This window comes from Chelonoidis abingdonii, chromosome 1 (genome assembly GCF_003597395.2).
Source record: "Chelonoidis abingdonii isolate Lonesome George chromosome 1, CheloAbing_2.0, whole genome shotgun sequence".
Taxonomy (NCBI): domain Eukaryota; kingdom Metazoa; phylum Chordata; order Testudines; family Testudinidae; genus Chelonoidis; species Chelonoidis abingdonii.
The window spans coordinates 114,983,769-115,127,947 of NC_133769.1; the positions used below are offsets into that span (position 1 = coordinate 114,983,769).

The 144,179-nt window shown below is 43.0% G+C and overlaps 1 protein-coding gene and 1 long non-coding RNA gene across 2 annotated transcripts in view; one reads left to right on the plus strand and one right to left on the minus strand.

Moving 5' to 3' along the window:
* Nucleotides 1–2,543: 2,543 nt before the first annotated feature.
* On the plus strand, nucleotides 2,544–83,309 carry IPO8 (importin 8). The gene is made up of 25 exons (XM_075069164.1): nucleotides 2,544–2,742; nucleotides 18,177–18,258; nucleotides 20,647–20,803; nucleotides 24,595–24,753; nucleotides 28,467–28,623; nucleotides 36,398–36,487; nucleotides 38,999–39,093; nucleotides 41,791–41,875; nucleotides 44,372–44,506; nucleotides 46,682–46,781; nucleotides 48,546–48,622; nucleotides 51,536–51,652; nucleotides 52,319–52,408; nucleotides 54,112–54,277; nucleotides 54,856–55,016; nucleotides 55,898–56,023; nucleotides 59,067–59,133; nucleotides 59,840–59,965; nucleotides 60,462–60,559; nucleotides 61,226–61,321; nucleotides 62,844–63,064; nucleotides 74,480–74,685; nucleotides 78,103–78,324; nucleotides 79,193–79,309; nucleotides 80,018–83,309. Exons 1-25 carry the CDS (start codon nucleotides 2,659–2,661, stop codon nucleotides 80,113–80,115), a joined length of 3,132 nt encoding a protein of 1,043 aa, XP_074925265.1. The 5' UTR covers nucleotides 2,544–2,658; the 3' UTR covers nucleotides 80,116–83,309.
* A 57,726-nt stretch (nucleotides 83,310–141,035) lies between these two features.
* The window catches only part of LOC142047305 (uncharacterized), an 11,216-nt gene continuing 8,072 nt past the window's right edge, over nucleotides 141,036–144,179 (minus strand). Inside the window, exon 2 of the long non-coding RNA XR_012656494.1 lies at nucleotides 141,036–142,085. This is a non-coding gene — a long non-coding RNA (uncharacterized LOC142047305). The remainder of the gene's footprint in view (nucleotides 142,086–144,179) is intronic.

The following is a 144,179-nucleotide window of genomic DNA, read 5'->3' on the forward strand; positions in this document are numbered from 1 at the left end:
GCTAGGACCCCTTCCTCCACTTCTCTCCCACCAGAGAGATGAGGAGAGACTGAATTTGTGGTAGCATCTATGGCCAAGACTCGTACCCCGCATCTTCCTCCCATTGCACCCCTGTAAGAAAGTGAAGGAATTTCCTTCACCCTACTCTCTTATTTTATTTGCATAATTGACCAGGACCATTTTCAAGGCTCCCTTACCACTCTTTAGAAGGTTAGTATTGGTGCCTGGAACTAGTTAACTGCATGATATAGATGTCAAACAAGTGCCTGTGGGCTGGTTCAAACTATGTATGTATTTGGCCAGCAGAGTAGATACAGATTCTTTGCAATGTAAGCTTACGTTTTAAAAAGTGAGTTTCTAGTCCTCATCGTTGTGAAGAATTCCAAATGTGAATGGAATACAATTGATGCAGTGCTGTCTTCCTGAATCTACAGATACCATGAAATTTCCTCACTGTAGACAAAGCCTCAGCGTGTTTCTTCAGCTGCAAAATGGCAATGATAATAATACTTAATCACTACACCAGGATTATGTGAAGCTAAACTCTCTGTTAATAAAGCACTTCTAGATCCTGTGATGGAAAGGTCTCATGAAGAAGCTATTTTTTACATGAAAGAAAATGTGGCCTAATCTTCATTGGTAGAAACATGACTGCTAAAATGTGGTTGAAATCAGATGCTACAACTATGAGGTGGTATAAAAGAAATAACTATACTTATCAGGATGAAGGAGTGAGGTAATACTAATTAAAATTTCAAATTTTCAAAGTCCATTGGTTATACCTACACTGTCTCTAGTTAAACTGGATCATATGCACTTGAGAAATGCAACTGTGGGACAGGCAAATACTTTTCTGTTATGTAAAGAATTCAGGTATCTTGTGACTTGGGAACTTGCTAGACTATCCATGGCCTTTATTTTTGTCTCTCTCAAGATATTTCTATTTTGGTAAAATGGCCAGTATGACCCTCTGATTTAAAACCAGCTGAATTAATCTCTGAACTATTAGGTGGGGGCAATCATTGATAGGTAGGGCCCTACCTAATTCATGGCTATGAAATCTGGTCTTTTGCGTGCTTTTACCCTATACTATACAGATTTCACAGGGGCAGACTACCGTTTTTCAAACTGGGGGTCCTGACCCAAAAGGGAGTTGCAGGGGATTGCAAGGTTATTTGTGGGGAGGGGGGTCACAATATTGCCACCCTTACTTCTGCACTGCTTTCAGAGTTGGGCAGCCAGAGTGTGGCGGCTCAGAAGGCAGCACCCTGCCAGCAGCAGTGCAGAAGTAAGGGTGGCAATACCATAACAGGACACAAAGAAGGCTATTGTCTTCCATACTGAATAGTTCCTCACACTCTGGGAAGGGCTAAGACCTGTTAACCTGTAAAATCCAAAGCCCTTTTTAGGGCACTACGCTGAGTAAGACAGTGGCCTAAAAGCACAATGGATTGATTTAAATCCAAGTGGAAAGCCTCAATCTAAATCACATTATAATCAACTTTTCTATTTGCACTTCAACTATATACTAAAGAAAGGGGCATTCTCATTGGTTGATTAACCATTAAAACGTTGATTTTGAACTAACTAGAACCTTTACACTAGATTTGATACATCTAGTTGCTAGGAGGGTACAGTGTAACTATAAGCAATTATTTCTCACCCTCACTTTTTAGAGAAGGAACAAAGTACAGCCACCACTCTTGGCCTCTGAGGAACCCAAACCTTTCAAATAGAGAATCCCTGCTCCACTAGCAAGGCAAACTGTGGGGGCATCTTGAAGAAAAGACTCTGGTGGCTGCAGCCAGCATCCATCCCTTCTAAACAAATCTATCAGCTGGAGGGCCGGGGCAAGGATCTCCTCTACAGGCTGCAGGGGGAGAGGACAGAAACACCTAAAGCAGGGGCTCTCAGAGTGGGAGTCTAGAACCCTCAGGGGGTCATGAGCTGTCAGCCTCCACCGCAAATCCTGCTTTACATCCAGCACTTATAATGGTGTTAAATATATACAAACTTTTAAAAATTTATAAGGGGGAGGTGGTGTCACGAGTACAAAAGTTTGAGGACCACTGACCTAAACCCTCCAAACACCTTCAAGCTGCTTTGTGGAGCAGCTTTGACCCCTCTCCCCATAGACAACCCCCCTGAACTGCTTCCAGGGAACAATCTCTTTCTCCCCTGGCCAGGAAAAAGCTGGAGGGATCACCTGTGGCTATGCTCTCCCCTCCCCCCCCCGGGGGAGGTGCACACCTCTATCCCTCCACCCACTTAAGCAAAACTCCAGCTGGGTGGCGACTGGGGGCACCTGTCACCCTCCCGTCAAACTAATGACAGAACCAGCTGCGCCGGGAGGGCGGTCAAGGAGACAAGTTTCCGTATCACAGCATGGCCGCCCCCACGGGGGACAGGGTGTGCTGTGGCAGCCGCCGTAAAGCAACTCTACAGTGCCACTGTCCCTTTCCGTACAACAGTATGGTGGCCTCCTTTCCCTTGCCCCGGCTGCAAGAAGCTGGAGGAGGCGCGGTGGCCGTAAAGCAGCCCCCGTTTCCCGACGCCTGGCTGTCGCGCGCACCGGTGTGAATGGCCGCGGGGAGCGGAGCAGGCTGGTGATTGAGGGCTGGGGGCGGCGAAGCGCTGCCTCCCGGCGCGGGGGGCGACATGGATCCCAACAGGATCATCCAGGCCCTCAAGGGCACCATCGACCCCAAGCTGCGCATCGCGGCAGAGAACGAGCTCAATCAGGTGAGGGGGCCGGGACCAGGCCCTGCCCCTTCGCCCGCGGAGACGGGGCCCCGGCCCGGGGCGCGGGGGGAGACCCAGTAATTCCCCTCCCGGCGGCTGGGGGCGTCTCCGCGCTGCCCTGCCTGTCCCTTGTCCCTCTTCCCCGCCCGGGCCGGGGGCTCCTCGTCTCTGGGGCGAGGCTGCTCGCCCTTCCAGCACAGCGTGGGTGTGGGGGGGTCTCCCGGCCCTTGGGGGCCGCCCTGTGGCTCTTCCCCGGCTTGGCCAAGGGCAGACGGATTCCCCCTGTGCCCTGAGAGCCCCCTTCGCTCGTGCTACGGTGAAACGGGGGCGGCAGAGGGGTCAAGAAACCCCCCGAGGGAGCTTGGACATCCCCGAAGCATCCTGCCCGGGAGCTTCTGTTTCATGGCTGCCCCGGCCACCAGCTGCTGCGCGTCAGGCGGCCTGCGGGCGCTGGGCCTCCAGGCGCTGCTCTCAACCCTTCGCTGGACCCCAGCCCCAGGGATAATGGTGCTTATGGTGCTCATCTCTGCTGGGTGTGAAGGCGGGGTGGAGAGCAGCGAGGGGAACCTAGAGAGCACCCTAATTACCCCTCCCCTTTCACCTGAGCTGTCTGTTGAGCCTGTTCATCCTTCCTGTGCGGATGGGGGAATCTGTCACTTTCAGCATCTGACAGCTGGTTTTGTAGTCTCTGTGGAGTGGTGATAAGGGAAGAGCCAGCTTGGTCCTAGGCACCAGTGGACTCTAACTACAGGCAGCTCCTAAATGGAAACAATGCTTAAAGGGATTGTCAGCGGAAATTTAAAATGGTATAAACCTGAAGTGCAATAGAAGCGTTGCCACAATTAACAGGGAAATCGAATGAGACAGTTTGTTGTGAAAAAAATATTCCCCTGCAGTGTTTGAAAGCTACTGGCTGCAACTGGCTATGGATACTGCAACTGGCTATGGATGAACAGACTTCTGTGCCGCTGTGGAGTTCCACTGACTTCACTGGGAACCTGTGTGGTTATAGAGGTCTGCCCATCTGGCACCAGTTATAGGATCAGTGCCTTCACTTTCTTAACTAAGTTTGTGTGCTTAAAGATATGAGTCAGGAACTGTCAAAGTAAAGGTTGCACTGAATTCTTAATCTGGTGGTCTTGTACGTGTGCATTAGACTTGAAATACATGATTATGTACTAGTTTTTCAAGTAATACATATATAATATACAATACTTCAGTACATTGTATGTGCAGGTTGCAGTGCTCGTGTGCCACACATCATTCACTATGAATTTTGTACATTGACTCTCATGGATTCCTGATATATGCATTAGACACATAGATTATGCAGTGTTTGTGTATATAAGGTTCTGGAAAAACTGTGATACTCTTTCTCTGATATCACATTATATCAGGTGGTCATGTAGTTAGACTGTACTGTAATGGCACAAGGATATACAGTTAAGTTTATGCCTGCAATCATAATTTTGACACTTCTTGAGTTTTGGTTTGTCATACAATCTTAACATTCTCCTATCATAGGTATTTTGATGGAATATAGAAGAATAACTTCAGTTTTGAATTTATTTTGAAGACACTCACCTTTCTGGGTCTTCACTATGTTAACTGAAATGATTAATAAGGCTTCGCAGGATTCAGGTTCAGTTTAGAAATTTGTCCTTATTCTAACTTTCCACACTTGCAATTTAAAACCACTCCTAATTAGTTATATCTAACACTCTCACTTTTAGTGGTGGCAAGTTCTGTTCACTGTTGATTGATAATGGGCATTTGAAATGCTGTATGGGGTGGTTATATCAAAATGTGGCTGCCTTCTTTATTTTACAAAGTCCATCTCTATTTAAAAAACACAAAAACAAATGCATCAGTGCTTGTTTTACCTTAATTAAAAACAACATATGAGAGCAAAACTACAATAACAAACTCATTCTTTTGCTCTAAGCAAAACGTACAGCAGTTTTGGATCCTGTTCCTGACTGTGTAATTGATTTGTTGCACATGGGTGTTATAAAGCTTAAAGAAAGTTTTTTAAAGATTGTGGGATTATCAGATGAAAGATGTGATGACTGCAGATTACTAGCAATATAGTTGTTATTTGGGATTCTGGTTCACTTTCAAGGTTGCAGGGGTACTTAACAATGTTTTTAAAAGCATGTATTTTTTAAGGAAAGATGACAGGATTTTTTAATCTGGTTTAAAAAATGATTCCTGGAATTAAGAGAAATGTGTAATATTTTTGAAGGTTTCCTGTTAGACTCATAGACTTTAAGGTCGGAAGGGACCATTATGATCATCTAGTCTGACTTCCTGCACAATGCAGGCCACAGAACCTCACATACTCACTCCTGTATCAAACCTGTGTCTGAGCCATTGAAGTCCTCAAATCACGGTTTAAAGACTTCAAGGTGCAGAGAATGTTCCAGCAAGTGACCCATGCTCCACGCCGCAGAGGAAGGTGTAACCCCCTGTCATAAATAGATAGCTAAGGGTTAATGTTTCTTTTACCTGTAAAGGGTTAACAAAGGGAACCAAACACCTGACAAGAGGACCAATCAGGAAACCGGATTTTTCAAAGCTTAAGGGAGGGAATTTGTGGGGGTTTATTGGAGTTATTGGTCTTGGGATCTTTGTTGTTCTCGATGTCGGCATCTCTCAGCTATTCGAGAGGGTCTATTCGTCTTCTATTTTTGTTTCCAGCTTGTAAGTACAGTTAGAAAAGTTCTGTCTATTTAAATTGTTATTTACTGTATTTGCAATTCAGTGTAATCTGGTCTGCGTGGGTTTTATGCTGTACTTGGCCTATAAGTACTTCTAATTGTTTGTTTGGGGACTAGGGTATGGGTAGACGTTTTCCCTTGTTTATTTGTTATATTGAGATTTTCTATAAGTTGAAAACCCTCGTCATCTTACCCTTATATTAAGATGTTATTCTATTCTTCTCTTTCTTTTTTGTATTAAGCTGATTGCTTTTGACTCGTCTGATTTTTCCTCTCTAGTGACCACCAGGCATTAGGTGGGAAGGAAAGAGAGGAGGGAAAAACTGGCTCTTGTGATTTACTCTTTCCTGTGTCCCGGGGGAGAGCTAAGGGGGAAGAGGCGAGAATTTTTTGTTTCCTATGTCTGTCTTTGGGTTTTGTCTCTTATGTGGTAATAGATAGGAGACATGCTTCTTGGTCTTGTGATGTACAAGAAGTTGCAATCGTAACTCTCGGTTAGCCCGAGAAGGAAATTCTGGCGTGGGAGGAGTGGAGACATTTGGTTTATTTCCCTTTGTTGTAGACTCTGTTTAGACTCGGGCATCCTGAGTCTTTGGGTAAGGCTCCACAGAGAGTTTGTTGGCCTTTCGGGCTGCAGTTGTACCAGGCTGTCCCTGGTTCGGTGGGCCTTATCCGAATCTAGCTGGATAATTAAGGCCTTAGGGGTTCCTGCTAGCTTTCTAGGTTAATGAACGTAAGGTTCAAGTTGAAGTGTGAGCTCTGACACCACCCCCCGGGCTTTTGCCCAAATCTGTAGGAGGAAAATTCCTAACCCCAACTATGGAACCAGCTAAACCTGACATGTGAGCAGACTCACAGCAGTACACTCCGGAAGATTCTCATGTAGTACTTCAAGATCACTCCCATCTAACTCCATCAAAGCCATTGGGCCATATTTATGCTAGTCGTCAAGACTCATTGTTGCCAGAATTGTTTAGGCTATCATATACATCCCTCCGTATTCAAGCTTAGTCCTTGAACCAGGTCATGCTCGTTCTTGCCCACTGTTCGTCTTTGGAAGGCTGTTCAGAACTTCATCTCTGATGGTTGGAAACCTATCTAATTTCATACTACACTTCTGTAGCAGTTTATTCACTTTGTTCGTGTGCACCTTTTGGTACTGAGTTAATATTCCTCTCCCTCCCTGGATTATTCTGCTGATTATATTCTATAGAGAGCAATCATATCTCCCCTCAGCCTTCTTTTGGTTAGGCTAAACAAGCCAAGCTCTTTGAGTCTCCTTTCATATGACAGGTTTTCCATTCCTCGGATCATCCTAGTAGCCCTTCTCTGAACCTGTTCCAGTTTGAATTCATCCTTCCTAAACATGGGAGACAGAATTGCACACAGTATTCCAGATGAGGTCTCACCAGTGCCTTGTATAATGGTACTAACATCTTCTTATCTTTACTGGAAATACTTCGCTTGATGCATCCCAAGACCTTTTTGTCGACCAGGCCTACATCACTTTTGATGAAACTAGCAACCTTTTATGAGTGTAATATATTTAATTAAAAAAGAAATGTAAATAAAACTAATAGTCCACACACACAGTTTTTTAACCAGTGTTTTTTCCTTTAAGAACATTCTGTTAATCCTCTGGTATCCCTTCTTACTTCCTCTTCCACCTCCGGAAAGCCTTTCTCTGGTGAGGAGATCCTGAAGCATTTATCTTGCGCCTTATCACCAACCTACTTCAATTAGCCAGAGGCAATTTGTGGAGATTTATGCTTGGCATTCCTGACTTCCAGGGAAGAATATGCTGCCTTCCCAGAGACTCCAGGCCCTAGGTCTAGAGATAGAAAGATGGAGTTTGGGACCCAATATGTTACAATTTCACTACAACCATCTTACTTGCACAAATTTATTTTTCAAAACATAACAGATAAATGTGTATTATAACTTGTAAATAGATTGCATTGTTTCTTCTGCGGCTTACTGAATTTTTATATCTGTAGAGAGGGAACTGATGAAGAGAATACTTTGCACTGATACATCCATTTTCATTTGAGATCCCAAATTGCTTTACAAAGATTAAGCCTCCAAGCACAAAGCAGATTAGAATCAAACTAGTTTCTCAGATGAGTAAACCGAGAGCCAGGAAGTTAAGCGATTTGGCAAAGGTGTTGCAGTGACAGAACTATTAATTGAACCTACAGAAGGAATCTTGATTCACCTTTAGTTGGTGAAGAATTGTGAGGCTGGACAGAGAGCTGATGATTTCTCTCCATTGCTTTGAATCCAGCCCAGTGTATCATGTGTGATCCAAATTGTATTTGTTTTGGAGTTTAGGCAGTGACTCATTCATGGTGTAACTATCTCTTTTTTTATATAAGCCTCAGTTTTGATACCCCCCATCCCTAATTCTCAAAAAAAAATCCTTCTTTGAGTAGATTCCTTATGGGAGCTCCATTGTAGGTGTGTCTGCACCCCTGCACCTCTGATCAGGGAATTTCCGTAGCAGTCTCCATTCAGCCTGCGCTTGCATTGCCCCCCGCCCCCATGCTCTGCCAGGAGGCTAACTGAAACTGTGCAGGCAAACCCTCCTCAGTTTCTTCTCAACCGCCCCTGGATAAAGATGGAGATTTAGCTGTCCGTTAGCGGATCATTAACTTCTTCAGAATTGTTAATTTTAGCTACCTTTTTTTGGAGCTTTCCTACTTTATTTTGGACATTATTTTTCTTTGACCTTCTCCTTCCTCTCCCCAGGATCTGGGGACCCCTCTGGACAGGGTATGCCTGATTCACAGGGCTTCAGGAAGTGTCTTAGTTGCAAGGAATTTATTCTGGTGACTGACGGACTCAGTGTGTCCACTGCCTGGAGAGAGAACCGCATACCACAGAAGTTTGGTTTGTGCCAACAACTGAAGGCCAGATCCAGAAAGGTTAGAGAACTGAGCTGCAAGACTCTCTTAATAGAGGTGGCCCTTCAGCCGCTCTCTGAACTGTGTCAAGACTTGGACAATGGGAAGCCTCACTGCAACCCTCTACTTCTAAAGGAGGTGAGCCCAAGAAGACACCCACAAGCCACTCACGCAAGGCCTCTAAGAAAAGGGCCATGAGTCTCCACAGCAAGCCCCAACCTAGCTGAAAATGATTTTTGGCTTTCTCAGTGTCATCAGTACTGACGGCACTGAAGCTCTCTAAGTCCAGTACCCAAGGCTCGCACTGCACCGCTCCAACAGAGCATGTTGGGCTGCATAAGGACCACAGGGCACAGGCAAGGAATCATCAGTACTGATTGGGCGGGAAAAATCCAGAAAAGCTGCCTGGGTTCCTATGGTTTGGACAGCAACATCAGTACCATCTTCAGCATGCTAGGCACCAGCGGACCATACTATAAGGTTCACGTCACCAATTCCTTCAGTGCAGATATCTCGGCACCACCAACCGCCACCGGTACTAACACCTTTAGCACTGCCAGACTTCTGATACGCAACAGACTTTTCATGTGTGATGCACTGGATTCACCTGTATTTAGTACTGGGGCCTCAGTACCGAGTCCACCCAAAGCTCCAGATTCACTGGAAACATCATGCCATACTCCACCTTTTTCATCCACTGAGTCTAATAGTGAGAAAGAAAATGTGTTCTCCTGCTGCTCCTCTCACCCACCCTAAAGTGCCCAATTCCAGTATGGACCTCATGCATACCATCCCTCTGATCCCTAGTCTCCTTGATATGGGCAGCCATTGTACCAACTACCGCCCCTCCCCAGTGGCCCTCATGGGGTCGTTGGTAGGCACACAGACATTGTGCTTCCTATGGCACTAGTTTGGCCCATCAAGAGCCAAGGAGACATCCTCCTTCAATTGCTGCATCGAGGGCATCCTAGCCCCCTGAACAATTAAGAGAAGAACAAGAGACAGAAGTCAACGAGAAAGCTGTCCCCCAGACTAATTTCTCATCATCATCACCATATGAGGCAGGGATGCCCCTGCCACCATTGTTGGCAGATGACTTTAAGCTGTTTCAGGAGCTGGCCCAGCGGGTGTCAGAGGCACTGCAGACAGCACTACAGGAGATATCTGAGTCACACCACAAAGTAGTGGACATTTTACCTTCTTCTACCTCATCCAGAGTGGCCCTCCCTATTAATGAGGCCCTCTTGGACCCTGCCAAACTCATACTGCAGACTCCAGTGTCTGTCCCACCAACATGCAAGCTGGCCAACAAAAAGTATTACATGCCAGCAAAAGATGAAATTTCTCTTCTCCTACCCACCTCCCAGTTTGATCATTGTGGATGCAGTGAATTCAAGAGGCTGCCAACCCCATCTCACATCCACACCCTACGACCAGGACTGGAAGCATCTAGATCTTTCTGGGAGAAAAATATATTCATTAGCCTGTCTTCAGTTCCATATTGTGAACTAGCAAGCCTTAATGGCAAAATACAATTACTTAAACTACTCAAAATTCATTTCCTTTATTGAGCAGCTCCCAGATTCACACAAAGAGCAATTTAAAGTAAAGACATCACTCCAATGTGCACTCAGTGCAGTTGACACAGTAGCACACTCCATCTCTACTGCCGTCGTGATGAGACGAGCCTCTGCTGCACTTATCCAAGTTCCCTAAAGAGGTGCAAACAACTGTGGAGAGCCTTCCATTTGAAGGTACAAAACTGTTCATTGAGAAAATGGATGCTTTTCTCCATACTTTAAAACAGTGGTTCTCACACTGTGGTCCGCGGACCACCAGTGGTACACAAGCTCCATTCAGATGGTCCGCGGATAATTCCCTCTAAGGTACATGCCTGGGTGGTCACACACAAGAGAATGAATGGCCACCCACCTAATTAGTGGAGCAGCACGAGTGAAGCTCTACTAATTAGGTGCCTGGACCCCGGAGAAGACCATGTGTAAGGTGAGGTGTTGGCTTTGGGGAATAAGGGGTAGGTGGGAGGGGGCAATGGGATGAGAAGAATTTGGGATGCGCAGGGCTGCGGCAGCCAGAGATAGAGGCAACTTTCCCTAGCTCCTGGGCTGCAGCTGCTGGGGAGAGACGGCCCTCCTTCCCAGCCTCAGCTCTGTGGCAGCGGAGAGAAACCCCTCCTACTTCCTCCCTAGCCCGAGCTCGGGGGCTGCCAAGGAAGGGAGAGAGTGGGTACAGCCATCAAATTAGAAAGGTAAGACTACTGATCTACAAATAAAAGCACACAACTCATATTTTTATAACAAAAAATGTTTATTAATTTTTTTATATAGCGATTTTATCCAAAGCCCTTTACAATAGTTATCTAACAGTACAAACAACATATAGAAAAATAATTAAGTGGTCTGCCGAGACCCTCAGCAATTTTCAAGTGGTCTGCGGGGAAAAAAAAGTTTTAAGGACCACTGCTTTAAAAGATTACAGGGCTACTCTTCGATCTCTCAGAATCTACACACCTGGGCAGAAGAGAAAAGATAGCCCCCAGTCTTCATTGAGACTCAATTTGTCACAGTATTCATCCCAGAGATTTTATGAACCCCAGAGAAAGAAGTCCAAGTTCCCCAAATGGAAACCATCAGACTCAACCTCCTTCACAGCCATCCACCTTAAAATGGCAGTTTTGATGGGTTAGTCAAGGTGCCTGCAGACCATTCTCAATGCTATCCAACACTGGAAAGCTTCCCTCATCCCTATGGATGCCGTCTCACCCCGTTCCGCAGCTCCTGGGAAAGGATAACCTCCAACAAATGGGTTTTGGAGATTATTTGAGATGGTTACTCAATCCACTTCACAACTCCTCCCCTGCCAACATCTATCCCCGTCCATCTTCAGGGACCCTTCTCATAAGAGCCTGCTATGAGACGAGATTGACCATCTCCTCAGCGTAGCAGCTGTAGAGCCAGTGCCGATACATCTAAGAGGCAAAGGCTTTTACTCTTGCTACTTCTTGATATCCAAGAAAAAGGGAGGTTGGAGACCCATACTAGACCTCAGAGTGCTAAACAAATTTGTCAAGGCTCAGAAGTTCAGGATGGTCGCGTTGGCAATGATTATCCCAGCATTAGAAAAGGGAGACTGGTTCTCAACCCTTCACCTTGAAGATTCTTTCTTTCACATTTTGATCATACTGAATCACATACGATACCTCAGATTCACATTTGGTCAAGACCACTACCAGTATAGAATACTCCCTTTTGGCATCTTAGAGGTCTCCAGAGTATTCTCCAAAGTCATCTTGGTAGTTGCAGCCCACTTAGTCTCCCAGTGCATTATGGATTTACCCTTACCTGGATGATCGCCTCCTCAGGGCGTGTTCCTTCACCGAAGCCCAGCGCGTTACCCAGACTACCTTCGATCTATTCAAGAACCTGGGCCTGCAAATCAATGCACAAAAATTAACATTAATTCCAGTACAGAAACTGCAGCAAAGAATCCTGTGGCACCTTATAGACTAACAGACGTTTTGGAGCATGAGCTTTCGTGGGTGAATATCCACTTCGACAGATGCATGTTGTATGCATCTGTCGAAGTGGATATTCACCCACGAAAGCTCATGCTCCAAAACGTCTGTTAGTCTATAAGGTGCCACAGGATTCTTTGCTGCTTTTACAGATCCAGACTAACACGGCTACCCCTCTGATACAGTACAGAAACTAGAATTCATAAGAGTGGACCTCAACTCAGTCCAAGCAAGAGCACTCCTCCCACATCACAGATTCTTCAGTCTCTTCACAGTTGTAGACACAATGCATCCAGCCCTCAGATATTGGCCAGACATTGCCTTTAGTTTCTGGGACACATGACCGGGGGCACATCGCTGATACTTCATGCAAGGCTCTGCATGAGATGCCTCCAATCATGGTTCAGTTAGGTTTACAGACTGAACAAGGACAGCCTAGACAAACTTCTATTGATGCCCACCAAAATCAAACAATCCCTGAATAGGTGAAAAGACCCGGCAAACACCTGCATGGGAATCTCGTTTGCTCAACCTCCCCCATTACTACTACTCACTACCTATGCATCCCTCATAAGATGGAGCACACATCTCAGTGGTCTCACAGTACAGGGCAAATGGTCTTCATTTGAGACTTGTCTTCATATCAGTTTAGTTGAACTTGGAGTGGTCAGGAACATATATTCACTTCCTGCCGATGATCAGAGGCACACACACAAAGATCATGATGTATAATATAACCTGCATGTATTACATAAACCGACAAGGAGGTGTGAGATCACCCCTCTTTGTATGGAAGCTGTCATAGGTTTCACCCCCACTCTGAACTTTAGGGTATAGATGTGGGGACCTGCATTAGCACCCCTAAACTTAATTACCAGCTTAGATCTGGTTGCTGCCACCACCCAATTAGAACAGCTGTTTATGAGTCATTTGGGAAACGCGGTCTTCCCCCCCCCCCCAATCTTTCCCTCTTTGGGTAGCCTTGAGAGACTCCTCCATCCGTTCCCTGGTGAACACCGATCCAAACCCCTTGTATCTTAAAACAAAGAAGAATTACTCATTCTCTCCCTTTCCCCCCCACCAATCCCTGGTGAGTCCAGATCCAATCCCCTTGGATCTAAAAACAAGGAAAAATCAATCAGGTTCTTTAAAAAAAGGTTTTTAATTAAAGAAAAGAGAGGTGTAAAAACCAGAAAACCTCTGGGAGAGATTAGCATACCAGCTACTCTCACAGACAACAGATTCAAAACACAGAGGATGTTCCCCTGGGCAAAAACTTAGTATACAAAAGAATCCTCAATCTGATTATCCCTCTAATGCAAAAAGACAAAGTCACAAAAGAAAATAAACATAAACCTGTTTTTCTTTTCTAATGCTCACTACTCTGATAAGAGGCTGGTTCCGTGATCTTTTCCACTCCAGCCAAAACTGAAACTGACTAAGACAAAGGGATCTTTCCTCCTTCCTTTTAAAACATCTTGTCCCACCATTGGTTCCTCTGGTCAGATGTCAGCTTGGCTAGGTGAACTTCTTAACCCTTTACAGGTAAAAGAGGCAATAACCCTTAACTATCTGTTTATAACAGAAGCACTAAAGCTTTGGAACTGGCGCATTTCCCACAATGTTACAATATCAGTGGCTTACTTACTAGGCATACACAATATGACAGTGAACAGTCTCAGCCACAAATCCCCCCACAATCATGAGTGGGAGATACTCAGTGGTACTCTGCAATATATTCCAGTGGTGGGGGACACAGATAGTAGACTTCTTTGCTACTTCTCAGAACAAGAAACACCCATGGTACCGCTCCAGAACGGGCATCAGCCAGCACTCCATGGGGGACTCTCTCCTCCTCTCATGTGAGAAGGGCCTCCTTTGTGCCTTTTCCCCCACTCCCTCTATTGCTGCAAGTCCTGGTTGAAAGTAAAAAGAGAAAAAGCAAACATAATATTGATCGCTCCCACCTGACCAAGATAGACGTGGTACTCTTACCTGTCACAACTGGCACTGCATCTACCGATGACTCTTCCAATCACTCCTTACCACCTCTTGCAGAGTCAGAGATGCACTCTTAATCACCAGCCTACGGATACTACAGGTCAAAGCCTGGCTCCTTCATGGTTCCAGCATTTAGAAACATCATGTTCTGAAGAGGTACAAGAAGTGTTATTAAAGTGGCTATCCATTACACTTACCTACAGAAGTGGTCCAGGTTCTGGATCTGCTGCCAGTCCAAAAGGGTCACACCAGATACCACTCTACCCATAGTCCAGAGGCTCTCAACTTTTCCAGACTACTGTACTCCTTTCTGAAGTCTGATTTATCTTGCGTACCCCCAAGTTTCACCTCACTTAAAAACTACTTGCTTACAAAATCAGGCATAAAAATACAAAAATGTCACAGATCACTATTGCTGAAAAATTGCTTACTTTCTCATTTTTACCATATAATTATAACATAAATCAATTGGAATATAAATATTGTACTTACATTTAGTGTATAGTATATAGAGCAGTATAACAAGCCATTGTATAAAATTTTAGTTTGTACTGACTTTGCTAGTGCGTCTTATGTAGCCTGTTGTAAAAGTAGGCAAATATCTGGATGAGTTGATGTACCCCCTAGAAGACGGTTGCATACCCCCATGGGTATGCATACTCCTGGTTGAGACCACTGTCCAAGACTGTTTGTTGGATCTCGAATAATGGCGACTTTCATTAGCTTGTTAAAAGTATACTTAGCAGCAATAGCAACCTTCCACCAAAAGGTGGAAGGAGTACTCAGGTTTTCCCCACCTGACTATGAAGAGGTTTCTCAAAGACATAGCGAAACTCTTTCCCCAACCCAAGCTTCCTACCCCAGAATGGGACCTCAGTGTAGTATTAAAAGGACTGACTAGACCACTCTTTGAACTTATGACCACTTGTTCTTTAACTCCCCTTTCCTGATCGCCATTACCTTGGCAAGAGGATAGGGGAGACGCACTATCAGTGATGCTATCTGATGGTGTTCTTTCGTGACAAAATTCCACTTAGACCACATCCAAAGTTCATCCCAAACTGATTTCTGCATTTCACATGAATCAACTCATTCACTTTCCAATATTTTATCCCAAGCTTTATCAGGACAATAGGGAAGCCATCCTTCATACACTCGACATTAGGAGAGCCATGGCCTTTTATTTGGACAGGACAAGAATTTTTAGAAAATCTCCAAGACTCTTCCTTGCCGTTGCGGACAGGTTTAGAGGTACAGTGATTTCAGCTCAAATACTCTCTAAATGGGTCTCAAACTGTATCAAACTCTATCAGATTGGCAACTTAGCACCCGTATCTACAATCTGCACACATTCTATGAGATCGGTTTCCTCATCCGTTGCATTCTCCAAGGGTATCCCTGTATCAGAAATCTGCAGAGCAGCTACCTGGGCATCTGCACATACTTTGCAGAACACTAGGTCATCCTGGGGGACTCTGCTGCAAACACCAGATTCGGTGCCATGGTAAACTCATCCATAACAAACTCGACACAGGAGCCCCAACCTCCAGTGGGGGGATACTTCTCGGGAGTCGCATACAGTGGAGCACACATAGGGACGCTACTCCAAGAAGAAGTTGTTACACATCATTACTGCACAAGGTGAGTATCCCTATGGGTGATCCATGACATACCCTCTTCTTTGGAGTTCTCATCATAAACTCTGTGGCAAAGAAGAAACTGAGGAGGGTTTACATGCACACTGTTGGTTAGCCTCATAGCAGATGATGGGGGACGGAAGAGGAAACACATGCGTGGACTGAGTGGACGCTGCTACAAACATTCTCCATTCAGCAGCACAGGGACACAGATACGTCTACAGGGGAGCACCCATAGGGAAATTACTCAAAGAAGAACCCATCGTTACTGTACAAGGTGAGTAACTTCTTCCTTCTTTGAAATTTTGTGTGTTTGAGGGCTTTTCTGAGCCTTCTTATAACCAGCGCTCCCAGGGTATAGTGTCAAGATGGAAATCCTTACCTGGTTTGCTGAAAAACCTGGTGGGAAACAAATAGACTCTGATCTTTCTGCTCAGAGTTGGCAAAAGTGACCTGCCAGTTTGTGCATGATGGCGTGTATCCAAGACCAATGATCTAAATTCCTTGAGGCTGTATCAGTCTCTAGAAGCTCTTGCATATTTGTTGTGTTGCTAGCTGTTACTGCTGTGGCATCATGTCAGGCTATGTTGACACTACAGCTTATATCAGCGTAACTTATGTTGTGAACGAGAATATAAGTTACACCAACACAAGCGCCGGTGTGGACTCATTTTGTTATGGAAATTATTATCATCTCATTATGGAAATGCTAGATCAAGGCATCCGGGCCATGAGAAAGAGACCTAATCTTGTATTTCTGAGCAGTTAAATGAGGTGTAGTCCAAGAAATGATGTAGTGTAGTTATGTTCAATTTTTAGTTAAAGTTCTTCCCTTTCATCTAGGAAAACCCTCAAAACCACTAGAGCTGCCAAATGTAAGTTATCTGAAGAGTATTGGTGAAGCCCTTCCAGAGGAGATGACATAAAGAGAGCTGCTGTCATGCAGACATTGGGGGGAAAAAGCTGTCTTTGAAACATCTATTGTCTGGAGCTGAGAGAAAAGAGATCATAACTGACTAATAACTACAGATGTTACTGAGGCTGAAAAGTCAGTGAACCGTGCAGAGTTCCCTATTCCTCATGCAGAAGGATGCCGATTGAATTGTGGCAGTATACAGGACCGGCACTAGGGTTTTGAGCACCCTAGGTGGACGGCAGTTTCGCCGCCCCGCGCGCTGGTCCCGCGGCTCTGGTGGAGCTGCCGCAGTGGTGCCTGCAGGCGGTCCACTGACCGTCCGCCCGCAGGCACCACTGCGGCAGCTCTACGGGAGCTGCCTGCTACCCCCTCCAGTGGCGCCCTGACCCAGGGGGCTCCTGAGCTGCCGGCTGCCGTGGCTGCGCCTCTCCAGGGACGACACCTGCCGCTGTCGCTGCCGGCAGCGGCGCCTGTCCAGGCGGGCTCCTGGGCTGCCCGCGGCGGGCTTCCCTGACCCTGACGGGGCGCCCTGGGCTGCGGCTGCGCGGCGCGCGGGCTGCCTCCGTGGGGGCGCCCTGGCTGCGGCTGCCGGTGGCGGCGCGCCCTGCCCGGGGGGGCCCCCTGGGCGCCGGCTGCCGCGGCGGCGGCGGCCCTGCCCCGGGGGGCGCCCTGGCTGCCGGCTGCCGCGGCGCGGCCCCCTGCCCGGGGGGCCCCTGGCTCCGGCTGCGCGGCGCGGCAGGCCTGACGCCCGGGGGCGCCCGCGCGCTGCCGGCTGCCGCGCGCGGCGCACGATGGGGGCCTGGGCTGCCGGCTGCCACCGGCAGCTCAAACTCCCTCTCTGTCCTAGCAGCAGGGCTGCTCAACCATTTAAAAAAATTTGGGGGAGCTTTGTGGCACCCCCAAATCTCAGCGCCCTAGGCAACCGTCTAGTTTGTCTAAATGGTTGCACCGGCCCTGGCAGTATACTGTCATATTTTCACCTTTTAATCTGGCATGCTTTGCTCAGAAGTTCCCTAAAAGCAGTGTTTCCATTTAGAAGTTCTTCAGATGTTCTGAAAATGGAGTGTGTGAAAAGTTCTCAGAAAATACATGAAAACTTGTGGCTTTGAAATCTAATCTGTCAGCAGTTGATTTTAATTATGTATGGGTAGTCCAGTAGGTTTTCCAGATTTTTAACTTTTTTCTCTTATGTTACTATAAATTTAATCCAACAGTTATACTGCATATAACAAAAGCATTTGCCAAATATACTTTAATGTAATGTAAACGATTTACTGATTTAAAAGGAAGTGGGGTAGCATTTCCATTAAACTCTGAAGTATTTCTCACAGAAGTGCTGTGTATCTGTGAAGCAAATCAATATGCATTTCTCTTTTAGAGTATTTTTTTTTTTTAAATAATTCAGGCACTTTCTATTATTTGTAATCAGTTTTGTCTAAGTATTTAATATCTCAGAATCTCCAAGAAAGTTCCTTTGTCACATCACTAATGCCACTTCCTTGCCTATATGTGCTCAGTTTTATAAATAATTATTTATGGTGCTGGAGGGGGTGAATTCGACAGAAGTAAACTTCCATTCAAACTTCCCGTGGAAAGTCTCAGAACACTGTAGTAACTCTCTCTCGAAAATGGTCATCCTAATTTTCTTACTCATTTGGCAATGCAATATGTTAAATTTTTTAAAAAACACAACTTTAACTATGGGTTGTTTTGTATAAATTTCAGTCGTACAAGATCATAAATTTTGCTCCAAGTCTACTACAAATCATAGTTTCGGATCAAGTTGAATTTCCAGTACGTCAAGCAGGTGAGCTAACTCCTTGTTTCATTTTCTTCCTATTGTAAAAAGTCAATAAGATATTAAAACAAAGTGGTGAGCTATTGTCATGTCATTAAAATTGACTCTATTTTGGCCTTTGAATTAATATAGGTCAGTGAAGGAGCCAGAATGACTTGGTGATTCACTTTCCGATGTAGGGTGAAATCTGGTTATGGCACACCAAATCTTTTCCCTTATTTTCTTGTGTTTGTAGTGATCTCTCTTAGATTAGTTTGATTGCTCTGCCCTTCTGGGCAAAATTTGGATATACAGGAGGGCATGAGGAGCTCAGATTTTTTCTTATGAGGAGAGATGGAGCCCACATGAAGAGGGTATATGGAGATCGGGGATCTTATCTGAATGGGTCTGTCACTGTTTTGAGTCCTTAGTTTAGAAAAATAGAAGTCCTTATTAACATGGCCAGAGTCAATGCTAGATACTAACAGGCCCTTCTCCCAAAAACTGACCTTAAGAAAGTTTCCTTAGATAAGTTATGGGTATATCTCTTGAAGAGATTCCTTATATGCATGTGATACCGGGTGTGTGGTATAGTTAATATTAAGCACGTGTGTAACTTTTTGCAGGATCAGGACCTAAATTGTTTTGTTTATAAAACATGTTGATTAATCCTGTACAATAAGTGGCTAAATGTGAACCTTTAATTAGAACAGTGAGTATTCCACTTTTCCAAGAAGAGTTTGATGGGCATTTTTCACTCACAGTTCTCTTTCTAGCATATGAAATAGAATTTTCCATACAAGGTGGGGGAGGGTTGAATTTTTGAGGGCGCGGAGTTAAAAAGACCAGTTAATCCCTTGGATGCATTGGGGCATACTGATGTATGCTGTTCATTTTATTTGGCCTGTATATTATCGTTGATGATCCAACTGTGAATGGCATTGTTAGGACCATGTTGGCATAAAGAGAGGCACTTCATTCAGCTGTCACTTCATTCATATGGTCATTTTAATAAAGTAGACTCTTATTTTAATTTGTCAGAACAAAACAAATGTGTGTGTGAAGCATATTTCAGTATTTTTTGGAGGGAAGGAGTGGGGAATGGAAAGATAGTGAATTTATATCAAATTGCTAAATCAACAGAATGCTACAGTTGCTGTGAGAGCAAGAATTTATTCAAAATCACAATCCATGTAGAAATCACATGTCCTGGTGTGACCTCAGTGTATTAAGCTATTGTATTGGTCATTCTGGTCCATTTTTTGTCTGAATACTCTGGTCTGTCTGAAAAACAAGTTTTTTAATTTCTGACATCCGCTTGACCCTTTTAACATGCTTCGCATGCAAACTACAGAATTTGGTTAATACTCTTCAATCTGTCAAAACTGAGAAAAATATTCCACTCAAATGTGCCTGATTCATGCTTTAATATGCTTTAAAATCCCAATCGGGAATTAACTAAAAGGAAAATAGTGAAAGGATTAGTATTCTAAAGGTTTATTAAGAACTTTCTGCTAATATTATATCTGAAAGAATAGTTACAGGCGTTCTTTAGGAGTAAGTGATATTTTCAGCTAAGGATTACCAGATACCACTTTTTAATGACCTTTCATTAAAGATGATAGGGAACATCTCTGTGGAATTACAGAGAATTTTAATGATGAGATAAGCCTTGGGGACGTTATAGTGGACCTTTTTGCTGGAATAAAAGGTATGCTCTATGCCAGTTCGATACCAGGCAGTTCCCCCAAGTAGAACGTACTGGCCATGCATATAGTTATGCTTTGTTTTAAGTCAGCCCTGCAAAACTATACTTACTGAGGGTGAGTAGGTTGTTTTAAAGTTGAGTGAAATGTTGTAATTTCCATTCATTATAACTATGACAAATGACAGACGAGTAGTTTTTGTGCCTAGGCTGGTAAATTGTTGTGACAGTTTTGCAAAGCCGGTTGTAATAAAGAATACTATCCAGTAAAGGCTGGCTGAAATAATCCCATATTCTGTATAGGACCACACATTTGACCCTGATGTTTCTAGTGATGAAAAGCTTGGGTTCGTTGACTAAGATCTCCCACAACAACTTATGCTAAATTATCTATTTGATTTTGTATTTAGCTGTGACACTCTTCTTCAGATCTGGGAAAGATACTAAGAGCTCTGTGTTGCTTGAAAGCTTCTCTCTGTCACCAGCGGATATTGGTCCGATAAAAGATATTATTTCACCTATCTTGTCTCTCTAATATTTGCTAAAGGACAGATATTCAGGAGTTCTTAGCCTTCTGCCCTGTTTTGTTGTTCAGCATCACTTTGTGCCACTTCCAGTTGTAATCCACATTAAATGGTAGAGACTTTGTTACAGAACTGAATTTAAGTAATCCTTTCCATACTGCTATGTTAAAATTTTTTTCTGTAACTTAGCTGCCATTTACCTGAAGAACATGGTGACACAGTACTGGCCGGATCGGGAACCACCACCAGGAGAAGCAGTATTTCCATTCAACATTCATGAAAATGATCGCCAGCAGATTCGTGATAACATTGTAGAAGGAATTATTCGGTCTCCTGACTTAGTGAGGTATGTTATACTGTGTATATGTTGACGAAGGGCTTGGCTTTCAGAGGTGCTCAGCTTCCGCAGCTCCTTTAATTTGTCTCATTAGATTGGACTGTTTTTAACTTGAGTGTCTTCTGCTCACAATAAGAGATTTACTACAAAGCACAGAAAGTTCAAAGTAACTCCTGAAACTTGGTCTAGTCACTTTCTGTTTATTTTACTAAGTCAGAGGAGATCGGTGGATGGGGCTGTCATGGTAGTTATTTCAGCCTGCCACTGATCCTCAATTCCAGATAAATACCATTCACATCATAGCCTGAAAATTTATTTTTTTGGTGCACAGTCCGTTACTCAGCTGCTTTCATGACTTTTATACATGTTGGAAGAACTCATTTCCATTAATGTTTTCAGTACCAATGTTTTACAGAGCTTAAAAAAGCTAAGATATGCTTCTCTACTTATGAGGACAGTGGTCTAATTCATAGGTTTATTACTAGTTATGACTGTTCATTGACCTAAGTAAAATTAGTTTGATAGTATGCATCAGGTTTCTAGCGGATGGGTATCCCCATTTAAAAAAACAAGAAGAAACCATTTTCTGTCACAAATGCCAACAGATGGGTTCCTTGTTGGTAAATTATCAGAAAGGTACTTGTGGGGGAATTCTGCACCAAAAAATAAAAAATTCTGCACACAATATTTTAAAATTCTACATATTTTATTTGTCAAAATAACACAATATAATCACACCAGTTTCATTTATTTTGGTACTTTATTTCAAAATACCTGTCAGCAAGTATATCTGTAACAATACAGACAACAACAAGGACTCCAGAAATGTTTTTTGACAAATAGATTCCTTACTAGCCATATTAATATAGAAGTTTGAGTAATAATTCATTTATACTACAATATAGAAACTTATTTCCTGCACCCCTCAGAAGCAGTGCAAAGGTTTGGGGGAGTCAGGGGTAACGAAGAGCTGAGGGAGAGGGAAGTAATTGCTGGGAGCCTGGGAGTGAACCTGGAGGGTTGTTGAGTGTGGGTGGGAATTGTTTGTTTTTTGTTTTTGGAGGGAGGGATTATTAGAGAGTTGGGGAGCAGCTTCACCAGTGCAGACCTGGCTGACCCCTAGCCTCTCTCATTATTCAGGCACATCTGTCCCCTCTTTCCCTGCACCCCCCCTCCACATCCCCATGTGTCCTTGCACCCCACTCCCATTCAGCCATTGGCTCTTTACTGTCACCCCACTAGCTCCTGTGCCCCTGCTTCACTCTTGCCCCCCACTAGCCCTTCTGAACCCCATTCTGTGACCCCTCCTAGCAGCCGTGTGTGCCCCGCTCTATCCGTCCCTCCATACACCATCCCCTCCTCGGCTGGCCCCACAAGCATGTCACTGTAAGGAAAAGCAGCCTTTTCTCCTTTCCTCTCCTTGGCTGGCTGCTCCAGCTGGTGAGCCAGCTGCCCTCTCTTCTGATGCCACAGCAGGTGAAAAAAAATCTGCAGGGGACATGAATTCTGCATGTGTGCAGTGGCACAGAATTCACCCAGGAGTAAGAAAGGAAGGGATTGAATGGCCACAGTGGCTGAATAGTATTGCAGACACTTCAGTTCTCATGTCTGAATTGTGAGACTCTCACATTTGAACCCTTTCTTTCACTCACGTTTATATCTGAAATCTCACTGAATGGTGCTCAGGACTGGGAGCAGGAGCCGATGTATTGAGTAACAAAGCCGCTCAAATATGGCCCGGTCGTCCCTCCATCATGCGAGCAGGGAAGGGTCTCCACTATTACAACACCCAGCTCTGGTTATTTCCTCCATGTTGGTGGAGTGTGCCCTGCCTCCATCCACTGCCGGTGGAGCCTGGCCAGAACCTTATTGGCTCTCAGCTCCCAAACAGTCAGCCAGTGGGGAGGCAGTAGCTGGAATTGTGTGGGATGGGTTGGAGTCGGAGCCTGTGTTGATGGGGCAGCAGAGCGTAGCATAGTGGAGTGGTATGAAGCAACAACTTCACTAAAAGACTGTACCCATCAGAAACCCAACTGAATCTTTACAAAGAACTTTTTCTGGAACTGTGACACTCCCCCTGGTCTTTCTGTAATGTTGTATTAGTATTCAGAAAATCACATGCATTACAGCTTTTCCACTTTGAGATCTCTGGTTCTGGTGACTAGAGTTTCTATTAATAGCGATGGTCTCTCCAAGCCAAGGTTGTAGCACAGTGTAGGTACCTTGCACTGTTGTTACCTGTACTGTTACTGTTTAATGGATAACTAGAGTCCTACAGTCTCCCCTGGCATTGTTCCAGAACTGCAGTCAGCACTAAGTTTTTGGTTATGTCTACCCTACGCAGCTTTTAGTGACACAGCTGTGCCACTACAGCCATGCTGCTAAAAGGCTAGCAATGTAGCTGCTGTTTGTCGTCGAGAGAGAGCGACAACAAAAAACTTCCATCCCCAACGACCGGCGGTAGCTTTGTCGGCAGGAGAGCACTCCTGCTGACAAAGTGCTGTTCACACCAGCGCATTTCCTTGACAAAACTTTTGTCTTTTGGGTGTGGGGAGGGGGGTTTAATGCCTCTGAACAACAAAAGTTTTGTCGTTCACTTGCCAGTGTAGACAAAGCCTTAATCTGAAAAGCACAAAAAAAAAGTTTGACAGGCTTTTGCCATATCATTTTAATTGGTGAAATGTCCAAAATATTTTAATGTTGACCAAAACAACCACATCTGAAAACCAATTGTTTAAAAGTCTGTAGCAAAAATTACCGTGGGGTATTGCTTTTAACTTGCATAAAATAGAAGTGTTCAGTCAGTGCCAAGTAGGAATGTGGTGATTTGCTAGAAGGGTAAAAAGAAGCAAGGTCAAACAAACTTTATTATAAGTAGAGTAATGCTGTGGAGGGTATTGCCTTTTGCTTGCCAGAGCAATGGTACGAGGGTGTAGATACAGAAAGATGGAGGTGTGAAGCACAAACTGTGAAGGGATGAGAGGGAGGAGGAAACTGAGGCAAAGCTAAAATAATTAAAAGGTTGGGAGCCCCTTGCTCAGTAATGACATCCCTCCACAGAGTGCCTGTATGGAGAATTACAAAGAGGATTATCTACAATAGAAAATTAGGTAAAGAGAAAATATTTTTGCAGAATTGTTTCCTCCCTTGGCAGAGTCAAGAACATTGATTTCTAGATGATCCAAGGGAAATCATAATTTAGTGAGGAAACTTCAGGCTGGATCACACACAAGCAGGGCTGTCCGGAGGGGGGTGGCAGCAAGTGGGGCTATTTGCCCCAGGCCCCGCAAGGGCCCCCACGAGAATATAGTATTCTATAGTATTGCAACTTTTTTTTTTAATGGAAGGGACCCCCAAAATTGCTTTACCCCAGACCCCCTCAATCCTCTGGGTGGCCCTGCACACAAAACAGTTTCATGTTATAAAAATTTGCAAGCTTACATTTTTTTGTTGCTCCTTTTAATTTAAAAAGGGGTAGTGCTAGTAGCTTTCATAAAGAAATTGTGTGTAACACTTGGTAGGTGTGGAAAGTGAAAAGGACAGGAGAAAAAGTAGCTAAAGAAGCCTGAAGTTGGATGAAGAGCAAGTTCCCCTAACATTAACTTGAAGTCTTTTTTGTTCTTCCTTTCTCATCTCCTGGCCCTCTCCCCTCAAACTCTTCCAGTGTTCTCAAAGTATGCATTATCCAGTACATGGTATCCATTAAATAATGAGAGTTCAGGATCAGGCCTTTAATATAAACTGTTCGCTGTTAACATATTTATCTTCTTATAACATATTGCTTTTTCTTCTTTTTTTAGGGCCCAGTTGACAATGTGTCTCCGTGCTATCATTAAGCATGACTTTCCTGGCCATTGGACAGCAGTTGTAGACAAGATAGGCTATTACTTGCAGTCTCAGAACAGTGGGAGCTGGCTTGGCAGCCTGCTGTGTTTGTATCAGCTGGTGAAAACTTATGAGTAAGTGGATTTCCATCAGTGGAATAGAAATCATCAGTGTTGTTATCTCAGCTGATTTCTTTACTTGGAAAGAAAGAGCTGAAAGCGTATTGACAATTCAGATGAAGGATGGGAATTTCTGATGCCCATATGCTTGCTTTCTTCTGTGTAAATGAGAACTATTCATCATGTCTGTATTGACAGCAATTTGAGAGCAGAAAATACAGCAGCAGTCAGAGTTTTAAGGTATGTCTATGCTGCAGAGAAAAAACCATGGTGCAGAGTCTCAGAGTCTGGGTCAGTTGGCTCAGGTGGCAGGGCTAAAAATAGCCGAGTAGATCAGTGCTTCTCCAAGCCAGTCCACTGCTTGTTCAGGGAAAACCCCTGGCAATCCGTACTGGTTTGTTTACCTGCCATGACCACAGGTTCGGCCTGTTGCAGGTCCCACTGACCACGGTTCGCCACTCCAGGCCAATGGGGGCTGCGGGAAGCAGCATGGGCGATGTACTGGCCGCCCTTCCTGCAGCTCCCATTGGCCTGGAGTGGCAAATCGCAGTCAGTGGGAGCTACAATTGGCCAAACTTGCGAACGCGGCAGGTAAACAAACTGGGCCAGACCGCCAGGGGCTTTCCCTGAACAAGTGGCAGCCCGACTTTGAGAAACACTGGTGTAGATGTCCCTGCTTGGGCTGGAGACCAGGCTCTGAAACCTAGTGGGGAAGTGAGCGGGTCTCAGAGCCCAGGCTCAAGCCTGACCAAAAATGTCTACACTGCTATTTTTAGCCCTTTGAGCCTGAGTCAGTTTTTCCAGGCTCTGAGACTTGGTACTGTGGGTTTTTCTTTGCAGTGTAGACATACCATTGATGATTTTTTTTTTTTTTTTCCCCCACCCCAATCTAACTTTTTTTTTCTTGAGTTTCTTCCTTGGGTATTTTACTTGAGTAGAACCATTTGTGAATAACTAAACTAAATGTATGTAACAACTTTACTCTAAAGCTCCCAGAATGTTTTATGCACCACACACACAAGAATCATGATCTTTATGTTCTGGTAGTGCCCAAAATGTGCTATGCACTGTCCACACACAAGAAAACATAGTCTCTACCCCAAAGTATGTCCAGTCGAATCAGACAAGCAACACAGGAAGAGGGATTCTCTCAAATACATACATTTTACAACTTAACTAAATATCAACTCCCTTTATTGTTGTGTCACTGAAAGTGCAGCCTACTTGGATCAGAAATTATAGCCAGATAGCTAATCCACACACAACAGCGTGGTGCTGGGGAGAAGGAAACTTGGAGTCACTACCACAATCTGTATACTAACATGAAATGCCATGGGACCTTTTGGGTCAGCCAGAACTTACCTGACACGCTGGATTGCAAAGTACAATAAATACATCTTTGAACCTGTTTCATGAGGCAGGACCTGAAACACGCCCCCCCCCCCTTTTTTTTTTTAAAATGGGATAACTCTCTTTTTTAGGACTTGCCTTCCTTTTGACTGAGCTTATGGAAGTGGGGAGATGAAGAGGATGTATGAAAAGAGAATCTGGGAGTGATATTGATGCACACAATATCTAGTGCCTAACAATTCATCAGTGTGTGGGTCTATGCCAAGATAAAGTCTTGAAATATTGTATCCCTGCTTCTTATGTAGGGATGTCTTTGGTCAACCCATGCTCTTTTATGTAGAGGAGCCTCTTGCAGTGAAGTCCTCACCTTTGTCCAAGCTGGCCTATCCTTTCTTGTTTCTAAAAGAGCTGTTTTGTGTAAAACGGGAGAATTTGGGGAGGTGGGAGGGCGGGGCAAAGTAGTTTTGGATTGTAATGTTGCTCAACTAATCTGTCAGCCACAAGGCTTAATAAGCAGTAATAGCCTTGCTCAGTGTGGAATCCGTGTGGACTTAGAAAGTATTGAAATGTAAAGTTAAGCCTAAAACTGAAGCTACACTCTGTTTTCCTTGATATCTAACTTTTGTAACTGTATTCAAGGCCCTGGATGTGTAAACCACACAGGTAGCAGTTTGCACAGATGCACCATGACGCTTAGAATTTCTCAAAAGTTGCTGCCTCTTTACAGTGCTTTCTGGCACTGCCAAGAACTGAGAGAATGATTAATTCTTGGCCACTGCCAAAACATGGAAGTCCACATTGAAGGCTAAAGTACTTTTTCTTTGTGAAGGAGTAGAGCCATCTGATGGCCCTTAGTTATTGGAATACCTTTGTACACATTTGGAGAAACAGGTATAATTTACTAGATAACAGGTGTGACAAAGTTCCTCCTCTGCCTTGGTGGGTCCTGTGCTTATTGACAGATTCACCACATGGGTTGGGAAACAGCCCAGAGACCTTCGCCTCTGGTAGAAGCCACAGTCCAGGTCAATTCCTGCTGTGTCTGATCAGGAGTTGGGAGGTTTGGGGGGAACCCGGGCCTGCCCTCTACTTCGGGTTCCAGCCCAGGGCCCTGTGGACTACAGCTGTCTAGAGTGCCTCCTGGTACAACTGTGTGACAGCTACAACTCCCTGGACTACTTCCCCATGGCCTCCTCCCAACACCTTCTTTATCCTCACCACAGGACCTTTCTCTTGGTGCCTGATAATGCTTGTACTCCTCAGTCTTCCAGCAATATGGCTTCTCACTCTCAGCTCCTCACATGAACACCACAAACTGAAGTGAGGTCCTTTTTAAACTTAGGTGCCCTGATTATCTAGCCTGTCCTAATTGATTCTAGCAGTTTCTTAATTGACTCCAAGTGTCTTAATTATCCTGCCTGTCTTAATTGGTTCTAGCAGCTTCCTGATTACTCTAGTGCAGCCCCTGCTCTGGTCACTCAGGGAACAGAAAACTACTCATCCAGTGACCAGTATATTTGCCATCTTCCAGACTCCAGTACCCCACTGGTCTGGGTCTGTCACACAGGATACAACTTATTTTCTAGCTGTGCTTCCAAAGAAAACACTGAATTGTGAATATGGAATCTGCTTTGTTGTCTTGTTGTTCAATACTATATATACCCTGGGCCTGATTTTCAGAGGTGCCAAACGCTCTCTACTTCCTCTGACATCAGCTGGAGCCACAAGCATGTGGCATCACTGAACATTAGTCCCATTTGTTATGAATTTTTTTTTCAGTTAGTTATATTTATAAAAACACAAACTTAAATGTTAAAAAGAACCCAAAAGCCTAGCCAATCAAAAGAGCTTTCACTATCTGTTGAAGGCTATTCACTTATTTACTGAGCACCGGCAGTGAGCTTGGTACTACAAGAACATATAAAAAGTCCTAGTCCCTGGTCCAAGAAGCGTACAGTCTAGTCACAAGGACAATATTATTTATTATTTGTATTACTGTAACACCTAGGGGCCCTAATCATAACCCAGAACTCCAGTATGCTAGTTGTTGCACAAACACAGAACACAATGGAGGTCCCTGCCCCAAGGAGCTTACAGTCTAAGTAAGATTAGTCCTGCCTATAGTGGCATTAATGTTGACTTAACCTTTGTTTTGACATTTTTCCATCTGCTGGTAGAAGAGTTAGCATGGATTGTGTGGGCTGTCAGATGGAGGCTGGAAGAGGGGAGAAATGTATAAACACTGCACTCACGAATGTCAGGCTTTTTTTTTTTTTTTTTTTTTTTTTAAGGTAAAATAATTGGGTTGTAGGGAAGGAGTAGACATTAGAACTGGGAATACTCAGACCCTTGACATCTATTTTTGTTCTCTTTTGCAGATACAAGAAAGCAGAGGAGCGAGATCCTCTCATAGCAGCAATGCAAATATTCTTGCCTCGGATTCAGCAGCAGATGATCCAGCTTCTTCCTGATAACTCCCATTACTCTGTACTGCTTCAGAAACAGATCTTAAAAATCTTCTATGCACTTGTGCAGGTAGGTTTCTGTGCACCGAGAGCAATGTGGAATTGTAGATTGCTGGGGACAACAGCTCATTTGCACACACAAAGCCAGTTTGATAAGATACTGCTGATCCTATACATGTATATAATTAACCAGCTAGCAATTCAGAACAACAAAATGTGTTGCATTTCACTAAAAATGCTATTCCACCATGCTCAGAGGGTTCCACAAGCCTTAGCACATACAATCTTTGCAATGTGCCCTAAAAGTTAATAGATTCAAGCCATTGTGGAGTAAGAAGGAGCAAGCCACAGGGCTGGTCTAGACAAACAGTTAGTGCACAGCAAACTGGGGTGTAAATCTACCTTGCACTAGCTGGCCACATGCTCACCAGCTATGTGGACCCTGCTGCCATGTTCTAAGTTCTTCTTCAAGATGTGTTGCACGTGTCCATTCCACTGTTAGTGTCTGTGTTTCCCAGAATATGGCCATCGGAAACTTTTCCCTCAGCAGTACCTGTCCGGGTGGCTTGAGTGGCCTCTGCTGTTGCACGACATCATGCAGTTATAAAGGGCAGAGCCACCCTCTTCCTCCCTCAGTTCTTCTTACTGCTCATGACAGTCATTGGAACTGCTTTCTGTTGCTTTGGCAACACTCATCAGCCTTTGTGTAATAGTTTTATGTTCAGTTGTAAATAGTTTTGGAATTTTTAATAGTTTAAAAAAAATTCTGTTGCTGTTTCCTGTTTGGAATGCTGTGGCCAGTTGGGTATGCCCCTGTCACCAGGCTTCAAGGCCTGTGCTTCCTGCACAAAATCCTTGCCTGTGAGTAATCCACACGACTCATGTCTGAAGTGCCTGGGCAAGACTCACTTAAAACCAAGTGCCAAATTTTTTGGGACTTTAAGCCTAGGACAAAGGAGAACAGGGAAACTAGGCTGAAGTTCCTGCTAGTGGAAAAGGCACTGAGATCATCCTTGGAGCTATCCTGGTCTGAGTTGATATTGAGTGCTGCAGCTTCAGTCAGAAGTGTGCCTTCACGACTATCCAAATCCCAGCACTGGTTTCCTTCTCTGGTGCTTGGGAAGAGGTATAAACCTTCCAAAAGGGCATCAAATCTAGGAAGAGCTCCACCCTCCAAGCCAGATAAGGAGGAAGGAAAGAAGTCGAGTAGAGTGCATTCAAGTTCAAAGTACTCCTCCTCCAAGTATGTGGCAGTAATGGCACTGTTGACTCTAATGCCAGTACAGGCTTCGAGTCTGGAACCACAAATGGTACTGTTGACTTCAGTGGCATTGCATCACTTGGAGATGATCTTGGTGCTGGCTATGCCATAGGGGTTTGCTACATCAAAATACCTAAGTCTATCGGTACTGGTGTCTCCAGTGATACAGGAAATAGTTCTCCCAGTGCCATAAGAACTCCCAGAACTGACTCTTGTGGTGCAGCATTTGGTACTGCACCAGTCTTCAGTTTACAAATCAGCCTACCTGTCGGTACTGTTGGTGGGGAAGCTGACAATGTTGTCTTTTCTTCAGCATTTGGGATCTCTGCACCTTTCTCCTGTATCAACAGGCAGCCCTTCCGTGGTTGGTGGAAAGAGAGTCCTCTTCTTCAGACTCTGACGCAGAATTATATGTGTCTCAGCCTTGGGGCAAGACTTGCCATTCCACCCTTGACCCTACCACCACTCAGGATACCTTTGGGATCCTGCCTCAGGGCTTGCTCCGGTAATGTGGCCAGGAGGCCCTTGGGGCCCAATTCCTTATCAGCTGTCTTTTTGGAACCCTTGGGGGTCTTCTCCAGCCTTCAGGTCATCCCCACACTCTTCCTACTCAGTATCTTGATCCAGGTGAGGCGAATCATTGCACTGAGTTGAACCTGCTCCTGTGTCCAGTACTGGGCCTGGTACTGAGCAGCCGGCAGAAGAGGTTCAGCTGAATCTTGAGTTGACTTCATCCTCATCCTCTCCAAATGAGGTAGCTTCCTCTGGGACAACATCATCCCCTCCTGAAAACTATAAGGCGTATCAGGAGTTACTACAGTTGGTGACTTCAGACCTGGACATTCAGGTCAAGGATTTCAGGGAGCCCCTCATTGCCTCATTTTGTCTATAATAAGTTCATCTTGAGTGGTTTTGCCAATCAATGAGATTATTTTGGAGCCAAAACAGTCCCTGCGGCAGATCCTCATCATTGTTGCCTCCCACATGAAAGCATGCGGAGCGCAAATATTGTGTGTCCTCCCAAGGGTTTGACTGCCTGTAATCCTGTCCTCCTCTTTGGTTGCTAGTAGTTGCAGCCACTAATGAGAGGAAATGCCAGGGTCCTCAAGCTGCCATCCCTGAATTCAAAGATGTAAAGAAGCTGGATTTATGTAGTAGAAAATGATATTTGACCGGGGGTGGGGGGAGAGGAGAGGGGTTGCAGCTTAGAATGGCCAACCAGCAGGCTCTGGTGGGATGTTTTAATTGTAGCATGTGCAGTTCTGTGGCTAAATTTAAGGACCTGTTACCTGAGAATGCTAGGCAGGAGTTCTCCTCATTCTGTTTGAGGGCAGGTCAGTGGCGAGGACTTTGCTTCAGGCCAGGTTAGGTTCTGCAGTCTTGGCTGCTAGGTCCATAGCATCTGCAGTCTATGAGAAGGTGCTCTTGGCTATGGTCTTCCGGTTTACCCCATGAAGTCCAGCAAACTATCCTGGATTTTCCCTTCAGAGGTCCTTTGTTGTTCTTGGAGCAAACGGAGAGCAAGCTCCATGGACTCAAGGGCAGCTTTGAAATCTTTGGTTTTGTATACAGCTGCCCCAGCAAGAAAGCTCTGTCAGCCTCAACAGTTGTGCTGGTATATGGCTCTGGTTCCTCTTAAGGACCTGTCAAGGAAGAAGAGCAGGGTTTTTAGGCTTAGTCCTGCCCCTCCTTCAGTTTCTGCTTCAGTCCTTGGCCCTTCTAGACACCCAGGGAGTGAGTGCTAAGTAGACATTTTGGTGGCTCAGTCGACAACATCATGCCAATCACAATTCCAGATCCTGTTTTGCAAATTTTCTTCTACTTCCCCAGTGCTTGGTCTTGAATTACTTCAGACCAATCATCAGCGGGGTAGCTGTGTTAGTCTGGTTCTGTAAAAAGCAACAAAGTGTCCTGTGGCACCTTATAGACTAACAGACGTATTGAACGTATTCACCTACGAAAGCTTATGCTCCAATATGTCTGTTAGTCTATAAGGTGCCACAAGACTCTTTTGTTGGTTTTTTTCAGACCAATTGGTCTAGAGCACTGTGGAAGTGGGATATACCTTCCAATTTGTTCCTACCCTCCCTCCCTTTTCAGGGACCTCTCTCACAACAATCTCATCCTGCAGGTAGTTCAAGCTCTCCTTCAGATGGGTGCTATAAAGTTTCAGAGGGACGGTGTTTATTCCTCTATTTCCTAATGCCAAAAGCAAAGTATTTGTGTTTATCTCAGACCGATCTTGGACTTGTCTTCTTAACAAGTTTAAAAAAAAAAAAAAATCTTGCACGGTCACACCGTAGCTTCAGTTATTCCCTCCCTCGATGCCACCCTCAACTTGAAAGATGCCTGCTTCCATGTGGTGATCAATAAACGTTACAGGAAATATCTAAGATTTCTGGTAAACTAGAATCATTGCCAGTTCACTGTACAATTGTTTGGTCTGTCAGCAGCTCCCTGACCTGAACAACTTGGTGTAAACTCTTAAAAAGCTTTTTTTCTCTCTCACCAACAGAATATGGTCCAATAAAAGATATTGCCTCACCCACCTTAGCAGCTTCCAGTTTTTTACAGAGGTTTTGGCAGGTATGGCAGCATTCCTCAGAAGATCAGGAGTGTAAGATTATCCCTGCCTGAATGATTGGCTGGTGAGAGGCCGATCCAGGATTCAGATGTTGTTCAGTGTATCGCTAATCCAGTCAACTTTCGGTGGAGTGGGTCTGTTAGTCAACACAGAGAAATCTCTCTTCTTTCCAGTCCAGAGGATATAGTTGATAAAGGACAGTGCTGGACTCATCTTAAGCGAGAGCTTTCCTTCCAGACTATATGTTTCAGACAACTTGGGCCATTGTTATGGAACTCAAGTCTCACCCAGTCATAACAGTACAAACCTTTTTGAGGCTCCTGTGGCATATGACGTTGTGCACATATGTATTCCAATATGGCAGACTGGGCCTAAGAATTCTTTGGTGTTGGCTGGCCTCAGTTTACTCACTGAACTATTTCCCTTTAAATTCAGTAGCGAGGTGCCCTCTCAGGTTCGTGCCTCTCTAGATTGGTGGACAAGTCTGGACAGTGTATGGTGGGTTGTCCTCTTTGCCCATCCTCATCTGACCCTCGTGTTAGTGACAGATGCATCTGCACTTGGCTGCGGGACCCATCTTGGTGCCCTTCAGACTCAGGGACTATGGTCTTCAGGAGACCTGTCTTTACGTATATATGTCAGGGAACTGAAAGCTATCAGGCTAGCATGTTAGGTTTTAGTTCCGCAGGTCAAGGGGAAGGGCCTATTAGTTCTCAACAGACAACACAGCATCAATGTTTTACCTCAATAGGCATGGAGAATCCTGTTCTTTCCTGCTCTGCCAAGAGGCAGAATGACTGTGGGACTTCTGCATTGCCAACTTGGTTGATCTCAAAGCATCTTATCTTCTGGGGTGCAGAACGATCTTGCAGAGCACCTCAGCATATCATTTACTAGCCACCACGAGTGGATCTTCACCTGGATTTGCTCAGACATATCTTCAAGTGGTGGGAATCTCCCCAAGTGGACCAGTTCGCCACGAGAGTTAAGAGAAAATGTCAACAATTCTGTTCCCTGCAAAGTCACAGCCAGGGTTTCCTGACAGACATGTTCTTGCTTCCTTGGTCAAGCAGGCTACTCTATGCTTCCTGCCCATACTGGTTATTCACACAGTATTGCTGAAGATAAGATGGGACCAGGCCAGAGTCATACTCATAGCCCCAGCGTAGGCCTGCCAACACTGGTTCTCTGCTCTTCTTGATGTGTCATTGAAGCCTCTGATTTCCCTTGGACTTGGAACTAATTTCCCAAGATCTTGGTTGACTGCTCCACCTGAACCTACAAGCTCTTCATTTAACCCCATGGATGCTCCATGGCTAGATGATAGAGAAGAGTCTTGTTCAGAAAAGGTGCAGGATGCCGAGCTAAACAGTTGAAAGCTATCTACTAGGGTTACTTAACTTTCTAAGTGGAGATGTTTTTCCATTATAGGATTTCGCCTTCCTGTTCCTCGATCGAGCATGTTCTAGAATACCTATTCCATCTGAAATACCAATGGTTGGCTGTTAGTTTGATCAAGGCACACCTAACGGCTATTTCTGTATTCCACCCTAAGATGGATAATGATCTGGGTTGTTGCTTTTTCTGACATCAGTGAGGTTTCTGAAAGGCCTGGACAAGTTGTATCTTAGGTGCACAGTCCTATTTTCCCCTGTGGGACCTGAACGTAATGTTATTAAGGTTTATGGGTCCTCTGTGTGAGCCGTTGGCTGCTTGCTGTCTGCTACATCTATCAATGAAGGTGGCATTTTTGGTAGCCATCACCTCTGCAAGAAGGGTAGGAGAGCTGTGTATGCTAATGTCTGGGCCTCCCTATAAAATCTTCTTTAAGGACAGGGTTTACCTTCACCCTCATCGGAGATTTGTCCCAAAGGTGGTGTCCATGTTCCATGTCAAGGAGCCTATTTGCCTAGCTTTCTTCCCAAAACCACACTTGAAGAGGAACGTTTTCACACTCTAGACATAAGAAGAGTGCTGGCATTCCACCTGGATAGATCTATCTTCTTAATTGTTCATGGCAATAATGGACAAAAAGAAAGGTCAACCAGTCTCTACTGAAATAATTTCTTCTTGGATAGCCTTATTTAACAACACATGCTAAGATCTGGCTAATATCACCCCATCAAATAGGATCACAGCTCATTTAACAAGATGGCAAGCGACCTTGGCCGCTTTTCTGGCAAATGTCCTCATTTTGGATATTAGTAGAGCAGCTACCAACCTGTCCTCATTTCACGTTTGTTTCTCATTATGCCATCAAGCAGGATTTAAGAGATGATGCTAGAGTTGGATGGGCTGTCCTCCAGTATTTATTAAGATAAATTGTGATCCCACCTCCTCTTTCACGGCATGTGAGTCACCAACAGTGGAATGTACGTGTGCAATCCCTCAGCAAAGAGAAAACAGTTACTAATCTGTTCCATAACGGCTGTTCTTTGAGATGTCTTGCACATATCTATTCCGTGACCCACCTTCCTACCCCTTGGAATCAGAGTTCTGTCAAGAAGGAACTGAGGGGGGAAGGGAGCAGCTCTGCCCTTTTATACCTGCATGCAGTGACGTGCACAGCAGAGGGTGCTCGAACCACCCAGATGGGCACCACTGAGGGAAAAACTGCTGGGTGCACTGGGTGCACAAATACGAAAAGTGGAACAGACACGTGCAATTCGTTTTGAAGAATTACAGTTAGGAACAGGTTAGTAACCATTATTTTTCCTAATGTGCTTTTCTGTTTGGGATGGATTATTGGGTGTCACCATTTTAGACCTCATCAGGACGATGGGTGATGCTGACGTGGGGGTATGTTGTAAGCTGGGTGAAACCTGGCTATGGGGTGAGTTAAAACCTCATTGAAATTGATGTGTGAGTGCACCCTTCACTTAAGATAGTTGTGAGACAGTTAAGGGGCCATATCGAAAAGAAGGCCTAATAGAGCCTCCCTGAAATTTTTGGATTGTGTGGGTGGAGGGACTTTTGCAGAGTATTGTTTTGGGTAGGGGTGTGTGTGCATGTGGAAAGGCAGAACAGGCAAAAATGGGAAAAGACTAAAGAAGCAGCTGAAAGCATGGTGGCTGATCATAGAAGAAACTTGGGAAGAGGTTTTTGCGTCCAGGGTGTAAGCTAAAAAGAGTGCTGTTGGTGCTGTGAGCAAAAGAAGCTGTTTCTTGCTGTTTGATTTATTTGTGTTCAGAAACACAGGACTTTGTATATTCTTTATAAATAAACAAAACTGCATCAAAGAAGAAATACTGACTATCACCAAATTCTCTCCTGCTAACTGAAACACCCTGATAGATCCCAAATTTTTGGCTAGCCACTTGGCTCAAAAAGGATAATGTTCAAAGTACACTAGAGAATTTATTGCATGGCAGCAGGCTCTGTGTGGCCAGTTATTGTACAACAGGCTAGCAAGAGGTAAATTACACCCCTGATTGCCACACACTAACCGTTCTAGACAAGGGGCTCTCACAAAGAATGTCTTGTCCTCAACCCTTTGCTTATCTACTAAGGAGGATCTAGCTCGAGTGCCTCACATAACACACTTGTCTCACAAATGTCATTTAAAAGAGCCACTATGATCCCTGCCATGTCCTCCAGCTGCTTTTCCCAGCTTCCCATCACCAGTTTTGTCTGGATAGACCCATAAAGTTGCTCTCATCTATGTGCTAGTCTCAGATATTGTTTTTGAGGCACTTGACTACATCTTCTGACTCACACAGAACAGAGAGAAAGAAGGGTATGTTTCATGTATTGAACATACTGCATGTTAATTCCTAGGCAGCTTATCTTACATTTCTCACTCTGTTCACTGCTCTTCTAGAATCAACAGTATTTCAGCTTGATTGACCACTTATCTTTTAATTAGTCTGTTTTGTTGGCTTGATATGTTTTCCCTTAAATTTTTTTTTACACTAAGCCTTAGAGGTGTAAATTTACAATTTTGCACTATAATAAATAAAACTTCATTTATCCTTATGTTTTCTTCTTCCCCTGTTTCAGTATGCATTGCCACTCCAGTTGGTGAATAACCAGACCATGACTCAGTGGATGGAGATTTTCCGTACTATCATCGATAGAAATGTGCCTGCTGTAAGGTTTACTTCACTGGAGAGAGACTCACATTGATTTCTTTAGGGTGGGAAAATGGGGATGGTCCATGTGAAGAGATTATTGAACTAATCTGTAAAGATACCCTCCAGGCAGGAGTCTCGCTCTTAGGACTAGTGTCTCTGATACAAGTCATGCAGGCAACTCAAGTAGCTCTTAAGATTTTTGAATGTTTGAGTTAGCTGTACAGTATATACTCCAACTTTGGGTATTTCAGAGACTCCAAAACGTTTTAGTCAGTTTGTTTCAGAAACAGGAAGGAAAAGGTCAACATGAGCCTATCGATATGAAATGTCCACTCCTTGAACATATAGTGTAAACACACAATCCGTATCTGTTCCTGCCCTCCATCCTTTTTCCTGATAAAAGACATAAATAATTCCAAAGGAACAGGTTTAAGAACAGCATCAACAGGATGAACCCATATAATTTAAACCCTCAAACTCTGAAAGAAGATGGATGGGTAAGCGTCAGTTTTCCAAGATATGTTCAGAGAAGCAGAATTACCAGGTATGTTAATACTCCCTTCTGAAAACATACCTTCTGTACAAAATTCTCATTCATGGAGATTAAATAGCCTTGGGGAAAATAACACCAATAAACACTTTATCTCATGTCCATTTCTGGCAAATATGAGCAAAGAATAAGGAAAGCTTACTAAATTTGACACACACACATTAGGGAGGAAACAAATTCTCACAGAGGGTTTGGATTCTCATGTCCTGGAAGCAGAATCATAGATCTGTAAGATTGAGGCTGGAAACCTGCCAAGAGACTGAATAGAAGCAATAGTTTGTCTACTTCTGGGGGCATTCTGCACCAAAAAATTTAAATTCTGCAAATTGTATTTGTCAAAATAAGACTACATAATCATGCCAGTTTAAATTATTTTGGTAATTTATTGCAAAATACCTGTCAGCAATACAATACAGATGCACACAAAATTTTTCCCAGGAGTGGAGAGTTAAAGAAACCCTTTGACAATCCAGTTCCTGTTTCTCTGCCCCCTTCCTCCCTCACCCAATACACCCAAACCCCCTCCCCTGGGGCCTCAGGGCATACCACTCAGAGCTTGCTGGGACCTGCAGCTGCCAGGAACCCTCTAGCTCAGTGGTTCTCAAACTGTGGTCTGTGGACCACCAGTGATCTGCGAGCTCTATTCAGGTGGTCCGCGGATAGTTCCCTCTAAGGGGGTGGGTGAAGGGCTAATTAGGTGCCTGGAACCTGGAGAAGACGCACATGTAAGGTGAAATGGTGGCCTTGGGAGGGGGGTAGGTGGGACGGGGCGGTAGGGTGAGAAGAGGGGATGGGGGGAAATTAGGATGTGCAGGGCTGCAATGGCCAGAGAAAGAGGCGACTTTCCCCAGCTCCAGGTCTGTGGTTGCCAGGGAGAGATGGCCTTCCTCCCCAGCCTCAGCTCTGTGACTGCTGTGACAGGGGAGTGTCTCCCCTCTTTCCCAGCCCCAGCTCAGGAGCTACTGCAGTGGGGGAGAGAGGAAGAGACTCCCCCTCCTTCACAGCCCCAGCTTGGGGGCTGCTGCGGGGTAGAAGGGAGGGCACAACCATCACATTAGAAAGGCAAGACTATTGATATTAAAATATGAATTGTGTGCTTTTATTTGTAGAACAAAAACCATTTATTATTGAGAGATTATATCGTTTTTATCCAAAGCGCTTTACTATAGTTAGCTAATGGTACAAACAACATTTGGAAAGGTCATTAAGTGGTCCACCGAGACCCTCAGAAATTTTCAAGTGGTCTGTGGAAAAATAAACGTTTGAAAATCACTGCTCTAGCTCCTTCTCCCTTCCCCCAGCAGTGTCTTCTATGTGCGAGCTGGGATCTGCTGGATCCAGTGGCCTCTTGGGGCAGCTAGCTGCACTGCAGCCCATTTCTGTTGGGGAAGGGAAATTCTGCACACACAACTGTTAATTTCTGCAAAATTCTGCATTGTACAGTGACGTAAAATTCCCCCAGGAGTATTTAGCGCATGACCATGTAGTCAATATACATATATATGTAACTGAGTAACCTGAGCCCAGCAGTGATATGGAGTTCTATAATTAGATTTTATTTCAATGCATATGCAAAGGGATGCACAAGCACCCCTAACTGTGCAACCTTAACTTTGGCATTTCCTAATTTCTGAGTGCTTCACTTCACAATCTTATTCTATTAACATCTTTTGTATGAATGTATAGTATATGCATATACACGTGATTATTTTATATTATATCTAATATAAGAGTGAAAACATAAATACAGTATATACAGCTTTTTTGGCTGGGTTGTTTTCAACATAATAGTACATTTGGAGGATCACATCAAAAGAAAAAAATCTTATGTTTTATTCTGGTAGCTAATATTATCACTATTAATAAAATCAAAACAGTAATATTTGTATCTGAATTTGTATTAATCCACTCAGTATCAGGGTTTTTTTAAAATTAATTTTGTATGCTTTGGCTGATTATTTATTTATTTATTTGTAGGAGACATTACAGATTGATGAAGATGATAGGCCAGAGCTGGTGTGGTGGAAATGTAAGAAGTGGGCATTGCATATCGTAGCTCGTCTTTTTGAACGGTAATATAGTGATTTAAAAACTGTGGCTTAAAAATGTTAATTTTTACTTAGCTATCTTTTGTGGATATTGTTATGCAGAATATATATCCTATATTCATACTGCACAGTCACTATATATTTATGATGTATGTATGTGCAGGTATTCTGAGAGATAATATACTAGTGGTAAAAGCTGGGGACTGGGAATCCAGATTTCTGGATTCTGATCTTAACTCTGACACTCACATTATATGTGACTACCTAAGACAAATAATGGAATTTCTCTGTGTTTCAATATGTGAAACTGAGCTAATGCTTAACTACCTCACAGGGGCATTGCAAGCTTAATTGTTTGTGAAATGCTTGGATGAAAAACACTGTAGAAGCACAGATGATTTATTTCTATTTCTTGTCTGCTCTTCCTGGGAACTTTTTAGAATAATTTTTTGTCTTGTCCTTTGCTTGGTGGAATGATGACCAAGGTTTTATTTCAGAAGTTTTTCTTCATATGCAGCATATAATTTGCAGATTTTTTTTACTAGTTTGAGATATTTTTAGACTGATTTAGACTTGAAAAAAGAGATTCCAAGAGATATATTTATGTGTATATTAGTGTCTTTAATCCTAAAGATTCTCAAACTCTTTATGGTCTATTGCATATAAATTTTCATGGAACAGCGGGGAAAAAAGGAAAATCTCTGGCGAAGGACTCCAGGGGAAATACATTTCCAAAAGATGCCATGGCATCTTTGTCTAGTAGATCAGACATTACCTCTAATTTAAGGTTTCATCCAGAAGACTGAGTGACAGTAATTTACCTGCCCTTCAATTTTGATTTGGAAAGATAAAGGGCTAGGATTTGAGATTTGGGATTTGAGCTGGGATTTGAACTTTTAGTTCCAGGGAGTTAGGATGTTCAAAATTAGTTCTTTAACGATTGAACCATCTGCTCTGGGTAACATGGTGACTGTTTAACAAAATGAAATTAATTCTGTTGAATCCTGAAAGATATCTCCAAACAAACAACATGCAGATTGCGTTAAGGTTGGAAATATATATGTATGTATCTTAAATTAAAAAACAAATATTTAGAACAAGGGTGGGCAGACCTTTTGGCCTGAGGACCACATCAGGTTTTGGAAACTGTATGGAGGGCCAGTTAAGCGTGGCCGAGCCCCTTCCCCTGCATCCAACCCCCCCTCCTTCCTGACTGCCCCCTGGTACCCCTGCACCCATTCAACTCCCCCATTCCCTGCCTTCTGACTGTCCCGACCCCTGTCCACACCCTGAACTCCCCTGCCCTCTATCCAACCCCCTCTGCTCCTTGCCCCCCTACTGCGCTGCCTGGAGCACTGGTGGCTGGCGGCGCTACAGCTGCGCCGCCCAGCTGGAGCCAGCCACGCCACAGTGCAGCACAGAGCACCAGGTCAGGCTGGGCTCTGCAGCTGCGCTGCCTGGCTACCCAGAGCATTGCACAGGTGGCACAGCGCACTGAGTCTGCGGGGGAGGGGGAACAGCAGGGGAGGGGCTGGGGGCTAGCCTCCCGGGCCAGGAGCTCAGGGGCTGGGCAGGAGGGTCCCATGGGCCGGTTATGACCCATGGGCCGTAGTTTGTCCACCTCTGATTTAGAAGCTAGAAACTCCAAGTTAGGGCTTTTTGTGGAAGCCTAACACTTTCTATCCCTGTCCACCATCCTTCTGTTATTAGGAATGCATTTACAATCATGAATATTAGAACAGCTTAGAAACTTTTCACATGAACTAAACATTTAAAATAAAATGTATTCTATACATGTGATGGCTCTTGTTTTTTGTCTTTGAGGAATGAACATTTTTATATGCATGCTGTTATTTTAAACATCAATTTCCATTTGAGTGTTTCATCTGACAGTCTGTAAGCATAATACTATTGTTACCCTGCTCAGTTAAGGGTGCAGTGACATTTTTGAGGAACCTTGGGCTGGCAGGGGCTGAGATTGCTTCGAAGGTGGTGCAAGCTAGTGCTTTGCCATCATTATCTTTCACAAATAAAGCTATTAGTTTGTTACAGTAAATCAAAGTGATGCTCTGATTATGGAGAAAGGCAAACATCACAAGTATATAGTTTTTAATTTTAAAAACTCACGTTGCATTATTTTAAGCAAAATATGCTTTTCCAATAAAACTGTTAAAAAGCATATAATTGATAAAACTGGTGTTCTACTGCCTATTGGTCTGATTCTGAATGAGGATCTGCTATCATGTGACAAACCAGTAGCTCTAATTTGAGTTCCTGCTCTCCCAGGCTTCAGTACAGTCTGGTTTCACTTGCTAGTTCTCAGTGGTTCCAGTAAAATTCATTCAGCTTTTCATCACTGCGTCTGCCTGCCCGTGTTAAATTCCGAAATATCAACACATGAATATTAAAAATAAAACAAAAAACACTATGGAATTTATATATCCTGTGACAAAAATGCAACTTTGTTGTTTTGTAGCCAGTAACTATTGTGCTTTGTGCATAAGTAAGAAAAATGGGGAAATGGATCATTGTGTGGGATATAATTGCCGAGAATGATATTTGTGGAAAGAGATTATTCAGTGTATATATCTCTGGTGAAAGATGAGTTCTGCTTCAATGGCTTTTGTGTGTTTGCAAGCTTAATCAAGGACCATGTTGTCCTGGTAAACAGAAAACTTTGCTTCAAAAGTGTAAATACCTGTTTTCTTTTTTTGTTTAAAGGTATGGAAGTCCTGGAAATGTAACAAAAGAGTATTTTGAATTTTCAGAGTTCTTCTTAAAAACCTACGCCGTTGGAATCCAACAGGTAAAGATTTGTTTCTTGTTTCTGAATTAGGATAACTTCTACAGAACAACCATGTTACTTACCTTTCTTTAGCGTCTTCATATAAGACATAGGACCCTTTAAAGAAACCACAAAAAAATGGTCAAATACACATCATAACCAATGAGAAATGGCTTGGAACACTTGTTAGTAATGATATTTCCATCTTGGGAGAAATAATCCAAATTGCAGTGATGCAAAAGGAGGGAAAAATCTGAAAATCTGCAATGCTACAAAAAACATAAGAGTGATAGGCAGGAAATGCTAGTACAAAGACTGATGCAATTTGGGCTGGTTACATAGAAGCATCACAGCAAAGAAGGTCTTATTTCCAGGTCATGCTTCCTGCATGGTTCTGCTGCAACTAACCCTGCAATACTGAAATCTGTTCTGAATGTGTCATTACCAGGAAGACATAGGCAGATTGGAGGGAGTTAGGAGCTGATCGGAAATACTCAGACGGAATGATTTTCCATTGGAGAATGCAGGGAGGTTTGATGGTTTGATTTTTGACAAAGTTGCAGTGGAAAAACTTGCAGATTTTGAAACTGTCACCCTCCCTGGTGTACTGTCAGCTCAGCAGCTGAAGGTTCTGGGCTCCCAGCTCTTTGCCAGCCTGCCTGAAGAGCTGACAAGGTGTGAGCAACCAGCTCAGCTAGGGCTTTTAGGCTCCTGGCTCCTTCACAGCTTGTCAGGAGGACTTCAGAGGAGTTGGAATCCCTGAGAACTACGACTCCCAAACTCCAAGGCTCCCAGCTCAGTCAAGGCTTCCAGATTCCCAGCTCACCTTTGGCCCACCAGGCCAGAGTACAGGGAATTCAGAGCCTGGGAACCCCAGCTCACAGCTCCTCAGCAACCTGGTCTTCCAGCATTTGCATCTCTGGTGCTGCCTGCCAGACAGACTGCCCCAGAGCCTAGCCTACCTTCCCTTTTATAGAGAACTTCAAAAGCTTTGGTCTAAATCAGAATGAAACCAAATATTGAAATCTCTGTGAAATGTAATTGCCTTTCTCTGCACAAAAACGGTTGAGATTAAATGTGTAAGCTCAGCTAAAAAGCCCAGTAGAGAGAGGACATGATAATTCTATGTACATTTGAAAGAGCTAAACTTCAAAGGAGATAATTATTTTGGAAGTACAATTCAAAGTAATGGATGAAACTGAAAGAGAAACTGTACCATCACTTGAAATACTTAAAACTTAGACTCTCTAAAAGACTAGGAAGTGTGCCATAGGGAACAATTTGCCTTCTAAGGCAAATGGTCTAGTTGATCTACATAGGTCTTTTCCATTTCTAGCTTTTAAGTTCATGATTCACCACGCTTCCCAGACGTTTTGAGGCTGTAGTGAAACCACAGTGCTAAGTATTCATTATATATTTATCGCTTAAGTGCTAACATTGTGTTAGTGACTGTATGAGATACAGACAGTTCCTGCTCCAAAGAGCATGTAGTAGAAATGACAAATATAAGACCCAGCTCCCAGGGAGCCCTAGAGGAAGGTATATGTTACAAAATATGCTACACTCTGCTCTACTATGAAGAATTATTATGAAACAAAACTACCCTTTTGAAAATAAATGACCAGAGAATATTTTATGATTTGTGTACTTGCCAGTTCTCCATCCTTTTTAACTCATAATAGGAGTCCTGTCATTATAGTGACCTACTGTAAATATTTTCTTGCTTGCAGTATACACAGAAACCTCCTATTTATAGAGGAATACTGTAGAATGAAAGGTCCCAATTGTTGCAATGGTTTGCTGTTCTAATCAAAGAGAATGCATGTGATCTAGTATGGTGTTTTTCAGAGTTTGGGTCGCAACCCAGTACTGGGTCACAGCATATAAGGCACTGGGTCACCTTGCTCAGCACCCAGGGACCCTAGCAGCTCCGGTTAGCACCGCCGACCAGGACGTTTAAAGTCCTGTCAGCGATGCTGCCCAACTAAGGCAGGCTAGTGCCTAGCTGTTCTGACGCTGTGCTGCAACCTCAGTGAAGTCACTTAGAGCTCAGTTTTTAAATTTGGATTTCTCAAAATTTGGCACCTAAATTTTAGTCACCTGAATCCTATGTATAGATTTAAGTCCTACCTTTAGCTACTGAAGTTTGAACATATAGCCCTTAACATCTGTGCTTTACTTTTCCCCATCTGTAGAAATGAAGACATAACTTACTCCACCTAATGCTGAGACTTATTTAGGCCCAGTCGTGCAAACACTTTTGCATGTGTTGAATCTCACTACTGCTAGTAATTCTGTTGTAGGAGAATTCCTGGTAGTAAAGGTTTGTGGTCTCAGAACTTCAATGTTTAAATTATTACTTATGTTTGGATAAAAGGCATTACTGAAGTGATTAATACATGAGCTTCTACTTAAAATGAAATTGACCTGTCAGAATGTCTTCACTATAAAATGATTACATTGTGTGTTTAAAATCTTCATGCTTCATTAAAAAAAATAAATTTACTATTCCCTTAGGTTCTCTTAAAAATTTTAGACCAGTACAGGCAAAAAGAATATATTGCTCCTCGTGTCCTTCAGCAAATCTTAAACTATTTGAACCAAGGGGTCAGTCATTCTGTAACTTGGAAGCAGATGAAGCCACACATACAGGTCAGTGCAAGAACACAGTCATAAACATTTAAATAACATTATTCCCATGAGCTGTAGTTGAGACTTCTGCTTTTATGAAGGGGCTTGGAAAATCTCTCTCACTGCAGTCAGTCTGGAAAAATATTTTTCACAGAGATGTACTTGTCTGTTACTTTATTGTTCTGTTTGCCTTTTACCTTTATTGCAGATATTTGCATTTGAATAAGAGCTTATTACTTCCCAGAACAGCGTTTTATTTTGCTTGATCCTGCAATGAAGTCATAATCTTATGTTTTTGATTACTCAGTCTTTTGCCTTTTGGTATGATTCCTGGAAAGATACTGGAACAAATTATTAAACAATCTATTTGTAAGCACCTAGAGGATGAGAGGGTTATAAGGAATAGCCAGCACGGATTTGTCAAGGACAATTCATGCCAAACTGACCTAATTTCCTTTTTGACAGGATTAATCACCTAGTGGATGGAAGGGACACTGTAGAACTGATATATCTTGATTTTAGTAAGGCTTTCTACACAGTCCCACATGACAGTCTCATAAGCAAACTGGGGAAATGAAGTCTAGATGAAATTACTATAAGTGAGTACACAACTGGTTGAAAGACCATACTCAGAGCGTACTTATCAATGGGTCTCTGTCAAATTGGGAGGATATATCTAGTGGGGTGCCATTAGACACACCCTGGCAGGGATCAGTACAGTATTAGTCAATATTTTCATTAATTACTTGGATAACAGAATGGAGAGTATGCTTATCAAATTTGCATATGACACCAAGCTGGGAGGAGTTGCAAGCACGTTGGAGAACAGGACTAGAATTCAAAAGGATCTTGACAAATTTGAAAATTAATCTGAAATCAACAGGACGGAATTCAAATGAAGACTAGTGCAAAGTATTTCACTTAGGAAGGAAATATCAAATGCACATCTACGAAGTGGGGAATAACTGGCTAGTTGGTAGTACTCCTGAAAAGGATCTGGAGATTATAGTGGATCACATATTGAATATGAGCCCACAATGTGATGCAGCTGTGAAAAATGCTAGTATCCTTCTGAGGTGTATTAACAAGAGGGTTGTATATAAGACATGGGAGGTAATTGTCCCAGTTGGCACTGGTGAGGCCTCAGCTGGAGTACTGTGTTCAGTTTTAGGCACCATGCTTCTGAAAAAATGGGAGTAAATTGGAGGGAGTCCAGAGAAGGGCAACAAAAATGATAAAGATTTAAAAAGTCTGAACTAGGAGGAATGGTTAAAAAACTTGGGCATCCTGAGTCTTGAGTAAACAAGACTGAGAGGGAGCCTGAGAACTGTTTTTCAAATATATTAAGGACTGTTATAAACAGGATGGTGGCAATTGTTCTTCATGCCCACTGAAAGTAGGGTAAGAAGGAATGGACTATGTTAGATATTAGAAAAAATGTTCTAACTATAAGAGTAGTTAAACTCTGGAATAGTCTTTGAAGGGAGGTTGTGGAATCCCCATCACTGGAGGTTTTTAAGAACAGGTCAGATAAACACCTGTCTGGGATGCTCTAGGTTTACTTGGTCCTGCCTCAGCGCATGGGGATAGGCTTGATGACTCCTTGGGATCCTTTCCAGTCTTACATTTCTATGATTCTATGATTGTAACTACAGATATTCAACATTGCCTGCACTGTAAGATAAAAGAAGGGAAGACAAACTGTGAGGGAATAAGCTCTTGTTTAACCACTTCTTTTGTCATTAGAACGTGGAAAAAGCTAAAGAAAATGATTTTCATCTCCATATTTTGTTTTCCTATCATAAAGTCCCCATGTTTAATCAGCTTATCAGAAGATCAGTCCCATGAGTAGAGTATTAGGAAGATGAGGGGAAAGTAAAAGATCTACTCACATCTTAGTGCCACATTGTGAAATCCTACACAGAATATGTTCTGCTATTATTAGATTGTGCCCTGCGGTATATTTTTTGTGTTGTACTGGAGTATAGTGGAGTAAAATTTATTGCTGCCTTCTGAGTCCTTTGAAAAACACGATGTGTGTATTGTAAGATTATCCAAGTCAGTAAAAATAGTTTTTAAGAGGATTAGTTAAACTAACTTTATGAAAAGGTACAATGCAGTAGACCTTTTGAAGGGGGAAGTTATACTTGAAATATGTTCTGGGCACTTGAACCTATTTCATTTCTCTGCTCTTAGAGTATATCTGAAGAAGTGATTTTCTCCCTAATGTGTTATAAAGATGAAGATGAAGAGCTGTGGCAAGAGGATCCATATGAGTACATTCGCATGAAATTTGGTAAATGTTTGTTCTTAGTGTTTGCTCCCTGTTTTTGCTGTAATTGTGCGTTATAGATCCCTGAATTACAAAACTGTATTCGGCACTATGCCACTGTAGTTGTATCTTCACCAGAGTTTGAGGGAGACTTTAAAAGTGAGGTGAATTGTTCTTTAAAGCCTAAGTGGGAATAAGCTAGTTTTGTCCATTTAAATAATGTGTTATATTTATTAGATTGGCTCAAGAAAGGTTGCTTACCCCTTCAGACCAAGCTTGATTGTTCACTTTATTCCTGCCTTTCTCCCCTTGCTGCTTAGGCACCTGATGCATGTTTTCTTAGATTCCCCCATTTTGCTCACTTAAACGCACCTTTAAAGCCCAGTACTGAATCACTGTTATGCTTAGACATGAGACCCTATTGTAGGGCAGTGCAACTCTAGTTGACCAAAGGGAGTTTGACATACTCCATCCCTGTTGAAGATCGGTACATTTTGAGTGCCACTTATTTGTATTAACATTTTTGAAATACTTAGAAATATGCATTCTTTCAAAAGACAAATGTAGGAATTAAAGTATAAATTGCATTGGGCCGTATTATAAATCTTATTCCCCTTTCAGGAGTAGTCCTATTGGAAAATAGGTTATTTTTGTTTGTTTTGTTTTTTAATAGTATAGGAAATCCTGTTGGAAAAGTCCCCAAAACTAAGTATCACAGAGGGAATTAAGGTTTCTTTTTTTAAAAAAAAGACTGGTTAACTTTTGGCTAGCATTTTATATAAAAAAAAAAAAAAAAAAAGTGTCCTTTAGATTTTCTTGGAATAGTAGAAAATAAAACCTAGAAAGAGGTACTGTAGAATAATGAGGCATCATAAGATATTAATATTCAGGGAGCAGAGGTGTAGCCAAGACTTGAGCATCTGAATCCAATTCTTCATGGACAGGCATTTAGTTCTGATTTTTTTCTTATGTAGCTAAGGCACTTAGACTTTGCATTTTTCATTTGTAAAAGGAAAAAAGAATGATGTTTAGGGAGAAATACTCAGGGTGGGAAATTCAGTTCTGACAGTATATTTAATATTCTTCATCTGTTATGACTTGGGCGATACCAGGAAAAATAGAAATTGCCTTCTTATTTCTAGACCTCATTGATTATCCCATCTGTTATCTGATGCTGCAAATGTAGCAATATTTTGCAAAATAGAAGAATTTTACAGGGTATACAATATACTTACAGTGTGTTTCGAGGAGGATTAATTACAATCAAGGATGTAAAAAAAATTCAGCTTTTTTTAGTTCTTTGGTATAGCCATAGATTCAAGAGTACCCTAAATTCAAATACATTTAGATTTAATGAAATTTTTCATAAGGTCTGTAACTTTTTCTTTTTAATGACATGAAACGATAATGGACTTCACCAATATACACATGGCACTGCAGCATATTGGTACTGCTACTGTAAATGTCATCATTACAAATTTTTCCGCCATTTACTACACTGTGATATCTTAGATACCACAGAAAAACTAAGTCTCTCAAAAAGAGTGATTGGTATTTGGTATATTGGGAAGATAGTTGACAAAATAAACACTGGTCAAAGGTGATCGAAACTCAGTTATCAGAGTCCAGAGGATGAAAAGAACATGAATAAATATAATGTTCTTTTGTTACCCTGGTTCTGTGACATCCATCCAAAGCTCTTGATCTAGGTATATTTGAAAATGATCTGAGAATTTTGTTATTAAATTGTACTCAGTGACTGAAAACACTTTCTTTAAACATTGTTAGATGTGTTTGAGGATTATGCATCCCCTACAACAGCAGCCCAGAATCTCCTCTACACTGCAGCAAAGAAGCGAAAAGAGGTACTGAATTATTCTTTTTTAAAAAATTGTTCTTTCTTTAAAAGGGCATCTGTCCATCTGAAATGGTTCTGTATTATCCTCAAGCCTTGAAGAATCTACTCTGCAATGAATGAGTGCTATCAACTTCCATGTAATCAAAACTTCAATTTCTATTTTTAAACTAATTTCTAGTCATTATGGTTGCAAAGATTCACCTTCCAGATGTGAACTGAGTGTGAACAGATGCAGTTAATGTCTTCCCAAGTCTGCAGGCAGACAACCCCAAGGTCTCTGGGGCTCAGAGCTTCCTAAGCTACAGCAAAGGGAGAAGTGGACCTGATTCACATTAGTTTTTCACTGTTGCTATTTAGAATCCTGTGGGCAGCAGTGAAACTGATGAGAATCAAGTTGGTTTCAGTCTGCTGTTCCTTGGGAAAGCTGTCGACAGGAGCAGAAGAAACAGGCATGAGAATTACTCACTAGGGAGGAAGACCCCAAACAGTAGGAGAGACCCTTGTACACCATCACCATGCAGCAGCCAGGAATGCTCTTGGGTAGCAAGAGAGAATACTTCTCCCTTCCAGCAGTGAGAATTGAGGGATTCAAATGTATTATTTACCTACTAGCCAGAAGTAAATATGGCAGACTGTTCTTAGAGCTTGCTTACAGATAGCACCTTGGTAGGAATCCCAGCATCCTCCCCATCCCAACAGCTGGGTGGTGGGTTGATTTCTCACCTAAATGTTGCTTCTGAACAGCAAGGGTGTTCCCCTATTTTCATATCAGTCTTTGGCTAAGCAGTTTAGTCTTGTGGCTACAAGATATGTGGTAATGTTCTCAACACTCTGTGACAGAGTGGGGTAGCAGCAGATGAAGGGAGTGGATAGAAGAGAGCTTGATGATATATTAAAAAAATAATTGCTATGTTTAGAAAGAAGTTGGTGGGAGAGCTAACAATTTATAGAAGAGAAGGTAGGGAACACAGTGTATGGAAAAAGACACTGAAGACAGCCAAGGAAGGATAGACCATGAATTTTTATAGGGAGGGAGAGAAGGGGGGATGGAAAATAGCATGAAACCTGGAAAGGACAGAAAGTATAAGGAAAGCAAGAGAGATGGAGTAAATTGCATTTTAAAGTGTATTAAGTTGATTGGCAGTGATTTTCACTATGGTGCATGATAAACAGTATATGACTATTTATATTCCCTTAAATGGCAAGGGTTATGGTTTTATGCGGTATAACAGGACAAGTATTTTCCTGGCTAAGTACTCTGGTCTTTCAGGCTGATAGGTGTATGAGTAAATTTTTCAAGCTCTTACTATCTTTCTAGAACAGTTGGCTGGAAATGGATATGAAACTTTTCTTTGCCCACAACCTATTTCTTAAAAACAAAACAAACAAAAAAAAAAACCTTTTAAGGCAACATTAAGACTAAAACTTTTAAACATAGATCAAGAAATACAAATGTTAAGCGTCTCAGAGACAGATATACATTCTCATGTTGCACAGATGCATTTTTCATTGGTAGTTAGTTTGTTAAATATATATCTTACCAGGCAAAAAACTTCACTGAGTTTCAGTTAAGGTTGTAAATATCTGTCAGTTAGGTAATGAAAAAGCCTTTGAGACAATGTTGTAGTTTTCTTATAGAACACAGGTATTAACCTGAAAAGTCTGTTTAGGTTAGACTGCAAAAAATCAAGAATTAAAAAGCGTAAAGATGCAGTATTAAGGATAGACAACCAACTTTGTCTCTGCCCCTTCTTCTGACCTACCTTTTTGTGTAAGATCAAACAATCTGAGTTTTTGCTATATACTTCAGTGTGCACTTTTGCTCTGAAAAGTGACAGTAAAAATGCCACCTTCCTATGGATCTGCTCGCTTTGTTTATTCAGAATTCTCTCTTCTGACTTTAATGACTAAAGTACACAGCTAAGGTGGAGTGAGCTAAATTTGAATCTTTTGTCTGCATGTTTGTTAGAATGATTTACTAAGTTCTGAACTGTTGAAAGGGAAGGGGGTGCAAAGGTTTAAATGAGGACCTAACTTTCCAGCAGAAGTTCCATTATTTTTGGTGACTTGTGAGAAGGACATAAGCCAGCCTGGCCCTGAATGCCCAACTTGACTTTGCAGAGCTAGTAGTTAGAACAAAGCACATTTGATACTGGAAGTCATTTGAGACACAATAAATATAAAGCATCAGGCTGCTGTTTCTATAGTAACTGTTCAGAGTCAAACCGAGTCTGCAGCTCTGAACGTGTAAAATCTACTTTCTTATATAGACTATGAGCTTTCCCCTCACCTGCCCCAACGTAGTTCCTTGCCTGCCACCATCCCCATTGTAGTAGTCTGCATTGGGGTCTTTATTTCATGAAGTCTGCAAGCATATAATATATGTGAAAGCACATTAAATGAATGATTCTGCCAATAGACCTTTCCAAATCTTGTAAAAACCAATAGGTTGGTTGTAATCTGGAGTTTCTAGACCCCGCTGTTCTGGAATTTATATAGAACGAGTCAGAAAAGAAGTTGGGAAGAAATTTAATAAGTGAGATTACTGCCTTGTGTGAACCCCTGTATCTCCAAATCACCTCTTCTAATTTTCTTTGAAGTGTCAAAAAAAAAAATGTACCTCACTTATGATTACTAATGTGACATTTCCGGCCGATGCATCTATTTTTGACAAATCTGAGGGTTGTGATTAAAAAAAGGCTTATAATAGGGCTTTCCACATTAACTGGAAAGAGACTGTCCATAATGTATTATGGCAACATGGCAATGTGGGTTAGTTCACACTGGTACTATATGAAAGCTCTAAGTTCTTGAGTTTTCAAACTTTAAAAGAAAGATATTAATAAACAGATTTAAATAGTTCACTGACACCACATACAGATTATCCTCCATTTTTCTGTTTGTGTCTTACTATATTTAGGTATTACCGAAGATGATGGCATTTTGCTATCAGATCCTCACAGAACCAAACATTGACCCTAGAAAGAAAGATGGAGCATTGCACGTGATGGGATCTCTAGCAGATATTTTACTAAAGGTAAATTGATGAGGGCATATCAGTATGTGCATAATCAGAATCTGTTATCAACTGTCCTTTTTAATTTAAAATGTTAATTTTTAAAGTGTGGCTAGCCTAGAAGCACACTTATGAAGTCTGTGAAGTGATTTTTGCTGTAAAATACCAATCTGAAGTTCTTCTTAAAAAAAATAAATTAAAATTACTTCAGGCCACTTCTTTCTCTTCCCATTTTACAATCAGCCCTTTCTGTCAGACTACCTGCCTTGTTACAGAACAGTTCCTTGTGCTGTCCTGCTTTACTGATGAAATGGGATCATGTTACAAAATACGTTCCAGCAACAATTGGAACCTTGGACACACTGATTACCATGACACCTGTCCATAGCAAAAAACAGCTCCTTTACTTATAGACTTCTTCTGGTTCTGTAAATAATGTTTAAAGTGTTCCAGCAATATGTTGTGTAGCCTGCCAGCCTCCCATTCTTCAATCTGTGCCTCTTGCTCCCACGTCAAAATGACATCTAGAAATTATTCTACATGTATTAATGGAATAGAAATAATTCATGTGAAGGCAGAGAATGGTTTTATTAGTCTGGATTTTACAGTTAATATGAGTTACTGAATAATACAGTATATCCAAAAATAAAGACTGCTCCAAACTTAATTTTTTGTTTATTTCAACAGAAGAGTGTATTCAAGGATCAGATGGAGCTGATGCTACAGAATCACGTATTTCCATTGTTCATGTCTAACCTGGGGTATCTCAGAGCAAGGGTAAGTTCACCAAAGTTTATAGACTGCAATATGTGTCAGATTATTTTCTTTTCAAGTTTTTCACTCTGAATAACAGACTGAAATGTAGCAGTTCCCACGTGTGTCACAAACAGTAATTTACTTCTCAGCAACTCCATTGTACAGAAACCTTTTCAGCATTTTGATCTGAAATGGTATGCAAGTAAAACTTATTTATACACATTTGAAGTTCTAGATGATCCATTTCTGTATGGCTCACTTTCAACTCACTGTTTTGATCAAATTGGGAAACTTGAGCATTGGAAATATGGTAACCTGTGGAGGTCCTTATACGATCATTATGTCCAGTTTCGGGCACAACACTTCTAAGAAAGATGTGGATAAAGTGGAGAGACCCCAGAGGAGAGGAACAAAAATAATGAAAGGTTTAGGAAAACTGACCTGTGAGGATACGTTAAAAACTGGGCATGTTTAGTCTTGAGAAGAGAAGTGTGAGGGGGGAACTGATAAGCCTTCATATAAGTTAAGGGCTGTTATAAAGATGGATTGTTCTCTATGTTCGCTGAAGGTAGGACAAGAAGTAATGGGCTTAATCTGCACAAGGGAGATTTAGGTTAGTTATTGGGAAAATCTTCCTAACTATATAAGGATAGTTAAGAACTGGAATAGGTTACCAAGTAAGGCTGTGGAATCTCCATCACGGGAGACGTTTAAGAACAGGTTACGTACACCTGTCAAGGATTGTCTAAACCAAGATGGGCCAACTTTTTGTCCCGAGGGGCACATTTGGGTGGGGAAATTGCATGCAGGGCCAGACTGTAGGGCTGGGGCAGGGTGTTGGGGTGCAGGAGGGAGTGCAGAGTTGGGAGGGGGTACAGTGTGCAGGAAGGGGCTTGGGGCAAGGGGTTGGGGTGGAGGAGGGGTGCGAGGTATACGAGGAGGCTCAGGGCAGGGGGTTGGGGTGCAGAAGGGATGCGGGCTGTGGCCCGGCGCCGCTTACCTGGAGCAGCTCCGGGGTGGCAGTAGCCCTGTGCCGCTAAGGCAGGCTCCCTGCCTGCCTGGGCCAATGGGAGCTTCGGCACAGCACCACGGAGGTGGCAATCCCGCAGGCTGGATCCAAAGCACTGAGGGGCCGGGTCTGGACGGTGAGCCGTAGTTTGCCCACCCCTGGTCTAAGCATACTTAGTCCTGTCTCAGCACAGGGTGATGGACTAGATGACCTCTTGAGGTTCCTTTCAGCCCTACTTTTCTATGGTTTTATGATTATTCAGTAGCAAATCTCAGGAGTTTGAGTCAAAGCCAAATCCAATTTTCAGAGAGCAGTTAATGCCTCTTTGAGGATGGGCTGGGTTTAATCCCTAAACTCTTCCCCCCTGTGCCCACATAATCAATAATGCGTGATTAATTTTCCTACTAAGTGTACATCTCATTGCCTAGGAAGAAAACTTTTAAAAAATAAATCCCAAGCTCTCTTGTTCCTGATAGAAGTTTAGTATAACAATTACAGTTATATATTGAATCTATAGATGTTTGGGGAAAGGAACAGAAGAATCACTGTAGTGTGAAACCTGCAGGGTATGTAGTATTGCATGTATACTCTGTAAATATGCAAACAAAAGAGCAACAATTTAAAACAGATTAAGAACTGTTAGCATGTAACTGAAATTCTTTAAGGAGTTCTATAACTACAGTAGCTCCTGACTTGCTTTCTTCTTGTACGACAGTCCTGTTGGGTTCTTCATTCATTCAGCACTTTGAAATTCCACAATGAACTCAACCTAAGGAATGCAGTAGAGCTGGCAAAGAAGAGCTTGATTGATGACAAGGAAATGCCTGTCAAAGTAGAAGCTGCCATAGCTCTGCAGGCATTAATAAGCAATCAGGAGCAAGGTATGCTACAACGGTTCATTGAAGTACGTACTGATTATTTTCCCTGCCTAGATGATATGTTGCTATAATTTGCTGTGGATGTACATAAACAGTTTCTTACATTTAGAGATGTAGAACCCTGGAACGCTTAATCACATTTAGACAAGTTAGTTTGCTCGTTAGCTACAATGTACATCATGAAACATTGGCTACAGATTTTTCTGACAGGTTTCTGAACAAAAGGAAACTGAATCAACACAATTCAGTTAACAAACCAAATGGCATCTTATTTTTTAACATTGAATTGAAACAATGGTTATGTTTAGGGCCAGATACTAGATGTGCATGTCTCTCATGGAAGTAGATCTTTTCTGTGGACAGAATTCTAAGTGATGGGAGATATCTAAGTATATATATTATGTAATAGGTTTGCATCTAAAAAGTACACACTATTAGACTGACTCAACTTTTACTTGAAATGAATTGTTTTAGGTGTTTTTGCTGAAGAGAACAGTAAGGGTTCTGATAACTGAAGCAGATTGTATATTTGTTTTTATGGAAAGTTGATTTTTCCTAATTTTGTTTTGTTGTCTTATTAGCAAAGGAATATGTAAAGCCGTATGTCAGGCCCGTTATGCAGGAGCTGTTACACATCGTTAGAGAGACAGAAAACGATGATCTTACTAATGTTATCCAGAAGATGATCTGTGAGTACAATCAGGAAGTAGCTACCATCGCTGTTGACATGACACAACACCTGGTAAGAGACAGAACAATATTGTAGTCATAGTCATAGGCCTAGCTTATTAAACATTGTTGCAAGCTTGTTTGAAATGAACCTTTTTTTTAAAGGGACACTGTCAGGTTTAAAATCATAATTTTAAAAAATTCCCACCTATATTTCTTACAGCTTTTTTGATTATTTGAAATAAAGACTCTTTAAAATCTGATTAGCTTGTCACTGTTTATTCTGTTTCCTTTTGGATTTCAGCTTGGATGATGAAACTAGACAAGTCATCTAGTTTGTTCTGTTTCAGTTCTAGCCTGTTTCACCTTCTGCCTATTCATGCAGTAGCATGATGGCATCAAATTCTGATCTGCATACACTGCATGTGTTAGCTCCAACATAAGCTGCTTTCACTGATGTTTTTAAAACACTTTACTGAAAACCTATCTATCAATAGTAGCTCTTGTAAACCACCTGCGCCCCACCCATGTAAATTTTGGGGTTAAACTACCTGACAGTTTCTCTTCAAAAAGTTAAACCGTAGTCCTTAAAATTACAGTAGTTTTGACTGTTTTGATAGCTGTTGCTGTTCTAAAGAAGCCAGGATATTTAATACTTTGATTATTTAACTTAAACCTAATTGTGGCAAGTCACTTATCAGAGGAGGGAGGAGAAGGTTTTTCAATGTTCCAGACTTCCCAGTTCCCTTACAGAAGTATCAGGCATGCCTCTCACCACTGGTGGCTTCATCACAGATGTTTTAATAATTTGAGGACACCGCAGCCACTTTGTTATCAGTCAAAGGGCAATCCCTAGTTTTCTGCGAGGCAAGCTGGAAGTATGAGTTATCTCTAGAATATCTGTCTGTTTACTCCTTTTCTTTTCTTTTCTTTTCTTTTCTCTTCTTTTTTAAGGCTGAGATATTTGGTAAAGTTCTTCAGAGTGAAGAATATGAGGAAGTGGAGGACAAGACAGTGATGGCAATGGGAATCTTACACACCATTGACACTATTCTAACAGTTGTGGAAGATCACAAAGAGGTGAGATGACTCTCAGTTCACATCTAGTCTTCTCTCATTTTATTCATCACAACAAGCAGTTTTATGTATATATTAAATAGCTTGATTTGAAAAGAGCATGTAATAGTTATGTAGCTTGGTGTATTAGGATCAAGTGATCCCTCTCAGTAAACATGAATTTAAAGCTCAATGTAAAATGCTAATTTTCAGTTGTACAGTACTTATCTTTAAGAGATAATTGACATTTTTGAGGAGATAACACTTAAGCCTTTACTACAGCAAATATATTACTAGAAAATGTTAGACTGTTACAAATACATTTTAAGCTAAATTCTCCCCTGAGAATGTTATAATTCACAGTAACTGCAGTATGATAATTACTGGTAATGGCAACTTAGATTTTGATGTTGAATGCAGCAGTTACCTGGATGGAATTGATGGATCAACATATTATTGTACTGCAGGATGAGTTCTAGACTTCATATATTCATGAGCTATCTGCAGGAGGAACTTTTTTCCTAAAGCTCAGCTTAGGGTTGCCTTCTGCTTTTTTCTGATTTTACAACTGTGTCGATTGAGGTTTGACTTGCCCCAATGTCACACAGTTGTTGGGTAGTTCTGAGCTTAGCTGATATTACCGCACGAAGATGTTTTGTCCTTGATCTGTGGTTTTCAAACTGGGGTACGCATACCCATGGGGTATGTGAGCTCTTGTCAATGGGTATGCAAGAAAAATCCTGAAATGGCGGACAATGCATTTTATTTAGTACAGAGGATTTCAAACTGTGGGATACGTCACCCTAAGGAGGCATGAAGGGACATTGGGGTGGCGACAGCTCTGCACAGCTGCGCTTGGGGACGGAGCGCCACTTCCACCCCCATGACTTGCTTGTGGCAGGTTTTGGGGAGGAAGTGCTGCCTATGCCCCCTGATTCACCTCAGGCCAAACCCCACTTTGAATTACAATTTTTGGTTGTGCCCCCCCAACCCTGGAGTGGCCCATTGAGGTGAGTCAGGGGTGGAGGTGGCGCTCCCTCCCTGAGCCCTGCTGCACAGTGCCTGACACACACCCCCCCCCAATGTTCCTCTAGGTTTTTTTGAATGTTTGAAAACGTGACCCTGCGTGCCCTCACCACTTGGCACCTGTGCGTATCTCAGATGGGGTAGACCAGGGGTCGGCAACCTCTGGCACACAGCTAGCCAAGGTAAGCACCCTGGCAGGCCAGGCCAGTTTGTTTACCTGCCGCGTTGGCAGGTTCAGCGGACCACGGCTCCCACTGGCCACGGTTCGCCGTCCCAGGCCAATGGGGGTAGCAGGAAGCGCTGTGAGCCGAGGTTGCCGACCCCTGCAGTAGGCTATTCGGAAAGGGAAACACAGCCTAAAAAGTTTGAAAACCACTGTCCTAGATCATGCTGCTTCCTTGGTTATACAAGTTCTCATCACAAGAAGTAAACCTATTTTTGAGACGTATCAGTCATCTGACAAGAAATGTCTGAAAAGATTTTCTTGGTGACCACTGCATTTCATCTAAGATTTCAAAGAATCTTCAGTTTTTCATAAAAGAGCTTTTTCCATCTTTTAAGAAATAGAATGGAAACTAGGATCTAAAATGAGCTTTAATACTGGTAGCCTGAAATACTGTCCTTTGGGGTTTGTTCAGCTTTTAGTCTAGTGGGCATCTATGTTAAGTTAGTCTTTTTGTGAGAACTTAGCTGCTCACTGTTTTGTAGTATGCAGCACAAGATAACGCTGAACACTTTATCTCAGGATCTTTTACACATACATGAACGCTACAATTTAATGCCTTTTTATGGAAATAGGCTATGGTCAAGATTTGAAAAAGAACCTAAAATTAGACTCTTAAAACTGTATTTAGACACCTAAAGAATTGGCTTGACTTTCAAAAGCACAAGGAGCTCCATGGGACTACCTGTACTTAAAGCTGAGCATATGCTCAAGAGTTTTGCTAGAGTGGGGGCAGAGTGCTCCGCACATTGCAGGAGTGAGTCCTTAATGAATGTGTCTGTTAATAAAATTAAATGTCCATGTTTGTTGGTTTTATGTAGGCTTCTAATGTGGACCTACACTTCTCTTTTGTGGCTCTGACAGTTTTCACCCCTAAAAACATTCTCCCTGCCCAACAACAATGAAATAGCTCCTCACAGTAAAACCTGCTCATTCCAGCAAATGGTGCCCTTTTCCCCAACACGATCATATACTGTCTTCTGGGAAATTCGGTATGGGCCACAGGCAGGAACATCTTTTCTTTTTTCTTGCTCTTTTTCCCTTCACCCCATTCCTTTTCGTCCCTCCTATACATTTTTTGTGCCGAGGTCTGTCTTCAGACCCTTTGGATGCAGCAGCTGGAACAAGGGGGTGCTCTTCAAGTGTGACGGAGCTCTCGGCTAGTGTATGGGTAGCAACCATTAGTTAGAAAGTATTACAATGATGATCGTTCTGTTAAGTAAGCAGTTCTAAGAACCAGAGGGGTAGCCGTGTTAGTCTGGATCTGTAAAAGCAGCAGAGAATCCTGTGGCACCTTATAGACTAACAGACGTTTTGGACCGTGAGCTTTCGTGGGTGAATACCCACTTCATCAGACGCAGGTAGTGGAAATTTCCAGGCAAGCTTGCTAGCATATATATACCTACCCCTGGAAATTTCCACTACCTGCGTCTGACGAAGTGGGTATTCACCCACGAAAGCTCACGCTCCAAAACGTCTGTTAGTCTATAAGGTGCCACAGGATTCTCTGCTGCTTTTACAGATCCAGACTAACACGGCTACCNCAAAACGTCTGTTAGTCTATAAGGTGCCACAGGGTTCTCTGCTGCTTTTACAGTTCTAAGAACGATATTCGGGAAAACTAATTTTTAAAATAGTTGAGTACTTATAACTGAGTGTGTCCCTGTAACATTCTGATGATAGTTGAAAGCGTTTAAACCAAGATGGAAACTCTCTTTTCCTTGAAAGAACTGCTTAGTCAAACTGAATTAGTCAAGTGGATGGATCAAGTTACTCTGATTGTAGCTTTTTAAATAAACTATCTTATTTTTATTTCAGATAACTCAACAATTGGAGAGCATTTGTTTACAGATCATTGGCCTCGTTTTGCAGAAACACGTAATAGGTATATGCAGAAGCTGGCTTTTTGAAGTATCCAGTTTGTTTTATACAGCAGAAAAAAGTTACTAATGAAATATTTTTAAATCTAACGGAGCAAATAGTACTGTCTTCCTGCCAAGTACTTTGTCAGGATTTAAGCTCAGGCTTGAATAAGCCACTTCTCCCAGGACTAAAGGAAGTTCATTTTTAGTTCTTCTTTGTGTATCCTGAGCTCCTATTTTCATGTTACTAAAACTACTACATTAAATTACATTAGCTTATATGCACTGGAGCACTGAAAAGCATCAGACTCAATTCCTTATAAAATTTTAACTTGATTTGAAATTAAGGGGAAGTGACCTTTGATTACATTTACGCTCCTAGCAGTTCCATATATTAAAAAGCTTCAGAGTTTTATGGCAAAGCCTGTAAATTAGAACAAATCCTTAGAGAATGGAAAGAAGTGTGAACATGTTTTAGAAACAATTTCTTTAGTTCATTGGTAATGCATTTTTTTTCAATGCTTATGAGAAACTAAATACAGTGTGATGCGTCTTTTTTTTGGAATTTTTCAGTCCATATTCTTCAGTCTCTTACTATATAACATTTTACCTTTCCAAAGCTGTCTGCTCATTGCTGTATGGCCTGAGGGCATGTGTTTGAGAGATTATGGTATTTGCAAGCAAAACTTCTCTTTTACAGACCCCTACCTCAAATTTTCTTCTCTTCAGAGTTTTATGAAGAAATTCTCTCCTTGGCATACAGTTTGACGTGCCAGATGATTTCCCCCCAAATGTGGCAGCTTTTAGGTGTTCTGTATGAAGTTTTCCAGCAGGATTGCTTTGAATACTTTGCAGGTATGACTGTTCCCCAGCTGTAGTGTATTGTAACTGTTTGTTTGCAGATGCAGCTTCAAAAAGCTATCTTATGGAGTTACTTCCTTTTAGTCTGTATTAGTGAAAAGAGCACATGTGCTTGAGCCTTGTTGTGAACGCCACAGTACAACATGGTGAGCTAATGCCACTGTTCTTTGCTTGGAGAAATGTGGCCGAATAAGTCAGTTTTACACATTGTAGTAAGTCCACAGCTCAAAAGAAAATCCTAAAAATTATGAAACGATCAATTCATTAGCTGAAATGTAGTTATGCCTGTTCTAATTCTTTTTCTCTATCTGTATTTAAAAACCCCACCTTGCAAAGCCACCTGCTAGCACAGATAGCTGTATGCAGAAGCTTTAGGACTCCTGTCATGTTCAGGGGTCCAACCTAGTAGATCCCATTGCTGGGTCAGGGCCTTAATGGTTAGAGTTTTGGAGGCTTTGGTTTTATATAAAATCTTTTCTTGTTTTTTTAGATATGATGCCTCTCATGCACAATTATGTGACCATCGACACTGATACTTTACTGTCTAATCCAAAACATTTAGAAATCATTTACAGTATGTGTAAAAAGGTAAGACTTGTATTCCTTGTCATAGTCCTCACCCTTGATGTTTGAGCACCAAATAGTCAAAATAAGAGTGACCAAAGCTTGCCAGTTGGTGGTTGTTGATTGGTCAAGGTGAAATTATAAGCCTTAGCTCGGTTCCCAGTGGACGCATCACGGAAACCATTTCCACAGTTGTAACTGATATCCTCCTCAGAGAGGCCACGGTTTAAATGGACATGGGAATTGAATTCCCCCTTTCATCCATGAAGCATGTGGATAGACCATTATGGAAGAAACTTGCCATGCTGTTGCTCGTGTTGTACCTGTTCTGTGGAAAACAGGATTTCACTTTGCCAGGCTGTTAATCTGCCATTATTTACCAAAACTGAAATCACATTGCAGAAAATACCAATTATCAAGGGTATTCATAATAACTTTTAAAATAATGTTTTCCTCAAGAAAAGGACAAGCACTGAAATAACATAATGGAAAAAATATTAATATTTGTAAAGAATTATATGGATTTTGCAAACTCCAAGGTCACAGTTTGAATTCTCCAGTCTTGTGGCCCTTCACCATGGTTTCTTATATATACATCTCTCCATACCCATGCTCTCTCATGTGTGTATGTGTATTTTCACAGCAGATTGCATACGATGTTATTGGGCTGAATTATCATTCTTGTTTTAGGTATTAACTGGAGATGCAGGAGAAGATGCAGAGTGTCATGCAGCCAAACTTTTAGAAGTAATTGTTCTTCAGTGCAAAGGGCGGTGTATTGATCAGGTAATATATTACAAACAGCCTTTTATAAATTTGATGCTGTGTAAACGCTTCAATATAAATGCAACCAGATTCATAGGAGTTTAGTAGATGAAAAATGTAGATTTAAGGAACAAATGTAGGAAATCAGATATTCTAAATGGAATTGTCCTCCGGCACACTGACTGTGCAGAGAGTGTAAATGAGTTCAAGAGATTTTTTTTTTTTTGATTTGTTTCTCGTGGAGGAGATTAAAGGACATGGCATCTTGAAAAAGCAAGAAAATAGGATTAAAACTGAACAATAAAAAAACTGGTAGCTTGGGTAGGAGTCTCTTTCTGTTTCCTAAATTTTGTCCTGATAGCATTGCTTGTTGCGAATTGAATTAGAAATTTTAATACATTGCTATGATTTAGAATTTAATCATGCAAGTCAAACTACTGGAGTTGTTTCCCACAGCAATATGAACTCAGACTTTTTTTTTTATTATTAGTGCTGTATTTTGAATTGCTATATATGCTGTAAAATCTATAACTTAGTATTTGACTGGATTGCAGTTGCTGTGAGTACCGTAACAATAAATTTCCTGGATCTTTGTCTACACATTTTCAACCACTATCTGGAGCAGTGTATTTTTCACATTAAGGGCTAAATTCTTCTTTGTTATTTTTGTGTAAAGCCCCAGCTCTGCACAGCAAGAACAGAATGTGTCCATTTGCTCCTGGACCCTTACATTTACTGGATAATTCTGGAGTTAATTTAACTGAAATCAGTAGAAATCTACTCATATAAATCTGGAGTAATTGAAGGGAAAATTTTGCTCAGAATTTTTTTTAAATGAGAAATCTGAAAGGGATGGAATTAAATCACATACATTTTCAATGAAATTAATGTGTAAAAGTGCCACATCTGTGTTAATGAAATGATTGCACATTGAAATCAAAACTTTCTCCCTTGCTCATAAAGATGAGATATACTTGCATCTTCTTATAGGGAACTGTTTATTTCATAGTCTAGACATACAAACTTGCGCAATGCAAATATCTGAATAACCATGCTCTTTGCAGACTTTTGTAAGAAGTTTTTCACCATACTTTGTTACAATTTGGCAGAATATATATTTCTTGCTGAGGCTTATGTACATGCCTAGTGAAGCTTTAAAACTAAGAAGTGTTTGATATATCTTAGGACAAGAATATATTTGAGCTCTTTTCCCAAAGCTTGAAAATGCCATTTATACACACTAAAACAAATCCTACCAAATTTCCCCAAAATATTTTACCTTGGTGTTGAGACTAGCCATAACTTTTAGTCCAAAGGGTAATTGTTTTAGAAAGCTTTATAAGCACGCAAACAGAGTCTTAAGGTGAAGGTACGCTCTTGCTTTTATATTGGGAAATGAATATACTGTACTATTACGAGCTACAAGCAGAATTCCAGTTGATTCTTCGTCTTCAGCAGGTTCGAGACTGATAAGTGCTTTTAAATTCTCATGCAAACTGGCAGTGTTTTTAACATTTAATTTTTTCCCCTCTTGTGTCCCCAGTGTATCCCACTCTTTGTAGAAGCTGTGCTAGAGCGATTAACTCGAGGAGTTAAAACAAGTGAGCTTCGTACCATGTGTCTTCAGGTTGCCATAGCTGCCCTTTACTACAATCCTGAACTACTTCTGCACACGTTGGAGAACATCAGATTTCCACACAACCCTGAGCCCATCACAGCACAGTTCATAAACCAATGGATGAATGACACAGATTGTTTTCTTGGGCAAGTATTAAGTCTTTTTCTTAAAATCCTTGTTTATCATTTCTTGGCAGCAGATTTCTGAGCTTGTTTTGAATCCCTAGTCACATTGATTCAAGAAATTACATTCCAAAGCTAAATTTAAATAACAGTAAACCCACACCAAAAAAATCTAAGTGCTGTGGTGCAGTTAAAGGTGACCTGCACGTATTAAGTATTTCTTTTCTGTTACATGCTGAGTAGTATCCTGCATAGCAAGTATAAGATGGCATTGAGCACTTAATCAATTTTAGCCTCTCAGGTGCCTGAGGTTACAGAACATCCACCTCTGCATGAGATGGCCCAGTATGCACTGTGCTGGGGATCTCAATCACTGAAGTATAGAACCAACCCATCTGGATTTCAGGGAAATGATTGGGTGTTTTCTGAGTATGTGGAGTGTTTATACAACTTTTTTCTATTCTAAATTTTTAAAGTGCACTGAATGTAGTGTGAGGGGTTTTTTTTTCTGTTGTTTTTTTTTTAAATAACCCAAACCATCCCCAACCAAAAAAATCCTCTACTCTGTTCCGAGTCATGCTCCCCCCGCCCCCCAAAAAAAGAGGCCTGCTGGCTTCATGAGTCAAAAGGAACTCCACGGTTGACATTGCCAACATAGTGCATACTGGGGCATCTCAGCAAGATGTAGGTATCTGCAATCATTTGTGACCCAAAAAGGCAAAGTCTAACATCCATTACATGCTGAATGGCTTGCGCCCTTAATTCAGGACATGTAGCACATAATATTTTTGAAAGATAATGTTTTTTCTAAAGTTTGTTGAAGCAGTGATTTGTGTGGATCCGATTGTTTTTCTTAGGCAGTTATTGGCTAAATGTTGGGTAGCATCTCACCGTAAAAGTCATTCTGATCCAAGATTGGAGATGTAACTAGCTTTCTGAGCCAATTCGTTACAACACTGTAGTAAAGTCTTAGTACCATGTGTAGTCTGGAAAAAATACTTAGTTTTGAGGGTGTCCTCTAGGACCCTACACTCATTCTTCCTCCTTTTACTTGGAGTTTTTCCCCAAGGTCCTTGCATTGCTTTGACCCTCTCTCCTAGCTGAAACCCTTTAGCATTGCTATCAGCTTCAGCCAGAAAACGTATACATTATTGGCTGCAGTGGTTGAGCTGGTGCAGGGTGTGTTGAGACAAACAACACGAACAGTTTGGATTAACACAAAACATATTGCACATGGGTTACTTTGGTAAGGCAGGTGGGGCATAACCAGAAAACAACTGAAAGGTAAAATGTCTCTTGACATTCCGGATGCTTGGAAAGGCATATGCCACATGCATAGAGTAGGTACGTTTATCTCTCTCTTCCTCTTCTTTACTTTTTAAAATATATTACTTAAAGGACACAGTTGGGAAGGGGAACAGTTCGTAGGCTGCAGCAAAGCAGGGAAACCCAACATTTCTCAGAGGTTTTTGTGCACATAGGAGCTGGAAATTCACCTTCTGCCAATTGGACCAACACTGTCAGCATAGCAATGTGGCAGAGAGGCCAATTGCTGCGGTATAATTTGGCTATAAACAGGTGCCCAATGGAAAATCTCATCCTAGTATTGTCTGTTAGGTAATGGTTTAGTTAGGATTGGTTTGGGAAAGTAATATAGCTTGAAAGAAATGTGAAGTGTGTCACTTACAAGGGTTGCTTGAATTGATGATTGAAAAGTAGGGCGGATGTTTTGTGACGATGCTGGCAATCTCATATACATTTCTTATAACATGTAAATGGCCAAACACTTCTGTATGTCAATTTGGAAAGTTGAGAATCTTCTCTGTCCAATGGTATAAAGCTCCAGTTTCTTGTTGTGCTGGATTACTAGGCATTGGAGCTGAAGCCTGTCTGGTCTAAAGCCTTGACAGCCAAGGGGGAAGGATGGAAAGTGAATTCCGTACTTCAGGAGAAAAGATGGATATGTCTCTTCTTCACGTAATTGTCCACATGGATCCCATTTCTGGTTTGCACATGTCCTGGATGCAGGAGGGAGATTGAGTTCTTCTGGCCAGCAATGCCAACATTCTCACTCTCCTTCCTTAACCAAGGACATAAGGGGCAGAACAGTTCCAACCATCCCTCTGTTCCTTCAAACAGCTCGTGCTATGTCTCCTTTTATTGTGCTCTATACAACTTAAATCTCTTTCGTATGTGTAGGTAGTATATTATAGATAGCATAATTGTTAGTTTTTCTGATTATTTTTATGCCTGTTGGCTTAAAACACCCTAAAGCATGACTTGTTAATGTTAGGGACTTCCCCAGTACTGGATCTAGCTTCTGTGACTGAAGCAAAGTCTGTGGGGTTCAAAACTTGCCCCTCCTTGTGATGCTCTAATTCCACTGAAGGATGGTCAAATGAAATGCCTCTTTTGCCTTGACTTCAACTATGCTTCATGCAAGGATGGTTAAAATCAGTGTATTTGCCAAGCAAACATCACATGGCCATGCAGGAGACAATCCCACAAGAAGTTGTGTCCCCATTAAACTGGAGGAAAGACGCATTACAGTTGTTTAAGAGAGTACCCATCTCCTCCCCTCTGCCAACCAAGACTCCGCTCAGGGATGAGCAGCTCATTTAGAGCACTTACAGACTCTGGGCGTGTGGTCTCAGCAACTAGTTCATCTGTATGTAACTGTTCTGGAACTCAGAGCATGCAGAGCGTTTCTTTCCTCTCTTCAGGTATCTGCAGTCCAAGTGCTGACAGACAACATCACAGAGGGTGGAGCAAGTCATCTCTGCTGTGGCAGGAAGCTGTTCGGCTTTGGACTTGATGTATTACTGTAAAGAAAGTAACTGTTCTTTTAGGTTTATTTAAAAATATGGTGACTCTTTGGAGCTGTTAGTGACTTGGAGTGCTAGAACTAATCTGGGGGGGTGCAGGGATTGAGCTGGATTAGACTGTCCTGTATAGATGAAGCATAAATAGAGTGTATCCCCTGGATATTGCACATTTATGGGTACATATTCGTACGTATATAATGTGCTTTGTTTGGATTGTTTCATGTAGACTGAAATATGTATTGTGTAGTTATTTAAGATTGAATTAGAGTGAGGGTGGTGAAGAGACCTGTAAAACCCTTTGTACATGTGTTGTTTGTCATCTTTTCCTCCATGGTCTGAAATTTGAATGAGCCATATTTTGCATGCTCAGTGTTTACTCTTCCTAGTAAAGATTCTTCTACAGAAACTAAAGTGAAAAGGAAAACTTAATTTTGGTTTGAACATGTGAGAAATCAATAGATGAATTCTTTAAAAGCTGAATAAGAATGTTTAGTTGATGAATAGGAATCATTTGACTTCAAAAGAGCCAGGATTTCACTCATAATCTTTTAAAAACTGATGATTTGTATTTATTTAAGCAGAAGATCTGATATAGGAAATTCAGGCTGGTCCAAACTCTGTAACCTAAAGGAAATGGCTAATTAGCTGCAACTCCAAAAGGAAATGCATTAATGTGACTGAAAGAAAATTGATTCTTAACACGAAAGAGGCAGCTAATTAGTATAAGAAAGTCTTTCTGGTTTCCCCTTGAATTTCCTAGGATTCAATTTAAAGTAGAAAAGATCCTTTAGCTTCTTCTGTCTATTACTGAAACAAGCATTTGTGGGCTACCGAAGGGCTTCCAGACTATGAAGACTGCACACAACGTGTTAAAAATAGACTTGCCTTATGGTAGTATGTTGTGCTTCCATTTGGTCAACAGTCTGGATCCTTAGCACTCCAGGCTGAGAGTGCTGTTCAGATAGCAAGGAAAGTGCATGTCTGGTGGAAGAGTGTTTTACATTGCTGACCAAGTGACTCGGGATCAATACTAGCGAACACCTCAGGGAATTTTGTCCAGGCCACCTCATGCAGGTGGAAGGATTGCTTCAATCTGGGCCTGTGGTGGGGAGAGACTAGATAGATGCTGGAGCATGCTTTCCCACTACAAAAAATATCCTATTTGGTTTGTTAAATCTTCTTGATACAGACTCAGCATAACAGACTGCTGAACTTTGAGTAAGATGATTGCTAGTTCTGCTATGCATCTGTGGCTGACAGGCAGAAGAAGCAGTTCTTCCTTTGTCTCAAATTCCCTAAAATTGGCCTGGTGCCTGAGTTTCAGCTATCCTTCTGGGACCTCTAACACCACAATATATTTCAAGAACACACTTTCCTTCTTGCAACTGCTCATTTAAATGCTTGAAAACATAGGGAAAGAAATATTCTATATTTGTGAAAGTGTTTGGGTTAGCTCCTAAGTATTACCATTTAAAATGGATTTATTCTTGAGTCCTCTAGTCTTCTTTAATGTCCAAGAAGGGGAATTTACTAGGAAGTGGAGGCACTAATTACTATGGCTTCTTGAATTTTTGCAGTGTTCTATTTTGGAGTTGGCATTACATGACTGTAAGGCATTGACACATACACCTCAACCCCGATATAACATGGGATCACATACAACGTGGTAAAGCTCTGACATGCTGCTCTGAGCAGCATGTTAAGGGTGCCGGGCTAGGCTGGGGCCAAGGGATTCGATAACGAGCAGAGGGTCTCGGGAGTGGTCAGGGGCTCCCCCTCCTTCCAGGGTCTGGGGGGCAGGAGCTGTGGGAGGGCACTTTTTGGGGGCCCTACAGTCCCAGAGTGGCCCGGGGGATTAGCAGGGGGCCGGCAGCAGCCTGCTCTGCTTCCCTCGCCCCGGCCCCAGCTGTGTCGCTTGGGGGATGGGATCCCTCCACCGCACTTACCAGCAGTGTTGGAAGCGGAGCAGCCTGGCCTCCCAGCCGCGGCGCTCTGCTTCCCACTGCAGGGGAGTACGGGGGCGTCCTTTCCCCAACCTCCCCGCACTCACTGGCAACGGGAAGCTGAGCGCCGCGGCTGGGAGGTAGCAGATGGAGTGGGCTGGGGCCGCGTCATTCCACTTCCCGCCGCCAGTGAGTGCAGAGGGCGTCTTTTCCCCAACCTCCCTGCACTCACCGGCGGCGGGAGGCGGAGCAGCCCAGCCAGCTCCACTCCTCCAGCTCCCAGCTGTTGTGCTCCACTTCCCGCCGGGCAGGTGAGTGCAGGACCTTTTCCCCAGCCGCCGCCCCCAGCGACATGGCTAGGGCCAAGGCAAGGAAAGCGGAGCAGACTGGGGCCGCGTCGCTCCGCTTCCCGCTGCAGGTGAGTGCGGGGGGGGCATCCTTTCCCCAACCTCCCCGCACTCACCGATGGTGGGAAGCGGAGCGACATGGCTGAGAGCAGACTGGGGCGAGCTGCTCTGCCTCCCGCCGGTGCCAGTAAGCGCCTGTCAGGGGGCGGGGTGGCGGTGAAGAGGGGTTGGAGCAGTCAGGGGACAGGGAGGTTGGGTAGGGGGTGAGGTCCTGGGGGGTGATTAGGGACGAGGGTCTCTGGAGGGGGCGGTCAGGGAACAAGGAACGACGGGGGGCAAAGCAAGTTTGATATAACAAGGTCTCAGCTATAACAGGGTGAGATTTTTTGTCTCTCGAGGACCATGTTATATTGGGGTAGAGGTGTATTATAAGATTATACACTGTTCTGTTGCACATATAGTAAAATTAGTTCATTGCACTGTAGGGACTTTAAGAAATTTCAAGGCTTCCAATGTCAAGCTACAGAACGTGTATGGATTTGGAGGCTGTAAGGGGCTGCTATCATAGAAAGGAGCTGCAGGAGACAGGTGTGCAAGGATCAAAATTCAGTTTTTCTCTCTGATCTTACAAAATTCATCTTGGTGATCTCCTTGTACATTTGCTTTGCCCATATACAGCACCTTTAATCTAATACTAACAAGGGGCTTTACAAATATCAAGCCTTAAAACATTATGGTATGCGTAACTGGTGGTGGTAAGCCTATATTAGTGATGGGTAAACTGAGACACTGAGCAATTACATTTTTTCCCCTGGTTGCAAAACTGGAAATAGAATTCCTGAATTCTATCACCCTCCTGTTTTCAGCTCCTAGCCTGCCTTCCTGTTTTGTGTGTGTGTGTGAGAGAGAGAGAGAGAGATCCTAAAAGTTAGAGAGAGAGAGGATATCCTTCATGCTTGGTTGCAGTTAATACATTTCTCAAGGCATTAAATGAGAGAGATTGCAAACACTATGTAAGCAAAACACACAACTTGATGTGCTGGTAGACTTTGCTTTCCCTTGGATGGACTATTGTAGCCAGAAGGCTGTGCTTGCTCTTCTTAAGTAGCTTATTGCTATTGTGCATCTCTCAGAAAACAGAACTGCTTTGCTAAGCCCAGTTGGGACTAACATACTCAGAGGTCTAATGCAATCCCTAAAAATCCCCATTCCTGTGTAAGCCCCTATTTATTACATCTTTGTAACCATTTGGTTTGTTTGATGCCTGTTTCAGATCTGGTTGGGCAACCCCTGTGTGCCACTCGCCAGGCTGCTCTAAGAGGAGCCTCTGGATCCCTGGGTATTCTAAGCTTCTGGATCCCTAGGTGTTCTAAGCCTCTGGTGTCTGAATAGAGCTCAGTCACTGCCCCAGTCTTGGGGCCCAGACCCTTTGTCTAGAGCCCATTCCTGAGATCTGGAACTCACAGTTCAGCTGCCTTGCCCCTGGGCTCAGTGCTGACTGCTCACATTCCTCTGGTAGCTTAAATACACTGTTACTTAAAGGTTTGGGGGGGTTAATTAATAAGATGTCAGGTAATCACAATGAACCAAATTTATTAATCCATGAGTGTTAGAGATCAGTCTGCACAAATACAGAAAGATACGGGTTAAACCCTTCCATTGATCAGGGGATACAACCAGCAGCATGGACTGGTCCAGAAATATAACACTGCTGAGTAGTATGTATACCTTACCATCAATGCAAACTCCCAAAACGTAGTTTGTGTCATTCCTACCCCAATATTTCCATTGCTATGCATTTGCTATCGAAGGCTGTTGGAAATTTGTGCCTAGTTTCTAGCAACAATTATATCAGTTGCTTATTGTTAGAAACTTCGGCAAAATGCTACTTTCAATGTGCACTCTAGAAACAAAAGCTTACACACACTTTTTACTATCATGGAATCATAGAATATCAGGGTTGGAAGAACCTCAGGAGATCATCTAGTCCAATCCCCTCCTCAGGGCAGGACCCAATCCCCAAATAAATCATCCCAGACAAAGCCCTTAAAAACCTCTAAGGAAGGAGATTCCGCCACCTCCGAAGGTAACCCATTCCAGTGCTTCACCCCCTCCTAGTGAAAATTTTTTTCCTAATATCCAACCTAACCCTCCCCCGCTGCAACTTGAAACCATTACTCCTTGTTCTGTCATCTGGTACCACTGAGAACAGTCTAGATCCATCCTATTTGGAACCCCCTTTCAGGTAGATTCATATGATTTCAGGGATGGAAGGACCTCGAGAGTCATCGAGTCAGTCCCCTGCCCTCATGGCAGGACCAAATACTGTCTAGACCATCCCTGATAGACATTTATCTAACCTACTCTTAAATATCTCCAGAGATGGAGATTCCACAACCTCCGATGGCAATTTATTCCAGTGTTTAACCACCTTGACAGTTAGGAACTTTTTCCTAATGTCCAACCTAAATCTCCCTTGCTGCAGTTTAAGCCCATTGCTTCTTGTTCTATCCTTGGAGGCTAAGGTGAACAGTTTCTCCCCTTCCCTGATGAACCCTTTTAGATACCTGAAAACTGTATTATGTCCCTCTCAATCTTCTCTTTCCAAGCTAACAAACCAATTCTTTCAGCCTTCCTTCACAGAGCATGTTCTCAAGACTTTTAATCATTCTTGTTTGCTCTTCTCTGGACCCTCTCCATTTCTCCACATCTTTCTTGAAATGCCCTCCATAGGACACACTACTCCAGCTGAGGCCTGACCAGCACAGAGTACAGCAGAAGAATGACTTCTTCGTGTCTTGCTCACAACACACCTGTTAATGCATCCCAGAATCACATTTGCTTTTTTTGCAACAGCATCACGCTGTTGACTCATATTTAGCTTGTGGTCCACTATAATCTCTAGATCCCTTTCTGCCGCACTCCTTCCTAGACAGTCCTAAGTGGAGCACTTTGCATTTGTCTTTGTTAAACTTCATCCTGTTTACTCAGACCATTTCTCCAATTTGTCCAGATCCTCCAAAGCAGTTGCAATCCCTCCCAGTTTGGTGTCATCTGCAAACTTAATAAGCGTACTTTCTATCCCAATATCTAAGTCGTTGATGAAGATATTGAACAGAGCCGGTAGTTGAAAGCAGCTGTCAAATCCCCCCTCGTTCTTCTCTTCTGCAGACTAAACAATCCCAGTTCCCTCAGTCTCTCCTCATAAGTCATGTGCTTCAGCCCCCTAATCATTTTTGTTGCCCTACGCTGGACTCTTTCCAATTTTTCCACATCCTTCTTGTAGTGTGGGGCCCAAAACTGGACACGGTACTCCAGATGAGGCCTCACCAATGTCGAATAGAGGAGAATGATCCTACTTATACAGTCCAAAATGCTGTTAGCCTTCTTGGCAACAAGGGCACACTGTTGACTCATATCCAGCTTCTAGTGCACTGTAACCTCTAGGTCCTTTTCTGCAGAACTGCTGTCTAGCCAGTTGGTCCCTAATCTGTAGCAGTGCATCAGATTCTTCTGTCCTAAGTGCAGGACTCTGCACTTGTCCTTGTTGAACTTCATCAGATTTCTTTTGGCTCAATCCTCTACTTTGTCTAGGTCCCTCTGTATCCTGTCCCTACCCTCCAGCGTATATGCCACTCCTCCCAATTTAGTGTCATCTGCAAATTTGCTGAGAGTGCAGTCCACGCCATCCCCCAGATCATTAATGATCCTATATTTCAGGATAGACGGTGCTGTGAAAAGTGGTTCACTTTAGCATAAGTATGGATTCTATTAAAGATGTATAATAATAACTAAGTAATTTTGGTAACACCCTTACCCAGAACTCCACCCAAAAGTGTAAATCTTCTGGTAACTCTCCAAAAGGCCACATGGAATGTGCAGTACATAACACGTGCAGACTTTGCACAGCATTGTTCTTTAATAGCAGGGCAATTAACAGATCTACACAAAAGCAGTAAACCCTATACTAATTTCCCCTCCCTCTGGCTCACCCTTTCTTTGCGGGACATCTGTATTCAGGTAGGCAAGATTCTTCTCCCTTGGCTCATCCAGCTCCAGCAGCAGTTTCCCTCATCTGAAGCTGGTGAAAATTGCCAAAAAGAGCCAAAATATCAGCTTCTGTCTTTCAAAACCTTCAAGTCCCTCTGTCAGATGACTCCTGCATCAAGAGGATGATCATAGACACTTACACTGCTGGGTGTCCTGTCCCGTGATAAACTGTTCTCCTGGCTGGGAGCCAGTCTGTTGTCGAGAACTGTTTAACTTCAGTGAGAGACCACTTAAAGTCAATGGCACTCTTATTAAGCTTTTGCCACTACTCCTGTTAGAATTTAGGTCCAACACGGAGGTAATGGACAATAGAGAGAGCAAAGCATGCATATTCAGAATGGAGTTTGCAGCTTGGTAAACATACATACAGGGAATTTATAAATTGTGCAGATTCCTTGAATCGTCACAATGCCCTCTATGACTTAATACCATGGTATGTGTGGCCTTTGGCCGGGATTGAAATTGTAGGAGTTTTTTTAATGGTTAAAACGGGGGGGCTCCCTGTAAGTTTTATTGCAGACCTTGATATTACAATATTGTTTTAAATGTGCATCCTGTTAGTTTCCCCAGTCTCTACGTGCATTGACCCATCCTTCTAGTTCTAAGAAATACTAACTCTGCAACAAAAGTGTCTCCCAAGAGCCTTTGTTTTGTCGTAACTTGCATGGCCACACCATATGAGAAATGTAACCATGCTGAAAATAGAAAATGGCTGGTTTGTTACCAGTTGAAAACATCCTATGATCAGACAGCTAAAAAGAGATTTCTACCCCTTTTAATCCTTTCCTCTTTCCCACCCCTGTTACAGTCTTGTTAGCAATGACATTCTGGAATGGATCCAGGAAACTAGGTAGAACTGCTGTGTTGCCAGCCAGGTTGGCAGAACATCTTTTATGGTAGCTCAGGGGAAATTCTTTCCTATAGGATACTTCTTGTCCTATTTGGAGTTCTGCACAAAAGCTGTCAGTAACTGAGAATTTTTTAAAAAGAGTTTCTTTAATAGCGAAATGCCATTTAGTCAGAAACACAGTTGAATGGTATTTCTAGTACTACCCAGTATTTGAAGTGCAGACTAAAGAGTGTCAGAAATAGATAAGGATTTACTCCTGCTCTGATGGCGGTTGTGATGCTTTTGCTTATGCAGCCCAAAAGCATTTTTTTTAAAAAGTGATTGTATTATAAGCGCTTATCTAATTTCCTGCATACGATCAGTATTAGGGATCTTTCCGCTACCACTTTCCAACCAACTCCCTCCCACAGAATATCTTTGGATTACTTTTTCCCAGGTATGTTAGTTTGCATTTTTCCTGATTAAATCTCCTGGTCCATTATTCTGGATGCCTTGGAAAAATTATTTCTTTAATCTCATTGATATTTGCAACGTCTCTGAATTAAATTTAATCTACAAATTTAATGTACAATTTGGACTATTTTAAATCAGGGCTTCTCAAACTTCATTGCACTGTGACCCTCTTCTGACAACAAAAATTACTTCGACCCCCAGAGGGGGAACCAAAGCCTGAGCCTGCTCAAGCGCCACTGCCCCAGGTGCGGGGGGGGAGGGGGCAAAGCCCACTGCTCTGGGCAGGGGGGGCAAAGCTGAAGCTCAAGGGCTTCAGCCCCAGGAAGGGGGTCTGCAACCTGAGTCCTGCTGCCCAGGGTTAAAGTCCTTGGCCTTTGGCTTCGGCTCCAGGCACTGGGGCTCGGGCTTCAGCCCCAGGTCCCAGCAAGTCTAAGCCAGTCCCAGGGAGTTGCAGCCCACTTTGGGGTCCTGACCCACAGTTTGAGAATCCCTGGTTTAAATAAAACCAGCCCCTGTGGCACTCCATCAGATCACCGCTCCCCCCCATGCCCCCCCCAATTCAGTACATTACTGTTTGTCATTGTTCTTTGCTTATGGTCCTTTCTTACCAGTTTTCAATCCATATGACAGTACTCCTATTTAAACCAATTCAAATAGATTTTCCAGTCCAGTTTAGTGATGTACTGCATCCAACACTTTACTGAAAATCAGATAAATTACACCATTAACCATGTTTCTTTAGCATTACATTTCTTTGTATGTGAGAATCCTAATCAACAGCTCTAGGAAGTTAGCCAGTGTGTGATAGGTGATCAATCAGTTATTACATGCAGTACTTGTTGTTGGGAATTTTGCATTTAAAAACCTAGCGGAAGAATATATTTAGGAGCTGTTGCTTAGTACTATAATTCTACTTCTTTAATCTATACAAAGGGACCTGTTTCTCATGTAACATATTTGTATTGCTTTAGACTTCATGACAGAAAGATGTGTATAATAGGACTGAGCATCCTAATGGAATTGCAAAACCGACCTCCTGCGGTAGATGCTGTGGCTGCGCAGATTGTTCCTTCAATCCTGCTCCTGTTTCTGGGATTAAAACAAGTATGCGCTACGCGAGAATTTACGGAACATGAAGACCAGGCTAAAGATGAAAAACACGATACAGAAGATAATGGTAAGATCTCCCATTTCCACCTTCTGGATTGAATTTTAAATGTGTTTGAAATTACAGTTGATTTTAAGACTCATCAGCCTTTCTGCTGAATTGGTCTGGTTTATTGGATGCTTGGAAAGATCCTCTTGTGAACTGGTCATTCCTCTTAAAATTAATGCTAAAGCCCTTTTGGAGTGTATCGATGTCACTCTTCCTGCAAGGGCAGTTTTGTTTTAAAAATAATAAAAGCTGCAAATCCATGGTGCCCAATCACAAATGTGCTCTGTAAACCAGCATGCAGGAGAATCCTGACTAATAGGCCAGCAGAAATTGGGCAGTGCTGTGGAGGCAGCATTCTTGGTCCCTGGGGAAAATAAATGTCCCCAATAGCTACCTCTTCAACTAATTTAAAAAGTAATGATAATGGGCTTGAAAGGGATAGCTGGCATGTCGTCTTCTCCCAGATGGAGGGTGGCAAAAGGAAGGGTGGATTAAAAAATGCCTTTTTTCAAAAAGAACTGATATTTTAATTTAAAGGGGGGTTTTTTATTTAAATAACATAGGTTTATTTTTAAATGATAATTTATTTACAATTAATTTTACATTGTAAAGAAAGTCAAGCCACTGAACTAGTGAAGTCATTGGCTTGGCATCTGGAACCAGAGTTTGTTGAATTGCTAAACTAGCTTTTGACAGCAGTAGCTTCTTCTGCAGGAGCAGAAAATATTTTCTTCATTTCAGTTTAATCAGCTAGTTCGGTTCAATGATTAGTTCATTCAAAGTTAAGAGACCAATTATGAGTTGAAGAAAGCAGAAAAGCTTATTTTCCTCTGCTAATCTATGAATAAAAACTAGGTGTGAGAAGATGAGATCTACCAGTTCTAAAAACTTGAAGGGTGGAAACAATCAGTTTAATTCACTAACTACAGATAATGCTTCCTTTGTTTGATAAATCCATTTTAAATGGAAAACCGTGTTTTGATGAACTCCATTCTGTTGTATCCAGCATATTTATGGTAGTTTTGTTTAATAAAACAACTTTAAAAGTGCTCTTTTTGTGCACTTTTAATTGAATTCCAAATTTCAATCTTAATAGAGATTGACCCAAATCTTAGTAAAAAAGAAAATCCTCTAGTAAATAAATGCATCCTTTACCATTTTCTAACATCATAAAATATAAAAATTAAGAATGTGAATGAATGTAAATTAATCTATATAATTGCTTAAATAACTGTGTGTAGATAGTTTATGCTCCTGGTTAGCAAAATGTACCAAATTTAGTGGAAAAGCAATATTTTGTTGCAAATCAACATGCTTTAATGGTTTACCAGTCAATGAGAATCGGTCTTTCTTTAGGAAAATAAACAAATGCAAAACGAGATGAAAATCAATTTTTTATATAAAAGTTTCCTGCTTACTACTTTAAATCATGATCAGACTCAATGACGTAAATTACTTTGGTTTAAATCAATCCACCCTGGCACAAAGAGCCTTCCGGACAGGTTTACAAAGCAGGAATTGAGATGATCATGATTCCTATGGCAGAGACGCCTCCTTTCAATGTATCAGGCAAAAAGGAAAAAAAAATCCAGAGAATTTGCAGCACTGGAGAGTGTATATTACACAGCATTAATGACAGATTTTTTTATTGTCTGGATATCTAATTTGCAGTATGAGATAAAACCATTGTAGGCTCTAATGCTTAAGATAAGTACAAATTAAATGCTTTTAAAAGGTACAAATTTCAGACATAATTGTCATTAAATTGAGTTGCCTCTATGTAATGAGCATAAGAACGTGGTACAGTAGCTAAACAACCATTTCAGTAGCCATGTACTGCTGAGATCTCTGCACTGTGATTTGCCTAAAATTCCAGTCCCACCCATTCCAGACTGTTGTCCATAAACCCGTAGCAGATATAACCAATTCCACTCATTTTATCCAGCTGACAAAAGAAAAACTTGAAATGCTGTTTTTAGCCCCCATTATATTCTTGAAAATATTTCGTAGATATTTTGGCATAGTAACTTGAGACCTTGCTTAAGTCAGAAATAGCAGTGTTTGGAACTTACATTTCGGGGTTTTGGTTCAGAATATGATGGCTGCTTCATAAATACGAAGCTGGGTAAAACAGCCAAGGGAAGTTGTTTTAAGTGTGTGCAGTTAAGAGAGCTCTCCAAAGGTTGGTAGGCAATAAATTTGACAAAAGTCTTTTAACTGTATAGGGTATCTGTCTATAAAATCCAAGTAAGTCTTTATTTGCTGCATTTTATTAAAAAGCAGAATGACAGACGATTTATATTACCGTATATACTTGATCATAAGCCAGCTTGTTTATAAGCTGAGCCCCCAAGATGGATAAGTAAAAATGGAAATTTTTTATAACCCATTCATAAGCCGACCCTATAATTTGGAGGTCAGAAAACTTTGGCTCCCGGGCCATCAGGATAAGCTGCTGGTGGGCCAAGATGGTTTGTTTATCTTGAGCGTCCGCAGGCACAGAGGTAAACCTAAGTAAACAAAGTGTCCCAGCGCACCAGCTGGTTACCTTGATGGGCCGGGACAGCAACTGGTGGGGAAATTTTGTGCGGGGGAGAAGCTGGGAGTCAGAGGAGTAACCCCTGTGACCACCCCCCACATGACCCCAACCCTAGCCCGGGAGCCCCCCCACACTCTCCCCATCCCATCTCTTCCCACCTTATCTGGGGAGGGCCAGGGGAGGGTGTCTCTGGCCTGGCTGGAGCTGCTCCGGCAGGCAGAGCATCGCAGCTGCAGCCTGCTCCAGCGGGTCAGACCAGACGGCGTGGACGCAGCATGTTCCAGCGGGCTGGGCCGGGTGATACGGCTGCAGTGTGCTCTGGACGGCAGGGCCGAGTGGCACAGCTGCAGCCTGCCAGCCCCGGATCTGCAACTCCTTCGGAAGCTGGGGGAGAGCAGCATGGCCAGAAGCAGAGAGACTCCGGCCCAGCCTCCTCCCTTCTGGCTCTGCTGCCTCTTCTTGCTCCCTCTGTGGAGAAAGGGGCTGTGTCCCACCTCTCCCTCTCTATATCCGTTCATAAGCCGACCCCCTTCTCTGGTGCTTCCCTTTTATTACTAAAAAAAATTCGGCTTATGAATGAGTATATATGGTCATTTAAAAAAGAAAAGTTTCTGTTTTGCTCCTACAGCAGTCTTTTACTCACAAACTAATTGGGTACATGTGAGAGCAAATTTCAGTTTCACTCTTCCAAGATGTTATTAGAAACAGAGCATGACTGTGTTCTAAAATGTATGAAATATTTTGATGGCTTCCTTTTTCACATCTTCAAGTTTGTTTATTTTTAAAGTATGGTTCCTTTTCTGGCCAAAAATGTATGTATACATGTTTTGTCCCTTAATATTTTTAATTACTGAAGGCATATGATGATTTTAAAAAGAAAAATGTTGATACCTTTGCAGAAGAGATCCCAAGTGACGAAGAAGAAACAAATGAAGTGGGTCAGGCAATGCAAGAGAATCATGGAGGAGGTGGTGGTGGTGGAGAAGATGAAGATGAGGATGATGACGATGATGACTGGGATGAAGATGCATTGGAAGAAACTGCTCTAGAAGGATTCAGCACTCCTCTTGACCTTGAAGATGGTGTGGATGAATATCAGTTTTTTACACAAGCACTGTTAAGTACGTACATGCCTGTATGCATAATTCTTTAATATGATAGTTCAGAGACACTTATGTTAATAATTGTTTTAAATCCTTATCTGTGGTACTAGTAACCTCTTGCACTATTGAAACTGAAAAATAACCCAAAATCTTTTTTGTATGTTTGCTTCACCATTTATGCTGATTTACCTCAGTCTGGATTTTTGAACATTTTCCCCCTTTCTACTAATGAGTTTCACTTTCTGATTCTCCTGTTCTAACATAACCATGAAATCTGTGGCTAGCACACACTTTAGGATACTTCTAAAACTGAACAAGTGTTCTAACTGAAAAGGTCCTGAAATCATTTCTGTTCGTACTATCTCTATTGCAATTTTTCAAACAAAACCTATATTATAGGGTCTAAACTACTTCAGTGTCCTTTGAGTGCGCAGATAGAAGTATTTATCATTTTCTAAATTGTCAAAACCCTAAAGGAAAAAGCATTTTTCTCCTGTCCAGAATTTTTAACAAATATAGTTTTATTTTTAACTTCTGAAATGAGTCTAATTTTCAGCGTAGTGGATGCATTTTGACTGTGAAATTGAACATGGCTGTGAATATTGGGCACACTTCAAAACATTATTAAGTCCCTGTTTCCAGAAAGCTCTTAAGCACATGCTCAGTTTTAAGCTCCTCAAACCCCAGGCCCTTTTGGAAATAGGCCAACTTCATCTGTGTTCTGAGAAGCTGACAAAGGTGCTAAACCAGTGTTGATGTGTGAGGTCTGTGTTTTTTAACCACAAACCCAGATCTTCTTTCTCTCTGTCTTTTTCATCTTGTCCTTCTGAAATAGTCTTAAAACATAGGCTGATAATCACTTTGCATCCACTCCTTGTTTTGACAGCGGTTCAGATCCGGGATGCAGTCTGGTACCACTCACTGACAGCACCACTGAGCGATGATCAGAAGAAACAATTGCAGGAAATTTACACATTAGCAGAACACCGACGAAGTGCTGCAGGTCAGTCATTTCTCTGAGGCTGTTATGTGTTGTAGGGACTCTGGAACAGAATATTCCTTTCTAGCAATTATATAGGGTGCAGTGGGCCAACATGAGTCCCTGTGCACTACTTGACCTGGGTCTGAGAGGAGATTTGAGGAGCATAAGCGGTGTGTAGGGCCTTATGCTGTCTCTGCACTGAGATGAATCTCACCTAGAGATTAGCATTGCCTCTAATTTGTAGACTCCTATCTGGCAGATTAAAACAACTATATAGGGACTGAGCTAGATTTTCAGATGGATTTTGCACATAAAGAGTAAATTAAGGTATTACCTGGCTGACAGCCATTCATTTCATCAAGACTGTTATAGATCAGTGTGTGTTTTCCAGCTGTTTAATTTTTTTTACCACTAAAATTACTTTTCACAGTAAATATAAGCATTTGGACATTTAAAAAGGGGTCTGCGTTGATGGAAATAAGTTCATTAAACCAAGGAGCATGCAGTGCGAAGTCATGTACAATTATTTCATAATAAATTATTCTTTCAACTTCTGTCCTAGAGAGGGGTGTGGAATGTTATTTTAAAAAAAAATCTAATCTACTGCAATTTATGACTGCAGTGGCAGATCTGAGAATGAAAGCTTCCTCTTCCGCACAGGACTATGTAGATCAGATGCATTTGCTCTCTACTTTTATACTCCTTTTCTTTTCCTTCTGTGAATTCTAGAGACTAAGACGATAGAACAACAAAGTGGCTACACATTTGACAACAAAGGACTGATCACAGCATTTAACTTTGGTGGAAATGCTCCTGGAGGCAACTGAAGGAGAAATTGCAAAGGACTCTGGGAATGGCTTCATCATTACATTTTATTATAAAACAGTCATGACTTCTGAGTGTGTGGGGGAGGTAATCTGATGTTCCAGATGGTTTCCCCTGGGAGACAGCAGTGTGTTTTCCTCACCAGACTGCTCTTTCTAGCCAGCTACTGTAATGTTCAAATTCTTGTGGTGTTTTTATAATTTGATGGACTGAAAAGAAAACATCTGCCCTCAAGGAAACTGAATGACTGAGAGGGGCTAGGTTGAACCTAGTTGAGTTGCACTTCTCAGGTTTTTGCTGTGCAGAATTGATGGATTCGTATGGATAACAGTGCCTTCTGTTGTATATGGATTATCTGAACAAATGAATTTGAGCGTATCGTAATTTTTTTAAGTGTAAGGATTCTTCTAGATGCACTGTAAGCCTCGGTTCTGTGTTTTCCTACTGTCTTTTACTACATGACTTAGTTGTTTGTTAATTGCATATACGTTGCTGGTTTCAAAAACATCATCTCAACTTCCTTCCTTGGTGTAACCCTTTGTATGTTGGGCATTCTTTTGGAATTATAAAGCATACTTTGGGGCTTTCAAGGGTTCTTATCAGAAAAGCAGGTTTTTCCCTTGATGCAACGGTCACCTCAGCCCATGTCCTTGAGATCTCTCCATTAAAAGACAACCTACTTGAGTTGTAATGGCACTTGTGCTCCCACAGGTTCAGATCAAAACAGACACTGGTACCAAATAATTTCCATCTCCATAAGTGTGTGAGTGATCAATCTCTGGCCCTTGCGAGTAGATGAGCTGCATGACAACTTGTCTCCTTTATTGCTGAATATTAGGTTTTATTTTGGGACCCTATACATTCTTTTCCTTTAGTGATTCATTATCATTCCAGCTATAGTACTGAAAAATGGGGGTCCGTAACATTTTAAAGCAATAATTTATCTTAGTGGAGGGGAAAGTAGCTCCAAATCTTGCTTTTTTTATGTCTGAATTTCTACTCTGCATCCCATCTGGCTCCTATTCCCAGTGCTGTAATTTAGTCATGTTTAATTTTCCCATGTTAAAAAGGTCAGTCTCCTATGCTCAAATATACACAAATACCTAACTGTATGTGTGTTCGTACAGTGAAACTTGTCTTAAGCAGACACCAAGCTAAATACTGATATGCACAGAAATCTCTCTTCTATAACTAAGGGGTTAACAAAGTTATAGTGGAAATGATGGGGATGCATTAAAATGTTAAATATTTTAAGATGAGGATTGAAGGTAGAATCTTTAATCCATGTTTCATGTCTTTTTTGTGTCTGATCACTTGTTCAGGGCTTGAAAGTGTTTACTAGACAACTGTTACCCCAAGACTGACATGAAAGGTGAAAAGCGCTTGGCCTGGGGTGGTACCCAATTGAAAAAGCTCGACTCTTCCTTCTTTTCCCATCACTTCTTCAGCTACTGCAAAAGGGGAGGGTGCTGTCCTGGGACCCTGCTCGGGGCTCTTATCTTTTGTACAAACCTCTATCTCTCCCACTGCCCAGCTGTGGAAATACCTCTCTCCTTTTTTCCCCTCTTCCTGCCCCAGAATCTTCTGCCTGCTGGAACTGCTGGGTGGAGAGAGGTCCTCTGCTGCTTTAGCCCTCTTCAGCCTTCCTACCTCCTGCTGAGGTGGTCATGTGTCTGCTACTTTACCCCTCCCTCAGCCTCAGTGTTAGGTCCTCTCCAGTGGCCTTCTCTGCCACTGTTTATAGATTTTTTTGTTCAAAGCAGCCCCAGAATGAAATTGACTTGGTTCTTGTTTGTTTTCACTGCTGCTATTCAAAACCCTGGGTGCAGCAGTGAAAAACTATCACGTCTCTTAGATCAGCTTTCATTCCGCTAAAGCCTGAGAAAGCTTTGAACACTTGAAAATTCAGGCCCTAGTGTCTTTGCTAATAAAGTGATTGGTGATTTTGGATGTCCGATATGAGACCCTTCAAAGAGGGCAAAGACCTCTGTACTTTTTGAAAATCAGACCCCAAACTAATTGGTCACTTTCAGAGATTTAGAGCTGGAGATGTCTCCCTAACACTCTAGATGGATAACACTACATACTACATCACTTTACTTTCAGTTTACAGTTGGGATTTCCTTACAACAATAAAAAGATAGAAACTTGTTCACAATTCTGAACAAAAGTTATTTAGAAGTCAGTGCCATTGATTTCTCCACACATGCTTGGCAATGGAAGCTTCCTTTTTGCCATTGGGCATCTGGCAAATGGAGTTTTAAAGCTCTGTGTTCATTTATGTATCAGATGTTGATTGTCAATCAGTGGGATTTCCTTCAAAGCCTCTCCTCCCACCAGAACTAAGAACAAAAAGATTTTTTCTCTTCCACTAATGAAGGTCATTGCATAATCAAAAGGTAGTTTTCAGGAGTTAACATGTTCAAGCAAAAATCTACCACTGTATGGCACTATCCTTATGTCCACCCTTCTGAGTCATAGTTGTTCCCTTAACACTGCTGCTTGTGTACTTTTCAAATGAACTGCCAAGATTTCATCCAGATGTTTCTGACAATGGATTTGAATTGCTGTTTGGTATCTCACAGTTGTGGTCAGAGGGGAGATTTTAGAATGTGGTGCACAAACGGGTGACAAGCTTTCTCCTTCCCAGAAGATTGAGCAGATGTTTCTACTGGCAAAAAAAAACCCATAAATTCATACCCTTTTTGAAAAGGTATTCAATTAAAGAAATAGTCCCAAGATTTCCTAGGCTCCAAACTCCCCTTTTACCTGTGGTTCTCTTTTCATGTGATAAATATCCATTCATACGCAATCAGAATAGGCAAGGGATTGTAGGGATTTCTTCTTGAGATGGCTCCAGCTTGTACTGCATTTAGTACAAATGTGCATTACTGTCTCATGTTGAAGCCAGGCTAATCGTGGAACGTCAGATACCAGCAACATTGAACTGAGCAAGATGTAGTCGCCCTTGGAAATGCAGAGACTTATGAATGTATTGTCAAATAAAACAAAGGCTGATAAAAGTAACCTTTGCTGCCCTGTGCCAGCATTCACTAAGTGTGAAGGTGACTGTATGGACGCTATGGGTGAAGTATGAAATTAGATTTGTGTAGGTTATAATTATAGCAAGTGTTAACTTATGTGGTAAAACATCTTTTTCAGATAAATTAACCAGTCCTGGATGTGAAATTTCAAATGCTGTTTTGTCATTCTTAAACTTCCGATGACTCTTATTATTCTTTTGGTTTCCCCTTTTTGCTTTGGCTGAGTCTTTCTTTGAAGCGAGAAGAGAACAGTCTGTTTTTGCAACAAAGCAAGCTCTACAACCAAAGTGGCTAGCTCCAGGAAGAAAGCAGAATACCAAACTGAAGAAAACCTGCAGTGATTAAAATTGACATACTTTGGCAGTGGCTGGGTCAAAATATGTAAACCATGTTCTGCAGAGTGTCACAGTAAGATTCTTTGCTTCAGTGGGAAATGGGTGTTTTGGGGGTGGGAATTGTGGGAAAGGAGGTATGGAAATAAATGATTTACTACTTCAGAATTTGTCCAGGTGGAGAAATTTAGTCTTTACTGAAGGTTAGATTACATCACAAGTTAGTAGACAAGAGCAACCATCAGAGGAGCTGCCGACAGCACAGCTGTCTTCAGAGTTGGACACCCAGCTAACTGCTGCTGCTCTCCAGCCGCCCAGCTCTGTAGGCAGCGCAGAAGTAAGGGTGGCAATACCACAACTCCCCCTACAGTAGCTTTGTGACCCCCCTTTTGTGTTAGGACCTCCAGTTTGATAAACTCTTATTTAAGGGCTCTTCATGTTTATATTTTACCATTTTAAAAATACATATTGTGATAGAGCAGGACCAGGGAGCAGTGGCAGAGTGGTCAAGGGATGATATATAAGCCGTAGGCTACTTAAGGCATAGTTCCATGTGGACTAGGGAAGGTTATGACAGGTTAATTGGAGCACCTGTAGTCAATTAAGGCCCTGTCAGGAACCAAAAAGGTAGGGGGGGAGAGGGAAGCTGCTTTAGGCAGACAGAGTGGAGAGAGGACTGGAGTTTGGAGGTGTGTTGCTGAGAACTGAAAGACCAGAGAACTGGAGGAAGGGAGACCCTGCCCTAGCAGAGCAGGGAGACTCCCTCCCCGAGCATCAAGAGGGTAAGAAACCCAGAGGGGTTGGGGCTCAGAGTGAGGAGCAAACCCAGACCCCTCCCCCACTTCCCTCCCCTACCACCTTCCTGTGCCACTAACGAGGCCCTCAGCTCCTGAAGAGCAAGAGTAAGGGGGGGTCACGTCCTAGTCCCCCCACCAAGGAAAGTGTGGGACCGCCATCCCAATGTCGGTCATTTTGTCACAATATTCATACTTTGTTACAACACCATGAAATTGAAGATTTAAATATCTGAAACCATGAAATTCAAGATTTTTTAAATGCTATGACTGTGACATTTATAAAAATGGACCATGAATTTGGTAGGGTGCTATCCATGACAACGGTAGAGCTAACATAAATGAATGGTTGGTGCATAGAACTTGATCTTTATCAGAAAGAAGGAAAAAGTTACATCTTCTAGTTAAGGTTCTGTGCCATCTTTTGTTAATGTCAGCCAGCACTGTGGGCAACTCCCCATGTCTCTGCTTCTTCAATCATTCTTAGTCCAGGAGGTTTTGTTGCTCTTCAGGTGGGCTGAGAATCCTATTTCCCCAATCCCAGCAAAGCACATAACACAGGTACCTTAACAGCTGCTTGACTGAGCAGAAAAACACGTTATACAGGTGTAGACAACATTCTCCTTGAAATGTTACATGTGATCGAAGCAAGTGGGGTGTAGTCATTTACAAAAATATCAAAGGTCCTGAGACCCTATTCCAGGAAGAGATCAGAAAGCCTTAGATATAGAAAGAATATATAGACTGGTTCAGTTGCCTGCTTAATATATCTCCTCCAATTCCATTACTGGTGAAAACAAAATATAAAGGAAGGTCAATCTAAATAAGTCTTTTGCTTTGAACTGGCAGAGACATCCCTGGTCCATGCATCTAATCAGGATGCTCTCTGCAGACATACTCCTATGCCTTTTAAGACAGGATCAGCTGAGCCAATGTGCAATCTCGCTCTGGACAGCTGGAGACTCAGTTTGACAAGCCTGACAAGAGAAAGATCAAGTCAAAATTTGGCTGTGTTGGGAGGTACTCTCCACACAGGCTCTGAGAGGGCTGAATTAGGCCACATGGGCCCAATCAACCAATTAGGCTGCAAAGGGGGGAGACTTAAGCTGGGGGAAGCTAATTAAAAGGAGGCTCACCTGTGAGGGAACAGATGGTGCTTCTACAAAGCAAGGAGGCTGGCATCAGTGTGAAGACAGCAGGAAGGAAGCCTGCAGTTCCCCTCCATGAGGCAAGGGAGAAGAAGCCTGGTAGGAAGGAGTCCGGGGGGATAGCAGTAAGGTGGTGGAGATGCACACCTTACCTGTTCACTACAGGGCCGGGACTGGAACTCAGAGGAGAGAGTGGGCCTAGGTGTTGTATTTAAAGTACTGCACAGGATCTTTTCAGGGGGGATAAGGCAAAGCGCCACATTTATTGGTAATATATGTATCAATCAACACTGTATCATATGCATATGATGTATATTACACTCATGCACTCACGTACACACACACGCAAGCACACTTGTTTTTGTTACTAGTTGCTCCCCTTAACTTCATCGGCCAGGTGAGTCGATCCAGATCAATGCTCCGATGTTGACAAGATGAGAGCCGGGGTCCTCTGCAAGACACCTCATATTTATAGCAGCTTCCCTCTCATGCAAATCTATACCAGATGCAAAGTCTGTGTCTGTGTCAATTGGTCATCTGTGACGCTTCCTTCTGGGTGTTGTCTTAATATTGCCACATTTATTTTCAAAGATGGTGTTTTCAAAAGAAGATGTTCGCTTCTTAACTATCCTTAGGGGCTATAACATTATACCAAGGCGCAATACAAAGTTTCTACATAAGGATTTGATACAAAGTTCCTATATCAAAGGACGTGATACAGAGTTGTATGAAAATAGAGGTTATATATGGAAAGACTTAATACAAGGTTATATGAGAAGATATAGTACAAAGTCATATGAAAATGATACAGAGTTATGCAAAGATGCTTAATGCAGAGATTTATCTACATGGGTTCCCCTACCAACCACTGCAGAGTGGTAATGTTTGGGGGCAGACTACCTGAGTTACTTGTTGGAGTGACAGGATCAGGGCAGTGGACATGTGGACAGAAAAAACAGACAATTGCGGAAGGGCTGTGTCAAAAAGACGCTGGAGCAGCTTTTGGAGTGAGAGAGGGGCTGCAGGCAGACAGAGAGAGAGAGAGAGAGATGGAGCACAAAGGTGGGAAGGGGAATCAACCATGCAGAACTAACCCCCGAACAACCAGGAGGAGGCGACAGCTCTGGTAAGTAGAGCCCATCTTTCCCCCCACCCCACCCCACCCCACCCCACTCCTCCCAGTCACACACTGTCTACCAGGTAATAGATGTGACTCTTTCCTCAAAATCATTTAACAAACTCACTCTAGACTCAGAGGGGTAGCCGTGTTAGCCTGAATCTGTAAAAGCAGCAAAGAGTCCTGTGGCACCTTATAGGACTAACAGACGTATTGGAGCATGAGCTTTCATGGGTGAATACCCACTTTGTTGGGTAGCTGTAGCTGAACGATTATCACTAGTGTTTTGCAAAGGGTGTTCAATCCCATTGTATCCTTTCCTCAAGATTGTGGGTGTCTGCAGTAGTGGTCCTTAACTATATTTAGCATTCCAAGGACTGCAGCCAACTGACCAGCCTTAATGTGACAGGTTTTTGGGAACAGCAATTCAGAAAATCCCCCATGGAATTTAAATATGTGGTGGGATGGGCATTAAAAGTGTCCATTTGAACTAATGAGATCAATTTCTCTGTATATTTTAGATCATATACACTGTTCTTAATTTTGGTTAGCTCTGTTAGATACGTAACCAAGGAACAGCTCTATGTATTTGGAGAAATTACAAGCAGAAACTTTTCCTAACATGGGGAATGTTGTATCGTATACTTTTAATCTCCCAAATCATTTTAAATATTAATGTTATTGATTAGGGTCAGTGCTACATGTGTTGTACATTTGCTTGGTAGGAATAACGCTAAAAAAATTTTTCTTCTCTGGTTTATGGCATGTTCCACAAGAACCTAATCTCATTCGTCTCTCTTCATACTGCTTTTAAAAATCTACTTGCAAAAATAGCCAGGAATTACATTTTTCACAAATTCAGAGTTAATACTTTCTTTCACACGGATTGTAGCAATATGTGTCTGTTTCCTTGCTGAAATGGTCATGCTATCCCATGGATTTACAGAAGCACATAGCAGACGCTGGTTTCCGGTGAGAACATAAAAGATGTAATGCAAAGACATTTCTTCGTTTTACTGAGCCTGCCTGTCTTGCATTTCAGCAAAGCAGCTTCGTAGAATCACTTACTGCTGGAGCTTGGACCAGCCTCCCTATGTTGGAGATGTTTCAGACTTTATGCCAATTTTATATTAGAATTATATGATCTTACAGAACTTCCAGAGATCCAGCGCCTAGTCCTACTGCCTACGCTCAGACAAATAAATCTTGTATGCATTTTTTATTGACATCCATGGGAAATTTGCCTGAGGTGAGGACTGCAGATATGGACTTGATAATTGATTGCAGCATTTAATAATCCTTAGGACTTGTCATTGAAATGCTTTACAAACATTAAATAAACATATCAACGCCCCTTGGAGAGGAATACTGGCCTCATTTTACAATTGAGGAAACTGAATTAGTGACCTGTCCAAGGCTGAAGAAGCGTGCTCTCTGTCAGAACTGGCATTAGAGATTAGGGGGGAAATCCTGGCTTCAATTAAGTTACTGGCAAAATTCCCATTTGATTTCAGCGGAGCCAGGATTTCACCACGGAGATGTGTGAGTTCTCTGCCCTGTGCTTGGACCATAGGATTCTGTTTTCCTTTTTCTGAAACACTTCTGGAAAATATTTCATTATGGAATTCTTTAACAACAATGGAATCTTTTGTTAAGATGCCATTTTAATCTATCTAGTGATATCAGTTAATTTTATTCTCTCAGGTTGCTTGGTCCAAAAGAGCTTTTATGTGGTGGGAATAAATGGGTCCAGATGATGGTGAAGAATCACTGAAATGGAGGACTGGAAGGTACCTCAAGATGTCATCTTTTCAGTCCCCTGTGCTGAAGCAGGAACAAGTATAGACCAGCCCTGACACACATTTGCCTAACCCAGTGTTTCTCAAACAGGGGTCACTGCTTGTGTAGGGAAAGCCCCCGGTGGGCCGAGCCAGTCTGTTTACCTGCCCCGTCCGCAGGTCCGGCCAATCGTTGCTCCCACTGACCAATGGGAGTTGCTGGAAGCAGCGGCCAGTATGTCCTTTGGCCCATGCCACTTCCAGCAGCTCCTGTTGGCTCAGAGCAGCAATCTGTGGCCAGTGGAAGCCGCGATCAGCCGGACCTGCAGACGGGGCAGGTAAACAAACCGGCCCGGCCTGCCAGAGGCTTTCCCTACAGAAGTGGCAACCCTGTTTGAGAAACCCGGGCCTAACCTGTTCTTAAAAACTTTCAAAGACAGGCATTCCATAACCTCCTTTGGAAGGCTATTCCAATACTTAACTATCCTTCTAGTTATGATCCCCTCCCCACAACATTAACCTAAATCTCCCTTCCTGCAGATTAAACACATCACTTTTTATCTTACCTTTAGCAGACATGGAGAAAAATAGATCACAGTCCTCTTTATAACAGCCCTTAACATATTTGAAAACTGTTATCAGGTCCTTTGTTGGTCTCCTTTTTAAACCTGCCCAGTTTTTAACCTTTCCTCATAGGTCAGATTTTCTAAACATTCCGTCATTTTTGTTGTTGCTCTCACCTGGACTCTTTCCAATTTATTTGCGTTATTCTTAAAGTGTGGCAGCCAGAACTGGTCACAGTACTCTAGATGAGGTCTCGCCAGTACTGAGTAAAATTGAACCGTTACCTCCCATGGCTTACTCATGAGACACTGGTTAACACACCTCAGAATATTAGCCTTTTCTGTAGATGCATCACATTGTTCGATCTTTCAGTTCGTGATCTGCTCTAAGCCCCACCACTACTTTTCAGCACTACTACTTCCTAGTCAGTTAGTCCCCATTTTGTATTTGTGCATTTGAATTTTCCTTCCTAAGTAAAGTACTCTGCTCTTGTCTTTTTTGAATTTCATCTTACTGATTTCACATCAATTCTTCAATTTGTTATGGACTTCTTGAATTCTAATCCTGTTCTCCAAAGTTCTTGCCACCCTCCCAGTTTGGGGTTATCTGAAATTTGATAAGCATAGTCTTCATTCTACTATCCAAGTCATTTAATGGAAATACTGAATTGTAACAGACCCAGGACTGACACTTGTTGGACACCACCAGATACACCCTCCCAGTTTGACAGTGAACCATTGATAATTATTTTTTGAGTAAGGTCTTTCAACCAGTTATGCATCTACCTTATAGTCATTTCATCTAGATTCCATTTCTTTAGTCTGTTTATGAGACTGTCCTGTGGGACTGTCAAAAGATTTACTAGAATCAAGATGTATCACATCCACAGCTTCACCCATCCACTAGCCAGTAACCCTGTCGGAAAAAGAAATTAGGTTGACCTGGTATGATTTGTTCTTGACAAATCCATGTTGGCTATTTCTTATCATCCTATTATCCTCTAAGTGTTTGCAAATTTATTGTTTTAAAAATGTGTTCTAGTATCTTTCCAGTTAATAAAGTTATCCCCTGGATCTTCTTTATTCCCCCTTTAAAAGAAAATTTGTTTGCCTTTCTCCAGTTCTCTGGACCCTCAACCATCCTCCATGAGTTCTTAAAAATAATTGCTAATGGTTCTGAGATTGCTTCGGCTAGTTCCTTAAGTAGCCTAGGGTGAATTTCATCAGGTCCTGCTGTCTTGAATACCTTTAACTTTTCTAAGTATTCTTAAGCCTCTTCTCTCCCTATATTGGCTTGTGTTCCTTCCCTCTCGTTAATATTAATCATGCTAAGCATCTGGTCACAGTTTAACCTTTTTAGTGAAAACTAAAGAAAACAGGCATTAAACACCACCTCAGCCTTCTTAGTGTCATCTGTTGTTAGCTCTCCTTCCCCCAGTAAGTAGAGAACCGACACTTTCCTTCATCTTTGTGTTGCTCTTAATATATTTACAGAAACTCGTCTTACTTCCTTTTAGGTCCCTTGCTAAATGTAACTCATTTCGTGCCTTAGCACAAGCATGTTGGGACAAAATCAGAAAGGCTATTGTTTTGTACCCTTCCTTGGAAATTTGTCCATGTTTCCACTTTTTGTAGGATTCCTTTTTGATTTTCGGCTCCGGATGAAGCCATATTGGCTTCTTCTTATCTTTCCTTCACACTGGGATAGCTTGCTGCTGTGCCTTTAATATTGTTGTCTTGAGAAACTGCTGGTTTTCCTGAACTCATTTTTCCCCTTAGATTTTCTTCCCAGGGGACCTTTCCTACCAGTTTTCTGAGTTTGTTAAAGTGTCTTTTATTCTGCTACTTACTCTGTCCCTCCTGCCTTAGAATAATTAAATCTTATAATAACTTTCACTCAAATTGCTTTCCACCTTCAGATTCACTACCAATTCCTCCATGTTAGTCAGAATCAAATCTAAAAGATCTGTCCTCCTTGATTACTTCCTCCACTTCCTGAAACAAAAAGTTGTCCCCAATGCATTCCAAGAACGTATTGGAAATTTTGTGGGTTTTTCACATTACTTTTCTAACCGATTTCTGAGTAGTTAAAGTCTCCATTACTACCTGGTGTTGAGTTTTAAATATTTGTTCTAGAAATGCCACCTCCTGACTTGGTAGTTTATGGTAGATTCCTACTATAACATTACCACTGTTTTTCCCCTCTTCACCCACAGACTTTCAACAGGTCTGCCTCTCACCTTGTCCTAGACATTAAAACAAGTGACTACATTGTTGATGTACAATGCAACACTCCCTCCCTTTTTCTCTGATGCCTGACCTTCCTGACCATGCTCTGCTCCTCTGTACCAAAATTCCAGTCATGAGGTTTATCCCACCAAGTCTCTCTGATGCCAATCAACTCATCATTTTGCCCGTGTAGTTTGGCAAATAAACAGGAAGAACTATTAGTCTTACTCCTTGCATTTTTGCACAGACACACAAAATGTTATTCAGATTCCCACATTGATTTTCCTCTTGTTGCTCCTATTGTAATTTTCCATTTTCCCCGCCCCCCAACTTCCAGCCCTCTGGCAAGGTGATTTTTTTTTTTTAATATACTTACCAGCAGGTTTTTGTCACCTGCCCTTCTTGAACCTAGTTTAGAATCCTCCTCATTAGCTTGGCAAGTCAGTGTCCCATGATACTCTTTTTCTTCATCTTCATAATCATCAAATGTGTACCCCATCTCTTCCCAGCAGCCGTCCATCATGTAATGACACACTCATAAAATGTTTTGGTGGGATTGAAATGAACCTGAGGATGTGGCATCACTGAATACTTTCCAGATGGATGAGAGGTAAGGTTGCATGTAGAGCTTCAGATGATCCATTGCATTGCCTATATCCAATATGCTAATGAGCCTTATAGTGTTTTTGGAAGAGCTAGACAACATGCTGGATCAATTATGAGGCCCATAGGTTTTGCTTGTCTAAAATATGCAGCAGAGTTACAATGATAGTAATTCTCCTCTTGCAGTGATAACCAAATTGCTTTCTTGCCTCCTGAACAGCATAAGGATGAATACTGAACTCCTGACCAGCTATGGATCTGATCCTACAAGCATCCCCAAGTAACTTTACTGACATGAAGAGTTCCACTGAAGTTCTGTAGAGTTACAAGTAGCACCTAAGATGACTATAAGTGAAAGAGATTGGAGAGAGACTCCAATGCCCAAATAAATGCGTTAGTCTCTAAGGTGCCACAAGGACTCCTCATTTTAAAAACATTATTTTGTGCATTTGGTAGCACTTTCATTTCATTGTTACCCTTCCATAAGGTAAGAGCCTGGAAACACAGGAGTAATTTAACTCAGATCAATAGTCCTAATCTGTTGTTCCTGTAAGAGGTTACAGTTGCTGCTTGTCCATAGCTGTGTTATTGCCTTGTGCTTTTTCCACCACAGTACTGTACATTGCTTTAATTGCATCACTCATCTTGCACCTTTTTTATCTTGTCTTTGGCCATGGACTCTCCTGCCTCAGCAAGTGATACTGCAGCATTCAGAAAACATCATTATGCTGTAGAACAAGGGTAGGCAACCTATGGCACGGGTGCTGAAGGCGGCACGCGAGCTGATTTTTCAGTTGCACTCACACTGCCTGGGTCCTGGCCACCGGTCCGGGAGGCTCTGCATTTTAATTTAATTTTAAATGAAGATTCTTAAACATTTTAAAAACCTTATGTACTTTACATACAATAGTTTAGTTATATATTATAGACTTATAGAAAGAGACATTCTAAAAACGTTAAAATGTTTTACTGGCATGCAAAACCTGAAATTAGAGTGAATAAATGAAGACTCGGCACACCGCTTCTGAAAGGTTGCCAACCCCTGCTGTAGAATTAATGCAGCATATCAACGCTATAAATCTCCTATAGGACAAACTGGAGGTAGAGAGTGTATTATACTAAATAAATGCATTAATCAGTGAAAGGTAAGAATTCCATCAGCAGACTACATCCAAAGATGCACGGGGCTCAAACTGAGGGTTACCAGGTGGTACGGCACACCACCACTTCTTTTAAAATACCAGATTATGTTCCAGACTCTAAGGTTTCTTTGGAGGGGGAGGAAAAAAATTTCCAGTATTGTAAGATTGTGAAGAAAATTTGCAAAGGCAAACAGAGTACAGTATAATTGTAAAGGTGAACTGCAAGGTCAGGATCCATCTTTTTCCCTTTTTATTCAAAGCTGAGCAGTGGTTTGGTTCGCTGGTGGTGACATTTTTTCTTTTTTTTTTCTCATTACCTGCCTGATTACATTTTTAGGCATGGAGTCTGGGGAAGACTGTTAGTTGGGTAGTTCGCTGATGCATATTTTATCTAGGGATTAGTTTATTACTCAGGTTTCTTTACTTTTATATTTTTGGTGAGTCAGTTAAACTCTTCTAATAGGAATAGGATGAGAACATGTGAATTAGTCATAATATGGCAGGCACTGTAAAAACTTCCTCTACACTTACAACCCTGCAGGTGCACATCTTTCTTGACCTGCAACAATCTTTAAAAGAGGTTTTGTTAGAAAAAATATTGAAAGCTTAAGCTTAGTGGGGTTTGTTTGCTTGCTTGTTTTGTTTCAAAAAGAGAAATCCCTGTAAGAGACTTGTGAAGTGGCTGAAAACAATGAGGGGAGAAACATGGCCTGTTTGGAGCTAGTCATGTTATCAACTTGCAAGCAGAAGGAAAGGCTGGAGAAATGCAGCAGTATATTATTAAGTCCAAAACCTCACAAGCAGATACATTGACCTTTTCTTCTACTGACCAAGGTTCTACTGATCCTGTACTGTGGAGAAAACAGGCAGTTTTGGATTGCTAGAGGTATAGAGGTCTGTAGAAATATGAAGATAGAAAACTTCCTGGCTTCTGCATGAGTAATTGCAGAGAAGAGGCGAGACTATTTTCCGAAGATTTTTTTTCATTTGTCTGCACAGTTGTGAAATAGTTTGCTCAAGATTGACTTATTTAATCTCCATCTACTAGAAATGTTTCTGGCTTTGCATGTAAACTTTCCTCCATGCGAATGCATCCTTTTTACACAGAATGTACCAATTGGAAACATCCCAAGCAACTCACTGAGTGCGAGAACTGCATGCTGACTTGAATAATACCTACAAAATCATCTGGTTGGATTAACTGTCGCACCAAATTAATTCAGAATGGCAGTATTGGAGAGAGGTTCCTCAGTGTCTGGTAGCAATTATCACATTTTTAAGTGCTCATGAGTGTGGCCAAGATGAAGTATTAGGATCCAAAAGCAATGGCAATTATTTGGGGATTTTGGAGCTAATATCACAGTTTAATCATTTCTGGCTGAGCACTTGGCTAAATTTGGACTGGAGGGGAAAGATAAGCCCTCTTACCTGTCCTCAATTATATGTGACAGATTCATTGAATTGATGGGAAATAACATTAAAAAATACCATAACAGGAAAATTACAGCAAACTGAGTATTTCTCTGTAATTGCTAATTCAAAGCCTGATGTAGCATGTAGACTAGTTCATATTCATCTTCTGATTTCTCAATTCAAAGGGGCAAATAATTGAGTGATTCCTTGCGCTTCAGTCGCTTGGGAACCACACACATGCAAACCTGGCCAAAGCAGTGCTGGCTATGGCAAATAACCTAGGTTTGGATGTGCTTAACTGCTGTGGACAATCATCTGATGATGCTAGTGACATGAGTTGTTGTTGATACAATGGTCTGTAGGTCCATCTATCATGGAAAAACCTTAAATATAGTATGTGCCTTGCGCTAAACATTCCTTACATTTAGTTGGAGTCAACAGTTGTTCGGACGCAATCAGTTTTGGGGGGCTTTGTGTATAGTGACTACTCTTTTTCTGCTCTGCATCAACATTGATGGAAAACGGAGAGTGCTGACTTTGATAAACCTCTTAGATACATGATGGTGGTGGAGTGCTAATTCTACCAAAGCATTGCATCAAAATTATACTAGTAGTTGGAAGTGCTGTCAAAAGATACAAATCTGACTCCTGACACTCGTTTAAATGCAGCTTCTCTTCAGAAGAATTTTTGGAACAATTGGAGACTGCTGTCCTGGCACACTTTTTTTTTTTTTTTTTTTTGAAACTCTGTGTTTCAGCAGTTCAAACTGACCAGCATCCAGCTATAGAAAATGGACATCGATCTAAGTAGTGCTGTTAATTTACTGCACCGGCTGGAAACATTTGTTGCAATGTTGTCTGACCAGTTTGAGAATTTGCATTCAATGCAAAGAAAATGTGCAGCACTACCTTTGTTGATGTGAGTTTCATCAGCCTCAAAGAAAACCGCTTGAGATTCATCTGAAGAAGTAGAGTTAGTATTTGAAAGAAGGCCTCAATTTTACATTGAAACATTTTTCTTCAGACTTGGCAAACTTGAGCTTTGGTTAAAACAAGGACTGAATGCTGACAATGTTCTGTGTGAGCTCTTTGGAGTCCTCTTTAAATTGGGTTCGCTGGATGTCCATGAAGTTCACCGATGTGCACCAGAACTTGCTGTGGTTTACCCTCAAGACTTGGACCAGTTTCATTTCTTTGCACAAAATGAGAGATCATATGCCTGCATCAGGTGCTACAGAATAGCTGTCTTCAGTCTACATTCCCTAATGTTGACGTTGTCCTACAAATTTTTTTCACCCAATCCATGACTAACTGTGAAGAAAAGCAGTCATTTTTGAAGATGGCTTAAGATAAAAAATAACTGGGACTTCACTGCCACAAGGGACAAAAGAATTCAAGGGATCCATAATGCAGAAAAGTCAGAGTTGGTCCAAGAAACGAACTTCAACAACCGACTCACTGACTTTAGTTTCCTTAAATCTAGAAAGAAAACAGTTGCATAAAAAAGTATTAATTGATCTGTATTGCTTTTAAATTCAGAAAAACACCCATAGCAAAGGCATTGGTCTTTTATTCACCTATCAGACACATCATTTGCTAAAGTATCTGTTGTGCAGATTTGTTTCTGTATTGTGTGGTTTGTGTTTAAAATGAATTGCTGTATGTCTGCAGTTATGTTTGCTGTTATGTCTTTATCAAAACCAAAAATTAGTATCTTAAACTTGAATAAACCTAATTATAATTTGACCTGTTTGTTGAAAAGTGTTAATATGAAGTATTACATTGATATGAAATATCAAACAGTATAATGAGTCTCCAGAGACAGCTGTTTTGATACCAAGGCTTATTTTTTGCTTTTCTGGAGAAGAACAGGTAAGGTGAAATCTTTACAAAGTTGGATAGTAATTTTAGGTGATCATAAACTCTCTGCTTTAGTGAATACTGTTATATCTGTTTTCCACTACACTTGGCTTCAGCAGGAGTCTGTACTCAAAACCAAATTGCTCTGTTCTTCTTCTAGATGTGTTTGTTCATGTTCATTCCAGAGTGTGTGTGTGTGTGCGCGCTCGCCACATGCACCAGCACCGGAAGTTTTTCCCTCACCTGGTATCCATAGGGGACTGGCTCTGGCACCCTCTGGAGTGGCGCCCGTATGCCGTTTTATAAGGGGAGCTGCCGGCTCCCCCCACCCTCAGTTCCTTTTTACTGCCAGTGATGGTGCTGGAATATCTCCTTGCCTTGGCAAGCTTATTCCTCTTGACAGCTCGTTGTGAACTTTGTTGTACAGTATATATTTGTTGTAAGTTATTAGTTTTAGTTCCCTTAGTGTAGTTTAGTGTTAGTCGGTAGTCTCTGAACAGTACTTAGCCTAGGGATGGGGCAGGCCCAACTCCCCGGCCTTCAAACCCTGTGACTGTTGCAGGAAAGCTATGTCAGTCAGTGACCCCCAGAGTAGCTGTTTGACGTGCTTGTAGGGAACCCACATTAGCAACAAGTGCCACATTTGTAAAAGTTTTCAACATCAGACCAAAAAGGAGCATGAGATTCGTCTCCAGGCGCTACTTATGGAGTCTGTACTTATACCAGCACCAGGGCTGGATTAATTCTCCTGTGGGCCTGAGGCTATTAGATTGTGTGTGGCTCCTGTGGGTTTGGAGTACAGGACTGGGCTCAGGGCTGGGGCAGGGGATTAGGATGCAGGAGGTGGTGCAGCTCCAGCTGGGATGGTGGGGCCAGGGATGGGGCAGGGGGTTAGGGTGCAGCAGGAGGTTCATGGTGCGGGCTCTATGTGGGAGTTTGGGTGTGGGAGGGGGCTCCGGGCTTGGAGGCTCCGGCCGGGAGGCGCTTACCTCAGGCGGCTCCTGGTCATTGGCACAGCAGGGCCAAGGCAGGATCCCTGCCTGCCCTGGCTCTGTGCTGCTCTGCTCCCCGAGGTAGCTGGCATGTCCAGCCCTAGGTGGAGGGGCCAGGCCACTCTGCGCGGTGCATGCTGCCTGTGCCTGCAGGTGCTACCCCTGTAGCTCCCATTGGCCGCAAAGCCATTGCTGGGGGCAGGGACAGCACGCAGAGATTCCCTGAATGCCCCTCACCTAGGGGCTGCAAAGGTGAGCCAGCACTCACGGCTCCAGCCCTGCAGGGGAGGAACGGGGCACCAAGGCTTGGGAACGTGTGTTTCCTTTTCGTGTCAACCAGGATATCTTCCTCTGGGTGTTCTGTCCAAAGCTGCACTCCACCAATGAGGAGAGGCAGCTACACGCTCTGGATGTCCGGAGTGCCCTAGTGTTCTACCTGGAGCACACCAAGCCCTTCCACAAGTCGACCCAGCTCTTTATCGCAACAGCGGGCAGGATGAAGGGCTTTCTGGTGTCTTCACATAGGATCTCAAATTGGATCACCACCTGCATCTGAACTTGCTATGAGCTGGCTCAGGCCAACCTGCCAGCTACAGTGAAGGCCCATTTGACTCAGGCTCAAGTGCCCTCAGCGGCATTCTTGGCGCATGTTCCTATCTAGGGCACCTTCAGGACCGTGACGTGGTCTTCGGTACACACGTTCACAACACACTATGCCATCACCCAGCAGGCAAGAGATGACGCTGGATTTGGCAGAGCTGTGTTTCAATCAACACGTCCGTGAACTCCTACCCGCCTCCGATGGTACTGCTTGGAAGTCACCTACAATGGAATGGACATGAGCAAGCGCTCAAAGAAGAAAAGACAGTTACCTTTTTTTGTAAATGGTGTTCTTCGAGATGTGTTGCTCACGTCCATACCATGACCCACCCTCCTTCCCCACTCTCGGAGTTTCCAGCAAGAAGGAACTGAGGGTCGGGGGAGCCGGCAGTGCCCCTTATACTGCAGCATATGCGCACCACTTCAGACGGTGTCAGAGCCAATCCCTTATGGATACCAGCGAGGCAAAAACTTCTGGCACCGGTGCATGTGGTGAGCTCACCCACCTACAATGGAATGGACATAAGCAACACCTCTCGAAGAACACCAGTTACGAAAAACAGTAACTTTTTTTATGCAAAATATTCATTTTTCACCCTTTAGTAGTACTTGCGTGGAATTATTAAGGTATCTAGTTTCTAAGCAGACACACCGTATCGAGCAGGCAGTGTTTCCGTGGAACCCTGTTAGCTGTAAATATTAATTGCTAGCTAAACCTAATTCTTAATGTCTGCCTATAGTGTGTGTGTGGGTGTGTGTGCATGCGCATGGTATTCCCTTATTCAGTTAATTCTTTAAATGACATGTTTTTAATCATATTGGGAAAGTTTTAAGTATTTATTTTAACTGGGGGTGGAGGGTGAGTTGTTTCTGGATATTCGGTGCTGAGGGCCCCAAGAGTTCTTAATCCATCCCTGCGCTGATTGAGTTAGCATGCTAACAACAGAAGTATAGCCAAGCAGTGGGAGCTGTTAGCTGTCCTGAGTGTGGTTCCATCCAGGACCATAGTTCTGTACTGGGACATCTATTCCTTCTGCTGCTTGGGCTGCTACTGCTACACTCCACTTCTAGTGTGTTCGCTCAATCAGAGCGAGCAAGGGCATATCTCCTTGAGCTAGAAATTACCCCTCTGGCTCTTGTGTAGCCATAACCTACACAGAACTTGTAGTGCTGGAGAGGGTCTGTCTAAATTACACCACCCTCTCTGGACAGCCCTATGGGATACTGAGCTTCCTGGAATCTCTACAGTGTTGCATGCATGCATGCATCCCTGCCCTCACATACCCTGCCCACCCTCCGCCTCACCACTGACACACGCCCTGTCTTTGGAAGACAGCCTTATGGCTGTCTTCCATAGAGCCTACAACAAGGGAATACCCTTCCTGCCAGATATGGGGCTTTGAGAACCTTTATGCTGTTCCAGGCATTTTACCTGATATCCAGGGGTGAGAACAGGGGTGAGACTTCCTTGCCAGGTCTCCAGATGCGAGGATCTAAGGTATTCTGCCACCTAGGCCTTTAGCTATTACCATTAACTTTAAATTGTGCTTCTCTGGGATGTTCAGAGGCAAGGAGCTAACTGCAAACCCTGAGACTGGCTCTCTGAAACATTTCTCTCATCTTCCCCAGAATGCAGACTCACCCAGCTCTTCACTGGTGTCTCCAAAGAGGTTACATCACAAAACACTAAAAAATAAAACCCCAAAATTAAACAGATTGACTCTTTCACAGCTGTGCACATAGAAACATCCCTGAGAATGCAGAGTAACTAAGAAGACAGCATTACCTTTTGAATTATAAATAACTGTCTGAGCCCAAATGGGGGTAAGGGGCTTGCTGAATAACAGACAAGCTCCACTGCAAACTATGCTACTAAATACCATTCCAGAAATGCTATAAATCCAACTAAAAAGAGTTCTGATGGTTTTATGTTTGAGCACACTAGCTCCAAGCTCCACACATAAGAAAAGAAGAATTATGCCATTGTGGGTGGCATGATTGTTACTTTTTTTAATATCCTAAACATATGCTTTTAGCAATCAGGACCTCATAAATTCTAGCTCTCTGCTTGTCAGTATTACTTTGGCTTCCCAACAAGGGCCTTTCTACTGCATTGGCCTTATGCCAGAGCTATCCTCTTGCCTCCATTGATGGCTGCAGGTCTTAGGGTCCAATAAAAAAACTAATTTAAAAACATAATGGAAGACAGGACTTCAGACGTAGAAATAATGAAGTGATGTCACTTAGTTTCAGAATTGCCTTTTTAATTGTGATCTCCTTCCCAAATCACACTTCCCCTCATTTATGCCCTCTGCCTCAAGCTGGGGCAATACTCCCATTCATTCCAGAAATCCTACGCCAGGGGTTGGCAACCTGCAGCATGCGTGCCAAAGGTGGCACGTGAGCCCATTTTTGATGGCACGCGGGGCAGGCTGAGCCACTCAGCCCACTGCCACTCTGGGGTTCCCGTTTCTGGCCCCTTGCCAGCCAGGGTCCTGCTGCCGGTCCCACTCAGCACCCATTGCTGGCCTGAGGGAAGGAACCCTAGGCTGGCAGCTGGCTGTGACCCCAGCTGGCAGGAGCTGACAGCCGAAACCCCAGAGCAGCGGTGGGCTGAGCTGCTCAGCCTGCCACCGCTCTGGGGTTTCCACTGCCGGCTCCTGCCAGCCAGGATCCCACTGCCGGTCTCACTCAGTGCCCATTGCTGGCCTGGGTTTCCTTCCCAGTGGTGGAAATCCCTGAGCGGCAGCAGGGGATTGCTCAGCCCACCGCCACTCTGGGGTTCCCACTGCTGGCCCCTTGCCAGCTGGGGTCCCACTCAGCACCTGCTGCTGGCCTGGGGGAAGGAACCCCTGGCTGGCAGTGGGCTGAATCCCGGCTGGCAGGAGCTAGCGGATGAAACCCCACAGTGAGGTAGGCTGAGCCACTCAGCCCACTGCCGCTCTGGGTTCCCACTGCTGGCCCCTTGCCAGCAGGGGTTCCACCGCCAATCCCACTCAGTGCCCACTACTGGCCTGGGTGAAGGAACCCCAGGCTGGCAGTGGGCTGAGACCCTGGCTGGCAGGAGCCAGCGGCTGAAACCCCAGAGCTGGGCGGGCTGACGTGCTCAGACTGCTGCTTCTCTGGGGTTCCAGCTGCTGGCCCCTTACCAGCCGGAATCCCCATCACAGCCCCACTCACCTTGCTTCCAGTTGGAGTTCCAGTGCAGGCCCCCTGCCACACAGGGTCCAGGCCTTTGGCCCTGCTCAGCCCTACCAGCCGCCAGCTCCAATCACCTCAGCTGCCGATCTGGGGTTCCAGCCGCTGACCTCCTGCCAGCTGGTTAACAACTGATCACTCAGAAGCCTGTGTGCAGCTTAAAGTATCCAAATATGTGCCACCAGACACTGGAAAACTCAGCAAGGGCAAGGATCACACTAAACTAATAAGATCTGCATTTTAATTTAATTTTAAATAAAACTTCTGAAACATTTTGAAAACCTTGTTTACTTTACATATAACAGTAGTTTGGTTATATATTATAGACTTAGAGAGAGAGACCTTCTAAAAAATGTTAACATGTATTACCGGCACGCGAAGCCTTAAATTAGAGTGTATACATGAAGACTCAGCACACCACTACTGAAAGGTTGCCGACCCCTGTATTAGCAACAGGCTAAACAAATCCCTGTTACCAAGATAAGCAAATGGCAGCTGCTCCAGGTCAATTAAGACACCTGGGGCCAATTAAGATCTTTTCAGAAGGCAGGGAGTACAGCTAGGTTGGTTGGGACACCTGAAGCCAATCAGGGGCTGGCTGAAACTAGTCAAAATCCTCCCAGTTAGTCAGGTGGGGGGTGCATGTCAGGAACTGTAGGAGAAGGCCCTGCTATTGGAGAGACTGAGCAGTATAAATCATATCAGGCACAAGGAAGGAGGCCCCTTTCCCCCAATTAATCACTGAGACTGGGAGACAACAGACGCTGTGCAAGGGAGGATAGCTTCTCCTCACCTCCCTTGCTGGCTGATGATAAAAATGGCTCAGTAGGCTGTGACCTTGGCCTCTAGAGAAAGAAGGGCTATGTGGAGGGTCACAGTGAGCCTCTGAGGCTTGCAAAATCCACCAGGAAATGCGGGACTTGTCACGTGTGTGTGTGTTATATATACAAAATATACACACATGCCCAGGCAACCTGAATTTGGGCCCCTTGTGCATTTGCATTGTGATACAGTCTATAATTATATGATCACATACTATTTTTCTACAGGACCCTTTCCTTGTTCAGTGTGCTGGATGGATGGCACTCCATTGATTAGGTATCCTCATTTAAGAATGTGCGTCATGCATTATTTACTGCACACCATCCAAACCATGCACTGAACACATGGGCTTTTCCTCAGGGGCTTTTTATGACACTTCTCATTGTAGCAACTGATTGATTGTTTCACAAACATTAATGAATTTATTTTTACAATACATCTGGTAGGGGAGGTGGTCTCAATATCCCTATTTGAGAGATGTTGAAGTTAGGCGGAGAAAGATTAAAGATACAATCATCAATAATATCCACTAATTTTGAGTGCCTAGCTGGAGATGTCTGGTGTTTGATTATTAAAGTAGTTAGCATTTTTATAGCACATTGTATGTTCAAAGCAGAGCTTCAATTAACTTCAGTTGCAGAGGGAATGCAATTCTTTAAATTGGGCCCCACATGTCTTAAATTGGGTAGTTAGAACATACTGTAATCATTAGTGGGAAGTTTGGGGGTTTTTTTAAGTGACTTGCCCAGCATCACACAGGATCTCTGTGGCAGAGGCAGGGATAGAATCCAGTTATCCAGGGCAGCATTCAACTGCTTAACCATGAGACTGTCCTTTCTCTTCCTGTAGTCCCATGGCTCATTCAGTACCCACCTTCCAACTTCCTCAACAAATGAGGCAAGGGACTTACAGATGACTTATTCACTGCATAACTCTGACTTACTTATTCCATGGGCATCATCTGTCCAGTCCACAGAATGAGGCCAGAGTCCTGTGGAAAAAAGGGTGATCATGTAACTAAAGCCTGTATCACAAGGGGAACAAATAAGATTGCACAGGCAACCTCAATTCTGGCATTCCCTAACCTTTTAATGTATAACTGTGAAATCTTAATGTTCTTGTAGTGCAGACTCGTGTGTGTAACTTCCTACTTCTTGTTGTAAAAAGCAAACTAAAAAAAACCAAAACCACAGATTTTTCCATCATGAGAAACCATATTGACTCCCGCATAGGTCATTAGCAGGGCTGTGAGCTTTAGATCCACAGCAGAGGCCTCTGCCACTGAACTAACAGTGGTAGCAATAGTAGCTTGGGTTCTCTATGTGGACCAGCTGGTAGAGAAGGATACACCATATACTTTGTAGTGGCATTTACAGCTATTTGCGAGGCAGCAGGTAACTATTGAGACTCAGGGCACAGCTACACTTGCAGAAGTAGAGCACAGTGAGTTATACTCGCCTTCGGAGAGCGCAGTAGGGAAAGCACTGCAGTCTGTCCACACTGACAGCTGCTTGCACACTGGTGTGACCGCATTTGCAGTGGCATTCTGGCGTGGTGGCTTGTGGGAAGGGGGCACGGGGTGCAGGGCATTCTGGGTCCTGTCTCAAGGCCCTGTGATGCATTGGTTTGCATCCCAGCATTCCCTGTGCTTCCATTCACAATTGACACCATCTTTCAACATTTTTTGTACTCCGTGCTCTGTATTCCCTTTCAATCTGCGGGAATGGAGATCGAACTGCAGAGGAGTATGCTGATGAGTCTCGCCAGCACGTCATGTTTGGCAGTCGAGTGATTCCTTAGGATCCAAAGTGACAGTGAGAGCTCTGACAATGATTGTGACTCAAGTAATGCATATGACAGGGGTTTGCTTGTGGCATTCAAGGACATGTTCACCATAGTCCGGGAAAAAAAGCACTAAGTGGTGGGATCACATTGTCATGCAAGTCTGAGATGATGAACAGTGGCTGCAGAACTTTAGGATGAGAAAAGCCACTTTCATGGGACTTTGTGAGGAGCTCTCCCACCCTGCGGTGCAAGGACATGAGCTTGAGAGCTGCCCTGCCAGTGGAGAAGCGGGTGGCTATTTCAATTTGAAGCTGGCAATTCAAGACAACTACCGATCGGTCACTTACCAGTTTGGAGTGGGAAAGTCAACTGTTGAAATTGTGTTGATGCAAGTTTGCAGGTCCATTAATCGCATCCTGCTCAGAACAACTGTGACTCTGGGTAACATGCATGACATTGTGGCTGGCTTTGCACAAACGGGTTTCCCTAACTGCGGAGGGGTGGTAGATGGAACACACATTCCAATTCTGGCACCAGCCCACCTAGCCTCCTGGTATGTTAATTGGAAGGCGTATTTCTCTATGGTTCTCCAGGCGCTTGTGGATCACCGTAGTCATTTAATTGACATTAACACAGGCTGGCCCGGAAAGGTGCATGATGCCCACATCTTTCAGAACACTGGCCTCTTCAGGAAGCTGCAGGCCAGGACATTTTCCCCAGACCGAAAGATCACCGTAGGGGAAGTCGAAATGCCCATTGTGATCCTTGGAGACCCTGCTTACTCTTTAATGCCGTGGCTCATGAAAACGTACACAGGGAGCCTTGACAGCAGCAAGGAGCGGTTCAACAACAGGCTGGGCCGGTGCAGAATGACTGAAGTGTGCTTTTGACTGTTTAAAGGGCTGCTGGCGCTCTCTATATGGGAAGCTCAACCTGGCCGATAACAGCATCCCCACGGTTATATCCGTGTGCTGTACCCTCCATAACATTTGGGAAGGGAAGGGTGAAAGATTCAATCAGGCATGGAACTCGGAGGTTCAACACCTGGAGGCTGAATTTGAACAGCCAGAGAGCAGGGCTATTAGAGGGGCCCAGCACGGGGCTGCAAGGATTAGGGATGCCTTGAGAGAGCAATTTGAGGCTGAAAGCCACCAGTAACGTCTGGTGCCCTGCATGGGAGTGAAGTGCAGTGGTTCCAATGTTAGTAGGAATCTGTGTTTGCTGTGCTGACTTGCAATGCTGTTTCTTTCCTGGGCGAAGATATCTTTTTTACTTTATGTAATAATAAAGAATGTTTTCAAAGCCAAAAAATTCATTTATTGAAAAGAAAATGCATTTATTGAAAAGAAACACAACTGCTTGGGCAACAGAAAGGGCATGGGGGGGGGATTGGTACAATCACACATTTGCTATCTGGAGTGCTGTGCAATGACTGCTGCACTTCAGGGTGGCTATAATGCATGTAATGCATGATGATGGGGGTTGAGTGCAGTGGGTAAGGGTCAGTTTTCAGGGCTGGGTGGTGAAGCTACAGGTGTTGGAGGCAGCTGATGGCGGTAAGAACCCGGATGCTGGGGAAAGTGAATTGGAGGTGAAATGGAGGCACAAGGGAAAGAGTTTTTGGACAAGGGCTGCGGGGGGTGGTAGTGCTCTGCCTGCATTGCTATAAGCACCTGTATTGAGTCTACTTGGCACTCCATAATGCTTATCAGACAATCTGTGCTTTTCTGCCAGAGCACTACTGGCTACATGCATCTAGGGATTCTTGGGTCCCTTCTTCCACCTCAGCGCAGTTGCTCCTGCTTTGCTTCTCCTCCTCCTCCTTCTGCCTTGTTGAACTGGGCTCTGCAGTGTCCATGGTAGTACTCGGAGTAGAGTATCGCATCCAGCTCTTTGTAGAAATGGCAGGTTGCAGAGACAGCATCAGAGCGGAAGTTTGCCTCGCAGGCTTTGCAGTAGGCATTCTGCAGCTCCTTCATTTTAAACCTGCACTGCATCCCGGTCATGGCCCTTTTCCATCATGTCATAGAATCATAGACTATCAGGGTTGGAGGGGACCTCAGGAGATCATCTAGTCCAACCCCCTACTTGAAGCAGGGCAAATTCTCAGACTTTTTTTTTTAACCCCACTTCCCTAAATGGCCCCCTCAAGGATTGAACTCTCAACCCTGGGTTTAGCAGGCCAACGCTCAAACCACTGAGCTATCCTTCCCCCCGAATCCCTTGATATCTGCCTTAAGGTATCATAATTCCTACAGCTGGAGCACAGTTGGGACTGGACAGCTTCCTCCCCCCAAACACTGAGGTCCAGCAACTCACCATTGCTCCATACTGGGAATTGCCTGGCACATGTAGGCATGGCCACCTGGAAAGATGCACTGAGAGCACTCCACGCCTGCCTGAGCAACCAGGAAGGGGATTTTCAAAATTCCCAGAGAATTTAAAAGGCTGTCTGACAGTTGGTCACCTGAGGGCAGGGCAGTAGAGTTCAAAGTGATGAGCAGAGTGGCTAGAACAGGCATTCTGGGACACTTCTGGAGGCCGACCAGAGCACATTAACAGGACAGGTTATCCACACTGGTGTCCCGGCACTCCAGCGGGGGTGCAGCAAACGTTATTCCACTCGACGAGGCGGATTATCAGCAGTGCTGTAGCCACGGAGTCAAAGCGCTCTACGTGCCTTGCCAGTGGGGACAGGGCCTGCGGCTCCTTTATTGCGCTGTAACTCGCAAGTGTAGCCAAGCCCTAAGGAATCCAACGCTCAGTTCCAGGTTCTGTAGAAAAGCATGCTGCTCTAGTGGCTATAGACCCTTCTGCTCCTGTCACCGGAGCCAGTCTCTGTGCCTTCCTGCTTTCCAGTCCCACCAGCTCCTGCTTCCTCCACACCTCATGATTTTGCATTTAAGTCAGCCCATTTCATTCTTTTATTATGTTAGATTGTGGGGAAAACCTTTTGGTAATAAGTCTGACCATTGTGTTTTATATTCTTAGTCTTTGTAACTCTCAAGTTCAATACATTTTGCCATTTATATATTTGCTCTTATCTTGTCTAGTCTGCCTTTTTAATTTGTCTGCTCAGTTCCTTATATTCTCTATGTTCTTTTGTCTCCAAGCCATTCTTTTTCATTTTGCATTAGCGGGGCTGTGTTGTGAGCTGGTGGGGTGAATATCTGAGTGTCTGTCTCTGAGACCGTTTGTCTGACTAGTGTTGGGCTGGTGCTCATTGCAGGGACTGTTCTTGCGTGTATGTTTGTTTGAAAAGTGTGAATTGGGAGAACTTTGTTGATTGAAGTATGAAGCTGGTGAGGCTTTGAGCTGGGGCAACTGCTTCAAGCCAGCAGCCTTCTAAAACGCTCACCTGGTTCATACTTCAATCAACCAACCAAGTGAACAGCAACCAGAAGAGAGGCAAACAGAGGGAGTTTGCCTTGGGGGAGAACCCAAAGGTTTTTGCCTCTCAGGCAAACTCATGGAAAGGAGGACATGAGAGCAGCAAAACAAAAACATTGGATTTCAGGAAAGCAGACTTCAACCAACTTCGAGAAGCAGTAGGCAAGATCCAATGGAAAGACTGATTGGAAGAAAAGGAATCGAAGGAGCCAGGCAGTTCCTAAAAGAGGCTCAACATCAAGCTGTTCCTATGCAGAGGAAAGATAAGAGCCACACAAGGCCAACGTGGCTGCACAAGGGGTTTTTTAGCTACCTAAAAACCAAAAGGATACGTGCCTCCTTCCATCCCTTGTATGTCACTAAGGAAATATACAAGGGAATAGCTCGAGTGTGTACGAACAAAATCAGGAAAGCCAAGGCAAAGAATGAGTTACAGCTGGCAAGGAATGTTAGAGACAACAAGGGGTCCTTCAGATGTATTAGACAAAGTTCACGGACGATGTGGTTCCACTGCTCAGTGTAGAAGGTGAGCTGGAATGGAAGATGACGGGAAGGCAGAGCTGCTCTATGCCTGCTTTGCTTCAGTCTTCTCACAAAAAATAACATGCAACCTGATGACGAGCAAAGTTACCATAGACCAAAGGGGAAGGGTTGCAGATCAGAATAAGTAAAGAAGAGCTCAGAGATCTTCTGACCAATTTGAATGAATTCAGATCAGTGGGGCTTGATGCTATTCACTCCAGGGTACTGAAGGAATTAGGATTAGAAATCTTGGAGCCACTGGCATAATATTTACAAACTCATGGATGATGGGAGAGAGGTTAAGGTAGTTCCCGTCTTCAAAAAGGAGGAACCTGGGAACTACAGACCAGTCAGACTGACTTCGATATGTAGGAAGCTACTGGAGCAATGTATAAAACATATTTAATTTGTGAGGACATGGGCTGTGACCTGCAGCAACTGGGAGAACATAGATGGTAAGAGGGGTGGGGGAGCACTGGGATGGGCAGCTCCCTGCAGTCAGGGGAGCCAGGGAAATCCCTGCTACTTCAACCCATGGGGCAGCCCCCAAGGAAATGGAACCCTCACAAGCCATGAGGAGCCAAGGTGTGTGTGGGGGGAACACTCTGCTGTTCTGCTTAAGGGGGGAACCCCCAATCTGGATTAGTTTTAAAATTTAATTAGAAAAGTTAACTTTCTTGTGGGTTGACATGACTTGTCTTTGGTGGAAAGTCAAAAGAGTCACTTTGGCACACATCAGATTCTTTCTACATTTTTTCCCCATAGCTAATGTGATCCATTGCAAACTTTGTTTTAAAACTAGGTTCTTACCACTGGCTGAAACTTAAAGTTCTTAATAATACAGTAATTTTACCTCAGGTTAGGATTATTTCTTTTAATTAAATTACTTTCTGGAATTGTGACTGTTGTCTTTCAGACATCTTTGCTTCCCCTGTAGAATAACTGGACTGGTAACAGGATCAACAGGTAGGAAAAAATGCAAACTGGTAAGGTTTATTGGGGGAGATGAAAGAACCACGTGTTGACTGTGAATTACTGATTCTTGTAACACCAGTGCTGTCCAGATTAGCAGTGAACACCTTTGTGTAGTGTCATGGATAATATCTAGCCATATTCATTTTCTGTGTTGAAAAATTGAGCAGTTAATTTAGGTATAATGAACTGGGATGTGATTTGCTTTATTATTCAGTATGTAAACACTGAATAGAGTCTTTGTATTAATGCATTTTGATACATTTGTGTTTTTAACAGGGTAAGTGGTTTGATGGAGGGGGAAGATGCTGGACATAATATGCCTGGACTTGAGTAAGGCTTTTGGCACAGTCCCACTGTGACATTTTCATAAGTAAGCTGGAGAAATGTGGGCTCAACGGAACTACCATTAAGTGGATATGTAAGTGGTTAAACAACGACAAACAAAGAGTAACTATTAATGGGATGTCAGATTGGAGGGAGGTCTCAAGTGGGGTTCCACATGAATCTGTTCTGGGCCTTGTGTTTAGCATCTTTATTAATAACTTGGATGTAGGAATTGAGAGTACACTGATCAGATTTGCAGATGATACCAAGCTAAGAGGGGTTGCCAACTCTTTGGAAGATACAGCTAAAATTCAGAGGAATCTTGATTTAAATTGGAGAGCTGGGCTATAGTCAACAAAATGAAATTCAACAAAGACAAATATAAGGTGCTGCACTTAGGGAAGAAAAACCAAATGCATAAATACAGAATGGGGGATAACTGGCCTGGCGGCGGCAGCACCACCACTGAGAAAGGATCTGGGAGCTGAGGATTACAATTTCAATATGAATCAGCAATGCAGTACTGTTACAAAGAAAGCAAATGCAATTTTAGTTGCATCGGCAGAAGCATAGCATGTAAGCCATGGAAGGTGATAGTACCACTATCATAAGCATAATTCCCAGATCTGGACCTTAGCGTCCTGAAATCTGGGTGCCTCCATGAAACCCTCTAAGCTTAATTACCAGCTTAGATCTGATATCGCTGCCACCATCCAAAAATTCCAGTGTTTTGGCTCACTCTGGTCTCCCCAAAACCTTCCCTGGGGAACCCCCAAGACTCAGATGCCCTGAGTCTACAACAAAGGGAAATAACCCACTTCCCTTCCCCCTCTCTCTCCCACCCAGAATTTCCTCTCTGGGCTAACCTGAGAGTTACTGATGCAACCTCTTTACATCACAATACCAAGAAGCATGTCTCCTCTCTTCCACAAAGAGACAAACCCAAAGACAAGGAAACAGAAAAGATTCTACTATCTCGTTCCCTTAGCTCTCCTTCTCCACCAATTCCCTAGTGCTGCAGCAGACCTTCACCCTCCGTAGATCTTACACCAGATAATCTTCCCTCACCCTTCGTTCCTTAGCCTACCCAGAGGAAATGAGAAAAAATTTAAACAAGTTCTTAAAAAGAAACTATATAAAAAGAAAGAAAAAAGACATAAAAAATTCTCGTATAGGTGACAATAAAACAAGGTTCAATTACTTTAAAAGAAAAATATGAATAAACAGCCTTATCAAAAAGAGATACCATTAACATTCCAGCAACACACCATCGTAAATTCAAAAAAACAATAACAGTCTATATTCTTCTACCTTTGTACTTACAACTTGGAAACTTGAAGATTAGAAGCTTGAAGATAAAAAGATCCCTCTCATAAAGCTGAGAGCCAGACAAAGACACAGACCAAACCATTCCCTCACTCAGCTTTTAAAAATCCGGTTTCCTGATTGGTCCTCTGGTCAGGTGTTTGGTTCCCTTTGTTAACCCTTTACAGGTGAAAGAAACATGAACCCTTAGCTATCTGTTTATGACAACCACTCTACTCAGCTGGAGTGCTGTGTCCAGTTTTAGTCAACACATTTCAAGCAAGATGTGGAGAAACTGGAAAGGATCCAGAGGTGAGCGACAAAAGTGATCAAAGAGATGGAATGCAAGCCACATGAGCAAAGACTGAAGGAACTGGGTATTTTTAGTTTGAAAAAGAGGAAATTAAGGGGGTGTAGTGAGGCGGCCTGGCTCCCAGCGGCCCCAGAGGATGAACAGCCCAGCCAGAGACCGGACTGGGCGGAGCTAAAGAACTCTAAGCCCGCCCTGCAACAGGTCAGGCATCAACCCAGAACTATAAAAGCCGTCCCTCAGAGCTCAGTCAAGCCCCAGCAGCTGGAGCGAGCAGACGTCCCTTAGGGAGCTCAGGACTGGGAGATTCCTGCTACCCAGGGTAGCCACCCAGAGTGGCCCGAGCTCCCCCGCGCCCGCTACCTAGAAGAACTACCGGAGCTCCCTTGTGCCCGCTACCTGGAAGAGCTACTGGAGCTCCCCCCCGCGCCTGCTACCCGGAAGAGTCGCCGGAGCTCCCTCCACACCTGCTATCCGGAGGAGACGCCGGAGCTACCCTGGGGCGACTTTCCGGAGGAGTTGCTGGACCTACCACCCAGCCCCGGCCGGGACGAACCCATGCCCCTGGACCCTGCAGAGGATGACCCCAGGATCCAGGTAAGCCCCAAGGGGGAGTCTGGAAGTAGCCCGGGGGCAGCCAACCCTAGTCTGGTTGCAGCACAACCAGAGCCAATGTCAGTGTCTTGCGGCCAAGATCCCAACTGACACAGCAGTAGGCTGCCTGCTGCTGTTAGGGCCCCAGGCTGGGACACAGAGGAATGGGCGGGCCTGCGCCCGCCACCCCACTCACGGGTGGCAGTCTCCCCCTCACCTCGACGCTCAGGCCCAGGAGCCTGGCCTTCTTACCTTGCAGAATTGTTTGCTCAGCCCCTGCCTGAGGGCCTGAACCCTTGCCTGTTGCCTCACCCTGACCCAGGGCCTGCGCTTGATAAGCTGCACTGTTTGCTCAGCCCCTGCCTAAGGGTCTGAGCCCCTGAACTGTTGTTTGCAGCCCCGCCCTGACCGAGGGCCTGAGCTTAATAGACTGAACTGGCTGCTCAGCCCCTGCTTGAGGGCCTGAGCCCCGCATTGTTGTTTGTAGCCCCGCCCTGACCGTGTGCCTGGGCCTAATAGACTGAACTGGTTGCTCAGCCCCTGCCTGAGGGTCTGAGCCCTGAGCTGTCATTTTTGCCCCAGGTAGTGAGGCGGCCTGGCTTCCAGCCGCCCCAGAGAGGGGTGAACCCCAACAGCGGACGTCTACAGGGGGGATAGGACAACAGTCTTCAAATACTTGAAAGACTGCCATAAAAAAGATGGAGAAAAGTTGTTCTCTCTTGCTACAAAGGGCAGGACAAGAGGCAATGGGTTCAAACTACAACATAACAGATTTATATTATATTAAATGTCAGGAAAAACTTCCTAAATGGAACAAATGTAGGACAATGGAACAGTCTGCCTGGGGAGGTTGTGGAAGCTCCCTCACTGGAGGTTTTCAGAAGGAGGGCGGGGATCAGACTAGATAGGATTACCATACATCCGGATTGTCCTGGACATGTCTGGATTTGGGGGTTTTAAATAGCCGTCCGGGAGAACTTTGTCAAAATTTACAAAGGTCCTGGATTTCCCTCCCAATGCAGAGCACGGCGTGACTGACAGCAGCCGGGCTGGATTGAGCCGCTCGCATCGGGGCCTCCAGCAGCCAAAGCCCTTCCCCTGCTCCCTTTCTCCCCCACAGCCTCAGTGCACTGCGCCAGCAGCGCTCTGCATTGGGGAGCACAGCCGCGTGTCTACAGTAGCATGGAGCCAGACACGCTGGTCTGAGCAGCACGGTAAGAGGGCTGGAGGATTGAAGAAGGGGCAAGGGGTTCGATAGGTTGGGAGTTCTGGGGGGCTGTCAGGGCAGGGGTATGGATAGGAGTCAGGGCAGTCAGGGGACAGGTAGGCAGTGGGGTCCCGGGGGGGCAGTGAGGGTTGGAGGTTCTGTGGAGGGCAGTCAGGGGGCAGGAAGTGGGAGGGAGTGGATAGGGGCAGGGCTACTCTCCCATGGAGTGTCCTCTTTTTTGAAAGTTCAAATATGGTAAGCCTACAACTAGATGACCCTTGCAGTACCTTCTCTGATTCTATGCATGTAGAAGTTTGCAGATTAATTGCTTGATTATTTGCTTCATTATCTTTCCTGATACATTTCCACATGGGAAATTAGTTAAATTGGAGAAGATGGGGATTACTATGAGAACAGAAAGGTCGATAGGGAACTGGTTAAAGGGGAGACTACAGTGGGTCATGCTGAAAGGTGAACTCTCAGGCTGGCTGGAGGGAGCTTACTAGTGGAGTTCCTCAGGGACTGGTATTGGGATCAGTCTTATTTAACATTTTCATTACTGACCTTGCACAAAGAGTGGGTGTATGCTAATAAAATTTGTGGATGACACAAAGTTGGGAGGTATTGCCAACATGGAGGAGGACCAGAATATGATACAAGAAGATCCGGATTACCTTAAAAACGGGAGTGTAGCAAGGTCTCCGGTGGTCCACCGAGCCACTGGGGTGCAGTGGGGAACTACTGCCTTGCTGAAAGGCCTTGGTCACCTCCGTCAATGGGGAATTAGTGGAGGGAGGTGCACTGTTGCAATTGGTATGGCTGAGGAGTATCCGCCAGAGTCTGTGGCGTGCCCCTCAGGCAGGGGAGCACCGGCAAGCATCTGAAGCTCATTGTTAGGGTTCTGCCGAAACAGGGTGGCAGGGGTAGGGGAACGCAGGCCCACCCAACTCCACTGTGTTCCAGCCCAGGACCCTGCCAATGGTGGGTAGAGATGGTCCCGCCATTGGGTCAGCAGGAATCCATCCGCAACACGCTGATCACTTTCTGACTCACCGCACTGTCCAGTTCTGCCCCTGGGCTACTTCCTACCAATCTCTCAAGCAGGTCCCTCTGGTTATTCCCACACATCGAGGTATTCTGCAGCTGGTAGTCCCGGTAGCTCTAGCTCACCCTCAGCGTTTGGCTTACTCGGGCTCGGGCCGCTGCCCAGGTCCTCCAGTTCCTCTGGGTACTCTGCAACTGGCAATCCTAGTATCTGGAGTCCTTCTTCCAGGTCAGGTTTCCTTGGGTCCAGGGCCTCCCCTGGACCAGCAGCAAAGTCTGCAGGAAACAGCCCGCATTCAGTGTCTGTCTCCCTCCCTGGTGCAGCCCTCACTGGGCTAAGGGCCCCACCTTTTGTACCTCCTTCCAGAGGGTGGAGTAAGCTTGGCCTGGCCCTGCCCACTCAGGCTAAGAGAGTGACTCTTTACCCTCTGGTTTGGAGGGATGCCACCCTGGCTTCCTACAGGTAGTAATAGAAATGGGATGAAATTTAATAGTGCAAAGTCATGCACTTATGGACTAACAATAAGAATTTTTGCTGTAAGCTGGGGATTTATCAGTTGGACGTAACAGAGGGTAAGACAGAAGGAGAGAGAGACCTGGTTGGAAGTTCTACACCACGAGTGCTACATCGGTGCAGCTGCACCAATGCAGCTGTTCCACTGTAGCACATCTGATGAAGACACTCTATGCCAATGCCGACCTATGCTTAGGTTGCTGCAACTTATCACTCAGGGGGGTGTCTTTCTCTAGCTATCGCTTTAAGCAGTTAACGTAGACCTGCCCACAGGATGACTATGAGCTGTGAATGTGACGCAGCCGTGAAAAAGGCTAATGTAGTCCTAGGGTGCATCAGGCAGGTATTTCCAGGAGAGACCGGAAAATGTTAGTGCTGTTATACCAGGCACTGATGAGACCTCATCTGGAATACTGGGTACAATTCTGGTCTCCTGTGTTTAGAAAGATGAATTCAAACTGAAACATATGCAGAGAAGGGCTACTAAGATCATCAGAGGAATGAAAAACCTACATTATGAGAGGAGACTCAAAGAGCCTGGCTTGTTTAGCCTAACCAAACAAAGACTGAGAGGAGATATGATTGCTCTTCATAAATACATCAGAGGGTTAAATACCAGGGAGGGAGAGGTGCTATTTAAGCTGAGTGCCAGTGTTGACACAAGAACAAATGGCTATAAACTGGCCATCAACAAGTTTAGGCTTGATATTAGATGAAGGTTTTGAACTCCCAGAGGAGTGAAGTTCTGGAAGAGCCTTCCAAGGGGAGCAGTGGAGGCTAAAAACCCAACTGGCTTCAAGACTGAGCTTGATAAGTTTATGGAGGGGCTGGAATGATGAAGGCATGTAGCATATCTGCGTCTGCTAGTAGCAAATATTTCCAATAGTTGGTGATGGGATACTAGGTAGGGAGAGCTCTGAGTTACTACAGAGAATTCTCTCCCAGGTGTCTGGCTGGTGGGTCTTGCCCACATGCTCAGGGTCTAACTAATCACCATATTTCGGGTTGGGAAGGAATTTTTCCCTAGGTCAGATTGGCAGAGACCCTAGAGGCATTTTGTTTTCCTCTGCAGCACAGGGCCTGGGTCACTTGCAGGTATAAATTACTGTAAATGGTGGATTCTCTGTAGCTTGAAGTCTTTAAATCATGATTTGAGGATTTCAGTAACTCAGCCAGTGATTAGGGTGGGTGGGTGAGGTTCTGTGGCCTGCAATGTGCAGGAGGTCAAAGTAGATGATCACGATGGTCCCTTCAGGCTTTAAAGTCTGAGTCTATAATGTATTTCCCATTAAAACAATGCCTTGATGGCACTCCTAACTTAGCGGGACACTGCTATTGACTTTTCATTAATTTACTCATACTAGAAGTGGTAGTGGTACAACAAAGAGAAGTAGAGTTACCTGCTTTTCATTCCCTTTAGAGTTAGGGTGGGGGGAGGCATGCTGAGCAGTTTGTTTATATACCCAGGGATGTCTCTTGAAGCCTCCTGAGAGATCTTGATGAAACTTCAATGGCGCTATCTGCAGTCCCCTGCTGAAGGTTTCTTTGGGTGGCAGCCTTATTTCTTCTTCTGGAGTAGGACACTTTCCCTTGCCAGTCAGCGATAGCTTTGGCCAGCACCATTGCAGTACATAGGCTAGTGGCATATGGGCCTGAGCAGTTTCAGGATGCCAGCTGCAGCTGTGCACTGTGCCTTTGTTACCCTCAGGAGTAAGATACCAGCTAAAACCACTGTGTGTGGAAAATGGTGCCAGTATTTAGTGCCAGTGCCCTATACTCATAACTGAATGCAACTGAGCAATTCCCTTCTCATTTCTCATATCCCTGGTGGGTCATATTCACTATGGCTGGAGCTGCAAGTGGTGCTGTGCACAAGCACTCTGAAGCAGAAGTGTCAGTAAGCACGTCTTGCTTAAAACTTTAGGGGAGCAAGGAAGGGAGCTCTGAACCATAACTTTTGCTTTCTTGTGTGGCTATACTGACAGCGGTACCTCTGTGTTTTCTCAGTATCTGCCACTCTGGCTGTTTCCCCACCACATCAATGGAACTTCTAAGGCAAATAAGGAGGAGAAAGAGGAAGACTTGGGATTACATGTTCAGTGAGATCCTGTAAGCCAGTGCTGCATCAGGGTGTGAGCAGAGGATCTGGAGTATTGATATTTTAGACTGTGTAGAAGGAAGGAGCAGACAGGAGGCAGATCTAGGAATCCCAGCAGGAAAAGGAGAGAGTGAGTAAATAGCACCATCACCCCTCCAATCTGTCAAAACCATGTTCAGCTGTCATTCTGCACCTGCTGAGCTGTAGCTGAATCTTTCTTTGGTGCTGTCGAGGTGGCTAGTGTGCAGCTTCATGAGCTGGGGGGTGGGAAGGGATAGGTGGGGTCCCCCAGGGTCAATGTTGGCATTTCAACATTGCCAATAGGAATCTGCTGGTCGGGAAAGCAAGTCCCTGCTTGCAGCTTTAGGAGCACTGCTCTGTTCTTAAAGATTACAAGTGTCCTGCACTTTCCCTGACCAACCAACACCGTTGGTGAAGCATCAGCTGTAATCCACCAACACTTGCATAACCAAAGCCCTTTCTGTTGATATACTCCAGGGCAATGTCCTCCTACAGTGGGTTTGCCAACTCTAAAATGTTTTTCCATTACTAGTAGCAATCTGGCTTTGCAAGTTTCCATAGTTTGATCACCACTTGCTTCTCTACTGCCAGTGCAGCTCTCATTCTGGCGTCCCTATTCTGGATGGCTGGGGTGAGCTTGACACACAAATACAGGATTGTGGCCTGTCACATCCAAAAGTTCTATAGTCGCTGCTCTTTGTCCCAAACCTGTATTATAATACAATCCCTCCAGTCAGTGTTTGTTTCTTGGACCCAGAAGCAGCACTCCATCGTCTGTAGCTGTTCCTGCTACAAACACTCCTGCACTGGTTTTTACAATTTCTCACAGCAATCTATTCTCCATAAAATTGTCATGTTCCCTGCAGATGCAGTCATTCTTGTGGCTCTGCAAATACCAGTGAATCATTCATCCTGTGCTTGCAACATTCACATCAATAGTGCAGAGCTCTGCAGGGGCCATACTTCTGACAGAGATGGCAGACCATGAAAAGGACCACGTTGGTTCCTGGGACTTTTCATGCCTTTTTTAAAAGTATGGAATGGGGTGATGGGGTGCATTCATCCTGGACTGGATGAATCATAGAAGGGTTATCTCCTCATTGTGGGCTGAGGAAGCCATGTCCCCTCATAGCTACTGTGCATGCTCTAAGAGTCACAGCAGTATAAAAGGGAGCAGCTCAACTCAGTCTGGGCTGACAGGCAAGGAAGAAGGACGCTTGCTGCAGGCTCTAGGCCAGGAGGCGCCAGAGGCTTGCACAATGAAAACCATGGATGCTGAAGCCCAGGCGCTGGTGGAGGCCTTGGAGATCCCAGGGTCACTCAGTGGGAGCAATCGGCATCAAAGAGACTGGAGATCCCAGAGATTCCTGGAGCATGACTACAAGGGATACGGTAGGAAGTAGCCCTCTGGGGGGAAGAGAGAGCATCAGCCGCATGGCCAAGGACAGTCAGCGTGTTGCGGTCAGGATCCCTGCCATTGAGTCAGTGGCAGAGACTCTCACCACTGACAGGTCTCTGGGCTGGGACCCGGTGGAGTAGGGAGAGTCCAGGTCCCCCTTCATCTGGCTGCCACCCACCAGTAGGTGACAGCCTGTGTTCCTGGCTCTTTGGACATTAAGCTTTACAGCCCTGAGAGCCAGGGGTACCCTCACTGACCCTGGCCACTAGGCCAGACTGTCCTGAGGTCCAGGGCAGTCAAGATGACTTAGCCACAAGCATGCAACACCCCTCCTGCCCCAAAGGTGGGTAGGGTGCATTTACTCTGCACTGGATGGGGAAAGTTGCATGCCGGGAAATTGGCAGCGGAGAACTGCACACTGGGATACCTACCCATGGTGCACCACACTGTGCATTGACACAACCACTCCTGGTGAGGACATGCAGTGCCAACACAAGCAACCTAATGTGCATGCACGTGAGGGATATGCTAACTGCAGCAGCTTTATAATGATATAACTTGTGGTGGCCAAAGTTTGTAGTGTAGACATGGCCTCAGTTAACCATGGTGTGATCTGACTATGATTTTTCAGAATGTGTGCTTTGGCGGTTTTGAGCATAATAGTTTTCATTTTATTACAAAGTTCATTAGGGTTATTCCTCTCTTTCACCTGTACCAGTAACTGAAACCCATTCTGGACAGAAGTTGTATGTTTGGCATTGATTTTGGGTAAGTCCAAATGCAGTGGACCTGTCAAGTGTTGTATATTTTTAAGTTTTAATTTTATGTTTGGGGCTTAACAACTGATGGTCTGATTCACAGTCTTCACTCAGGAAAGTCTTCTTCCACTTGACATTCTGTCTCTAGAGTTGCTGTATCGTTGCATAACTGATTTTGTTCTTTGGCATAGGGGCACTGATCATGTGCTTAACTGACTAAATCAAAAGCTTTTGAGGCTGTCCAGCATGATTGTCTTTGGAGGATACTGGCACACATGGGATTCCAAAATATCTCATTTAACTCATTGCAAGTCTCTACAAACACCAGCCGACCACAGTGTGAAATGCAGTAGGTGACAGTGATTAGTGTTCTACTGGGCAGGGTGCAAAACTAGGATGTATTTTGTTCCCAAGCCACTTTAACATATACACAGAATATGAGAAAAGCCATGGAAGGTTTGGACAAACTGGAAGGAGCTGTAATCTCCTTTGGTGGAGGCCTCTTAACCGACCTCAGATATACTGCTGACAGGACATTATTTGCCACAACCACTGATGCAATATAACAAATGTTTGAGTCTGTGTAAAAAAAAAAAAAAAGGACTGATATGGACAATTCCTAAATACAATGAAACCAAAATGTCTGTATGTTGACACAGCTAACCAAAACTGGATGCAAGCAGACATCATGATTAATGGACAAGCTGTAGAGGCTGTAGATGAATGTAATTATCTGGGTTCACACATATCTGACCAAGGAGGCTGTTCCAACACAATCGGAAGATGACTAGGGATATTCTCTCAGTGATGTCCTCCCTTAAGGAAGTGTGGGGGAAATAGAATCTCAAAATGAACAAAGGTGTGGCTGGGTGAAAAAACTAATTTTTTCCAAGATGCAAATCATGCTGCTGATACGAGGGGAAACAAGCTTTTGAAATGTGGTTCTGGTGAAAACTTTTTTGCATATGTCCTGAATGGGAAAAATAGATAAATGTCTATGTTAGAAATATTATTGGAGAGAAGCAGGCCCTGATATTGGAAATCAGGAGACACAAACTTATGTACTTTGGTCACATTAGCTACAAAGGTGAAAATAACCTTGAGAAAATTATGAAAGGAATGATGTTGGGTTATTGTGGTAAGGGACAACCAGCAAGGAGATAGATATGCAGCAGATCACTGGAAGGTCAGATACTGGAAGCTTCAAGTTAGCAATGGATGGTGAAAACTTCTGAAAATTCTATCATGATGTTGCTGTTATTTGGACATGAATAAATAGATTTACTTCCATATTTCATTCCTCTCTTTGACACTGCACCCCATATTCTTCATAGAGATATGGTGATATGACTATAACAATTATGTGGGATAGGTCATGTGAGATATCATTGAAAAGGTTATGAGTTACTGAATATGATTTTCCTCTTTGAATGCATGTATAATTTTTGTATCTGAAGTTAGAAATATTGACTATGTATCTGCATTACAAAGGTGTTTATACATAGGGAACACCCACTAGTCAAAAGGTTCCCAATCCAGATGGCTGGCTGGGAAGGGCCCATTCAAGTTAATGAACCATTAGGGCTAACAATAGGCTTTAAAAGAAGTTTATTGCCCAGCTGCAGGAGGAGGGGGGGGGGGCGCTTCCTGAGGATGCTACAAACAGCCTCTGACTCATGGCTGCTATGACACTACAGGGACATGCGATCAGGTCACCTGGTGCTGGTCTCCATCTTGGGATACCAGTATTTTTCCATTTACGGACATGGGAACCAAGCTTTGAAACAAAGGGTTCCTGCCATATGCAAAAACTATTTAAGGCATGGGAGTGACATCATTGCTGTTCTTCACTGACTCCACACCCGAAGAGACTCCTGGAAACACCTGAGGAACAAAGACTCAACTAGGGGAAGGGATTTTTATCCTGTGACTGGAACACCTGTGGTTTCTAAGCTGTAAGCCTGCGCAGCTTGCCCCTTAAGAACTTGCAGCCTGATGGTATCATTTAGGGTGAGAATTTGCTAGTCATATCCTATCAATGTAGTATATTAAGCTTCATTTGCATGTTTGTTTATTTGCTGGCTAATCTGCTTTGATCTGTTTGCTATCCATTATAATCACTCATTCTATCTTTTGTAGTTAATAAACTTGTTTTTGCTTTATCTAAAACCCAGTATGTGTTGGAGTTATAACTTGGGGCTGAAAGCTGTGTATATTCCTCTCCACATTGAGGGAGGGGGTGAATTTCATGAGCTTACCCTGTATGGTTCCCTGTGCAGTGCAAGATCGTATAATTTGTGGTTTACACTCCAGACCAGGGGAGGGGTGTGTTCCTGAGCAGCTGGAAAGTTCCTTAACTGAAGCCTCCCCATGCATACAGATGCTCCATCAGCTCTGCAACTGTAGCTGGGTGTGTCCCTAGCTGTATGTGTGCTGGAGGGCTTGAGAGCCTGTCACAGCAGTACAGTGTAAAGGGAGCCTAGGCTGGTGGGTCAGGTAGGTTCAGTGGAACCCCCGTTCCAGGGGGAAACCAGTCACACTCTCCACTCTGTCTGGGTGCCAAAGGGGGAACACTGAGAGCATAGTCCCTCAACTCTCAGGTCACGTGCACAGCAACATAATGACCCCCAGCGGTAAAGAGGGGCAGTTGCAGGGAAACTGCTGCTCAGCTCCTGCAGCCCTCACCCAGAGTATGACTGGTTGCTCTATAGGGATGGTACCTGCACGTCGGCACTTAGGAGCTGTGTGGGGATAGAGCATGCTCAGTGCAGAAGGGATCTTCAGGGAATAATGATGCCAGCTCTAACGAATGTCTGCTGAGCCTGTATGAACTGCAATTTTTATAAATAATTTTCATATAAATTAGTTAAATTTGGATAGATTTTCATGGAGAAAGCAAAAAGTACATTCGTAGTACCAGGGTAACCATCTTGCAAAATTTCAGATTCTGGCTTCAAAGCATGAAAGCACTAGAGTTTCTCAATGAAACAGTTGTTAACAGGAAAAAATACATTGTTTGATCCATAACCTCAGTCTTAAAAATGCCACCAAAATAAATAAATAAAATAAAAACCCCAAAAATATTTAGCCTGAGGCAGACACTTGGCATGGAAAATTTCAGACAGACCATTAAATTGGAAAAGTTATAAGCAACTGAAAACAAAGTTTTATAATTAGACTTGGCTGAATTCAATTTTTTTTAAAATAATTTTGCCACATGATATTTTGAAGCTTTAATTTTTTTCAAGTTACATTTTCACAGTTGTGCAAAATTGTGGGTGCATCAGCCAGTAATCATTTAATGACAGTAGGCAGCTTCAAATAATTAAAGCTTTATAACCATTAAAACAAATTGTCAACATTACTTATTTTTTTTTCTATTCAGATGTTGGTTGTGTTTGCAATCGTTTACAGTCAATCCTAGCAGACAGACTTTTAGCACTGCCAAAACTGATCATCTAACCCCCCAGATCCGATCAGATTTCTGAGACCAGTCTGGGATTTTACTTGGGCCTGGGATAAATTGTTTGTTTTCACCATTAGCTCATCTTGCAGTTTCTGCGTCTGCATGAGGCTCTGTCCATTTTATTGGGCCCCCCGTCTCTCTTGTATCCTTGAGGGTAGCTCTAGTTTGAAGCTCCAGTGAAGTTAGTGACTCCACATAGGTACCGGCAGAGGCGCCAGAATAGAGGGGACCAAGGACCCATGGCCCTCTCACTTTTGAAAGAGGACAGGTTTGGCCCATCCACTTTTCACCATAGGCCTGGCCCCCGAGGCCCAGCACCTGGCCAGGCCGGAAGCTGGAGCCCAGCCTAGGCAGCTGTGAGGAGCCGCAGACCCTTGACCTGCCCAGGTTGGGGGGCCTGAGAACAGCCCCTGGCCCATGTCCCTGCTCCTCAGATCCCCTGCCCAGGGTATATTGGAGGGTCCACAGCAGGCTTACATAATGTATACATTGCCGAGATTTGCAAAGGTGTCCGTTGTAGCTCTAGTCAAACACTTTTAGATTAATATGCTCTGCATTTGGTATCTCTTCTAGCACTAGTTTCAGACTCTGGGTCATTATTTAATTAGTTCTCCTCAGTCCTGTTCCTGTGTGGTTTGCACTGCTGACTGATCCCTCCCAAGCGCACATGGGGGATATGCAGAAGCACTTCTCAAAGGAGAAAGTATTTCTTAGTAACTGTAATTCTTCCAGTATGCTGCCTCTGCAAACTTCTGCCCCATCTCTTTGGAGTCCTCCTATGAATATGTAGAATTAGTGGAAAAACTGATGGCAATTAAGGCCTTTTTATAGCTTTGGATTCAGATGCTCACCTCCAAGAGGGGTGGTTGTGTGGCCCCAGCAGGCACTGCTGTTCTAGATGGTTCTGAGCCCTACAGGATGGTGGGTTTTTGCAGAGGCAATATATGCCAAGAAATAGAATGTATACGCTAGGAATTGTTTCTCCCTTTGGCAAAATGACTTTTCTTGCAGTTTTGGTCTTACAAGCAGCTTCCAGTTGTTGGTTTTTATATAAATGGTATCATTTACTGCCTCCTCTCTCTTCCGGTGTTTACCTTCTTCTGCTTCCTCTTTTTCCTCCTCCTGTCCCTGTGCTGTAGAATGTCAATGAGTGAGGCAGCAACTTGCTTAAACAGACCCAAAATCTCATTAGAGACAGAGTTCTCCTAAAATTCCCAAACCATAAAGCAGGAGAAATTGCTTTTTGTCAGTACAAAGTGTAAACCCAGAAGTGAAACGCTCATTATCAGCCAGGAAGTAGCTTATGTTCCACCATCAGGTACAAGACTGATCTTTGTTGGCTTGTGATTCTGAACCCAGTAGACTTGAACGGGTTTGGATTTGGGCAAAATGTGGTTGCCCATTCCTAGTACCTACCCCTGGAGACTTTAACTGAGTTCCCTCCAACTCAGATTTCTTGTTCCACTTTTTTTTTTTCTTTCCTCTCTAGCTTTTATTTTGAGCACCACTGTTCAGGATGCTGGAGGGTTGGTAACCTTGGCCAAGTCAAGGCTAATATCTCTGATTGTTGGAAGCAAAGAGGTATGTAACAATGGTCAGCCAAGACAGATCTCCTCTTGAGCCCCAACACAAAATGTATTGAAATCAATGGACAGATTTTCATTGACTTAACTCTCCAGACAATGACAGTTGCAGTCCCTGTCTAGTCGATGGCCTATTCTTGACTGCTTGGTGTCCTGTCTCTTGGTTGTCCCCTCCTCCGCTTCTGTTCCTTTTCACATCATCCTGTTTGTTGAAAAGTTGGGAACTGTTCCCTCTGGAATGGCTTCCCTGGATGGTCATTGTTTTTTCCTCATTTTCTTTGTAGTCTTTGCATTTCTCCTAACTCTCTCTGGGTCTGTCTGGCCATGCAATTGAGGTTGTTGGTTCTTTTAAATTGATTTAGAATGTTTTACACCTTGGTTTTATTGCACAATGCTTAAATATACAATGATAGGTTTCCTGAATGGGTTAAATACAAGTTACTGCTAAGTGGGAAGGAAAGAATGCAGGAAGACGACACAGGCATTACTATCTGCATAGTTCATGGACAGAAACCTTTTCTCCCTTTCATTTAGAGTAAAAAGGAATTAGGATTGACATGACTAAGAATACACCATCCCTTTATGTCTCACTTACTTCTTGGCTGTTGCCCTTTTATTTTGGTCAGGAGCTTTGAAGAGAAAATGTATGAGCCTGTGCATAGGAGAGCAATGGTGCTTCAGGCCTTTTATTCATGGATTTTATTTTAAGATGCCCCTTCATTGCCCCTCTACCTCTCTGCATTGTCTTGACCTCTGAGGCTGGACTAAGGTCATGGGAAAGTGCATCATTTTTTCCCAAACCTAGATGTGTCTAATGCTCTGGGATGCTTATAATACTCCATCTTAATCTCCACGATCAGGGAAGGAAGAAAAAAGTAACTTCACTCTAACAGTCCTTGCTAATTCTTCTTATAGGAATTCTGTAAGCTATGTCTGCATTATGCAAGATCACCCTTCATATTCAGCTTCATAAGTAAGATTGACTACTCAATGAAGGACGCCAAGTTGGGGTACACTGTATCAGCAGGGATGCTTAGCACATGGATATTGAGCCCTAATATGTTGTTCTAGATATTCTTAACAGAACTTGGCTTAATGCTTAAATCTTTTGTTATGTTGGTTTCAATTGCTTTCTTCTGTGATCTTCATTTCTAAGGTATTCACTTGCCCATCATATTTCTGTCTCTAATAATTTACTATTATTGATGATTATTTATATAGCAATGTGGGCGTGCATAGCAAAATTCCTGACCCAAAACACTTGCAGTCTCAGTGTTGTGTCGTGTCCTTCTATATTAGCTAGTCAACATAGAACTAACAGAGTAATTTCATTAGCTGGTAGCAATAGTCAGTGCTCAGTATGTTGGATGCTGACATTCCCAGTGCTATCCTAATTGATGGTCCATGGTGGGTGTTGCCTGAGGTTTCCCTCATTCCTGATCCTCACCTTACAAATAAACACAGTTCTTCAGCGGGAGGCGAAGGAACAGAATCAGGAATAGGAAGTGTATGGACTCTGCTACTTTTTCTTTCCTTTATGGTGTTGAATAAAGTCATTGAAGAGTGGACAGGACCAACTTCAATGTCTTTTAATGCCTTTGAGAAAGACAGATGTAGGGTGAAGTTAAGAATAATCTGTCATTGTACCTACTCTGCTGCTCATTTGCAGGAAAGAAAGACAGATTTTATACTCACATCGCACACAAATTTTCTGTTAGCTCCATCTATTCTAATAGATGAAATATTTTAAGAAAGCATTTTCTAGTAAATTGAGAACATTAAAAATAGACTTCTAATCCTTTGGTATTCTTGTAATTTAGATATTACTATAACTGAGGACGTGTGACAAAGCTGTAATTGCATGATATGAATGGAACACCATGGCACTTATACATAACTTCTTGTAAATCATTACTTTATCCTCTGCTGAGCAGCTGTTGCATAGAAGTGTCTTTGTTGCCTAAGAACAACATGATACCTGGACACACTGACGTTCCTCTAAATTTCACATGCAATCTTATCTATATTTCTTGGCCCCCACATAATTCTAGGCAAAAGGTACACTGGCACGTCATAGCTTCAGGGAAATGAGATATGGATTCAGGATACCTATTTCAGTGGCATAGCCAGGTTCTATCATCAGGGGGAGCAAACACATAAAAAAAGGCGCCATCTGACATATCAGATTACACCTCTACCTCGATATAACATGACCCGATAGAACATGAATTTGGATATAACGGGACAAAGCAGTGCTTCGGGGGGCTGCGCACGCACCCGGTGGGACAGCCCCTCTCATCTCTCCTGAGGGGGCTGCTCTGCAATTTGTGGCCCCTGGAAGCAGGCAGCACACAGGAGTGGGGGGGAGGGCACAGTCCCCCGCATAAAAGACAATTGGACAGAGGTGTGCAGGGTCTGTTGGGGGTTTGCATGGGGAGGAGGGGGTGGGGGGCTGCACTGGGAGACTCTCCAATGCAGCACCTAGCCACGCTGGCTCTGTGCATCATGAGGCACTCGGGAAAAAGAGGCAGCAAGAGAGAGGAGCCGAGGAGGAGTGCCCTTCCCCTCCCAGCTGGGTCTGAGAGTCCCTGATCTCACAGAGTCTCAGCACGGCAGGCACACAGCCCCCAGGTAGTGGGCTGCAGTGCAAACTAGAGGGGCTGATACAGAGAACTCAGAACCAGTCAGAGCACTTCTCATGTCATCATGAAAACTCGCTCTTGGAAAGCTGGGTGAGGTAATATGGGAGGGGGTTAATAAATATCAAGGTGGGTAAAGTAATATATTTTATTGGACCAACTTCTATTTGAGAAAGAGAGACAAGCTTTTGAACTTTCACAGAACTTTTCTTCAGTAAGAAGAAAGAACTCCATGAAAGCTCCACAGCTTGTCTCTCTCTCTCACCAACAAAAGTTGCTCCAAGAAAAGATATTACCTCACCTATCTTGTGGCTCTAATTTCCTGGGAACAACAGGGCTACACCAACCCAGCATACAAAAATGCAAGATTCTCATGAGCAGCACAGAGTGATCATCATCACACCAGGGCACTATTTTCATGATTCATCTTAGCATAATGTCATCATCACACCAAGGCAGTAGCACTATCAGCACAATGAGATAAATACAGCCACATGTGCATGCCAAAAATTCACAGTACAAGCCCATTGGGATCCACACAGCAGGATACTAGTGTCAGTTTAGCTCTCAGTCTCGGAGTCCGTCCCCACTAAACTAAGTCCAAAGTTTCAGCTAAACACAAGGGCACCTGCAAATAGCTGTACTAGCAGCAGGATCTACACTGGCACAATAGGAGGAGTTGCATGTCAGGGCACTAATTCCCAATCCCAGTGCAAGGCAATATGGGATCCAGGCACCAAGTCCTTAGGACCAGAATTTGTACTCACAGGAGAGTGGGATGAAATTAGAGAAGTTACAGAAGGAAACTCGCAAGAAACAAGGCATTGACCAAATGTCTGGGTGGATGTTAAACAACCATCACCAGCCATTGTGTGCAGCAAGTGAATCACAATTAGTAACTTAATGACCACCATCACCAGAGAATTACTCAACCCTGGGACTCAGAAATGCCTCCCCCTCCGCCCAACATGATCACAAACCCTTCCCTTACGAGACAATTCAGGTTTCTCCTGATAGGAGAGGGAAAAATCAGGCTACTTCTCCCTACTCCCAAGATGGTGCCTGGACTTGTGTTTGCCAGAGCACATGGACTAAACTAAACACATACTACAACAGCAGATAGTTCAGTCCAGTCTTCCCTTGGGAGACAATTCCATCCACACCCCCAAGAGTGATTGTACTGCTATGAAGATTTCCCCTGATAGTCTCAGTTTTCCTCTCCTGTTGCCCCCACCTCTATCCCTTCCCCACTGCCTCTTCCTTTCCACTCCTCACCCCCTAAGAGGTAGTCACCCAGATGCCAAGGAGGGGGAACCAAGCACACTACATGGCCACTGTCTCTGAGAGGCAGGTGTCTCTTCCTGGGCAGGGAGGGCAAGCGGGGACACCCCCACCCACAGGAGACGTGCCTCCCCTCCACCAATGCCTGTCCTGGTCCAGCTGCCCGGGTGCAGGGGATGTTTTTGGCAATGCCTCTGGCTGAGCCCCCTGCCACCACCATGCAGACAGTCATCCCACCAGCTCTCACAGCCGCCTGGAGGGTTTCCAGTCCCCACCCAAGCCACCCTCACCACAAGAATTACCCCCTTTGAAATACACTTACCAGCTGCTACTGCTGGTTGCCTTTAGTTGGGTGAGAGGTTAGGAGGAGCTGCTGCTGCAGAGCCAGAGAAAGTACACCTGCCACAGTGCCACAAGAAGCAGGTAGGAGAAGGAGGTGGGGTCTCTCAGCTGCTCAGCCCCTTGCTCCAGGAGCAGTTTACCTCACTGATTGGCTGGTAGCCAAAAACTAGCTAAACAGTGAGCACTCACACTCCCCTAGCTAGCTATCTTACTGCCCCCGCCCCCGTCCCCACCAAACAGCTGATGGCTCATGGGCCCCATAAACAGTTGACTGGTGGGTGGATGCCCTTGCCCCCTATAGGGACATGTCTCAACCGACCCCCTTCTTCCCCAAGGCCCCAGCCTCTCCTCCTCCCCAGGAGCCCAGCTTGCTGGAGCTCAGTTCTTTCCCCCTCCCCTCACTGCCTCACTAATTAGCTGTCTGTCTCCCTCCTGCTGGGAGACAGCAGATTAGTGGGGCAGAGTTTATGCAGTACACTAGGGGAAGCCAGCAAAGCTTACCTGCAGGAGCCCAGCTTGCTGGAGCTCAGTTCTTCTCCTCCCTGCCGTGGGATCAGCTCCCTCCCTCCTGCTGGGAGACACAGCTGATCGGTGGGAACAGGGTATGCAGCACGCTGAGGGAAGCCAGGCATGTCAAGCTTCAGAGAGGAGTGTGAGCTCCCTCCACCCCTGGTGCCATGGTAACCCTGCCTAAGGTGTGGCTTTTTTGAAAATGTGCTAAGGGGAAGCAGCTGCTTCCCCTGCACCCCACTAGCTACACTGTTAACCTATTTGTTTAGTTGAGGGAAAGTTTTAATAGAATGAAAGGTAAAGTATAGGGCACCAGTGTATAATGCCCTTAAACCCCCCAGTCTCATAAATGTGGACAGCTAATTAGCAATATTATTAATTTGTATATTTTAACTGAAGTCTGGATCCCTGAGTGCAAGCCATTTGAATGCTGTACTGTATCTTTCAAGTAATTTCAGTTTAAAGGTTAATTTTCATGTTAATTTTCTCACTTGCATGTCTAAAGATGAGCGCACAGAGCAATGCAAAACAAGTCCATGATTAAATTCATTTTGAATTGGAGGCCAACACTGGAGGTCAATTTAAAGATTATCCTTCCCGTTACCATCTGGTGCTTTTGAAGTGAAGAGGAAGAGTCATCTTCTCCTTTTTAAGAAGAGCTTCTTAGAGCCACTTGTGGAGTGGGACCATCTTCAGATGAGAAAGCTGAAATGGCCTGTTCTTAAAGAAACAATGTTCCACTTTCTCAACCCCTGCACTGCCATCCAATTTGTCTACTCTTTCATTTTCCCGTTGGCGTTTTTTTTGATTCTATATTCCTTGGAGCAATCCCATTATTTCCAAACATAAAGATTTACTGGGATTTTGTTAAATGTAACTAGGCTAAGAAATACAATACAAAATTAAACTCCAGTGGTTAAAACTGGGAGTGAGGACTGGTGGGGTTCTATTTCTGGTTATGTCAACTATTTCCAATCTGGCTATCAGCCAAGTAAATCAGAGCAGTAGCAGCCAGGATGGATTCACAGGGGCTGGGCTTTGGAAAAGTCCAGGCTCTGAACCCTTCCAAGCTCCATCCTCTACAGGACTCAAAGGATCTGGGCAGAATTCCAGTTCTGAGAAGCTTTTTTATAAATAAGGCAGCTCACATATTGCCTGTCCAATTAGTAAAGAAAAATGTGAGTATGTGGGTACTGGCAGCCACTTGGGGGTGAATTGTGTGTGAGTTTATGTATATGTGTAGATAAAATATTGGCAAATGAGGGAGGAAACTGTCATGGCTCATAACCACCCCTCCACTTGGTTTTCTCTGTTGTTTGATTTATGGATGGTCCAGGAACGAAATGTTGTTCCCTTGAACAGCCTGGCAGTTCCTGGGGCAGCACAACTACGTGTTGCACCTTGCTCAGGGCTTCTGGCAAAGCAACAGTTTAGCCTGAGTTGGCTCTGATCTTAGGGACAAGTTGGTTTTGTGACCATGTACTAGGTTGTTGAGTTTTGTGGTAGGACCTCCAATGTGCTTGGCAGTGCCATAACAGAAAGAGATACAGACCCGGTCCCAAAGAGCTCACAGCTGGAAGAGACAAGAGATGAAGGAAGGGAAAAGACTAAAACCTAGATCAAGGAGGCATTTAAATAAATATCAGCTATTGCCAGGGGATCTCTACTGAGCCAGTGAGCTAATTTATTGCCAGCATCATGGTAGAAGTGCATCTTGAGGAGGGATATGAAGGAAGAGAGGGTGGTGACCTTACTAGTCACATGAGGGAAGGGGGAAGATCATGCAGAGACATTTGCTGGAAAGACAATGAAAGCTGATTGAGGCTGGCAGCACAGCAAGGTGAGGGATATATAATGAGGCAAGAGTGAATAAGTAGGAACGGGAAGAGTTATTAAGGGATTTGAAGGTGAGGACAAGAAAGGAGACCTTGAAAAGGTTTAAAATGGGGAGCTAAAAGAGGGATTAAAAATGGGGAGAATATGCTCAGGCTGACAGGCAAGGAAGATTATTTTAACAGCTAAATAAAACAATGGCTACCCAGTAAAGAAGGCTAATAATGGAATGATGCAGATTTTATTGCAGAAATGTGTAGCAAAATAATTTCATTCCAGGCATGATTTATTTAAAGGATCTGGGCAGAATCCCAGTTCTGAGTAGCTTTTTATAAATGAGGCAGCTCACATATTGCCTGTCCAATTAGCAAAGAGAAATTTGAGGACATACAGTATGTGGGTACTGGCAGCCACTTGGGGGTGAACTGTGTGTGTGTTTATGTATATGTGTAAATAAAATATTGGCAAATGAGGGAGGAAACTGCCTTGGCTCATAACAATCCCTCCACCTGGTTTTCTCTGTTCTTTGATTTACAAATAGTCCAAGAATGAAATGTTGCCTCCTTGAACAGCTGTCCTGCTTTGATGCCTTGTCATGCTGGGAATTTCATCAGTATTCATAAGGACTGGAGGGAAAACAAATTCCAGTAAACAGAGGCCACTGGATGGCTTGGAGTCAACACTCGTATTGGCAGCAAGGCCAGCTCCTTTGCCAGTTGGAGTCACACTTGATGCTATAGCAGGAAATCTGCACTGTCACTGAAGTGCCTAATTCTGTACTTAGCAGGAATGCCAATAGCTGCAGGGATTCAGCTGAGATGCTGTGACCAAATTTATCACCTCAAAACAGGAGCAAAAGAAGCTCTAGACACCTTGGCTTGGCTTGTTTAGCCCAACCAAAAGAAGGCTGAGGGAGATATATAATTGCTCTCTATAAATAGATCAGAGAGATAATTATCATGGAGAGAGAGGAATTATTTAAGTTAAGCTCCAATGTGGACACAGGAGCAAATGGCTATAAACTGGCCATCAACAAGTTTAGGGTCAAATTAGGTGAAGGTTTCTAACCATCAGAGGAGTGAGGTTCAGAAACAGTGTCCCAAGGGGAGCAGTGGGGACAAAAAACCTAACTGGCTTCAAGACTGAGCTTGATAAGTTTGTGGAAGGGTGGTATGATGGGACTGCCTACCCTGGCATGTGGCAGATCTCTGACTGACTGCTATTGGCAAATATTCCCAGTGTGAGGTGATGGGACACTAGATGTGGAGGACTCCAAGTTACTACAGAGAATTCTTTCCCAGGTGTCTGGGTGGTGTCTTGCCCAAGTGCTCAGGGTCTAACAAACTGATCATCATATATGGGGTTGGGAAGGAATTTTCCCTCAGGTCACATGTGGGGGGGCTGCCTTCCTTTGCAGCATGGGGCACGTGTCAGTTGCAGATTTAAACTAGTGTAAATGGTGAATTCTCTTAACTTGAAGTCTATAAACCATGATTTGAGGACTTCAGTAACTCAGCCAGAGGTTATGGTCTGTTACAGGAGCAGGTGGGTTCTGTGGCCTGCAATGTGCAGAAGGTCAGACTAGATGAACACGATGGTCTCTTCTGGTCTTAAAGTCTATTAGATGCTTCTCAGAGTTTTCATCCTTGCAGGGTAATGGAATCTGTTGGAAACAGAGCATTGCTGTGAATAGTATACTGATATGTCTGGTTCCTTGGAGGTGGAAACTTTACAAAGTTATGTGAATATAATGTTTTTGCAGGATGCTAGCTTGACAAGACTGATTGTCATTTACACTAAGGCCCCTTTACACTGTTCTGGCTCCATAAAGTGGCCTTATAGTTGGTATAAATTACATTATATTTACTCCTATTTTAAGGTACATTTTTATTGCCAGAATGAGGTAAAGAGGCCTTAGTGCAAATGAGACGTGCTGAAATCCTATTTTTTAAAGGATCTAAGTCACACAGGCTCCTTCAATGAGATTTAGGGTTTCAAGTCTTAAGTATTCTGTTCACCACCACTGGCCAAGAAAGGAGCAGTGCCAGTTCCCTCTGCACTATCTTGTCACTGCACATGAGTATTGATTTGAAGTAACTACCATTAGGTTAGGCTCCTATTCAGTCCTTAGCCTTTCTGCTGATTGCCAGAAAGGATGACATTGGTGGTAGTGGATTTTGTGATGCTGGGTTGAGACCACCAACTCATCTCACACAGACTAATACCCGGTCATTAGACATTGGTGACCCCTGATCACTATTGCAAATCAGTAAGAGTTCCATTCATTCCACCCTTAGGTGGAACTGTACAACAGAGCATTCGCCAGATAACCAGACCAGAGGTAAAACTTCAGAGGTAAAACCTATGTTTAAGCCAAGAGCAGGAGCGAGAACTGACAGTTCTCAATGCTTTATATTCAAAAGCAGCATTGAATATTCTCTGGCTGTGTGGCTAAGATGGACAAAAACACCCCAGCCCACCATGATTTCAAACTCTATTGAAACACAAAGGGGTGTACACCCTGAACCTACCTGATGCCACCTGTGGGGCCACCCCAGAGATTGGTGGATTCACAGGAGTGAGCAAGATCTGGGAACATCACTACACATCTGCTGTGATGCCATCAGCTGTGGTCACTATGGCTAGTTCGATGGTCTTTAGTAGACTACGCATGTTTGATGATGATTAATGTTTCTCTAATCCACATACAGTGAGAAGGTACAGTTAGGGCAGGTTCTTTAGATGAATAAATACTTACCTAGCTGGATTCAAATCACTAACAGGTTCTGCATAGTAGTGCTAATATCCTAAGCAATCTAATTCCCTTCAGTTCAATATTCAACCAGAATGGACTTATATTTCCATAAATGTGGAGAGAAAAAATGGAAATGAAAAGCAAAAAGGAATGGATGGATTTGCTGTATTTTCTTATCCAGAGCTATGAGATACTCAGCAGTCTCATTTTGCAGGTTGTGAAAGCTTTTTTTTTTCCTTCTTCTTCTTCTCCCCAGTTTTAATCTGAATGAGGTTTGTCTCTTTCTCTCAATGCCTCAAGCCCAAGCCTTGCTTAGAATTTTGGGTTTAAAGTGAAACTGAATCAAAGCTGTTGAGTTTTACTAGATTTCATGTTGTATATTTGGCCTGGTTTTGATGAGTAATCAATCACAAACTGGCCCAAGTTCACTCGAAAGTTTAGCAAACATTTCTGTGAGCCTTGTTTATATTTAAAATTTGTAGTAACACCTGAAACCACCTGCTTGCCATGGTGTCCTGGGGTTTGTAATTAGTTGTCAAAATGCCTTTATTTTTATGGGGCCTCTTGTATTGTTTTCTCAAAAGTGCTAGACATCTTATATTGGCAGGTTCCCCCAGACACATAAGAAGGGGATACCAGGAACTGCTCTTCTTCTGTATGTGCCTGATCTAGTTCCCACTGAAATCTATGGGTGTCTTTCCACTGATTTCAGTAAAGTTGGATTGTGCCTGTACAAAGGATAGTGATCTGGTGTTATAATGATGATGATAAATTAGTTATGGGCTTAATGCAGGAATCACTTGGTGAAATTCTGAGGCCTGGGTTATGCAGGAAGTCAGGCTAGATGATCTTAATGACTCCTTCTGGCCTTAAAATCTATGCATCTATGAAAAATCCAGATGCATAGCTAGCCAACTATTTCAGATCAAGAAGGGGAATGACTTGTTTTAAAGAGGTTCGTGAGTGTGCAAAGAAACAACACTTCTGCTTTAGGTTCTTGTTCCTAGATAACCAACATACAGATCCTGAATTTTATGTTATGTTGGAAAAAATTACCAATTATGAATCCATTGCCACAAAAATTTTTAATGACAAAAATAAAGAGAAAAGGGGGAGAAAACTTTGTATTTTTTATAGAAAAATAGATTATATTTTTCAGATTTTTATAAGGGTAGCCCCAACTGTGCAGGCAATAATTACATGCCTGATATTTTTGCTTTTACCAAGAATGATTGCTTTATTATTTAGCTGAAATGCTACTATAGTATAAAATGAAAGACCAATTAATTTTTTCATGATTGACCTAATTGAAACAGTATTCCTGTTGCTTGTGGCTTATGTTCTTTTCTTCTTGTAATTATTGTCAGTTACTAAAAATATGGCATCCCAATAATTGGAGTACAGGGGATGAAGGACAGTAGTGGGAGGAGAAAAATCTGCTGAGGATCCATCTAAAAGCAACATATTTAAACTTTGGTCTTCTTAGCTTTTGCAAGAAGTTCAACACCAAAAACCTGCAGTCATTAAAGCTGGGCAGCCTTGCCTGGTTTGGGATCCCTTGCCTTTTAAAACATATTCAGATAATTATTTCATCTTCATTAATTTTGTGCCAGTACAATAACTCCGCAGAAAGCCAGCCTGGAAAATGCATAGCTTTGTGGCGGTTAGGTTTCAACTATGCATTGTTTACATTACTTGCGATGTTAAAGCTCAATGTCCACAAGCAATATACCATAATAGCAAAACACCATTACAGACTATTGTGCATTTTATAAGAATTCCTAATGGTCTCTTGTAATAATTTCATGTAATCTCAGTTTGCCCATTTGTTAATCATTGTTCTCCCTCTATGACATCCAATGAGAACTGAACAGAAACTTTATTTGTACTAACCTTAGTGAACTCATCACTAACGTTGAAAAAATAAATCACCAATGCAAAGTTATGCAAAAATAATGTATTATTTTTCCAGGGTCACAATAGAAGCTACGTAACTGCTAATTAAAATGTTATGGTCTCCATTTTAGAAGGAAAGGAGTTCTGTCTGCCTTTGTATATCACTCACTTTGTATGTATGTATGTATGTATGTATGTATGTAGATATGTATTTATTATGGGTGATGGTTACACGATAAGCCAACCCAAGGTGATGGGATAAGGGGAAGAAAAAGAAGGTACATGGGTAAAATACTAGCAGCTGTAACTTGCTGTTCATTTGACCAAATATTGCATGGCTGGGTTGGGCTGTTTCAGGATGACCCAGATGTTGTGATTCTCCTTGGAGTTGTATTCAGTGTAATTGTTAATTCTCATTTTTTCCCATGGATTTTAGTGGCAAAGTGCAGATATCTTATCATGCGTGCAAAACAGGAGCCACTTTATAAATGCAGAGAAAGTCATTTTAAAAAGCAGATTAGAAAGATAAGTGGAAATGAATGCAACCCTGCTCCATTCTTCTGAAATCTTTGAATATAGTATTGATTTAGGATTTAATGATGTTTAATTAGCCCTTTGCACGTTACACATTAAAAGTGGGTACATACAAGATGCAACCTGGTTCTTCTGTTGGTAAATATACATATAAATATTTATCTTGATGAATTATGCATATGTGGTACCTTATTCCTGAAGTGCAATATTAAAACTGGACACTAGAGAGCTCCTTGTACCAAATACATGTCACCAGTGTGTGGACAGAATCCTTCAGATGTGAATTTCACACATTCCTCTTTCACTTAAACAGCCAAAATGGCTTTACTTTTTTATTATTTTTATACAAGAAAAATTAATATTCTGGGGGAAGCCACATTTTTATGGTCAGATGAATAGCTGCAGTTATAAGAAAACTCTGCAGTTTTACAAGAGTCATAATCTAATAATTCATTAGATAATTTGAGAGAGAGCACTGAGGAAATCAAATGTACTGTGGCTGCCAGTCTGGAAATTATAATTAGGTTTTATTATACACATACACACACACACTGTGATTTATTATTATTATATGTTTATACACATATATGGGGGTCACATGTATAATCTTGTACTCTCAATGTGTTTGTTTAAATTGTCAGGTTATATCTACAGATGCAGGGTGAATTCTAAATAGCTTCTCTGCAGTCACTTTGCTGATAACCTTATGCCTTACAACACATAAGCTATTGCTAAACATTACTCTATTAGCAACTGATATAACAAGATGAACACTGGGCCTGTATTTTTCAGTAGCTGTGTTTGCACTAATAATTCCTCCAGCTGCTTTTAGATGATGAATCATTTATATAAAAACCAAACAAGATCTCCTATGCTGTCACCATGAGGGCATTAATATCTGCTTCTCAAACACTGGTATGTGCAGCACCAGTTGGGTTACTAGATGCTTTAGTGTTTTAATTGTCTAGGCTTCTCATTTAGGGATCTTATTTTAGGGATTGTTTGGGGACAGTCCTATCTTGTGCTCCCGAGAGGGAGGAAAGGCATAAAGATTATTCCCACCCCTTCCTTCTTTTGCTCCTGCACCAAGACCAGCCAAAAAGACTGGGAGAGTCTAGCATTGCTAGAAACCCCAAATTGATTGGGGAAAGCCCTGGGCCCACTCTCCTCCTGTACCACCTAGTGAGAAGTATGCTGCCTCCAGTTAAAGGGTGTAACAGTGGCTGCTGCTGAGTGCACTCCCACAAGTACTGTGCCTACCCCTGGCACATTGCCTGCAGAATTAGTCACCAGGGCTGCACACCTGTAGCCATATGCACACGCACACATGCCTCCCCCACCTGCCCCAGTGTGCACTGTGACGTAAAAGCTGCAAAGGAATTCATAATGGATAACTTCTGTGATGTTCACAGTGCTGCCCCTCACCAGCACAGTTATGTATGCTCAGAGGAAGAATGGCCTCGTGGTTAGGGAAAAGCACTCAGGAAATCTGGTTTCAGTTTCTGGCTGTATCACAGATTTCCCATGGCAAGTCACTAAATATCTCTGTGCTTCAGGTCCCCATCAGTAAAATGGAGATAATAATCCTTCCTTTTTCCCACCCTGTGGTGTTCATTTAAACTAAGCTTTTGGGGGCAAGCGATTCTATCTTACTAGGTGTAGTTATAATGTCTAGCAAAATGGGGCTCTAATATCAGTGGGGGTGTCTACATATTTGAGGAATACAATTAATAATAAGGATAAGACTGGGGCCTGGCGCACCCCAAGTTCCATTGTAGCTTAGCATGTGCACTATTGAAAAGGAGGCAACAGGACTGGTTGGTACAGCGGAGGTCTTAGTCTGGTGAACTGGCATAGTTACCAGAAAAGGTTGACAATGATTTATTTATACTGATATTCCAGTATCTCAGTGACACTTTCAGCTGGATGGATCTGTTCTTCATGAATTTTGAAGTGACAAAAATCTGAGGTTGCTACTATGATTCCTCTTGGGAAAGCACATCAGTCGAAAGTATTTAGATGTGTCTCTGTGTGGATCTGCAGGATGATGGTTTTGTAAGGAACCATGATCTGGGTCAGTTTTACCTGGAAAGCCAGAGAAATAACATTCTGAGTTTTGAAGAAGCCTTCTTTTAGAGCAGTCTGGATTCAATGAATGACAGCGAGATGAAATAGGATTACATTACCTCCTCTTTACTTAGTTTGGGACAATAATAACAGAAAGCCCGACAATAATGACAGGCTTACGCTGTTTTCTTTAACTCACAGTGCTTTGATATGAGAACATATAATTTGAAGATACAGAACAACTTCCAGCAGGAAAAAGCTCGGTGCTGCTCCAGCTGGATTAGTTAAGGGGGAAAGCTTCTTTTGATTCATCTGAAATAGTTGCTTCTTATATGCCATAAGAATCCCTGTCTGAGCTTTGACTGTGCCCATATGCAGCGCCTATGTGCATTCATACACACAGCAAGTCAGCTGAGTGGCAGACAGCCACTTTCTTCCTAGATGATCTTGTGCTATCTCCTCTACTTGCACATGGGGATTCTCTTAATGATAGAAACAGCAACAGAATTCAGTGTTAATTTGCTAAACTACAGCATTTGCAAAGCGAACAAAATTACAAGATATGCTAGAGACAGGGCTAACACGGATCTTAGAAAACCTTGGCTTTTCCAAGCAGCAAGCTCTTGGAAAATTTCAATTTTATTGTTTCCAGGCACTGGAGGTTTGTATTACCCCGGGACAAATCTGGAAACATATTGTCATCCATCCATCAGTTAGTTTTACAGCATGGTAACAGTCTGAGACGTTAGAAGCAATTTAAAGACATTGAAAATTGTAACAGAGTTCTCTAAGTCCGTTCTCAGAATGCCTGTTGAAGGGGATGGTGTGAGGCCCCTAGAAAGGCAATGCAGGAGAAATGTGGATCACAAGAATTTACAAAGGAAATTAAAACACAACTCCTGTCAAGTCACTTCGCATAAGCCATTCTTTTTGCCTCAGCATTTGAGACCATGTGACACACTGAAGAATTAAAACGCTAGCTATGGCAGTGGACTAGGGTATTTTTGGTTCCCTTGCTAACTACATTTCATTTCATCTGTCCAGAGAGTAAATCATTTGGAAAGTATCCAAGGCCTTAACATCTGAATAACTTTCTCTGGAAACTACCTATATAAATATAATAGCACTGCCCATTTAGCTGACAGATGTAGTTATTTCAGTGAGACAGTGCCATGGTGTCTTCTCATCCACTCTTCTCCAACCCCCCCCCCCGGCTATTGCTTTATTTATCTCCCCAAAATATATTGGGGTGTGAATTTAAGGAAAAGGTCTCATTTAATCTCTCTTTTATTTATCTTTATCTAATAGATCTTGATCTATGGACTATTCTTTTCACCAAGACATAATCCACTCTCAAGTCTGACTAATAACAGTTTATGGACTGGTAGTGAACATAAAGTCTCAGTGACATGAATACAAACTTGGCAGTTCAGTTTACTACAACTGAGAATGGATTAATTTCCCATGGCTGACACGAACCTCATGCCTGAAGACTAACCCAGTCTTTACGACTTCATGTTCTTAGCAATGGTTAGACTTCCTAAATATGGAGTTAATAAGAGATGGATCCATCCTGCAAAGCACAGATTTGGACTTGAACTTCCCTAAAGATTGAGAGTATTTGAATTGTTTTTTGTTAAACCCATCTCTAGCACTAACACATATGAAATAATTTGAGAAAGACCCTATGTTATTCTACAAAGGCTCTTATACTGTGCGCATTACTGTTGCAGCCAAACACATTCCAAAGTGCATTAAGTGGGTTAATAACATCTCACACATGTTGTTCATGCTTTTTCTCATCCTCTCCCCTGGGGGAGAATTGTGTGCAATGGTGTATCTTGATTTGGAAGTTATTTTGTTTTTCTGTGTACATGTTGCACTGTTTCTATTAGACATGGCAGGTCAAAGAAGTGCACTATGCACTCAGAATGGAAGGTGGTGAGGTTTGTTTTGGTCCTTTGTTTGTGCGGGAATTAGTTCCCCAATCTGGATGCTCCCAAGAAAGCTCTGTCTCATGCACACAGATGAGCTTTACCCTTGTGGTAGAAAGTTCTGTTGTGCCTGAGGAGTGGAGTTGTCAGCCATGGTCCTTATCCTGGAGCTTTAGATGGCCCTTTAGGTATCCTGGGGCCAGGCCATTGAGAACCTTGAAGATAAGGACCAAGACCTTGCCCTTGATTTGACATTTTATGGGAAGCCAGTGTAGAGAGCAGAAGATGGATCTGATGTGCTTGTGGTAGCCCATGTTGTGGAAGAAATGTTCTGCAGTGTTCTGTACTAGTTGGCGTTTCCTAAGCGCTGATGGCTTCATGCCCAAGTATGCATTGCTACAATCCAAAAGGGAGGTAATGAGTATAATCAAGACCAGATCATCATCTACCAGGATGAGGTGGTGTCTCCTAACCAAACAGAGATGGTAGAAAGTATTATTCATAGATGCTGCTACATGAGAGCTTAGTGTCCATGAGGAATCTAGGAGTACTGCTAAGCTATGGACTGAACTGACCAATTATGTTCTTTAGTTTTCCAGAGATCTTCCAGGTCCCTTCCCTAATGACTTGTGTGTACCCTGAGGATATCTCAGGTTAACCTTGGCTGATTTTTGGGTTTGGGCACAAGCTGTAGGAATTTTTATGGGTCTGAAACCAGACAAATCTTAGTAATTTTGGGGTTTAATTTGTTTGAACTCAGGATGAAATTCAGAGGGTGTGAACTCTTAGACTGAAACTGGCGAAAATTGGTTTGACAGGAAATGAAGTAGGGTAAGATACCTGAATGGAGAAGGGTCAGACAGAGTAGATGTGAGAGACTGACCAACTTGTCTAGTGATTGTGTCTCCAAGTCCGGGACCAACCTTGGTCATTCAGCCCCTATTAGCAGGTAGAATCAAAATGCTGAACTCCTAAGTGTGTACTGAGCCCTGGACAAAAAATTGTGAAAGACCTTATGTATCTCTGGGAACATTTACACTGGAACAACAAAAACAAAACCATGGGTGTGGGCTTGAGCTGTGAAGCTCCAAACAGCAGTGTAGATGTCTGGGCTCATGCTGGAGCCTGGGCTCCAAGATCCTCCCTCCTTACCAGGTTTCTGAGGCTGCAATCCAAGCTAAGCCTGAAAGTCTACCCCTCTCTTTTTCCTTGGCAGCATGAGCCCAAGTCAGTTGACACAAGCTCTGAGACTCGTTGCTGTAGGATGTTCGGGTTTTTTTTTTTTTTTTTTTTGCTGTGTAGAAGTACCCTCTCAGGCCAAATGAGGGCTTGTCCATACTAGGATAAAAAGTTATAAGACAGTGTTAGTCAATGCTATTTCTAGCTCTAGTATACCCACAGAGCAAATTGTATTGTAATATGTGTTTTCTGGTCAATGTAAACCCTAGTGGAGTATGGATAAGCCTTGATGGGCCAGCATCATTGAATTATAGAGGGAGCCCCACTTATCTTGGCTCAGCCAGAAAGAGGGTTACTATGATGTATGGCCTGTGGGGCCCAGGTAGAGAGAAAATTGTCAGGCTCTCAGAAGACATCCAACTTCTTCCTTCTGCTCCCATGCTCCCTAATCCACTGAACTGGAATACATTGTGCTGAATAAAATTGATTTCTTATATATTACAAATTTAATTTTGGCCCAATGTGCAACTCCCCAGATAAATTACATGCATAACTGCATACAACGGCTGGGCTGCAATTTTGATGCACATATAGTTGTTCAATCTTAGATGCTGTATGAACTTTATTGCTTTAATTTTAACTGATCTATTGGCTTCCAGCAAATCTCTCAATTACTTTGTGAAAACAAGCAGCAGCACGTGGTAATGTTTGCAAAGGGAAAGCAGACGCAAATAACAGCTCTCCAACTAATGAAGCATTGGAAGAGGGTTCAGCTGTTGTAACTGTGCCCGAACACTTTTTTAAAATCTTTTTTTTGGCTGTGATTGATGTGCTCTGTGCATGTTGGTGTCAGAGGACTTGCAGAAAGGATCATATGGTGAAGCAGGGAGGCTGGCTGATCAGGTGTACCTGAGATGTTTGTGCAACATAAACAGTGGAGACAGAGTTGTAAAGTAAGACCATGTATGCTTGCAATAATAAAAGCTAAAAAAAGAAAGGAATATGAAAAGAAATATATCATGTTCCTTGCTCAATAGCTTTTATGGAAAGGTGTACCTTACTCATATTACAATGATTCTATATAGCTTATTCTGCACTGTAAGTCTTAGTATTTTTACTAAAATTTACTCCAGCTGTTATCACACAGATGTGAATAACTTTATTACATTAAGGAGTGTATGGTAGAAAGACCAGACTGCGTTTGGTGCTGATTTGTTCATTCGTAACGTTATGACATACAAATATATATATATTTTTTGAAACTTGCATCGATAGTTGATTGAGTGATATAATATTTTACTGTGATAACATTGTGCTTCCTTGATAACCAGAGAATAAATGTACACTATCTCTGTAGGCTTCAGTTCAATAGCAGCTATGGATGATGCAAGATCTTATGTGTAATTCAAAACAATTTCTGAAGAGAGAACTGTTACCAAGTTCCAGGTCAAAGATGCCTGCACAACAAAACCGACTAAGTCCAAGTAGATAAGATCAGGGTTTTTGCATCCCTACTTAATTCAAGGGACACATTTACAAGTGGATGCTTGTGTTAGGGAAAGTATAGCCTGCTCTGAAGCTTAAATAACAAGGAAAGTTAAACAGATCCAGATCCAGTCTCCAGCTGAAAAAAAAGTCTCCTTTTGTCTCAAAAAATCAGATTCTTCTTGAGACTCTAATTGCTGATGTTCTCCAAACAAGGGAGTTCCAACCACCCATTAGATATCGATCAGATGTGGACATGCTCTACCTCAACCATGTGTTTTTTTACTGTGCTTTTGACAAAATGTCCTTAGCAGTCCAAAGTCTAACTTTAGAGCTCTATAGCAATTAAATTTGTTCTTGGATAAACATGTAAGGGGCATGTTTGCAAAAGCACAAAATGCAATAAGAAGCCTACCTCTCATTGACTTGCAGTAAGAATTAGGCACCTAACTACCATTTGTGCTTTTCATTTTTCTATAGGAGTGATGTCTCTTGAGGATTACAGGGTCAGGGAAACAGTCACAAGGTTACTGATGCTGAGAAGTTGTTTCTCCTCTCTTGTAATTTTGCTGGCAACTTGACAACAACTGAAAGAGAAAACAAGAAAATATGAACTTTCACACAGCTTGAATTAGACTTTGACAAAGAGAAACCTTCTGTGGCTTACTCAGACCTAGACACAATTCTAGCTGATGAAAAAAAAAGGATCATGACTAGGATTTCTATAGCCTTATCCAGTGAAATGTTGAATTGAGAAGGACAGCTGTGCTCTGTCCCTTATTCAGTACTCTTGTTAACTCCACAGTCTAGTTCTACTCAGCTAGATAGATGAAATTGGCCCTGATCTACTTAGTTGAGCTGGCGAACACAGAGTGCACTCAGTGTCTTTCCATGTCTCTTCCAAGGTAGAAAAAAGATGCACAGGAGCACCCTGGATAAAGGCAAACCCTTAAAATTCAGATCTAGATAAACTCCTCCTATCCTTTAATAGCTGAGGGAGTTCGGTAGCTGCTGTTGTTTTGATACTTTAACTGTTATGCAGCTAAGGTGCTGCATGATCTGTTAATCAAAAGATTACACATGTGAGACACATAGGGCCTGATGCCATTTAAATGAATTGCAAAACACCCAATGGCTTAAATTGTAACAGAAATAATTTGAATTAGTTCATTTAAATGTCAATGCAATGCAAAAATATTTTTCTAGACACTGAGAGCCCGTAGTCAAATTGACGCATGCACTCTTAACATTCACTTATTGATTTAACACTATTTATAAGGTACCTGGATGAAACTTGTTCAAACACAGGTAAACAGACAGTCCAGTAACGGTAGTGCTTAAGCTATATACAGGAGTCTGTAACGCAGGTATATTTTTTTGAGAAATAATTCATTGCAGGGATAACTATATATAAAATACATCTATAACAGTTATCATACTTAACAGTCTAAAACTGATGTTAAATGGTGTGACAGAATACACCCGTGTTCACACCATACTATTGTAATAATCTTTGCCCAAGGTATGCCTTGTGAGGTATCATTTGACCTCATAACTTGCTGATCATGGTAAAGTGCACATAGCAATATTATATGTAAAGTTATGAACATAAGCTGAAATCATGTCTGAAGGATGATTCCCAGATAACACTGGGGAGTGGTTAAACTAGTTTCTCAAAGACAATGGGCAAGCTAATGCCTCAGCCAGGTGTAAACAAAACTAATGGGCAATTCCCTGCTAAGTGGCCATTCTTTGGCAAGAAATGGGTGTATGGCCAAAGAGATCTGCATCTTAGCAAAGAAACATCATGGAGTCTCCTTCCTCCAGTAGACTGACTGTCTCCTCATTCTCAGCTGGAAATACTTTTCAAAAAGGAACTAAAAGCTATAAAAAGGAGGGGGTAAGCATTCCAAGACACCTCTCTCTCTGGCATCGGACCTAAGAAGACAAAGGAAAACAACTGTTGGACTTTGGGGGAAAAGGTCTTAACCTAAAGAGTTTGGTCAGCAATGCAGTTGGAACTAGGTGGTGAGAAACTTTACTTAAACTCTAATATAATTTAAGTTAGGCACTAGAAAGTGTCTTATCTTTGTTTTTCTTGTGACCATTTCTGACTTTTATGTCCCATTACTTGTATTTAAAACTCTCTCTTTGTAGTTAATAAACTTGTTTTATTGTTTCATCTAATCCAGTGTGTTTAAAGAGTCTGGGTAACTTCATTTATCATTGGAATAACCAACTTAATATTTCTGGACTGTCTGGGAGAGGGCTGGACAATGCGGAACATACATTTCTGGGGACAGTCTGCATTTGGGAGTGTGTTGGGATCACCCTGTAGTAGTAACCGAGGCTGGAGAGAGCCAAGGTGTGGTTGGCAGGCTGCAGTACACACACAAGCATCTGGGTGTGACTGGCATGTTAGTGGCTGTTTGAGAGAAGCCCAGGTTGGAGGCTACAGAAGCAAGGCACTCCAGGTTACAGGACTGGGGTGACACAGCAGCTCACTGGTCTGGACTGTACCCCAAAATGTGTCAGATGTACATTCCTTAGATCTATGAAATCTCCTGCTTTGTTGATAGACATTTGGGATTTTGAGAAATAGACAGACTCTTCAGTTCAAGATGTCATGAGGGCTACAGACTTGTAATGAAAGTGGTTTTATCTCCCCATGGACTGAAAGA

Excerpts from the sequence above, each read along its gene's own strand:
- IPO8 (XM_075069164.1), top strand. The coding sequence starts at position 2,659 with ATGGATCCCAACAGGATCATCCAGGCCCTCAAGGGCACCATCGACCCC. Across the intron at positions 18,259-20,646 it reads ATTTCCAGTACGTCAAGCAG|CTGCCATTTACCTGAAGAAC; the intron begins GTGAGCTAACTC and ends TCTGTAACTTAG. Across the intron at positions 61,322-62,843 it reads AAGGGCGGTGTATTGATCAG|TGTATCCCACTCTTTGTAGA; the intron begins GTAATATATTAC and ends TTGTGTCCCCAG.